This window comes from Zalophus californianus, chromosome 3 (genome assembly GCF_009762305.2).
Source record: "Zalophus californianus isolate mZalCal1 chromosome 3, mZalCal1.pri.v2, whole genome shotgun sequence".
Lineage (NCBI taxonomy): Eukaryota > Metazoa > Chordata > Mammalia > Carnivora > Otariidae > Zalophus > Zalophus californianus.
This window is the reverse complement of record NC_045597.1, coordinates 184133906-184255801: the sequence shown is the minus strand read 5'-3', so window position 1 is coordinate 184255801 and position 121896 is coordinate 184133906. Positions and strand designations below refer to the sequence as shown.

At 40.6% G+C, this 121896-nt stretch overlaps 2 protein-coding genes, 1 long non-coding RNA gene and 1 other non-coding gene across 11 annotated transcripts; 1 reads left to right on the top strand and 3 right to left on the bottom strand.

Annotated features, from left to right (window-relative positions):
• Positions 1–3262: 3262 nt before the first annotated feature.
• DAW1 (dynein assembly factor with WD repeats 1) lies at positions 3263–73027 on the bottom strand. 5 transcript variants are annotated; one of them, XM_027590812.1, is made up of 14 exons: positions 72910–73027; positions 61911–61983; positions 58397–58541; positions 56975–57033; positions 54375–54497; positions 52022–52121; positions 40382–40489; positions 38038–38144; positions 36444–36546; positions 35555–35669; positions 28146–28222; positions 25195–25357; positions 12918–12990; positions 3263–3287 (listed from the first exon to the last, which is right to left on the bottom strand). In XM_027590812.1, exons 1-14 carry the CDS (start codon positions 72989–72991, stop codon positions 3278–3280), a joined length of 1338 nt encoding a protein of 445 aa, XP_027446613.1. In that variant the 5' UTR covers positions 72992–73027; the 3' UTR covers positions 3263–3277. The 5 variants fall into 5 exon arrangements, with proteins under 5 accessions (XP_027446613.1, XP_027446616.1, XP_027446612.1 ...); XM_027590815.2 differs by lacking the exons at positions 3263–3287; positions 12918–12990 and adding exons at positions 6488–6662; positions 8084–8132 and having other exon boundaries at positions 72924–72966; XM_027590811.2 differs by lacking the exons at positions 3263–3287; positions 12918–12990 and adding exons at positions 6489–6662; positions 8084–8132.
• LOC113921216 lies at positions 6245–6463 on the bottom strand. The gene has a single exon (XR_003519608.1). It is a non-coding gene; the product is annotated as a small nucleolar RNA U89 (small nucleolar RNA).
• A 94-nt stretch (positions 73028–73121) lies between the features above and the next one.
• LOC118356855 lies at positions 73122–75855 on the top strand. 3 transcript variants are annotated; one of them, XR_004819986.1, is made up of 4 exons: positions 73122–73257; positions 73446–73632; positions 73788–73918; positions 74596–74650. It is a non-coding gene; the product is annotated as an uncharacterized LOC118356855 (long non-coding RNA). The 3 variants fall into 3 exon arrangements; XR_004819985.1 differs by lacking the exons at positions 73122–73257; positions 74596–74650 and adding an exon at positions 75621–75855 and having other exon boundaries at positions 73275–73632; XR_004819984.1 differs by lacking the exon at positions 73122–73257 and having other exon boundaries at positions 73276–73632.
• A 32402-nt stretch (positions 75856–108257) lies between these two features.
• Positions 108258–111673, bottom strand: CCL20 (C-C motif chemokine ligand 20). 2 transcript variants are annotated; one of them, XM_027591055.1, is made up of 4 exons: positions 111536–111673; positions 110304–110418; positions 109510–109587; positions 108258–108728 (listed from the first exon to the last, which is right to left on the bottom strand). In XM_027591055.1, exons 1-4 carry the CDS (start codon positions 111612–111614, stop codon positions 108707–108709), a joined length of 294 nt encoding a protein of 97 aa, XP_027446856.1. In that variant the 5' UTR covers positions 111615–111673; the 3' UTR covers positions 108258–108706. The 2 variants fall into 2 exon arrangements, with proteins under 2 accessions (XP_027446856.1, XP_027446857.1); XM_027591056.1 differs by having other exon boundaries at positions 110304–110415.
• Between the last annotated feature and the right edge of the window lie 10223 nt (positions 111674–121896).

The following is a 121896-nucleotide window of genomic DNA, read 5'->3' as shown; positions in this document are numbered from 1 at the left end:
TATTTATTTATTTGACAGAGAGAGACAAAGCAAGAGAAGGAACACAAGCAGGGGGAGTGGGAGAGGGAGAAGAAGGTTTCCCGCTGAGCAGGGAGCCCGATGCGGGGCTCGATCCTGGGATCATGACCTGAGCCGAAGGCAGACGCTTAATTACTGAGCCACCCAGGCGCCCCAGGCATTACTCTTTCTGGGCCATTCCATCTTTCCTTTCTTTCCCCATCTCCCTATCTCATCAAACATGGTAGAGCTTTACACTGTGTCTTCTGTTTCTCACCCACTCCTCTGGTGTCTCTTCATGCTAGATAATTTATTCTGACCTATCTTACAGTTTAAAGATTCTCTCTTCAGCTAAGTCTTCTGTTAAACCCATTCACTATGTTTAAATTTCAGTTCCTGTTTTTTAGTTGTAGAAGTTCTAGGGTTTTTAAAATCTGTTATGTCACTTTTTATAGTTTCCTGTTCCCTAATATATGTCCAAGTTCTATTTAAAAAACAATTATTTCCTTATACTTATATAATAAGTATAGTTGTTTTATGGTTTGTGTCTGATAATTCCAAGATCTGAAGTCACATTGGATCTGTTGTTATTGACTATTATTCTGCTGGATCTCACTCATGTCATTTTGGTTCTTTGTGCACCTGGTGTCTTTGATAACATGCTCAATATTCTATTTGAAAAAGTATTTGTATAAATAATTGTAGGCCTCTGATAATGAAACCTTCTTCTAGGGAGGATTTTTGCTTGCTTCTGCAAGCTGATGCCTCAGACATCTTTCAGTCTAGATTGCTTTAAGCTCATTTTGTATTTTACCCAGTTTTTTTAGTTGTTTCATTGGAGGTTTGATTCAAACTGCATAGCTCATTATTACCTAAAGCATAAATTCAGGAAATGGGAGACTAATAGAGATCAGAGCTTCTCAAACTTTACGATGCATACCCATGAGCTGGTATCTTGTTAAATGGTGGGATTGTCAACAGGAATGCAGATTCTTATTTAATAGGTCTAGGATAAGGACCAGAATTGTGCATTTTAACAAGCTCCCAGATGATATGCTACACTTTGAGTAACGTGTGTAAAGCTGGATAGGAATATTGAGTGGGAGCTGGGAAGATGAAACCTCATGATAGAAGACATTCCAAGTATAATTTCTAAACAATATGCTATTCCAAATCAAACATACTTGAACTTTTCCTTGATAATACATTAGGCATTGAGCTACTGGAGAAACTGAGATGTGTCTGATAGTACCTGATGCAGTGGTACTCCCAGTGGTACTCTGATTTCAACAGAGATGATTTACAAGGAGTGAGAGGTTTAGGACTTAGACCGGGAATGATGACAGAGCAGTATGATCTCTGCCTCCCTCACTACATCCCATGACCAGGTATCTAAGCCCTATGAGGGATGGGTCTACGGATGGAAACTGAAGGAACCATTTTCCTGGGAAACTATGAAGGAAATTGGGGCATAAGTCGGAGGCCATTTGTCATCATCAGGACTTGCAGCTTTGGAAACTCTGAGAAACCAACTTGTGACCTCTCCTCAGTAACTGATACCAAGTAGGCAGATTTGTAGAGTGGGTAGTCCCCCTCAAGTTCAAGGACATGTTCGAGGCAGTCCAAAACAAAATACTTCAAGTAAACTCAGCTGTCAAGAAACACTTCCAGGATATGTATGTATCTGTATATTATACACACACACACACACACACACACACACACACACACACACACACACACACATTTTACCCTCTAGAGACCCATACACATTAAATATCCAGATAAAGGGTAATTCTTTGTTCATGGAGGTAGTATGGTGTATTGGAAAGCGTGCAAGATTTTTAAGGAGACCTCTTAGGCTTCAAATCCATGCTCTCATGGGGTCACCTTGGGTTAGTTACTTAGCTTCTTAGATTCCAGGAAGTTTATGAAGCTTAAAAGTGACAACATTACAAATTACTTGTTACATATTAGGTCTTTAATGGTAAATGTAAATATCCTTACTTTTTCCTTCCCTCAGTAGCAACAACTTAAAAATACATTCAAATGCCAAGCCACAGCTTTATCCACTTACGATTTTGATGAGAGAAGGTCTGGAATATTTGGACAAGAGACGCTTTAAAAAATCAAATCACTATTGCATAAGAATTCAAAGCCATGGAAATGTAAACCCTCTTCTCCTCACTTCTTTTTCCAAAAACTGATGCACCAGGCTGGGAGCAATGATTTATTTGTTCACACCATTCCAAAGTTAAAGGAAACAGACTTAGGATAATTAGCTAATAAATTTTATTCTTATTTAATAACCAAAGGAAAAGATAATTCTTCCATGTCCTCAAAGTAGGTCATTCTTGGAGTCTTTTAATACAAATGTCATAAGCACAATTGATCAAAAAGGTTTATTATTGAGAGGAGACATAAATGCCAAAATATGAATATAATTTTCCCCTATATTCTCACTCTGACCAGTTCAGACATATTTATTAATAATCACTTGTGGAAACATAATTCATAAAGCAGATCTTCCTAGAACAACAGTGCATTTACTTAACAGTACCACATACTAATGCTCATCCAGCATTCCTGGAAATAATTATTCAACATCAATATGGTAAGTTTAAAGTCAGAAAGAATCTAACTTAAATAATGAAAAGTACACTTGCAAATTAACCTCTCCCAAAATGTTCTCAGTTAACAAAACCCTGAACTCAAAGAATACTTTTCTATATTGAAATTGTTCATGTCGGCTTAGGAAAAAATATATTTTATAACAGATACTCATTTAAGCATGCAAACATTGACTGCTTCAGAATTTCCATATAAGAAGTACAGTTTAGTAGGGAAAAAAATCTTATCATATGGCAAAAACACATTAACTTTACAGATCGTTTGTGTTTAGTTAAAAGAGCTTTTGGCAATTGTGGGGGTGTTCCAGCCTCTCAAGCCCCTTGTCATTCCTGGTTTACAAATATATTTTCTTTTTTTTAACTTCTATTTTTTAAGATTTGTTTATTTATTTGAGAGACAAAGAGCAAGAGATCCAGCATGAGCAGGGGGAGGGGCAGAGGGAAAGAATCTCAAGCAGACTCCCTGGTGAGCTCAGAGCCTGACATAAGGCTTGATCCCACAAACCTGAGATCATGACCTGAGCCAAAATCAAGAGTCAGATGCTTAACTGACTGAGCCACCCAGGCACCCCTGCAAATATATTTTCTTTCATGGAAAACATCAGGTGGCCCTTACAAGAAGATGTGCCCTGTAGATGTTTTAACTCTCATCAATTATTCCTGCAGAAAAGAAAAATATGTTAGAATTGAAGCCTGCCATTTGAGGGTCCTTTCTGGTAATAAATAGAGTTGTTATTGGTTTTTATGTGCCTCTTGGTTCAGATCTCAATATGAACACCAAGAGAGAAAATCTGAAGATTGTCAGGCTCACGCAAAAGGAGTATAAAAATGTTAACTTTCACAATCCCATGTAAAATATCCTCTAAGGGCCCTGTAAGAATAGTTAAACCTTTGATGATGGACTTGGCTGCCTGACAGATTTAATTTGAACGCCACTTTCATTGTTAAATAAACACCTGAACCTCACTGTACTCAGGCATTCTGGGAACACCAAAGCTAAGCACAACATCCCCAGAAAAGCAGTCTTGTATACCAAAAACTACAATACACAAAGGCTTAAAGTTCTTTGTACCTTCTTTACTTATTTTTTGTTGTGGTCAATGATATCTTTCTCTCTCTTTTATCCTGTGCAATTTTATAATTACCCAAAGTATGTGTGTGTGTGTGTGTGTGTGTGTGTGTGTATAAGAGTTGGATATTTCCTAAGAAGAAATGCTGGTTCTTGATACAAAAGGGCCACGGAGAATTATGGCAGAAGCATAAACAATAGTCTATGAATCCATTGCTTCAAACTGGAGACTTTTATCAGAAGACCCAAGCACAAAGGAACAATCTCTAGAGCTCTGTGATGGCTCATTGGTCAGACCAGGCTGTATCTAAAATGCCTCTGTTACTCATTTGTCTTCCTTATTTTAAAACTAAAGACTTTAACCCAGCTAAAATTATATCTTTCCTGCTTGTTGATCTCTTAATAATATACACAAGTGGCCGAAGATTTATCAAAAGAGATTGCTAAAGTAATTTAGGGCAGCATCTTTTAAGAAATGCATTTCCACACCGTACACATTTGTCATTGTGTTTTTTGATAGAGTTAAGTATTTAAATTATATTTAAAAATCAAAACTACATTTTTCAAACTAGATATCTGAAAAAACAAGGTGCCTCAAGCTGAAAATTTCTTTGAATTCACACTAAGCTCCTCTTTGACTTAACTTCCAAATTAATTAAATCACAGACATGAACCAGGCCAAAAAAAAAAAAAAAAGTCAGGAGGCCAAGTTCAAATATTGCCTAGAATGCTTCATCGGTCTTGCCTCAATTTGCTTTTAGATGGTACCATTTTAGAAGTGGAAAGGCTAAATTTATGCATAAAGAGTATCAAGTTCATGCAGCAAATTGGAAGAGTTAATGAGTACTTCAACCTTCCTTTTCATTGAGTAAATGTTAAAAAAAAATCTCTCAAGGTGAAGCAAGATTCAGCTAAGCACTAGATGAACTTGGCAACCATTGAACAAACATTTGAGGGTCCCTCGCACAAAAGATACTGGGTGATAGGTGCAAACCCCAGACTACCAGGAGGTTGGCAGCTCCGTGGCTCAAGACAAACTAGAATCAGTCTACCCATAAGCTGCAAGACTTCCAATCCGACAAAGGAAAGGTAAAGGCTGTTAACCACCTTGACCTTGGCCACTGCCTTGGTTTGGCTACAGAATAACTGTTGTATATCCATCTGATTGCATTATTCAGAGATGATGTCTCCAAATCTACACTCTCCAATATAGAAGCCGGTAGTCACCTATGGCTATTGAGTATTTAAAATGTGGGTAGTGCAACTTAAGGAAGTCAAGTTTTGATTTTACTTATTAATTTGATGTTTAATAATAAGGAGTTGATAGCAGGATTAATGAATTTACTTAACTTGGACAAATGTAATTTTGAAACAGATGCTTTTGTTTCAAAGCCAAATCAATTCTTCCAATAAAAATGAACCAAGTCTGTCAATGTGGGTGCAACTATAAAGGAAAATGATTATTTGGTATCCAATTTAGTTATTGGGAAACTTTCAAATATGGCTGGAACAACTTACATATGTGAGCCTAACTTTTTCAACTGGAAATTTTATGAAATCTAATATAAATCAGGTATTTCCAATGAAAATTTAACATCTAGATAAAGATGTGTCTGCCCCAATGCCACTCTACTATAGAAATGTTCTCATTCTCATTTGTCCTGGAGGGAGGTTCATGGGAAGTTCACCCTCTAAAAGTCTGTTGGTCAGAATTTCTCTGACCCCACATAGGAAGCACTGGGAAATGCAGAAGTTTGCAGATTCTTGAGAGGCCCTGACCATAGGGCAGCCTGTCTTCCTTTTTAGGCAAGGCTCCAATCTTCAGATGTGGGATGTGTGGTGACAGTGCTGGCCAGTGTTATTTATCTAACCAGGGAAGGAATCCTGGAACTGCACTGTGGATTCTCTGCGGAACCTAGCCAGGTTCATTGCAAACAGACTTTTTTTTTCTTTTTTTCAGCATAAGTAATAAAAATTTATTGAGAATTCCTGGGATGGTGTTTATTGACTCCCAACCTGGAAGGAGGAGCCAACACTATAGGGAATCAGTCAGAAATCACACTGTCCCAACACCTTTGGCCGACACAGGGAGGAGCAAAATCTTTCCCCTGGGAAATTGGTCAAGCCTTTTTCATCCAAAAAGGGTTGGGATGACAGATGCAGAAGGGACCATTGCTTGATACTGGGGGTAGGATAGGGGTGTGCTGCACCCCAAGCTGGCGGGAGAGGGAGAAACAGACCCGCTTCTTCTCCGGGAGTGAAGTTCCTGGTCACCAGGCTCATTTCTTATCCTTGATGAGGCTGTCACTGCCCCGGGTAAAACTTTCATCCTAGGTTCAGCACAAGGTTGTCAGTAGTGAGATGGATAAGGTTCTGTGATGTGGCAATCCTCCTGGAGATGTTCTGGGCTGCCCCGATCTTGTGCAGTTTGATATAGCCAGGTTTCTTGCTCAGGGCTCCTCCAAGGTGAGCAGGTTGGGGTTAAGGTTCACACAAGGCCCATTTTCAACCTCGGCCCCATCCTTACTACTCCAGCCCTTCTCTGGGCTGTCAGATCCAAGGCTGCACTCAGATGGCTCCTGCCTGGTCCCACTTTGGTCCCTACCCATGGGCCCCCTGAAGCCAGCTGCCAGGAACCAGAGGCAAGGCAAGCACTGCTATTGATTTGCCTTACAGTGAGGGGCAGGCCTCAGGCACCCCACTAAACAAATAGACTTTTTAATGGGGGACTTTCTGGAAGGGGGCTTTGCCTTTTTATTGGGTCTAAAAGAGAAAGTCTGAAGAGATGAGGGTCAGTGGGTAGTTGGGTGCCTGTTGTATCACAGGGAGCTTCTCTCTACCGATGCTGTCACCGCGGTTGTGATCACAGTGGTCTCACTGTTACAGGTCTCTGTACTTTTACTCCCAGGAGTCACAAATTTGTGGAGCTGTAGACCTGCAGAACTAATGAACTGAGAAGCACCTGCCTGGAGAGGAAAAGTAGATCCACTATGTACACATACACAAAATCACACACAATATTTAAAAGAGAAGAAAACAAGGTATGTGAATTCGCTGAATATCGAGTAAGCTTTTACTATGCGCCAGTTATTAGGCTAAATGCAGAGATACTAAGCCAAATCAACTAGATCTTACTAATGAGCCACCAGGGAGAATGGCCTCCCTGGACAGTTGCCTAGACCCATAGCAGACTTTGCATAAGTGATAAATAAATTTCTGTTTATTAACTTCCTGAGAATTGGGGGCCTTCTTTATTTAACTGCAGCTTGACCTTATCTATCCTGATTGACGACTAACTAATACATGGCACTTGCCCATGACAGGTGTACAATCCAGGAAGGCAACTTCAAGTATTCCAATGGCTTCAGTAAGCACCCATTTTTTAATTAAAATAATTATTTCTAATTTATATAGGTATTTACTTCCAAGGATGATGAAAATTTTATCAATATCAAAACATGTATAAAACAAGACAACTACATACTCTGAAGGCAGAGGTATCTGTGTTATGCATTATGAATCTCAGTACCTAGCCACATGCATGGTCCCTAACAGGCACCAACGAACACTTATCAAGTGAGTAAGTGAATGAATGAACCATCTGGTCGAGGAAGTAAAGTATGCAACATAAAGTGTGGGCCATGAGGCATAATAAATGCTATGGAGTTCAGCATAAGGAGAGAGCATATCCAGGCGTAGGGATCAAGGAAGACTTGCATGAGCTGAGGTCAGAGGATGGAGATTCAGGGAGCAAAAATATGGAGACCGGAAATGGCTGGTGCAGACACATTATATAAGCTAGACTAGACAAGGAATTTATGTGAGCAAATAGAAGAAAATGAATTGGGAAGAATCAATCATGGCCAGATTTTGCATGATTAAATGCAGAACTTCAATCCCTTAGCCAGTGGTGGTTCTCTGTCTCTCTCTCTTAAAGACTCAACAACCATTCTCTGAATGTATTTTATTTGTGGGCTAAAATCAGGAAGAACAAAAAAGCTAAGTTCCTTTGGTAAAGAAAGATGTGGAGGACAGGGTTCTCGATCACTGGTGTGGATGCCTTTAAGAAATCCCTAAAGAATAGCTAATGTCCCCATAAACATCTGTTGAAAATAAGTGCTAAAGTAACAGGCCACATTCAGTATTAGTTTAGTCATTTAACCAGCCCGTCAATCATTCACTACTGAGAGCTCTCTACCACCCTGCATTCTGGAGAAGTTCAGGATAAAGAGCAGACTGTCTACTGGTGGTGGGCCCAGCATGAGAGGCAATGATTATGCTCCTGAGGTCCTGAGAGGCGGCCTCCTAAGGGTTTTGAGGTTTGTTCCAAAGGCAATTCATCCCTGATAGAGGAGAGAGTTCTGTAAAAACTGTGGACCTGGCTTACCAGGTCTTCCTCTGACCTCTTCTCTCCTCCATGACCGCGTGCCAGAGCCCTGAGGAGAGGATGCAAAATGAAATACTCCATCATAAAAAAATCTCGGAGATGCTGGGGGAGGGGCCATATGGCAAACCAGTGCAAGAGGGTATCCTTTCCCGTCGAAGTGGGACATACTCTAAAAATGGAATATGAGAGAATGTCACCCATCCGAGGAGGGAAAGGTGAGGGTTGTTGTGGACAGAGGCAGGAGAACTCATCACCTCACTTGCATCCTGTCTTAGAAGAGACAGACAGACTGACAAATTCAAAGTAGCCCAAGGATGTTGGGGATAATGTAGAGCATGAAATCAGCCATGACACCTGGCTTGCTAAAACGTAACACAGAGGCCGCTGGGGGCAAGGGAGGGTTTTGCAGAAGGGCACAGACCTTTGGAATGCCGGGGTCCTCATGACCACTCTGCCTTTGGAATGCCACGGGGATTTGCCTTCCCTGAAGCTTTCTTAGCCCAAAGAGCCGCACTTGTGATCTAAAAGAAGAATGCATTGTCCCCTAGGCTATGTTTAGTAGGCGATGCAAATTAGCATATCTTAGCATATCTTTCCCATAAATCCTCCCAGTTTCAGTAAGACCCCCTTGTCACACATCACGTGCTTGAGAAACAGTGATAAAGGATTTGTGATTATCTTGAAGGACCAATAAAAGCAGGAGCAGAGAAGAGCAAAGGGTCTTTGTTTCTGAGTGTTGACCCCCATGCCTTCTCCTCTCTTTCACGGCAAAGTTTGGAGTTATCTTTTCATCCGTCTGTACAAGGATTGCGGGCCATTCCCAGTGCAAGGAGACTTCAGTCTACCTGCTTGGTTGACTTTGCAATGCAGATTTTCCATTTTCACCCCCGACCTTCTCACTCTCAATGCCCTGGACTCTTTCTAGCCAGGGAGCTTCTCATTACTCAGAAGGGCTTCTACTGGACAGTTTTCTAAAAGACTCTTCTCCTGGTGGTTAGTCCCCTCATCTCCTGTCTCTGTTCACGGCATTTCCCATACATCACAACATAGCAACAGATCTGTGCTCACCACACTCTCAACTCTCACTCTTGTCTTTGTGCCCTAGTCTTTCTGTCAACCCTAGGCCAGAACCACTTGTAGGATGTGCCTCTCCACACCTGTGCTGTGCAGCCAAACACCTCGGGAATCACACAATCACAGCACACATGGCTACAGACATCTAAGGTCACAGCTTTGGGGCCGCCCAACAGCCTTTCTGATTTTCTTCAGTAACTATCATAAAAAAAAAAAAAAAAAGTGGTCAACATCCCTCAGTCTCTAAGCACCTCATTCTCAGCAGACAACCCTACAGAAACCCAGGTCATCAGGCATTTATCAGCCAGGTCCTGGTGTTGCAACTGCCTTGACATCAAGACAAAAACAAAACCCCTCCATTATAAGTCTGAACACAGCTAAAATAGGAGCCCTGTTCAAGCCCCAAAATGACCAAAGGGCCCCCTCTCCTGGCTAGTATGAGTGGTGCCTTGCATAAAATTGATGGATAAACCCAATCACAGCATTACCCCCACTTCCTTACAGCATCCAATCTAGAACAAAGAGCAAAGTCCCTAAACACTCCGCCAAAGAACCTAACACAATCCCAAATCCTGTAATAAATCCTTTCTAACATTCCCTTTCTGAGAGGCTCCACGATTCCCCAGGGGAGTGCATTCTCCCTCCAAAGAGCAATCAACCCAATCTGTTCTTTGACAGGAGGGCACTAACATAGTAATAGGAATTACTGTTATCACTGTTGTTGGGTTCTGTGCTCACTACTTTACACGTGTTATTCATTTAATCCTTGATGACAGTGACAATTTTGCCCACTGCGGACCTGGAAACACTAAGACTGAACAGAATTTAAAAGCCACCTGGGTCACAGATCCAGCATGATGAGTGAAGGGACTTAGGAATCAGGCTCTGGAGCTCATGCTCTTCATGATTTTAGAAATACTAAACCACAAAATTAGCAAACTAGTTTCTTCCCCACATCGTCCCCTCCAGTTTCAGAACACGAGCTGTTTTTCTTTCAATGTCAACCCCTCCTTCTGTCTGTTCTTTGACCACCTCTTCTGTCTCCTTTAACACTTGGTTCCAGCAAGTTTCAATTTCCGTCTAATTCTTCAACCGTCCTTTTGCCACTAGAACAATTTCTCAGTCTAAAATCGGGCATAAGCCTTGCTCATTCTAAAAACAAACCACGATGACTTCTGATGGCCCCATAGTCCTTTCATCTTTCCCGTCTTCAGCCCAAATTCTGGAAACCTAGCCTCTATTTTCAGGAATAACAGAATTTAAAATTATAAAATAGGCATGCACAAATGAAATTTGGGAGTGAGACCTTTTCTACCTTGGAGGGGTAAGGATGGGTGGGAAGGATCAAAGAAGAGTTCAAGGAAGAAATGATATCTGGGGTAAAGTGTAAAACATGGTGGGGGGGAAGTTTGACCAGCCAGAGATAAAAGAAAAGGAGTTTTAGGGTAGATGAGTGTCCCCCCCCTAAAATTCATATGTTGAAAACTAACCCCCAATGTGAGGTATTAGGAGGTGGGGCCTCTGGGTGATAACTAGGTCTTGAAGGTAGAGCCCTCATTAATGGGATCATATGCCCTTATAAAAGAGACCCCAGAGAGCTCCCTTGCCCCATCACCATATGAGGACACATCAAAAAAATGGCCATCTATGAACAAGAAGTAGGCTGTCACCAGACACTGCATCTGCTGGTGGCTTGATCTTAGATTTTCCAGCCTCTGGAGCTGCAAGAAATAAATTTCTGGTATTTATAGTCCCACCCCCACCCCCCAGTGTCTATGATATTTTTTCATAGTAGCCGAGTGGACTAAAACAGTAAGTAAAAGTAAAATTACAGAGAGAGGAAAGTCTGGCACGTATTTGGAGACCTGATGAGCGGACTCATTATCTGCTGTATTAGTCAGCTCAGGCTACCATAACAAAACACCACAAACTGGGTGGCTTAAGACGCAGAAATGTATTTCTTAGAGTTCTGGAGGCTGGAAGTCCTAGCTCAAGCTGTTGACAGGTTTAATTTCTCCCCGGGCTTCTCTACTTAGCTTGGCCACCTGCTTGCTATGTCTTCACGTGGTCTTGTGTCTGTGCGTGTGCATCCCTGGTGTCTCTTTGTGTGTACAAATTTCTCCTCTGGACACCAGTCAGATTGGATTTGGAACCATCTTAAAGACCTTAAAGTAATTAACTCTTTAAAGACCTTCTCTCTAAATATAATTACATTCTGATTGCATTCTGAAGTGGATTAGGATGTCAACATAGGAATTTTGGAGGGATGCAATTCATCCCCTAACATCTAGGATAACAGAGGCAGGAAAGATCAGGTCAGAAATGTACGTTGAGACCAGCTCACAGATACCTTGGAACATAAGAATGGGAAATTTGGGCCTTGTCCTTAAACAGTGAACTATATGAATGCCTGAGGTGACATCACCTCTTTAGGCTGTTCACAGTTAAAGGTGACACCGGCTAACATGATTCATTACTAATTAGTTATCCATGTAGGTTATAATGTATATTTTGCAGCAACTGACTTCCCTCAAGACAGACTTATTTTCAGATATATATATGTATATATATTCATATTCTTCTATTTCTATCCTCATTCTCAAACCAAATCTGAAAGACCTATAGATATTTACAAGATTTTCTGAAACAAAATGTTTATATTTAGCCAATGCTTAAAAAAGTTTTTGCAATTAATTCTTGTAAGCATTAGCTCAAATGCATAAGAAAGCCGCTGATGCTACTCTAAATATAGGCCACCTGCTTTTCCCAAGGGAGTCAGTAAAATCTGAGTGGCTGAGAGAAGCACATTTGGGGAGGGAGGGCTCTGGCCTTCAGAAAGGCCGAGAAGCTGTCCCTGCTCTCATCCACAAGGGCAGTTCATGCAAGATCATCTTTCCCATCACCCAAGTCAGCATTGAGTCCAACCCTGACCTGGCTCGTTCTCAATGGAGCAATGCAAAGTCAAGGACACTTACTGACTGCCAGCGATTGCACAGCCTTTGAGCTGGTTTTTCTTCATGAGAAGTATCTCACTTCAGTCTCTGGTTATATTTCCACCATAGGGATAAGGAAACAAACCCAGGAAGGTGAAATGACTTATCCAGGATAATAGAATGATGAGGTGAACACTGTCTCATCCCAAAGTGCACACTCTTTGCCACACACCATGTTAAGTGAGGGTTCTCGCCCATGATCATGTAGGTCAATCTATCATCAGCCATTTTTGGAATCCTGCCCTCTGCCCTCTGCCCTCTGCAGGAGGAGGACACCAGTCTGCAGTATCGGACTGCAGGCCACCATGAAGAATTTTTTGAGGGGACACCTGGGTGGCTCAGTCGGTTTAGCATCTGCCTTCGGCTCGGGTCGTGATCCCAGGGTCCTGGGATGGAGCCCCGCATCGGGCTCTCTGCTCAGCGGGGAGCCTGCTTCTCCCTCTCCCTCTACCTGCTGCTCTACCTATGTGTGCTCTGTCTTTCTGTCAAATAAATAAATAAAATCTTAAAAAAAAAATCTTTTTGAGAACAAACATGGACATAAAATCTCACCTTGCACACATACAGCAATATACTAGGGTGAACCATATGAAATTATTTTTTGGAGATCAAAATTTGTCAAAATTGGCAATTTTATATGACTCGCCCAACTTGATTATTCATGGTGATAGCCCACGAGTTAATAACTTGTAACAGCTACCCTACTTCCCGTTGGAGATTTTCTAGCCTAGAAAATAATTGTACATGTCCTTTTGCCTCAGGCTCACCTAGAAAACAAGTCTTCTCCTGCCTGGAGAAAAACACCCAGCATCATCTTCCACTGCAGGAATATACACTCCTCTGGAAAAACAGGGAAAAACCATATCTAAATGGAGCAGAAATTCAGGTATTCCTCCTCGAATTGTTATTTCCGTAATTAAAGATGAGAACATGTCTGAGAGATACTTGCAAATAACAAAGTGCTTCAGATGATGAAAAATAGTAACCAATGAACCACATCACAAAAGATCCCAAGGGATTATTGCACGTTTGGTATAAGTCCAAACCCAAAACATTACTGGTAACACACTGAAGGTGACAATAAATAAGAACTATATCTGTGGCCACTTTTATTGAAGGGGCACTGGCTTCTTTGACCGACAGTATAAGTGATTAAAATCTAAATCTGGGGGCATTTGTCAACTCCCCTAATACGTGTAAGTCACTAAAATTGTAATGGGCCCATGAGAACACCCTGGGGACTGTTTTCACCTTTAAGATATTTTTGAGAAGTATTTGATAAATTTCCTCTAATTTTCCTAATAAGAACATCTTCTCAAGTACTGAGAGGAGGGTTTCAAGGAGAATTTTGCAATTCTACTTAATTAATGGCATTTGCATCTTCTTCAACCGTGATTTCCATGGCTGTGCAGGCTGGACAAGGCTTTACTTAGAAGTGCACAGTTCTGCAAAAGGGAAAAAATACAGAAAAACTGGGCTGATTCAGAGCCATGCACAACATGTTTATTAAGCTGAACCAAAATTTTATTCACGTGCCTGAATCCGTGAGAATTCACGACAGATGAGCCCTCAAAATATTCCCTGCATTTATTTTATTCCCTGTTAGTTTCCTAGGAGAAGGTGAATTAGAAGGTGTCTGTCTATTGCAAGGATGCCCTGAACCATAATAAATTAATAAGAAAATTTACCTTGAATGTGCAAATCCTTTCTTAATTCTTAAATCCTTTAAATCAAAGTCATTGAAGCAGTGTCCACAAATAATATTAGCTGGCCATTAATTGAATGTTTATGATGTGTCAGCCTCATTATGCATCAGTTAACTTACTTAATCCTCACAAACTCCCTCTATACTATTGTTAGTCCTATTTTATAGATGAGAAAACAGTCAAGGGGTGTTTGAATTCACAAAGTCCCACATCCAAGTAGTAGTTGAACAGGATATTAAAACAGGCATTCTGATTCCTGAATCCATGTTTTTAATTTCCAAAATACTGTCCTTCCTGAGAAGTTGGCTGTTGTGGCAGCCACCTCCTCACCAAATAAGGAGTATTATGACAGTTTGATGACAACAAAACATAACTGCCCCCCATTTATTCCAGGAAATAGCCACCACAAAAACAAAAACAAAACAAAAACAAAAACAAAACAAAACAAAAAAACAAGCAAACAAACAAAAAAAACCTCTGCCCACAACATTGAGCAATCCTTCTTTTGAAATGTCCTCAAGCTGTTTGCATGCTTCCTTGGAGCCAACCAAGGAGCTGAAGACCAATTAAGAAAGCCACCTCATTTCCAAAGTACCCATCCTAATAGAACACTTGTCGGAGACTCAGTATTTCATCTTTTTACTCTATGAAACTGACTCTCCTTTGCAACTTTAAACTCCTGCTGGAATGGAAGTGATAGCAGATGACTTTCTTTGCCAGAAATTTATGAATAAGCAGCCTTTGTTAATTTAGTTTTAGACCTAATTTTGTCTTTGATAACTCAACACAAACTAGTGTGACCCTTTTGATTTACGGTTATGTTAAAATAACTAATATTCAAAGTATTTACAATTCTCAGACTCTCAACCCAATGAAATTACAATAAACTTTATTAAAACATAGAAAGAATCCATGTTATATTCTGATCAGGTATTACCATTAAAAGACATAATTGAATGTTGGATTCCTTGATAGATTGTGTTGTTTTAAAATAATTAAAACTGGTTTCCAGTTGAGGGATCTATAGAGAAAAAAAGAACTATCTTTCATTCACCTTACTGGTCTGAGTCCTCATAGATGGAAAAATGTCTCTACACTGCATCAAAATTAATGAGATCTGTCATTTGCCCCAGATATGCCAAGATAGTCCTAAGTTTAAACCATACCAAAATCTGAGCATTGTTATATATCCCCACATAACCCTGATCTTTAAAGGACATAGAATAAAAAGTTTACTCTTTATACTCCTCATTCATAGCTTTTGAAACAACAATTTATCTGACAAAAGATAAACACTGCCATCTGCTGAGATGACAGAATAAAGTCATGCAAACCTATGCACTTTTAGAACACAGCATCATTTTCTTCTTTTCATTAGTGAGAGCATTAATTACTTCATTAAGATCTACTTCATTAAGGTCTTAGGGCATCTGGGTGGCTCAGTGGGTTGGGCGTCCAACTCTCGGTTTCAGCTCAGGTCATGATCTCAGGGTCGCCGGATGGAGCCCCATGTTGAGGTCCCAGCTAGGTGCAGAGTCTGCTCAAGATTCTTTCTCCATCCCTCTCCCTCCCCCACTGTTCCTCCCCTAATGGTCTCTCTCTCTCTCTAAAATAAACAAATAAAATCTTAAAAAAAAATCTTACAGTCCCAAGAAAATAGTAGCAAAGGTAACTTTGTCCAAAGAGATGCATTCAACATTTCCCAAAAGGTGGAAAGAATAGCAGCCCTGGTCTTCATTTAGAGCTTCCAGACAACTTTTCTGGGATTTCCAACTCTTGCATTCCCATAAACTCATTTTTTAAGTTCTAGGTAATGCAAACTGAAATTCTGAACTCAAAAGGGAATTTAGGAGTAGAGAGAAACTGATGCTTTTGCCTTGATGTGCAGAATTCAAGGAGCCCTGTGAAACACACACATACACATAGACACACACACACACACACACACACACACACACACACACACACCTTTATCAATTCCTCTCCATATGTTAAGCCAATATCCATTCTGGGGATTTCTTATAAAAACCAGTGTGTTTCAGGGAAGGAGAAGAAAGTGGAGGAAGGGTAGTAGAAAGGGGTAAAAGAATCAAAGTTATGCCAACTCCCTGGTGGAGTCTTCCAGAGTTTATAATGAACTGGCCTCAGAGGCCCGTAAAATTCCACTGGGTTCACCCTAAAAGAGTAGGGTACTCCTAAAAGTAGCATTCCCAAATGTAGACTACTCACATATCACCAACCCAAAGTCAGAAAGTATCAAACCAGGAATTGTTATAAGAAAATATTTTGAAGGCTTCTGAGTCTTGTAATTTCAAAAACATCAAATACCAACTGGATCCTCCCCTTCTGGGCCAGATTTTATGTTATAATAAGAAAGTGTTTTTCCTGTCATGTTTCAATCATTTCATCCTTCAGGTTTAATTTTTTTATTTCAAAGTATACTCCTCCAAAATATACTCTTAGTTCTATAAAAAGAAAAGAAATTTCCAAACTTTCATACACTCCTTTCCCACCAAAAACCTAATCAGGTTGTTTGTAACTAGCATGGTGTCTCAGAGACAATAAGTAATTAATTGTTGAAAGACATCATCCAACTATGAATTTTTCTAAAGAACTAATACAAATATCTTTATGGCTTATGTCTTTTTCTTCATGAGGTCAATGTTTGATTCCCCTTTAAATAATATGCCTCTAAAAGACAAAAAACACGTATGTTATGCTGTGAAAACCAAGAAAATTGAGACTTTACCACTTGCAAAAGATTGTGAAAACAGATAGAGCATTGGTAAGTTCTTACTGAGATGGAATTCACATAACATAAAATTAGCCATTTTAATGTGAACAATCCATTAGCATTTAGTAGATTTACAGTGTTGTACAATGACCACCTCTAATTCCAAAACGTTTTTATCACCCCAAAATAAAACTGCACCCATTGATTGACTCCTCCCCATTTCCCTCTACTGCCCATCTCTGGCAACTGCCAATCTACATTCTGTGTCTATGGATTTACCTATTCTGGATATTTCATATAAACGGGATTACCCAATATACGACCTTTTGTGTCTGGATTCTTTTACTTAGCATAATGTTTTAAACATAGATTTACCTACATGGTAGCATATATCAGTCCTTTATTCATTTTTATGGTTGAATAATATTCCATTGTAAAGATATATCAAAACTTGTTTCTCCATGCAACCGTTGGTAGACGTGAGTTGTCAATAGTGCTGCCAGGAACATGAGGGTCACAGGCCTTAGTGCCATTTTTCATTACTTAGGAGTGCAACTGCTGTGTCATATGGTAATTTTATGTTTAAGTTTTGAGGACTCTCAATATTGATTTTTAAATCAAGAAAAACAACAACATAGAAGATGGAGCTTGCCAATAGCAGAGATGAATGAAGTCAATCTAAGTAGTCGGGATCAGGGATTTCACTAGAATGAGTCCAGCTGCAGAGAGGACACTTTGCTATAGTAGAATCTCTACTCCCTTTAACCATATACGTGGACCTGGCCCATATTTAAGAATGATAAACTCATTCTTTTTTTTTTATAAACTCATTCTAATATGAAGGAAAGGAGAGAAATATATGTGAATCATAATCTGCCATTGGCTCATTGGATTAGTAAATCAAAAATTACTGCCTTGGATACGAACTATATTTAAAAATGAAGTCCTTTATAATAAATGACCATTATAGAAATATCCAGGGTCAGAAATGCAGTTACATGAATCAGAGAAAAAAAAAAACCCTATAGTATTACCCATTAATCATATTCATTTAAATAAAACACTGATTTTATTAAACAAAATTAACTCAATTTACTTCACATAAGGAGTATTTTTTACTTTGGTTTTTGTGGTTTCTTTTGCTCTGAGTTTTCTAAACCCTTCAGTATTTTTCAAATACTTTGTTTTATATATATCATTATGTTGAGATTAGATAATTTTACTAAGCAATTAAACAAATACACGTTTTAATAGAAGAGGAGGTCCCACTTCACACGCTTGTGACTTCACCTTTGTTCTCATTGTCTTGGACTGATTTCAACACCCCACCCTGCATTTGTAAAATGGGTTCCACAGTAAGAATGAGTGGGGACCCGGCCTTACTCTGTTGTTGCTGGGGGAGAAACTTGTGAGAATGAACACCTTGCCTTACAAGTTCACACAGGCCATCCTATTCCTAAGTGGAACTCCTAGGTCATTACTGCATCTACCTCTCCACTCGCCAAGTGTGAATAATAAGAATCTGAGCACTTGCTCTTTTCTACTTCCAAAAGCTTTTATTTTTAATTTTCATTTAGTATCTATAATGTTTGGAATAGACAATTCTACTCTTTAGAGATATAGTTGCTAGGAGAAGTGTGAATTTAGGATTACCAGACCACAAGGAATTGGGACCCCATTACAAAATAATTGCATGCATAACAAAGGTTCAAGCTCAAACTTTTATTAATTGGAAAAAAACCCACCATTCTTCATAATGTTTATGTTTTAAAAGTTATTCAGGGGACTCAAAGGAAATTTAGACAATTAAAAAAAATACATGCTAGTACATAAAACACACACTAATCATGTGGAAAAACTCAGGCAGCACATCATTATTTAAGACCTCTTTGAGCTATATGGAGGACACAGCCTTTCTAGGTTTGAATTCATGTCTGGCTACCCCCTGGCCAGCTGATCCAGGGAAGCCATCCTCCCCCTCCTAAATTATGTGTTACCAACTCTAAATTCAGGTTCTAATAATTCCTACATCATTCCTCTTTATTAAATGAACTGAGTTAGGCCAAAGTCTTGTAAATCATAAAACCATAAAACACGCAAATATTTGGAAAGGTATTTTGTTTTTCTTTTCCTGTTTACTTTAGAAAGCAATCATCTAACAGAGCAAAAGGAAGCCAGGATAATTAACTAGAAGATTGTCTCAGTTTCTAGTACAGAGGTAGTAAGATTAGAGATTACAGAATAAAATGGCAATAAGACTGGATAGCGAGGATTTGTTTTTTAATTGAGGAAAATGTTTATGATTTGGTGGGCACATAGAGAAAATAAAGAGTGAAAAGACAAGATCATTGCCATCAATGGCAGGAATAGAGCTGCTAAGATGTTAGGGTAAATGGAAATCATAGAAAAAGAAGTGGGAAGTTCTTTTCTGGATTTGATGAGATTAAAGAGATGACAAGATCATTAAACCAAGAAAACGTGTCAGCCATCTTGCAACTTGGAAGGACACTCAGAACAAGCCAATAAGGACGGCAAAGGGGAATGCCCCAAATCCTGTGTCCTTGGGTCATCTTGCCACTGAATAACCAACGTTGGGACTGACTTTGTTTTAACTGTGTATTTTGCTACTTGCAGCCAAAACCATCTTACCCAAGATAACAGTGAAGTTGAATTGAATAAAAAATAAAATAATCTTGGTAAAATAACTAAAAGGATTATAGATATTTTGAGTCAGTTTACAATTCTTTGTTTTTGAGAAGGGCTATGTCTTTAAATATAGTAATCGCTTTTTCCTTTTGCTACAGATTTCCCCCCTTTGGAGACCCAATAAGGTAAATTGAAGAATAATAGCCGCAGTGGAAAGACAGAAGATAATCCACTTGTGATCTAAAAGATTACTGATGTGTTTTTAAATGGCAATGTAGACGTTACATGTCTAGAAAGCACTGTTTAGTTCAAAAAGCATTTATTTTGTCTCTAAATCAGGCATTATGCTAAATCATGAGCTCCTGCAGTTTTAGATATGAAAAGATATTTCATTTTTATGAGAATGATTCACTTTCCTAAAATCCTACCCTAACTCTGAATATATGAAGATGGATTAGACCATAATCATTTATATTAATGATGGTCTCACATCTCAGCTCCTCTGTTTGAGAGAGAAACCTTAAAAGGACAATGCTCCCAGGTTTCTTAAATTTTTATTGATAAAAACTTGAGTTCTATTTCTCCCCAGGATACCTATAATACATTAAAGTGAGTTATATTTTAGTTATCATTTCTGAGTAATTAATACTATGTTCCTTTCTGAGAAATGTGTTCATATATCAAATAGAGTTTTTTAAGGTGACCACTAGGTTACTGATTATAAGAATAATAGGAAATATTTATCATGCTTGCAATGTGCCAGATATTCCCAATCCTCAAAACAAGAATGATTATTATCACCACTTTCTGGCTGAAGAAACGAAGACAGCGTTGTGGGGAGCTTGCCCAACAATTAAGAGTTGGAATCAGAATATATATCCAGGCACTCTGACTCCAGACCCCACACGCACTTCACTTACATCCTACAATACTCCAGATGAAAATAAAGTGAGGGTATTATCACTTCTTTTATGATCTTAAGTATCTAAACATTTATTTTTTAAGTAGCTTAAAAATACTACTGGAAGAAGTACAAACTTCCAGTTATAAAATAAGTCACAGGGATGAAAAGTACAGCATAAGGAATATAGTAAATAACATTTAATAATGCTGTATGGGGACAGATGGTGCTGACACTTCTCATGATGATGACTGAGTAATGTATAGAATTGTTGAACCATTATGTTGTTCATTTGAAACTCATATAACATTGTATATCAACTACACTTCAATAATAAAAAAAAAAATACTACTGGATAGTTAAGTATCCAACTCTTGATTTCGACTCAAGTCATGATCTCAGGGTCATGAGATCAAGCCCCACCTCAGGCTCCACGCTGAGCCTGGAGGCTGCTTAAGATTCTCTCTCTCTCTCTCCCTCTCCCTCTGCTCCTCCCCTCAGCTCACACATGTGCACTCTCTTTCTCTCTCTCTCTCTCTCTCAAAAGGAAAAAAAAATACTACTGGAAACTTTAATGCTTCAACACATAAAAATTAGAGGAAACTTTTCTGACTGAGGGGCTTCCTACAGCTAAATAGGTCAGTGAGGTATAGAATGATCTCCATGACCATACATTGGCTCTCTCTATTGAATGATGTAACAAAATAGCATTTCCACCTTCCCTAAAGCCATCAAACACTCAGAAAGGAAGAGTCAATGTCAACTTCTTCTTGGCTTCAGAAGAAGTAGCTAAATTTTGGCCCAGGTTTCTCTAATCCAAGCCTTCCTTGGCTTCCCCATCTCTGAACGTCCTCCTTCCAGCAGCTGCACTGAAGTTTTTGTTTGTTTTGTTTTGCTCTTGTTTTATTTTTCTTCTTGGGTGCTAGACATCCATTGATGAGCTGAGGGATAATTCGCAGCCCCGACCTTCCTACTGATACATCTGATACTCTTCTCCCATGATTGTTCATTTAAGTACAAAGTGTAATGGAGCCAGAATCCCTAACACGTGGGGTCTTTGGTAGATTATTTCACTTCAGTGTGACTCACCTCCTCATTTTCAGATCAGGACTGTTGCCTGCTTAGAAACAGTTGCTGGGAGGGTCGCATGGATGATCCGTGTCAAGTGGGTGGGCGGTGTCTGGCAGGTGACACACACTCAGCCACCCCAATGACTGTTGTTATCATTAAGAAAATGACTCCATAAGATTCTCATGCATTCTCTTGCTCTGGGTTCAGGCATCACTGGTTTTATCTTGTGCTTTATCTTTTAACAATAATTTTTAATATGCATTACAGCACTCTTATATAGAAAAGTGTTTTTAAAAATAGTTTTTAGTGTTTCAGTAGCAATTGGGTTGGTGTTTGATGATTTTCCCCGGTACCTCAGTTGTTTTCCATCCAGATTTTTTAATTCAATAGTTCGAAGGTCTCTTCTGTTTAACTTTTTTTCTGGAGAAAAACCTGCCCATATATTTTATACCCACTATGAATTCAGTATATATTTGCTAGTAAGTGAGATCCATTTTGCTTTCCCTTTATGCTGCACTCATTTTATTCAGTATAGGTTGTCAACTTTTTTTTCTGGGGGAAGGAAGTATAGAGATACTTTTGAGTATGAGGGAAGAAAGATTAGGCTTCCAATTTTGCATTTCTCATTCTTAGTTACACCAAGTAAAATCACTAAAGAAGTAATACAACTTCTAGTCAAACTCCAAACTGGTGCAGCCACTGTGCGGCATGGAGTTTCCTCATAAAATTGAAAATAGAACTACCATATGATTCAGCAATTCCACTTCTGGGTACTTCCCGAAGAAAATGAAAATACTAACTGGAAAAGATATAAGTGCCCCCATGTTCATTGCAACATTATTTACAGTAGCCAAGATATGGAAACAACCTAAGTGTCCACTGATGGATGAATGGATAAGAACAATGTGGTGTATAAATACAATGGAATATTGCTCACTATAGAAAAGAAGGAAATCTTGCCATCTGCAACAACAGGGTTGGACCTTGAGGGCATTTTGCTAAGCAAAATAAGTCAGACAGAGAAACACAAATACTGTATGCTCTCACTCATATGTGGAACCTGAAAAGAAAAATAAAACAGAAAAAAAAAAACCCCACCGAACTCATAGATACAGAGAACAGATTGGTGGTTTGCGGTTGCCAGAGGCAGGGCGTTGGGGGGATGGGCAAAATGGGTGAAGGCTGTCAAAATGTACAAACTTCCAGCTAAAAAATAAATAAGCCTTGAGCATGTCATAGACACCATGGTGACTCTAGTTAATAATGCTGTATTGTATATTTGAAAGTTGCTACGAGAGTAGATTTAAAAGTTCTCATCACAAGAAAAGAGAAACATACATCATAAATATAGATGTGCAATTCATTAAGAACTGCTTCCAAAAACTTTATTCAACAGAAATTATAATAGCTTACAAAGTCGAATCTTGGAGACACACTGTTAAATCACTCTGGTTTCCTTAATCACTACCATGATGCTACTAAAAATAAAAACAAAATTGAAATGACCAGTGACATTTGCCAAACATTATGCTCTTTCCTGTCATTCCCATCAAATAATATCAAGAAATGATATAACTTTATCAGTTTTAATGGTCATATCCATGAAGCTAAGGTTAGTGTATAAATTGCTGACTTTTGGAAAGAGAGAAAACATGAAATATCCAAACAGCCTGCTTGCTCTCTGTGAAGCTCCAGGTCTTGATCTCCATTACTAGCAAATTTGTTCACCAACTGCCTTTTTCTTCAGTCAGCGCCATATCCTACACGTATTATCCTTGCTACCTAATAAAACAAATTTCACCAAGTTATTTTTTCTTTATTTCATTCACTAACTCTCCCTTTTTACAAGTTGATCTTCTCTGGGACATTGACGATGATTAATGTACTCAGTGTGCCCAGCTGTGGAGTCTTTGAGCTGCTCCAGCATTTTGGGGGCAAGAGTTTTGTATTTTTAATGATTCCTGTCAGTCATCAATTGGGCAAGTTCATGTCCTACTCACACGTGTGAGATTCATGGCATCTCAGAACTGGAGCCCTGAGAATGCAGCCTTCTCCTCTGCTCATTCCCTCTGCCCTCCCCTCAAACAATGCAGTCAAGTGGAAAGACAGTGAATTTGAACATCCCCAGAACCGGGTGATTAACTTATAAGGCTGCAACACATTCCACTTCAGAACATTTCAAAACGTCAACGGATTTTTCTCATTGTTGGTAAAATGTGAAATGTGCATTCTTTCACCCTCCCCACTGCTATGACAGACACTCTTCCAAAGCAGCTCTGACCAACTGCTACCCAAGGATGCCATTCACATTCATTCTGCCTTTGGAAATGACCACCCTGGTATGGAGCAGCGCTGGGCACTGCTGGTTCTCTGACTTTGGGAGCCAGGCACATAACATCAATATAAGAAGTGTGCTGGTTACATGGATTGGGAGAGCCTGTGAAAACTGTTCATTCCACCAAAAGACACCTCATCTTCTAAAAAAAAAATTAATGACCGTGCTGGCCAAGTTCCTTCCATTTTGTGATTTCAGGCCCAACCTTAGGCAGCCCATGAAAACTCATGCAGTTAATCACACCTGGGCCCGTCAAGAAAAGGGGGTAGATCCATTCAAACAAAGTGACTGTTCTGGTGATGACAAGACAGAAGTGTCACCCCCTTGTAGTAAGCTCCCCTATCCAGCAGGCCAGTATTCAGCACTTTGGTGCTTTGAGAGACACTAAATAAATCATTAATATCTTAACGAGCTCAGGAGTGCAAATGCCAGCACCAAAACAGGGCATAAACAATGTTCTTCCGTAAAGTCTCTTAGGATCTCCTGTGGCTCCGGGAAAAGGTACCACACAGCTGGTCTAACATGAACCATGTAGACTAGAAAAGGCTGGTCCTCTGACAAAACAGCCCCATCTTCCTTTTCCTTACTTGCCATCAGCTTCCTACATGAGCCTCTGGTGCCCCCATCACGGCCTCCCACCTCTTTCCTCGTCATGGGAAAGGATTTGACATTGTGCTCACAATAAAATATGTGGGTTATCATGGTATTGCCTTAAGAGTACCCACATTTTAGTGACGCAGGCAAATCATAAACTCCAGAAAGTAATCCGTAATTTTAGAAATTATCCACAATTACATACTAACATGAGGTTTTTAGGGCAAAAAAGGGAGATTATTCTCAACACCCCTGAAGTTATATGACTAAGAAGCTACTTAATCAGCCAGTATAGAAAGTCAACCTTGCACATGGGACATGTAACTTATTGGACCAATTAAGCAATTCTGAAATTGCGCAACACATTAAGAATCACTGGGGGTTAGGTAGATTCTGTCCTCTGTGCCCTCTTAGGGTGCCCCTACCCCACACAGCTTTACCACCCCACTCCCTGCTAGGGCCTGCTTCCGGAGGCACCACACTAACCTCACACCATACTCTTGTCACTTTCCACAAAGTTAACCTATTCTCAATCCAGTTCTTATAAAACATCTCTAATATAATTAATTCACAATAAATTGTTAATGGTTGAAAAAAATGCTCAATATGGGTTCTCTTCCCCCAAACACTAAGGTGTTAGCAGGGGGCATCCAAGGAGAAAACAACTTAGTTCAAAGAATAAATCTCTCATCGGCTGGAAGTCCAACGGTGCAGAACTTGTGTCCTAGCCTGTTTTAGTTACTAACACTTACTGACAACTGAATATTAACCATTCAGCGGGCACTGCCTGGGGAGAAGTGGTAACCAGTAAGGCAGGCTACTGAATTCTTTGTTAAGAGCAACTAAAATTCAAAATTCAACAAAGCCGTATAGTCAAAGCTCACCCTTGTGGTCCCACATGCAACTAAAATTAAATCACGGGTGTGGGAAGCATGGGCATGCACCAGGGACCCTGCAAGAGGGGGCAGAGAGAGCAGTAAAATCCTTTCGGTATTCAGCTTGGAAACTCAGCCAACTGAAAAAGAAAACCAAGTCTATGTGTTTCTCTCTCCCATACCTGTAATGATTATGTTGCCTTTATAGTTGAAAGCACATGAAAAGATCTCATCCGTGTGCCCCTCGAGAATCTGGAGGCACTGACCAGTCTGAGCATCCCAGATTCTAGCTGTTTTGTCAGCGCTGCCAGTCAGAAGATGATTCCCTTGGGGGTTGAAAGAAATCTGCAAGAGAGAAAGGAAAATGACAGGTTTGTGTAATTTGATTCCTGATAGATTTTTAATCGGCAAAAGTGGGACATGACTAAGCACCTGTCATCTTCCCAGCTTGACATTTATTCTTACATAGAACAGTTCCTTCTTGGGGGAGGGGTGAATTACAGGGACTAATACATGAAAATTAAAGTCTAGACAGAAAAGTATAACTGGCCACCCCACCCCCACCCCACAGTTCTAAGGATAAAGACCAAAGCTCCCTCCTAATTCGAGTATTCCCCACCTAGCTTCTTTCCAAAGACTCAAGATGCAAGTCTCTCCATACAAACAAAGAGACAGCCCTGGTGTGGATGAGAACACAAGTCAGGTTCCTTCACACCCAAGCCTCCATATTATCCCTATAACCCAACTTTCTGTCATCAGAGGCATATAGATTGTCTTTCAGTCTGTGCCACAGAACGAGTGAATGGTGGGGAAACTTTCGTTCTACTGCCACTCAAAGTAAAGCACGTTGTATAAATATGTCCTGAGTGCCTCCTATGTGCCAAGCGGTATCTGAGCGACTGCCAAAGGAAATGGTTGGTTCACTATTCCTTTGGGCACCACACTTATAACCCTCTCTAAATCATCATAAGACAATGATTTGGGTCACCTCCTCCATAACTGAAGGTTTGATGAGGACAAGGCTCAAGAGCATGGCTTTTTTTGTCCCTGTGTCCCCAGTACAATGCCTAGCACAAGGAAAGCTCTCAAAATGCATTTGCTGATCAATTTGTCTGTTGAAGGGCATCTGGGCTCTTTCCACAGTTTGGCTATTGCGGACATTGCCGCTATGAACATTGGGGTGCACATGGCCCTTTTTTCACTACATCCGTGTCTTTGGGGTAAATACCCAGTAATGCAGTTGCTGGGTCATAGGGTAGCTCTATTTTTAATTTTTTGCGGCACCATCACACTGTTTTCCAAAGTGGCCGTACCAACTTGCATTCCCACCAACAGTGTAAGAGGGTTTCCCTTTCTCCACAACCTCTCCAACATGTGTTGTTTCTTGCCTTGTCAATTTTTGCCATTCTAACTGGTGTAAGGTGGTATCTTAATGTGGTTTTGATTTGGATTTCCCTGATGGTTAATGATGATGAACATTTTTTCATGTGTCTGTTAGCCATTTGTATGTCTTCTTTTGAGAAGTGTCTGTTCATGTCTTCTGCCCATTTTTTGACTTGATGCCCTTCAACAGCCGAATGGATAAAGAAGATGTGGTCCATATATACAATGGAATATTACTCGCCATCGGAAAGGATGAATACCCAACTTTTACATCAACATGGATGGGACTGGAGGAGATTATGCTAAGTGAAATAAGTCAAGCAGAGAAAGTCAATTATCATATGGTTTCACTTATTTGTGGAACATACGGAATAGTATGGAGGACATTAGGAGAAGGAAGGGAAAAATGAAGGGGGGGAAATCAGAGAGGGAGATGAACCATGAGAGACTATGGACTCCGAGAAACAAACTGAAGGTTTTAGAGGGCAGAGGGGTGGGGGAATGGGTTAGCCCAGTGATGGGTATTAAGGAAGGCACGTATTGCATGGAGCACTGGGTGTTATATGCAAACAATGAATCATGGAACACTACATAAAAAACTAATGAGGTACTGTATGATAACTAACATAACATAATAAAAAAAAGAAAAAAAAGCATTTGCTGAATGAATGAATGAATACCTTAACTTTGTATACCATAGAAACGCCATTGCTGAACGGCAATTCAATAAGTAGTGTATCGCACAAGCCTAAAATGCAATATAGAGTGTGAGAACTCTTTATATACACAAAAACATGTGTGCTTATTGAGTGGGCCACATCATGCATGTCAATGGTTATCAGACCAATCACTCAGCAACATGGCCTGGGCTCTCTTCCCAGGCTGTCTCCCACATCCACACTTCCCTATTTCCCTTCCTGCCAGGCCCTAATGCCTCCTAGCCTATGGAAGAGATGTGTTCTGTGTGGCCTCAGAGACCAACCTTGAAGGGCAGGGGCTCCTGGCCACCAGCAGCAGGTGCAGAGGAGGGAGGGGGAGGGAGAGTACAACAGGAGGCAGTTCCAGGGTCCAGGGGCAACATTCCAGGACCTGAAGCCATCAAACTGATCCTTTAAAAGGAAGGAGCAAATGTGATCTCAGGTATGAGACCAAGGAACTGGGCTGAGCTGGGTGGGAGCTGAGAGTCACCAAGTCCCGGCCTTTCCAGAGTTTTTGGAGGACACAGCCAAACCTCAGATCACAGATTGGAAGGCCCTGCTCTGGGAATCAGCTTGTGGGAGGAGCTTAGACAAAATCCTAAGCTACAGCCTTGAAGTTTCAAAGTAGGTCATTTTAAACTCTGTTAAGTGTTAAATAGTTCCAGGAAATACTTCCTCAATTGCATCTAATTTATGAAACACCTGATACTTGCTGCACAGCATGTTTTTTTGCATAAAATATACTTGTGTGTCTGCTAGGATCAGGAAAAGCACTTCGTAAGTTTCTTAAATAGTTTTAATAGGTATTTTCAGTGAACTCCATCTTTTGCTGATGGCTGAGAAAAAATGCTGTTTTATACTTTTTAAAAGGTTTTAAGAATCTTTTATCATGCTAAGTTTGAGGTCACACTTAAAAATATAGTTTTTAGGTAGCTGATTTCTAGAAAGAGTGAGATAATTTGGACAAGCCCTAGTGCCAACAGACCTATTTACACTAAGCATGCTATGTTTTTAAAGCTAAATAAATTGCTCCAGATGAGAAAGCAACTCACCTTTGAAATTTCGCCTTCATGGCCTTCCAATTTGGTAATGCATTTTCTTGTGGCTGCACTGAAAACTCTTGCTGTTCCTTTTTGAAAGAGCGGAAACACATATGAATGCGTCTGAAATACAGAACTTTGAGCCATGTGCCCTGAATTATAGACTATCTATTCCTCTGACATACAGGCTCTGTGGCTGCTTGTCTTCTTGCCTGTGGTGAGAGCCACCACCTAAAACTGCAAATGTAAGCTGGCGCCACTGCAGGAGAAGAGGGGAAGCAGGGTGCCCCTCTAGCCCCGAACTTATTAGAAGAAATGATGGGTTCCAAGGTAGAAAAGGGGGGGGGAAGGAATCCACAAAGAAAAAGTTTGTAACAGGAAAAGGGAGAATCAAAACAAGTTTTGAGAGGCAGGCGATGAAATAAGCAGCCAGACCAGCATCACACACCAAATAGGAGTCTAAGGTTACAGAAGGTTTGAGAGGCCTTTCTGAAATGGAGCAACAACTGCTACTCGCTGGGCAAAGAACAGGCACCAGGGAAGCCTTTCTACAGAAAGAGCTGGTAGAATGGTTTGTTCCCTCTTGTATCCTCAGGGCCCAGAAGTGCCAAGGTCCCAGTAGACACTCAATAAGTGGATGCTGGATGGATGGATGGATGGATGGATGGGTGGATGGAGTGGATGGGTGGATGGATGGGTGGATGGAGAGGATGGGTGGATGGATGGATGGAGTGGATGGAGTGGATGGATGGGTGGATGGATGGATGGATGGATGGAGTGGATGGGTGGATGGATGGGTGGATGGATGGATGGAGTGGATGGGTGGATGGATGGGTGGATGGAGAGGATGGGTGGATGGATGGATGGAGTGGATGGATAGAGAGGATGGGTGGATGGATGGGTGGATGGAGTGGATGGGTGGATGGATGGATGGATGGGTGGATAGAGAGGATGGGTGGATGGATGGATGGGTGGGTGGATGGATGGGTGGATAGAGAGGATGGATGGAGAGGATGGATGGGTGGATGGAGTGGATGGATGGATGGATGGAGAGGATGGATGGGTGGATGGAGTGGATGGATGGATGGATGGAGAGGATGGATGGGTGGATGGATGGATGGATGGATGGGTGGATGGATGGATGGATGGGTGGATGGATGGATGGATGGGTGGATGGATGGATGGATGGATGGGTGGATGGATGGATGGATGGATGGATGGATGGATGGATGGGTGGATGGAGGGATGGGTGGGTGGATGGATGGATGGATGGATGGGTGGATGGAAAGATGGATGGTTGGATGGGTGGGTGGAAGGAAGGAAGAAATGGTATAGACATTTCCTTAGAATTAAGGAATGGAGGAGTTAAATAAATGTAGAAGGAGAAAAACAGCGGCAGTAAAATTGTTGTCAGAGAAAAAGTTAAAATTTTTCTGGCCGGATGAAGGCTGCTCTCTTATTGCAATTACAAAATTACATAGAGGCAAAATTAGTAACGATAGAGAATTTTGGTTACTTAATTTTCATTCAGAAAAGAGCAAAACATCTCAGTAAATTTTTTACTTGCCCTTCTGATAATGTCAACTTCAGGAAGAAATAGACGAAAATTGCTATTTTACAATTAATATGACTAAAAATATAAACCTTGCTAGTCGGACATTTCAAAAGCCTTAAAGTGACCGGTGTGTTTTAAGATTGTGTTAATAGGGTGCCTGGGTAGCTCAGTAAGTTAAATGTCTGCCTTTGGCTCAGGTCATGATCCCGGGGTCCTAGGATCGAGCCCCACATAGGGCCCCCTGCTCAGCGGGGGTCTGCTTCTCCCTCTTCCTCTGCCCCTCCCCCCTGCTTATGCTCTCTCTCTCTCAAATAAATAAATAAAATCTTTTTTTTAAAGAATGTGTTAATATTGGGGCGGCTGGGTGGCTTATTCGGTTGAGTGTCCAACTCTTGGTTTCAGCTCAGGTCATGATCTCAGGGTCGTGAGATTGAGCCCCATATTGGGCTCTGTGCTCAACAGGAAGTCTGGTTGGGATTCTCTCCCTATGCCCCTTCCACCTTCGCTTGCTCTCTTTCTCTCTCTCTCAAACAAATAAATGAATCTTTAAAAAAAAGAATGTGTTAATACAACAAAAATGAATATCCTGCCTACGGTAATTCTCCAAATTTCTCAAAAGCATTTTTAAACTTCAGAAAACACAGAAATATCGCCTAAAACTATATTTTTAAAAGATAGAAATATGAATAAGACACCAAAAAATAATGCAGCCTTGAGAGTAATTCAAATGAGGAAGTAAAAGGTGATAAATGTGAAGAAACAGATGCCACTTCACAGCTTCAACTAACCCCTGTTGAATGGATCCAGTTTTAAGTAGGGAATGAGAAGCAAGCAGCAGAGTTAAGTAAACAAGATGTTTCCAAACATCAAGACTTCTTAGAAGATGCAGAATGAGAAGAGGTTCACAAAACATACCAAAAAAAAAATTTTTTTTTTGAAGTAATGTCTTATTGAGCAAGGAAAGAATGGGATCACTGCTAGGGGACATATGAGATGACAGAGAAAACAAAAGAATTATTGAACTTGCAGTTAATTCTCATCCATCTCTCAGCATCCTGATCCGCAGAGCCTGCTTGTTTCTCCACCCACAGTGCTGACAAACTCCTAACATTCTTTATAACCTAACATCCTCTATATTCTAACACTCTATGGAAAACACATATATGATATTCTTCATTGTCTCCCCCTCCAAAATATAGCTGCATGAGGGAAGGAATTCCTCTCTCTTTTGTTCATTGATATAGCCCATGTTCCTAAAACAATTCCTGGCACAAAGTCGCTTCCCTATTCTTGTTGAATGGATTTTTTTTTTATATAAGTGAGAATGATATTTAAAATAAAAAGGGTAGATTAATTACCATTGAGGGATGATTTTAAAAAGTTAAGCTCTGTAAGAAGGTGATAAAGAAGGTAGTCACTTTGAAAGATAGAGTTCTCCAAATTCAGGGCATTTATATTCCAGGATATAGAAAGGACTTTATGTATGATCAAAGAATCACCTTTGAAAAGTCCTAGTGAGTAAGGGAACAGCATGCAAATGTAATTTTGAAAAGGGAGACAAAGGTGGAATAAAGATTGTAATTAAAATGAATCACTGGCAAAATTCTACAACTGATTATAACAAAGGATATGTGACTACTTAACAATATGTTAGTCACAAGGAACAAATGCAGGCAAACAAAGAACAAGTCATGTCTGAAAAAAAGCATCCCATTTTTGCTAGAATTTCTTAAATGGCTGTTAAGTTTACATGGACATGACGTAGCATCACATAGGGTCCGTCACTAAAGGAATTAGACATAATGAAACATCATGTGTGATATTTCAAAGAGACGACTTAGACACAGTGTAGGCTTAAGTGTGCTGACATGGTGATGACATAATCATAGTACAGCATGATATGCATTCATGGGGAGGTGACACAGATATAATATAGTGTCACAGGTGGTCATCACGGAGATGATGTAGACATAGTGGAGCATGATGTGTAGTCGTCAAGGAGATGAAAACACACAATGTAGCCTCATACATGACCTCAAACAGATAATGGAGATGTTGTGTAGAGTCATCTGTGGACTACAGGAAGATGGCACATACCCAGTGTAGCAACATAATGGATCATCAACCGATGGCACAGATATGTTGTAGCACCATATAAGGCCATCATGGATATGACACATACTATATCATCACACACTGTCGTCTGGGAGATGATGCAAAATAGTGTAGCACTCCACATGGTTATCAAGGAGATGACATAAACATAGTATAGCATATACAGCATATATCCCTAGGAGGTTGTCAAAGACATGAATAATGGCACAGCATGATGTATTTATCGAAACATTCAGTAGTAATGACATACCATGACACATACTTAAATTTGATACAGAGTGTGGCATCATATGTATTTGTCAAGGATATGATACAGACATCATGAAGCATCATTCACTGTCATCAGGGAGCTTACCCATAGTACGGCATCATCCACAGCTATCAGGACAGTGGGAAGTCGCAGTGTAGCATCATATAGAGCAGGTTAAAAGATGATACATAGTGTAGCATGATATGTGGTTGTCAGAAAGATGATCTACAGCATAGACTCACATATGATTATCAAAGACATGATGCAGACATGTCAGATCCTGGGATTTGCAAGGAGAGAAGCCTTCAGGCAGAAAATGCAAACATGCTGTATGTCATACATGGTGTTATGGACCAAATTGTGTCCCCCACAAAACTCCTATGTTGAATTCCTGTACCTTAGAAGTTGACTTACTTGGAGTTTGAGCCTTTAAAGAAGATGAGGTGATAGAGTAACATGAGGTCATTAGAGTGGGCCCTAACCCAAAATAGCTGGTGCCCTTATAAGAATAAGAGGTGAGAACACAGACACATGCGGAGGGAAGACCACATGAAGACACAGGGAGAAAACTGCCACCTGCAGGCCTCAGAAGAAACCAAGGCTGCCAACACCCTGATCTCAAACTTGTAGCTTCCAGAATTGTGAGAAAAGAAATTCCTGTTGTTTAAGCCACTTAGTCTGTTGTACTCTGCTATGGCAGCCCTGGCAAATGAATTCGGTTATACAAGAGATGCTGCCATCACACGATAGCATTACATGTGCTTACCACAGACATACTGTAGCATCATACATGGTGGACCAGATGGCACAGATACTCAGAGCATCAGACATGATTGTCAGGGGACTACCCATAATAGAGCATCTATTAGAAAAATACGCAAACATAGCATGTAGCTTCATCCATCGTCAGAGACACGATGAGACATAGTATAACTTCATACATGGTTGTCAAGGAGATGACCCAGAAGTAGTGTAGCATCACTTTGGTTGTCGGGTAAATGATGCAAATAGAGCATGGTGACATACATCATTAGGGAGATGACACATAGTGTAGTGTCATACGTGGACATCAGAGTGACGACATAGACATAATTCGCATCATATGTGGATAGAATGGACTTGACACAGACATATCGCAATGTCATAGGTGCTTATCAGGAATATGAGACATATAGATGTCAGCATAAAAATAAGAAAATGACACAGAAATAATGTATCATCATACTGTTTTCCAAATGGCACAGACATGGTGTAGTGATTATCGTGGACATGATACAGAAATCATCCAGTCACATCCTATCGCATCTTACAGGGTTGTTAAAGGGATGAGATAGTAGTAGTAGAGCATCACACATACTTTTGTCTTGGAGGTTGCACATAACATAGCATGGTTTTCTAGGATATGATGCCTATATTATGTAGCCTCATGTGTGGTAATTGAGGAAACTCTCATAACAGAGCATCATACGTGATTTTCAAGAAGAGGATGTAGATGTCGTTGTGAAGAACATGATACAGACATAGTATAACACCATACATGTTTTTAAGGAGATAACACAGAAATAGCATAGCATCTTAATGACTTTCAGGGAGATGATGTGGTTATCAGGATATGATATAAGGTATAGCATCATGAACGGTTGTCAGAGAGGGGAGGCAATCAGAGCATAGCATCATAAATGGAGGTCAGTGAAGTGACACACTTTAACATCACATAACCTCATTAATTGTGGGCACAGAGAGCATAACATACGAGCCTACCATGGAGACGACACGATAACATCACACATAGCACTCAAGGAGATGACATTAAAGGACAGTGTGATAAGCAGACTTCAAGGATATAATCCAGATAGAACATGGAATCATGCGGTTTTGTAAATGAAGGGATCCGGACATAGAAGACCTTGAAGACGTGCTTGTCAAGGTGATGAGGTGAAAATATTACAGCGTCACACATAAATTTCTAGGAAATGGCAAAGGTATGGTAGAGCATCATACATGGTTATAAAACATTAGATGAAGATATAGTGTAGCATCATACATGATTTTAAGGAGAATGACAAGGACTGTAAATTAAAACATAGCAGTCAGGTATATGATATAGACACAATATAGCATCATACATGGTCATTAAAGGGATAACATAGACTTAGCACAGCTCCATACATGACCATTAGGTGGATGACACAGGGGTGGTGTAGAATTATCTGCAGTCTTCAGGAATAAGACATGTAGCATAGTGTAGCATCACACTTTATTATCGAGGAGATGACTCCTAGAACAGCATCACACATGGTTGGGTGATGGCATGAGATGACATAGACTTAGTATAACATCACATATGGGTGCCAAGGAGATGGTGTAGATGGAGCATCCCATGTGGTTGTCAAGGTGCAGACATAGTATCACATGTGGTGGTCATGGATATGATATAATGACAGAGGGGCCAGTGAATGAGGCAGAAGTTGTGTAGCCTCTTACATGCTTGTCAGGAATACATAGTTATCATGAGGATGACCTATGGTTTACTGTCATAAATTATCATCCAGGACATAGTGCATATGTAGTATACCAATACAGATGGTTGTCAATGAGATGATACAGACATCACATAGCATTATACGGGGTTTTCAGTGAAATGTCACAGATACAGTGTGGCATCACATATATTTGTCATCAAGATGAGTTCTAGTATCACGGCACACATGGTTATCAAGGAGATGATGCTGACATAGTACACATCATATGCAGCAATCGAGGAGATGATATAGGTAGAGTGTAATATCATACATGGTTTTTAAGAAAATTTGAGTATGGTATATTATCATGCATGGTCATCAGGATGATCTTGCTTGGTGACCCAGAGCTGGAGTAGATACAGCATGTAACATGTGTCCTGGAGGGATGAGGTGGGCATAACAGAATAGCACACATGGTCAACAGCGAAGTGACACAGATGTATTGTAGCATCATCTGTGGTCTTCAATGAACTGAGGCATGCGTAGTGTACTACCAGCTCACAGTTACCAGTAAGATGATGCAGACCCAGTGTAGATAAGTGGTAAGCAAGAACATGATGTATAGCATAGCATCACATATGTTCATCACAAAGATGTGCTACATGCAGCACATATGGTATAAAGGAGATAATGCAGATTTATTATAGCTCCATGGATGGCGGTCAAGTTGACGAGGTTGACACGGTATAGCATAATGCATGATTAGGGAGATGACCCAGAATATACCATTATATATAGTTACCCAGGGGATGTGAAGATGCAAAGGCCTGGGATAACATCAGATGTGGTTGTCAAGGAGATGACGCAGACATTATAACCTGTGGTTACCAAGAATATGATACTGACAGAGTGTAATGACCAACATCACAGAGATGAGGCAGATGTAGTTTCTCTCACAGCTGGTCATCAGGTAGATGACCTACAGTGTAGAATTATACATGTTGATCAAACAAATTAAATGTATGAACAGATGACCTACCATCGGCTGAAGCAGTTGCAATAAGTTTTCCAGTGTAATCAAAACAGCTGTCTAGTATTTCATCATCGTGGCCTGTCAGCGTGGCCACACATTTTCCATTTGTGGCATCCCACAGCTGCAACAGAAACAGAAGGTGACCATGAATTCCTGTCTAAAGTGCAAAAATGGGAAGAAGTAGGCCCATGACATACTTATGGCTAGCTGAATAACCTGTGCCAAGGTCATGTGTATAATTTTCACATGTTCCATTAAGTTTACCTGGATTCATGACAAGAGACCACAGTCAACCATCTCACAAGGCACACTTTCGACAAAGAGAAGACCAGAGACAGACATTTAGAATGGATAGTGCAAATCTGCCCCTATATTAGGAAAAATCTCAAAGTGCATGCTTCACTGATTGGAGTGAAAATGTCTTCTTTTCATAAAAAGGTCATTGAATGATAAGGAGCTTGATCTGAAACTATAATGCTAGAGAATGAAAAGTGCATTAAGATTATAATACATCGGGTATGTAATCAAATATTAATTCCAGAGCCTAAGCTCTTAGCAACAGAAATTTAAAGGCAGGGAAATATTGTATTGAGACTCCTTGAGATTCACTCTAACCAAAGTTTAACAGATGAACAGAGAGACATTAAAGAAAAATAACATGTCTTTTAAAATAAGATGTTGTAATACATTTGATTCAATTAACATGGTTTCGCTCTATCATAATTCTTTTAAACCTGGGGGATCAGAAACTTAACATTTAAAAATACCAATTATTTATAAATTAACATCCTAATTTTACAGCACCTTTGAGATGAGGTAATGTTGCAATGACTGTCTGACACCGTAAAAAGTGCACACAGGAGAACTGTAAAGCAAAGATATTTCTTGAGCTCACCATGCAGGTCTTGTCCATAGAGCCAGTTAAAATCAGAGAGCAATCCCAGTTGAATAGAGCACTGCTAATTTCAGCACAATGCCCGATTAAGGTATACACCTTCCTACAAAATGGAAAGGATTCACACTGGTGAAAGACGTCTTGCTTCAGCATATGTGCACAAATAATGATGTCAAGCCCATTGGTGTGAGAGTCAAAATTTTGTTCTTTACCAAATAATATCTTTGATGACAAATAATGATAGTTGTAGTATAACTCAAAAACAGTCAAGTAGGCTACTAATTTCATTTTGGCAAAAATATACTTACATTTGAAGCATTCAAAAATAACATTACTTAAGACTTCAGAAAGCCATGGGTAAAAAATAATACAGTTGGTCTGAAATTCTGGAAGTATTCTTATACCAGACCAGTGGACCCCTTGGTAGTTCAGAAACTACCCATCAAATGTCTGAAGGGCCCTTCCTTCTCCCTATTTCTTGGTGTATCCATCTTGTAGCAACCCCTGGAACTTAGCCCCTCTACCAAGATGCAGGCAAGTCCATCAAAAGGAATGAGATCTTGCCATTTGCAACAACGTGGATGGAACTGGAGGGTGTTATGCTGAGTGAAATAAGTCAATCAGAGAAAGACATGTATCATATGACCTCACTGATATGAGGAATTCTTAATCTCAGGAAACAAACTGAGGGTTGCTGGAGTGGTGGGGGTGGGAGGGATGGGGTGGCTGGGTGATAGACATTGGGGAGGGTATGTGCTGTGGCGAGTGCTGTGAATTGTGCAAGACTGTTGAGTCGCAGTTCTGTACTTCTGAAACAAATAATGCAATATATGTTAAGAAAAAAAAAGAAGAAGATAGCAGGAGGGGAAGAATGAAGAGGGGGAAATCGGAGGGGGAGACCAACCATGAGAGACGACGGACTCTGTAAAACAAACTGAGGGTTCTGGAGGGGAGGGGGGTGGAGGGATGGGTTAGCCTGGTGATGGGTATTAAAGAGGGCACGTTCTGCGTGGAGCACTGGGTGTTATGCACAAACAATGAATCATGGAACACTACATCAAGAACTAATGATGTAATGTATAGTGATTAACATAACAATAAAAAATTTTTAAAAAAAGACGCAGGCAAGTCCAAGGTAGAGCTTTCCAACGCAAATAGTCTAATTTAGTTAACTTCTTAGCAACTAGAACCCAAAATAATTAGGAAGGAAATTGAAGTTGTTGAACTAAATTTAATTTGGAAAATTAGCCATAATTTTATTTACTCATGATATCCATGCCTGCCATAATGACAAGCCATTGAAATTTGATTACACAGTACCTGGAACAAATAATAGCCATACACCCAGGCTATTATTAACATTCTCCTTTTATGTTTCTGTGTGGCATTATTTGCTCAGAATTCCAAGATAACACACATTTTTTTTTCTGGATCAGAAATATCATTAAATAATGAATTCATTTATTTTCAGTGCATCCTATTCCTATAGAGTCCAAAGCACAGTTAATAGATACAAGATTGAACTAGTGAACAGCAAAGACGGTCTTCTTAACCCTCTGATCCAAATTAAAACATCCTTAAAAAAGGAGAATACCTTCCAGTATCAGCTTCCCACACTGCAACAGTATGATCAAAAGATCCCGTGATGATTCTGTTTCCCAAGGTGTTAAAGGACAAAGAGATGATTTCAGCAGAATGTCCCTAGAAAGAGAGTGGATGTCATCATGCATTACCTGCAGAAAAACAATCTCTACAAATGCAAAATGTCACAGTTTAAAAGAAAATGCTAGAAAAGGAAAAACTCTATAGGGAAAAAAGAGATTAGTAGTTGGCTGGGGGTGGTAATAGGGAGAGACCGCAAATGGGCACAGGTATCTTTTTGGGGAAATTTTGAATACTAGAGTTTGGTGAAGGTTGCACAATTTCATAAATTTACTAAAAGTTGAATTATACACTAAATCAAGTCCATTTAACTTAGTAAAACTAAATAAAACTGGGTTTTGTTTGTTTGTTTTAATGGATAGGAAGACATGATTTTGGAAATCAGAGGGCTTCTTTTACATTGTCTTGAAAACACTTTTAAAACGGCTGTATGCAAAAAAAGAAAAAAGAAAAAAAAAAGGCTGGGGCACCTGGATGGTTCAGTCTGTTAAGGTTAAGTGTCTGACTCTTGGTTTTGGCTCAGGTTTTAATCTCAGGGTTCTGAGATCCAGCCCCGCAGAGGCGGGGGGGGGGGGTCCCCGCTCAGCAGGGAGTCTGCTTGTCTCTCTCTCTCTCTCTCTCTCTCTCTCTCTCTGCCCCTCCTCTTCTTGTTCTCTCTCTGTCTGTCTCTCTCTCTAAAATAAATAAGTCTTTTATTAAAAAAAAGCTTGTAGGCTTTACGGGTTAACAATAGGAGATAGGCAAGTTTGTGAAATAAAGTTAACTTAAAAAAAGGATATTCTTATGACAATTTTTTTAAAGATTTTATTTATTTGAGAGAGAGTGCGCAAGAGCGGGGTGCGGAGGGGCAGAGAGAGAGGGAGAAGCAGGCTCCCCGCTGTGCAGAAAGCCCAACACACAGGGCTCCATGCCAGGACCCTGAGATCATAACCTGAGCCAAAAGCAGCCCCTAACCAACCAAGCCACCCAGGCGCCCATCTTACAATGATTTAACATAAAATAGGTTAATAAATATCTGGCCTTTGGCCTGACTTTCACTTGGTCACTGTCTAGGACCGATGCATCAAACATTCTGAGACAATGGGAGGAAGCCCCTCTCTGCAGCAGACTCTGCTTACAGTATATCCCTTGTTTCCCGAATTATTTTGGCAAATTAACATTACTTTTTTCAATAGTGAAAACGTTCATTTGCACATCAAACTTCTGGTTGATTCTAAATGGCAAACATTAAATGTAGCTGAACATGAAAATTCCGAACACGCAAGACCAATGTGTTGTCTGGCAGCAGACAGGTGCAGGGGTGCCGAGGGAGATACATCCTTTCCAAGACCGTTAGGCATCTGTCTGAAAGACGAGGTAGTGAAGAGACAGTGACCCACAGAAATGATGAGAACAAAGATCAAAAGAGTATACTTATGTTAATTAAGGTTGGCACTCTGAATTCAGAAAATCCCTTGGTGTTTATTAAAAAGAGTGCTTTTTCTCTCTTTCTAGTCCATTTTTTTTTTTTTTTTTTTTTTACTTTCTTAGGAAAAGCTCTCCTAGGAAAGGGGTCCTAATTTGAAATCCATTTATAATTTGAAAGAATAAAAAAAAAAGAATTGGATTTCCCACCCAGCTGTTCCCACTGATTGGCCTAGAGAATCCCCCTGCGTGTGTCCAGTTGTTTAGGTTGGGGTGGGAAGAAGCAGAGAGAGCATGTGGGAGGAAGGTGCTGGGCACGTGGTGGGGACAGAGAGAGACCCCGGTGGAGATACACCACCAACTCTTGCTCTCTGGGCAGTGCCCTTTAGCCTTTCTCCTCATGCCACTTACCCCTTGTCATTTCAGACTTTGTAATACAGGAGGCTTTTGAGACCAGTGGGTGGAGGATGAGAGTGTTAACGGTTATTGTTTTAAGGAATCTTCTGGCAAGTTTCTCCAGTTCTACCTCTTCCAGAAAGTGCGAGCCTCCGCCTACTTGGCTTTATGCCAGATAGATGGTGCTAGGATTTAAGCTGTCCGTAGTATGGCTTACAGAAGGAAGCTAGTCAAAATAAAAAAGCCCATGTGCTCTCCTCATCTCCCCCATCAAAGTCTTTAGGAAAAGCCAGCAAACCAACTGGGACAACTCTTTTCACTGCAGTCTGAAAACCAATAGCTCAAAAATACCTTCTGACATAGAACTCATTTTGTAATAAGAATATGAATAAAAACAAACTCAAATAATAGGCTTATGCTGAGCAATGGCTAGGGAAAATACAAAACCCTCGAAGCTGGTGACATTATGCACGTACTGTTAAAGTGAACACTTCCTCTCCATTCTGAATGTCCCACAGTTTGGCCGTTGTGTCCATGCTCCCAGTAGCCACCAGTGTGCTTTGAGGATTGAATGATAAACAAACCTGAATTGCAGGAAATAGAAGAAATTTTAGAACGATAAGAGTTTTGAATTGTTAATTTTGTATAGAAAAGCTTCAAGATGCAACCACCTTAGGTTCAGCCTCATTCTCTGCAGTGAGATACCAGGGTGGCATTTGGGTGGCCTGCTTTCTGCAGGTTGAATCCTGAAGCAAGAGGCTGCTTTGATCTAGACCACAGAAGAGCAAGAATAAAAGCAAACCCATCTCCTTTGAGATCCATGCTCTCTGGCTCCCATCTTCCTTGTTGTTAACTTCACAGTCCTTTCCATCCTGCTCCGTCACCCACCCAGGACTTTGACTATTGGCTCACGGTCTCAATTCCATGTCCTAGCTGGCCTTCGTGTGAGCTGCCAATCCAGTAGCGCAGACCCATGACCCTAGACAACCTTTCATAATCACTTCCGTGGCCACACCTGGACCTCAACGTCACTTTTTCTAGAAAATTCACTACCCATACATCCATCTCTTGGTACAATTTCCCAATGCTTCCACTTTCGTCCTCACCAAGCCACCCCCAGGATATCTTCTATCTCACTGAGACCCCCTGCCTTTTCCTGGCACCCCATCCTCCATTCAACTGACATCATGGAAGCATCATTCCTGCAGCCTCCTCAATACCTTCACTCCTTGCCTTTCCCCAGCACCGTCCATAAGACTCCTAACAACTGTATCAAGCAGGCATTTCACCCACTCATTGGCCCTCCCTCACCACTCAACTTAAGAAAACCGCCTAGCAGATTGCAGGTGTCACTCATTCGGGCCTTCTGTCCTCAGCTGTGTCCTCAGCACCATTCCCTCCCTACCTGAATGTGCCTCTGGCTCTGTACATTCTCCCTTCCCCCACTCTTGCCCCCAGTCACTCCTCATCCCTCCCCCACAGATAACCTGGCCTCCTACTACTTCCCAGAGAAAACACCTATGGGAAGACCTTGCTCACCTGGCCCTCACTTCCTTTCCCTTCAGAGTCAGGTGCAGAGGGATCCCTTTGCCCTTCTGAGACACCCTCTTCCCTGCACCCCTAGAGGAGACGTGCCCACTAATTTTTCCCTCCATCTAGACCGGATGCCTCCTAGTGGCCTATAAATAGGCTTGAGCTCTTCCTACATAAAAATAAATCCTCCCTTGACTCTATGTACCTCTTTTTTAGCTACCTTTTTGTCCTTTCACAACCAAATTCCTTGGAAAAATAGTGTGCCATCATCGCTGCTTGCCCATGCTTGCCCATCCCCCACTATTCAAATGCTGGAAGCACTCTGGTTAAATGATCCAAAGGCTCTATCGGTCACTCCATTTAACCTCCCTGACACCTGCAGTGTTGATTCCTTTGTTCTCCATATTTTCTTTCTTCTTTCTTTTTTAAAGATTTTTTTATTTTTTTGACAGAGAGAGAGAGAGAGTGCGGATTTGAGTAAGGGGGAGAGGCAGAGGGAGAAACAGGTTTCCCACGGAGCAGGGAGCCTGATGCGGGGCTCGATCCCAGGACCCTGGGATCATGACCTGAGCCGAAGGCAGATGCTTAACGACTGAGCCACCCAGGCACCCTATTTTCTTCCTCCTTGACAGCTTTGACGGTGCTCTGCTTTTCTCCTTTTTTTATCTTTAATTTTTTATTGTTATGTTAATCACTATACATTACATCATTAGTTTTTGATGTAGTGTTCCATGATTCATTGTTTGTGCATAACACCCAGTGCTCCACGCAGAATGTGCCCTCTTTAGTACCCATCACCAGGCTAACCCATTCCCCCACCCCTCTCCCCTCTAGAACCCTCAGCTTGTTTTTCAGAGTCCATTGTCTCTCATGGTTGGTCTCCCCCTCCGATTCATTCCCCTTCCTTCTTCCCCTCCTGCTATCTTCTTCTTTTTTTTCTCTCAACATATATTGCATTATTTGTTTCAGAGGTACAGATCTGTGACTCAAGAGACTTGCACAATTCAGAGCACTCACCATAGCACATACCCTCCCCAATGTCTATCACCCAGCCACCCCATCCCTCCCACCCCCCACCACTCCAGCAACCCTCAGTTTGTTTCCTGAGATTAAGAATTCCTCATATCAATGAGGTTATATGATACATGTCTTTCTCTGATTGACTTATTTCACTCAGCATAACACCCTCCAGTTCCATCCACCTCGTTGCAAATGGCAAGATCTCATTCCTTTTGATGGCTGCATAATATTCCATTGTGTATATATACCACTTCTTCTTTATCCATTCATCTGTCGATGGACATCTTGGCTCTTTCCACAATTTGGTATTGTGGACATTGCTGCTATAAACATCGGGGTGCACGTACTCCTTTGGATCCCTACATTTGTATCTTTGGGGTAAATACCCAGTAGTGCAATTGCTGGATCATATGGTAGTTCTATTTTCAACTTTTTGAGGAACCTCCATACTGTTTTCCAGAGGGGTTACACCAGCTTGCATTCCCACCAACAGTGTAGGAGGGTTCCCCTTTCTCCACATCCCCGCCAACATCTGTCCTTTCCTGACTTGTTAATTTTAGCCATTCTGACTGGTGTGAGGTGGTATCTCATCCAGCTTTTGATTTGGATTTCCCTGATGCCAAGCAATGTTGAGCACTTTTTCATGTTTCTGTTGGCCATTTGGATGTCTTCTCTGGAAAAATGTCTGTTCATGTCTTCTGCCCATTTCTTGATTGGATTATTTGTTCTTTGGGTGTTGAGTTTGATAAGTTCTTTATAGATTTTGGATACTAGCCCTTTATCTGACATGTCATTTGCAAATATTTTCTCCCATTCTGTCGGTTGTCTTTTGGTTTTGTGGACTGTTTCTTTTGCTGTGCAAAAGCTTTTTATCTTAATGAAATCCCAATGGTTCATGTTTGCCCTTGCTTCCCTTGCCTTCGCGATGTTTCTAGGAAGAAGTTGCTGCGGCTGAGGTCGAAGAGGTTGCTGCCTGTGTTCTCCTTTAGGATTCTGATGGACTCCTGTCTCACATTTGGGTCTTTCAACCATTTTGAGTCTATATTTGTGTGTGGTGTAAGGAAATGGTCCAGTTTCATTCTTCTTCATGTGGCTGTCCAATTTTCCCAACACCATTTGTTGAAGAGACTGTCTTTTTTCCATTGGACATTCTTTCCTGCTTTGTCAAAGATGAGTTGACCATAGAGTTGAGGGTCCATTTCTGGGCTCTCGATTCTGTTCCATTGATCTATGTGTCTGTGTTTGTGCCAGTACCATACTTTCTTGATGATGACAGCTTTGTAATAGAGCTGGAAGTCCAAAATTGTGATGCCGCCAGCTTTGCTTTTCTTTTTCAACATTCCTCTGGCTGTTCGGGGTCTTTTCTGGTTCCATACAAATTTTAGGATTATTTGTTCCATTTCTTTGAAAAAAGTGGATGGTATTTGGATGGGGATTGCATTGAATGTGTAGATTGCTCTAGGTAGCACTGACATCTTCACAATGTTTGTTCTTCCAATCCATGAGCATGTAATGTTTTTCCATTTCTTTGTGTCTTCCTCAATTTCTTTCATGAGTATTTTATAGTTTTCTGAGTACAGATCCTTTGCCTCTTTGGTTAGATTTATTCCTAGGTATCTTATGGTTTTGGGTGCAATTGTAAATGGGATCGACTCCTTGATTTGTCTCTCTTCTGTCTTGTTGGTGGTGTATAGGAATGCCACTGATTTCTGTGCATTGATTTTATATCCTGCCACTTTACTGAATTCCTGTATGAGTTCTAGCAGTTTTGGGGTGGAGTCTTTTGGGTTTTCCACATAAAGTATCATATCATCTGCAAAGAGTGAGAGTTTGACTTCCTCTTTGCTGATTTGGATGCCTTTGATTTCTTTTTGTTGTCTGATTGCTGTGGCTAGGACTTCTAATACTATGTTGAATAGCAGTGGTGAGAGTGGACATCCCTGCCGCGTTCCTGACCTTGGGGGAAAGCTCTCAGCTTTTCCCCATTGAGAATGATATTCACTGTAGGTTTTTCATAGATGGCTTTTATGATATTGAGGTATGTACCCTCTATCCCTATACTCTGAAGAGTTTTGATCAAGAAAGGATGCTGTACTTTGTCAAATGCTTTTTCTGCATCTAGTGAGAGGATCATATGATTCTTGTTCTTTCTTTTGTTAATATACTGTATCATGTTGATTCATTTGCGGATGTTGAACCAACCTTGCAGCCCAGGCATAAATCCCACTTGGTCATGGTGAATTATCCGTTTAATGTACTGTTGGATCCTACTGGCTAGTATTTTGGTGAGAATTTTTGCATCTGGGCTGCCTGGGTGGCTCAGATGGTTAAGCGTCTGCCTTCAACTCAGGTCATGATCCCAGCTTCCTGGGATCGAGCCCCACATCAGGCTCCTGGCTCAGCGGCGAGCCTGCTTTTCCCTCTCCCTCTGCTTCTCCCCCCGCTCATGCTCTCTCTCTCTCTCTGTGTATCTCTGTGTCTCAAATGAATAAATAAAATCTTTAAAAAAATGTTTAAAAAAAAGAATTTTTGCATCCATGTTCATCAAGGATATTGGTCTGTAATTCTCCTTTTTGATGGGGTCTTTGTCTGGTTTTGGGATCAAGGTAATGGTGGCCTCCTAAAATGAGTTTGGAAGTTTTCCTTCCATTTCTATTTTTTGGAACAGTTTCAGGAGAATAGGTATTAATTCTTCTTTAAATGTTTGGTAGAATTCCCCTGGGAAGCCACCTGGCCCTGGGCTTTTGTTTGTTGGGAGATTTTTGATGACTGCTTCAATTTCCTTAGTGGCTATAGGTCTGTTCAGGTTTTCTATGTCTTCCTGGTTCAATTTTGGTAGTTGATACATCTCTAGGAATGCATCCATTTCTTCCAGGTTATCTAATTTGCTGGCATAGAGTTGCTCATAATATGTTCTTATCATTGTTTGTATTTCTTTGGTGTTGGTTGTGATCTCTCCTCTTTCATTCATGATTTTGTTGATTTGGGTCATTTCTCTTTTCTTTTGGATAAGTCTGGCCAGGGGTTTATCAATCTTGTTAATTCCTTCCAAGAACCAGCTCCTAGTTTCGTTGATCTGTTCTACTGTTCTTTTGGTTTCTATTTCATTGATTTCTGTTCTGATCTTTATTATTTCTCTTCTCTTGCTGGGTTTAGGCTTTATTTGCTTTTTTTTCTCTAGCTCCTTTAGGTGTAGGGTTAGGTTGTGTATTTGAGACCTTTCTTGTTTCTTGAGAAAGACTTGTATTCCTATATACTTTCTTCTCAGGATTGCCTTTGCTGTATCCCAAAGATTTTGAACAGTTGTGTTTTCATTTTCATTGGTTTCCATGAATTTTTTTAAATCTTCTTTAATTTCCTGGTTGACCCATTCATTCTTTAGCAGGATGCTCTTTAGCCTCCATGTATTTTAGTTCTTTCCGACTTTCCTCTTGTGATTGAGTTCTAGTTTCAAAGCATTGTGGTCTGAAAATATGCAGGGAATAATCCCAATCTTTTGGTACTGGTTGAGACCTGATTTGTGACCTAGGATGTAATCAATTCTGGAGAATGTTCCATGGGCATTAGAGAAGAAGGTGTATTCCGTTGCTTTGGGATAGAATGTTCTGAATATGTCTGTGAAGTCCATTTGGTCCAGTGTGTCATTTAAAGTCTTTATTTCCTTGTTGATCTTTTGCTTAGATGATCTGTCCATTTCAGCCAGGGGGGGTGTTAAAGTCCCCCACTATTATTGTATTGTTGTCAATGTGTTTCTTTGCTTTTGTTATTAATTGCCTTATATAATTGGCTGCTCCCATGTTAGGGGCATAGATATTTACAATTGTTAGATCTTCTTGTTGGATAGACTCTTTAAGTAGGATATAGTGTCCTTCCTCATCTCTTATTACAGTCTTTGTTTTAAAATCTAATTTGTCTGATATAAGGATTGCCACCCCGGCTTTCTTTTGGTGTCCATTAGCATGGTAAATGGTTTTCCACCCCCTCACTTTCAATCTGGGGGTGTCTTTGGGTCTAAAATGAGTCTCCTGCAGACAGCATATTAATGGGTCTTGTTTTTTAATCCAATCTGATAGCCTGTGTCTTTTGATGGGGACATTTAGCCCATTTACATCCAGGGTAACTATTGAAAGATATAAATGTAGTGCCATTGTATTGCCTACAAAGTGACTGTTATTGTATATTGTCTGTGTTCCTTTCTGGTCTATGCTGCTTTTAGGCTCTCTCTTTGCTTAGAGGACCCCTTTCAATATTTCTTGTAGGGCTGGTTTTGTCTTTGCAAATTCCTTTAGTTTTTGTTTGTCCTGGGAGCTTTTTATCTCTCCTTCTATTTTCAATGACAGCCTAGCTGGATATAGTATTCTTGGCTGCATATTTTTCTCCTTTAGTGCTCTGAAGATATCATGCCAGTCCTTTCTGGCCTGCCAGGCCTCTGTAGATAGGTCTGTTGCCAATCTAATGTTTCTACCATTATAGGTTACAGATCTCTTCTCCTGAGTTGCTTTCTAGATTTTCTCTTTGTCTCTGAGACTCGTAAGTTTCACTGTTAGATGTCGGAGTGTTGACCTATTTTTATTGATTTTGAGAGGGGTTCTCTGTGCCTCCTGGGTTTTGATGCCTGTTTCCTTCCCCACATTAGGGAAGTTCTCTGCTATAATTTGCTCCAATATACCTTCTGCCCCTCTCTCTCTTTCTTCTTCTTCTGGGATCCCAATTATTCTAATGTTGTTTTGTCTTATCGTATCACTTATCTCTCGAATTCTGCCCTCATGATCCAGTAGTTGTTTATCTCTCTTTTCCTCAACTTCTTTATTTTCCATCATTTGGTCTTCTATATCGCTAATTCTCTCTTCTGCCTCATTTATCCTAGCAGTTAGTGCCCCCCTTTTTGATTGCACCTCATTAATAGCCTTTTTGATTTCGACTTGGTTAGATTTTAGTTCTTTTCTTTCTCCAGGAAAGTTTTCTCTAATAACTTCCATGCATTTTTCAAGCCCAGCTAATATCTTTAAAATCATGATTCTGAACTCTAGGTCCGACATCGTACTAATGTCCTTATTGAGTAGGTCCCTGGCAGACGGTACTACCTCTTGTTCTTTTTGCTGAGGTGATTTTTTTCGTCTTGTCATTTTGTCTGGAGGAGAATAGATGAATGAGAGAACAAAATGCTAACAGGTCCACAACGTCCCCAGCAAATATACTCTAAACAAATCAGAAAAGACCTGAAACCAGGGGAAAAGAAAGGGAAAGAAAGAAAAAAGAAAGAGGGAAAAAAAAGAAAAAGAAAAAGATAAAAACAGAACAAAACAAAACAAACAGAATATGATCAAATATGATCAGGCTAGTGCATAGATCAGTGCCACACACTAGATTTTGGGTGTATTTTGGTCTGTTAGAAGAAAGTGCCTCCTAAAATTTTAAAGAAAGAAAGACTTATATATGTACAAAATAAGGGTTGATACAATGAAGGGATGGAATATGATTGTAAAGATGAAAATTATAAAAGATTTTATAAAAGGAATTGATAAGAAGTTGTTTGAAAAAAGAAAGAAGATTAAAAAAAAAAGAAAAAAAAAGGGAGAGAATGTGATCAGGCAGGAGACTAGAACAAAGCCATACATTAGTGATTTAGGGTATATTTTGATCTGTTAGAAGAAACTGTATCTCAAAGTTTTAAAGAGAGAACAACTTATATATATATGCCCAAAAATAAGGGTAACTACTATGAAGGGATAAAATATGACTCTAAAAATGAAAAATAAAAAATGTTTTTTTAAAAAAGGGATTGAGAAGATGTTGGTTGCAAAAGGGAAAAGGAAAAATTCAAAAAAAAAAACAGTTAAAAAAATTAACTTTGAAAGACTAATGAATCATGGTAAAAAAGCCATGAATTCTATGTGCAGTATTCCCCTAGCTCTGGAGTTCTCCCACTCTCATAGATTGGTAAACTTGGTCTTGGCTGGCTGTTCGTGCTGATCTTCTGGGGGAGGGGCCTGTTGCAATGGTTCCCAAATGTCTTTGCCGGAGGCGGAATTGCCCCGCCCTTGCCAATCCAGGCTAAGCAATCTGCTCGGGTTTGCTCTCAGGAGCTTTTGTTCCCTACAAGCTCTCGGTACAGCTTTGGAGGACGAGAGTGAAAATGGTGGCCTCCCAATCTCCACCTGGAGGAGCTGAGAACTCGGGGCCCCGCTCCTCAGTGCGCCCCCAGAGAAAAGCAGTCAATCACTCCCATCTCCCCGGTCTCCGGCCGTACTCCGTGCTCACCCGGCCTGTGACCGAGCATTTCTATCTCCGGCACCTGACCCCGTGTGGAGTCTCCAAACCCAGCAGATCCCTGCGGTGCGCTCCCGCACTGCTCCTCCCTGGGGAGGAAGGGGAGTCTCCCCGGATTTGCCGCTTGTTGGGTCCCTGCTGGAGGAGCAGTGGCCCGACTGTGCCGAGGATCATGGCTTATGGCAACCCCGAGCTGCGAGCCCGCTCCTCAGCTCCGTCTCTGCAGCCAGCTTCCCCGCTCCAATACCTGGGAGCTCTGCTGCACTCAGGCACCCCCAGTCTTTCTGTGACCCTGAGGGTCCTGAGACCACACTGTCCTGTGAGGGTTCCACCCGCCGCTTAGCCACTGGAGTGACGTCCCTCAGCGGAGCCGGCTTCTAAAAGTTCCGATTTTGTGCTCCGCGGCTCTATCACTTGCCAGAAGCAGCTGATGGAGGCCCCCTCCCCCGCCGTCTATCCTCCCGAATATCACCTTGGATTCACTTCTCCGCATGTCCTACCTTCCAGTAAGTGGTCGCTTTTCTGTTCAGAGAGTTGTTGCTATTCTTCTCTTCGATCTCCTGTTGAGTTCATAGGTGTTCAGAAAGGTTTGATCCCTACTCAGCTGAATTCCTGGGACCAGACAAAATCCAGGTCTCCTACTCCTCCGCCATTTTGCTCCACCCCCCTGCTTTTCTTCTTTTACCTCCTATTTCTTTTTTGTATCTTTTGGAGAATTGTTCTCTTCTCCAGCTGCTCAAGATGCATCACACTTCTCCCCATACTGACCCTTTTCCTTTCAGAAATTGCAATTCTTAGTGGTTCCCACGGCCACTCCAATGCCCGTGACTCAGGCACCCACGTCTCCTTCCCCGACCTCATGCTTGGTTCAGCCCTAAAGGGCCTCTGTGTGGACATCAGAGAGGCAGCTTGGATCAATCTAAGACATGCAAGTCATATGACCACGAACCGGCTTACCTTGTCATATAAAGAACTGGTGAATGGCCCTGCCATTGTCTGAAGTCAGGGAATCACTCTGGGGCCCCTTTTCTCCTTCACACCTCACATCTGCCTGGTAACCCCATCCTCCTCCTCCACTCCAGCCTCTCTCGCATTCTCTTCACCTGCCTCACGGCAGGCCTCTGTCGTCTTTGCTTGGACTGCAACAGGATGGCCAGCTGGCCCCTACTTCTGATCTTACATCACGCTGCCACAAGAAGGATCTTCCCAAAGAGTAAAAATGACCTCCCACCTAAAAAGTCTCAACAGCACAGTGTTATCCACAGGATAAAGTCCAAATTCCTTAGCACAGCCTATGAATCAATACTATGGCCTTGCCAGCCTTCCCCACTTCGATCATGCTCACCACGTGATACGGCTTTGAATGGGGTGCAGGGGCACAAGACATGGTGCCTTTAACCCAGGCAGCGGGGCAGCACCAGGGATCCTTGGCCAGCACCTCTGACCACGGACAGCAGGCAGCCCCCTGCCGCAAGTGTGTTGCACAGCCATATTGACCTAATCTGTGTGTGTCATCATGGGGGAAAGTTGGCAAGTGCTGCTCTGGCCACATGGAGTCATCTGAGTCTGAAAGCACCCACCCCGGTTGCACACCTCCTCTGGGCATTGACCAGTGCGGCTCTCGCTGCCGGGAGAATGTGCTATCTACCTGCACAGTCTTTCCTTAACAGCCCCCCTCCTTTGGAGGGTGACCACACTAAACCCCCCACCAACTTCTAGCACCCTACCACGCATCTCTGAACTTATTTACTGATGCCTCTACTCCCTCCACTGAACTACAAAATCCCTGCAGGACGAGAACCACGTGTGATTCTATTCGGTATGCCAAACACACAGTCCAGCGCTCGACACATAGTCAATATTTAGTAAATATTTATTGGATTGATGTTGTTGTCTATGAAAAATATCTAAGTCTTCCTCAGAACTATATATAAAGAAAACTTTTTCAAAATTCCAAGGGAGTGTGAGAATGAGGATTATCTCTTTCTTACAACTTTGGACAAGTTACTTACTCTCTCTATACCTTGGCATCTTCAACTGTAAAATGGGCAAATATCTAGCTCTTAGGGTTGTGATGAGGTGCAACTAAGCTAATACATGTAAAGGGCTTATATATTAGCACAAAGCTGTCTTTTGTGCATATTGAATGCCATTTAATGGGTCAGTTATAATTTTGCAATGCAGCATCCCCCAGTGGCTAGCAAAATATTAAACATAGCATGAGCCCTTATTGGATAAATACACCATGAATCCAAAGGATAAATATAAATAAATTTTACTCCTAAAATAAGCAGGCTGGTTATTTTTAAAAGCTATCATTTGTCCCATAGGGAGCCAATTATCTCACTAATTGTTATAAGATGTAACACAGAATTGGCCAAGGGCAAGGTCTTCCCAATAACAAAAGCTATTTAGAGTATCAAACTATTTATGCAAATTTGAGTTCTAATGATATCCAGAAAACAACCAGCCTAAATATTTCACATGATATAAAAAAGTTACTTTAAAAGCTATTCTAAGAATCTTATTCTTAGAATAAAGGACTCATCAAGTCAGTCCTTTAAAAGCAAGTCACTGAAAAAGAAAAGGTGAGGTTGGATATTGTACTCAAATGTTTATCATATTACATATCTTCTTAGTCAATGTAGGATATGGGTCTTTGACAATAACTGCAAGATATAAAAGCTCAAATAGTTTATAAATTACATTAATACCTCCATATAAAATGTATAAAAACTAAAAATACTGGATATAATTGTAAAATTAATCATAAAGGTAGAACCACTATTTGTATAATGGACTACTAAAAAAATAATAATGATGTATTGATGTAGGTCCATCAATTGTAACAAATGTACAGGTTTGGTGGGGGATGTTGATAATGGGACATGTATGGGGCAGGGCAGGGAGTATTTGGGAAATCACTATACCTTCCACTCAGTTTTGCTGTGAATCTAAAAACTGCTCTAAAAAATAAAATCTATTAAAAAGAGAGAGAAAGAGAAAAGGAAGGAAGGAAGGAAGGAAGGAAGGAAGGAAGGAAGGAAAGAAAGAAAGAAAGAAAGAAAGAAAGAAAGAAAGAAAAAGAAAGAAAGAACGAAAGAAAGAAAGAAAGAAAGAAAGAAAGAAAGAAAGAAAGAGAAAGAAAGAAAGAAAGAAAGAAAAAGAAAGAAAGGAAGGAAGAAGGAAAGGAAAGGAAAAGAAAAGAAAGGAAAGGAAAGGACAGGAAAGGAAAGGAGTGGAAAGGAAAAGAAAAGAGTAACATAAAAATATAATAAAATAAATATACTCACTATTTCTGCTGTATGACCTCTAAAGGTATGGTAACATTTTCCCGTTTCTGCACTCCATAGCTTACAAGTCTTATCAAAGGACCCAGTAGCAATTTTGTCACTAAGATTTAAAAAAAAAAAAAAATGTGGATTTTGAAAACAAATTCAAGCACAGTGTACGATACACTGATTAAGACAAGAGATATTAATACATCGGTCTATCTACTCAGGAATTTACTTTGTTTTTAAAACAATAAGCACTCTGACATTTGTTTCAGTGGACAACAAATTTAAGGTCTAATTTTTCAATAGTATCAGTTTAAATGTTTAATTTTAAATATTTTACATTAAAGGTATAAATTTATGTTTGGGATTACAATAAATTTTTAAATTAGCACAGTGAATATGGTACAAAATTCAGTTTAGAAAATTCTTATCAAATGGAAATGAATAATGTCTGAGCTGCAAGGACACAGAAAAATTCTATTAGTAGGTCTAGGATAATGTTGAATTTAAAAGAAGAATGAAAAGATATAAATCCAATTAACCATATGGCTAGATAAGGTTTTGGGAACTTAGTGTCTCCTTGGGAAAATAATGCCAATATTACTCTAATTGTAAGGTCCTTGAACAAGAGGGAGGTTCTAGAGAGGAAATATGGTAAAGACCAGTCCCTTTCAAACAAGAGGCTTCCAGTGTATAGCGTAGAGCAGAGTTAGGGTCAACATCCAACAGATTAGAGTAGGTTGGCCTGTTTAACCTTTGACCATGGAACTAAAGCTTTTCCTTTACCGTTGACCCCTGTCTTTTACAGCAAGTCAGCAAAGTGTTCACCCAACTGGGTCATCAATTACAGTGCAAGTTCATTGTTCAAAAGTGCGAAAGGTCTTAAGATCCCAAATACATATCATAAAGCAAATTCCAAACTCCAAACCCTCTGGCCCCTTGTCTCTGCCAGAACAGCCCTCCTGAAACAGCACTTTCACTGAGACTTTCATCACAACTCGGTCTTCCAGAACAGAGTTCAAACTATACAGAATGTTCTGACCTCGCCCTCTTTTGCTTCTCACCACGAAATGTCCACTAGAGAGCTGGGGGTGCTGGTGAGCCAGATGAAGTCCCACCTACCCTCCGAGCTACAGGGTGCCCTCACCTAGGAGTCCTCCCCTTCCCTCTGTCTTCCATCTTCCACGCTTCTGCTTGAGCCCCATATCATCCTCAAAGTCTCTACCAGGAGAAATCACATGGATCTTTCTCCTTGCAGCAAACCATTGCTGTTTTGTTCTAGTCATCATAATACCTATATTTATTGAAACAGCTTGGCAAATGGAAAAAGTCAAAGTGAGCCATCAAGAAAAAAGACACACATTAAAATTTTTTTACTCAAATATGCAAGGCCAAGGCCTTTTCTTTGGCTAACTAGAGCTCGTTATTTGTCTTCCAGAAATCATATCCAACCTCTACCACTTCCAATTCTTTTCCTAAAAATGGAATGAGAACATAAACATACTTGCAGAACAATCTGAATACAAAGGTTTTTCTAAATGTTTCAATGTGTTTTCTAAGTTTTACATTGATCTCATCTACAACTTCATTTAGTAGTAATTTTTTCGAAGATTTGCCTTATCTATGTTTTCACAAAAAAACAACAGCTTTATTTCCACACTCATATTGCATTAGTTTAAGCAATACTCAATTAAATTCCATAATTACAATTGAAAGCACAACCAACATAAGCAGGCTGATGGACAGACACAACTAACTCTTGGTAAGTTTATGCCTAACCAGTGGGACAAAGAAGCTGGGCATACCAGTGGCTGGCCCAGTGGCTGCAAGCATTCAGGGAGCAGAAGGAGAGCTAGAGAACTAGCTTAATCTGTTGAATCAGTTAACTAGAGGTTGGTTGAAAAATGCGATTATATTTTGTACTGTTAATGTAGCATGTTACTATACACATTTTTTCCTGCTAAAGACTGTAAATTAACTTCTAAACAAAGTAAACCATGTTATGTGGGTATGTCACAGTCTCCAGAAGCCATTGCTCTAAACATCAGTAGGAACTGCCTGTCAGAGAACCCCCAAGGGAAGGAACTCAGCTCTGCTTGGACTTGGACTCTCGCTCTCCTCTTTACTACTGTGTGATCCCGGGAAGGGCACTTGAACTTTATATACTTTATATGAGAACAGTAATACCTGTCCCAAAACTCCTTTAAGCACTGAGGAAGGCATTTAGAAGGCTTTCAAAGCACACATCAGGCACTTGACAAATTTTAGTTCTTTTTTTTCCTTTCCTCCTCCAATAAACGGCGGGAGAAAAGAATAAACAAAGTAATGGATTAATAAGGAATAAGAGAATGAGTGAATGTCTTCATACCCGTAAGGGTTGTTGAATGCTATGGCATAGACCACATTCCTGTGGCCCTCCAGGGTGTGAAGCTCCTCTCCAGATGCAGTGTCCCAGACTTTACATGTCCGATCATAGCTTCCTGTGATAAAGCTAACACAAGGAATATATATGAATCACAAAGTGACAATTGCAGTGTGTTAATAAAGACCTCATTTTTTTTTTTACCCTCAAGATTGTGAGCCCATTTATCTTGCTTTTTACAATGGAAACTGTGGATGCAGAACAGTTAAATTGGGAAAAATATCTAAATCCTTTGATTAGAAACTTTCAAATTTATCCCTAACCCAAAAAGGAGTCACTAAATAAAATAGAGTAATACTGCCAATAATCATTCTTATAATATAAATAGTTAATAATTAAAACATTAAGCAGTAACATTTTCTGAAACTCTGACATATCTCGATAAACAGCATCATTCTTCCCATGGGTCAGACCATAAAATCTTAGCACCGCCCCCCCTCTCTTTCCCTCACACCTCACACACAATCTATTAGTAAATTCTGTTGGCTCAATCTCAAAGTACACCCCTAGGGTGGCCGCTTCTCATCAGCCTCCATCGCTTGCCCCAACAAATGAAACCATCTTCTATGAGTCTTGGCTCACACATGGTCCCTACAAGTCTATTTTCCACCCTGAAATTGGAGTTAATTTTTAACCTTCCTTAGATGGCTTCCTAGCAGTCTGGAGGAAGATCCAAACTTCTGCTCATGGCCCACAAGGCCAGCAGCACTGGCTGTCTCTGGGACTTCAACTTTGCCCCAAAGCACACCCTTTGCCGCCACATTGACCTCATCGCTAGTCTCTGCAGAACTCGTTTTTGTTTTCCTGTATTACACGTGCTAGTTCTTCCACCCGCCTGGTTTACCGCCATTGTAAACCTGGAACGTGACTGGCACGCTAGCCAGTGTTCAATGAATATTTGCTTCAGATTTGCAGTCCTCTTACATGATTGTTCTACTACAGGAATAATTAGTATGTTGGCCTCTCAAATTTTAAAGTAAAATGATAGTAGCTTAGTTATTCCTTAACTATTCCATTAGGAAAGATACTTCCCCAACACAGAAAAAAAAATGCACAAAATTAGAAAGTCAGTCTCTATGTCAAGTGGGAATGATAAAAGTTGAGCACAAATCCTGACATTGAAACTCAAATAAACAAAAGGGTTGACAAGGCAGTGTGTCTTTGATTCTTCTTTAGGCATTTCCTCTTAGCTTCTTCAGGGATGTAAATTGGTACAGTCGTGATGGAAGACAGGATGGTGGTTCCAAAAAAAATTAAAAATAGAACTACCATATGATCCAGCAATCTCACTTCTGGGTGCATATCCAAAAAATGAAATCAGAATCTCATAGAGATATCTGCACTCCCATGTTCTTTGCAGCATTGTTCACAGTAGCCAAGATATGGATACAACATAAATGTCCATCAAGGAATGAATGGAATATTATTCAGCCATGAGAAAGAAGGAAATGCTGCCATTTGCAACAACGTGAATGAAACTGGAGGACATTATGCTAACTAAGTGAAATAATCCAGCCACAGAAAGACAAATATTGTCTGATCTCACTTACATGTGGAATCTAAAAAAAAAAAAGAAAGTCAAATTCATAGAAGCAGAGAGTAGAACAGTAGTCACCAGGGACTGGGGAGTGGGAGAAATGGAGAGACGTTGGTCAAGGAGTATAACATTGCAGTTATGTAGGATGAGTAAGTCTAGAGACACAATGCAGAGGCACAATGACTGTAGTTAATAATACTGGATTGAATACTGGAAATATGCTGAAAGAATACATTTCAAGTGCTTTCTTCACACGAAATGGTAACTGTGAGGACGTAAAATGTTAATTAGCTCAACTGTAACATTTACTTTACTGTGTATTCCAATCATGTCACCATAAATATATGTAAGTTTAATATTTTGAAAAAGAAATTTTTATTCCTTGGTTGTTAAAAATTAGAAATAAAGAATAGGAATGGAAATATAGAAATAAAGAGGTGGAGCACAGAGGATTCTCAGGGCAGAGAAACTGCTCTGTGTGATGTCTTAATAGTGGATCCCTGTCATTACACATTTGTCAACCCCTAGAATGTACGAAAGTAAGAGTGACCCCTAATGTAAACTACGAATTTTGAGTGATAATGATGTATTTGTCAATGTAGGGCCGTCAAAGAGGGAATCTGAGGGTGTGTGGGGACCAGGTGTACATGGCAAATCTCTGTACCTTCTGCTTAATTCTGCTATAAACCTAAAACCACTATAAAATATAAAGTCTAATAATAAATTTTTTTCATTTAAAAATTTTTAAATTTTAGGGGCACCTGGGTGGCTCAGTTGGTTAAGCACCTGCCTCTGGCTCAGGTAATTATCCTGGGGTCCTAGGACTGATCCCTGCATCAGGCTGCCCGCTCTGGGAAGAGTCTGCTCATCCCTCTTCTTCTGCCCCTCCCCACTCCTGCCCTGCTCATGCTCTCTCTCTCTCGCTCACTCTCTCTCTCTCTCTCAAATAAATAAAATCTTTAAATAAATTAAAATTTTAAATTTTAAATAATAAATTTGAGAACCTTACCATGAGCCTGATTTATTAAGTGCAACATTAGTCAATGGCAGTATATGTGCTCTGAGAACCTTCAATGAAAGAAAACACAATTTGTTTTAAGCTGAAAAAAATTAAGTTTAACTCATTAATTTTAACTTCAAACTAATGAAGACATTCAAGTTTGTCTTAATTATAAATAAATGGACAATAGTCACTATCTGAACAAATGAAAAAAAAATACATTGTGCCTTCTACCATTAAGACCAATAAGACATTTGATAGTTACAAATAATTGCAAAAACATAATTAAATCTGTGTTTTCCATGAATTTGCTTTTAAGATAAATTACTGCTATTAAATAAGATATCAAATAGCACTAATTTATAATATTTTCTTTTAAGTACTGCACAAGGTTTTGTACATATGCATGAATAGTATATAGAGGAAATATACCAAACATGTTTTAAATATAGATTTTACAATTAGTTATTACTTTTGGAATCTTAAAGCTCCTCTAGAGTCAGGGTATATCTTATCTTTCTACATTATCAAACACATGGTGGATGCTAAATATTTATCGAACGAACATACATAAATTGGATAGTCTGTTTATAGATAGAGTGGCAAGGCTGGGACAGTCTCAGTTATTTCTACTGCAGGAGTATAATTATTAATAGGTTAGGCGACGTACAGAGCTCATATTTGAAGTTAAATAGTGCCACCTGCTGGAACAAAGAGATACCACAAGAATAATTTCTTCATTTTTCAATAATAATACATTGAAGGGATGACTACAAAAGACTGAATATCTTGTATCAGATAGAATATGTCAAGTATATAAATAACAATTACATTTTCTTATAATTTTATTTAAATCATAAAGAGAAAATCAGTGTAATATGGAGCCATACTAGAATAAACTACTAAATATTGTTAAATAATTAAGAAAAAATACAACTGTCCTGAATAAGTGACAATGTTTGTGATATTTTTACTTATAGCAAAAGCTATAGAGAAAAGTAGGTACATTTATACTGCATTAAAATTATTATATAAGTTATGTCAATAAATAATTTACTGAAATATAGTTTAGTTCACCTGGAAGCAGAAAATATTAAATACTGATATACCATGAACCACAACTTCTTAATATTACTCCAACTGAAAAGAATTTCAAGTTTTCAATAACTTAAAACTACCTTAATGGTCATCCCTTAAATTTAACATTGTAAAGAACAGCCAAACTCACTACAAATCTCTCTTTAACTCCTCAAGAAATAAATGTTAGAATTTTATTCAGTCAATAAACAGATACTTGTTGAGACTTAGTCTCAGCAAATATATGTGAGGCACAGAGGTAAAGAGAAAATATAATCTGTATTTTGTCTCAGATTGATAGGAAACAACTAATTCACTGAAGTTCTAGGTTTTTTTTTTTAATACATGCATTACCTTAAAAAGATAAAATTTGTGGTTACTGTGCTGTCTGAGTTTATCTTGTAATCTCTGTATTAAAAGCTTTACTTGATCTGATCGTGAAGCTGTGATTAGAGGCTCTGCTTTCTGTATCTCTTCTACTAAGGCATTGACATCAGTGCTGAAATTCACAAAAAAAAAGTTACTTTTTTCTATGCCAAAATTTGCATACACATGCAATGCACGAAGAATTGTATTGCGTTACGAAGGATATCTATAAAATGTCAAAACGCCATCAGCTTTACTAAGAGATTTCTGGGGAAAAATACAAATCAATAAAGAAATCGAGCCTGCATGAAAGTGGCTCGGGTTCTTCCGAATGCACCGTCATAAACCGAGACGTCTCCCGTGGAAGGTGTGCAAGGATTCTGATTTCCTCACCTGAGAAGGCCAAGTGCATACTGGTTCTGAACATGAGCTCTTCATTTTCTTCCTGTTGCTTTTTTCTCTTTAATGAACATATACAGAATGTTCCTGGTACCACTATACTTTGAATCTTATATACGCTCTCTTGTTTAATCCTGTAACAACCCACCAATTTAATGCTTTTATCATAATTACTTCAGAGATGAAGAAACTGAGGTTTGAAAAGGCTAAGTTTTAAAAATTCAGTACCTAACCAAAAATGGACATTCAAAGAATGATGATGATTAATATTTCATATGGACTATAACATCATTCCCCCCCCAAAAAAAAAGCTGCTCTGAAAAGTACAGAGTCAAGGTTTCCCCCGATACTCAAATAATCTATAGCAATGCTGATCAATTTTGCTAGTCCAGAATAATTGTTCAAGAAAAAGAATAATGTCTATAAGCCACAAAGCAGCCAAAATAGATCATTTCGCAAAACACATCACAAACATGTATCAAAGATGCACTGCCCATCCCCTCCCTCAAGAATAGACTCATGGCCCCGCTGGGATGGGGGGTGGGGTTGCCTAGGCAGCTGACAGCCTCCAGCAGCAGCTCCTTAAGGATCCACCTCAGCATCAGATCCCCGAGCCACGGGCAGGCCCTCCTCCAGTAGCCCTCAGCCCAGGCCTGAACAAGTGCACAGTGCAAGATCCTGGCCATTTCTGCCCCCAGAGGAACTCTCACCAGCGAGCTTTATGGAGAGCTCCCTGTGGGCTGGCAGAGACTTGTCACATCTGCATCATCATGGTCAATGGCTCTTCATGCTGAACTCTGCTTCGCTTCCTGTCACAGATGTCACTTCTCAATAACCTGTCTCCCACCTACCTCTCCTACCTCTGTCTCAACAGCTGCTTCCCAGAATTGCAAACTCTGATAAGCATGCCTCTCCTCTTCTAAATAAACAGTTCCTGAGCTCCAGTCCTTATAAGGCCCTGAGCTAGAAGTCTATTCATCCCACTAACATTTACCCTACTGTTGCTTAGGTCCTGGGAGGGTAAAAGATACAGTCCCAGCTCTCAAGAAATACAATCTATCGGAATAGGAATGAATATCTAGAACAGAAATGAACCAGAGACAGTTTATAATGATGACTTTGATAAATTCCAAGAGAGTCAGTTGTCAAAGGACTTACAGTTTCCTAAGAATTAAGAAGATGATAATGCCTCTTGGAAAGGTTTCCAGCCACTGTTACAAATCAAAACAGATTTCCCAGCAAGATCTAAATTCACCAGATACTTAGTCTGTACATCCCAACCCTGTGGTATTCTAATTGCCCGTTTCCAATACAGTAACTCCAGTATGTCTCATATCATGCAAATGTTTTTATATGCAGAATTCTTCCAGATTCTTGAGCAGAACCAAAAGTAACATCCATATTTTTTTTTACTTGACATTTATATACCACATAGCATGATTACAGCATCCGAAGGATCTACACTTCTTAAGATCTAGCTGGAAGTTATTCTCTCATATAAACATTAATCTGTGTCACTCATATGATGTTCTGTCTGGTACAGGTTGTTTCTCAAACTAGACAACACAGTCACTGAGGTAGGGATCAAGATTCTTTATAGCCTCTCATTGACTCTAAACTAGAGCTCTGCATGTAGAAGGTGCAAATAACATCATTATGGACTCAGTAAATGAATGTCTGACAAAGGAACTTTCTACCCGCTGGCATAATCAGTAATACGTGCCCGTTAAAAAAATAACCGAAATCTTGACTTGATCTTAGACCTTGTCTTACCTGAAAATAGATAAAACAATGACTTGTTGTAGATGAAATTCAATGCCATTATCTTTGCCACCATTTATTCTTTGATTAAAAAATAAACGATTGAGTACCTTCTGTGTGGTCACTTGGAACAAGAAGAGGACTCAACGTAAACCATCACCATCCAAGCCACACCTTGTCCTCACCCTCAGACAAGTTCCAGAGCCCTCGAGTGGCCATAGCTCTGAGGAGCCATGAGGCGGCTGGGCCTCATTTTAAAATTAGAGAGCAGCTCATTTACTATTTAACTACGGTTATGTGAGATGTCCCTTTGTTCCCCTCCCCGATAATCATGACAAAGGAGAAGGACAGTTACCATGGAAAATCACTTATTTCACTGGATCAACAACTCTGAAACACGTCTCGTGGAATTTTTGTCCTATTTAAAATTTTCTCCCACTCAAAATATCTTTACCTTATCTGAACATGGGCTTCTGCAGGATAATCACTAATCTGATTCTGTCTCTCGAAGTGGAGTTTTGCCTAGGATTTCTTTCTGGTTTGTTTGTTTTTGTTTTTGTTTTGTTTTTTGAGTTTTGCATAGGATTCCCTACAGGGAATGAATTCTGGGCAGTATGATCTCACAAGAGGATTTCTTAACTCTGCCCCATGACAATTAATGAGGAGGATGGAATGCAATCAGCCCTGTGCGATGTTTATCTACCAGGAAAGTAACAGGCTTAGCAGTATGCTTAAAATTCCAGTAACCAGTATTCCTCAAAAATGTTAAGGTCATCAAAAAGAAGGGATGTCTGAGAGACCATCTTCACCACGAGGACCCTGAGGAGACTGGATAATGAAATGTAGTGTGGTATCTTGGAAGAGAAAAAGATAATTAGGCAAAAAAAAAAAAACAAGAAAAAATTGAATAAGATATGGTCTTTAGTTAGTAAGAATTTATCAGTACCTGTTCACTAATTAGGACCAATGTACCACACAAATCTACGATATTAATAATGGGGGATGCAGGGCATGGGGTAGAGGAGAGCTCCTATCTTCACAACTTTCTAAAACTATTCTAAACTAAAAGATTAAAAACAACAACAACAATAACTGGTCTATTTAGGACAAAAAAAAAAAACAAAACACGGCAGACTGATGATACTTTTCCCATCTCCCCCTCACCCAGCAAGATGCTCAAGCAGAACTCGCTGAAGCAAGCCGGAAATAATACAGCACAGGACACTGTTTTAGCAAAGTATTGTCTGAGTTCATGCAGCTCATCCACACATCACCCTGTGTCAGCGTCTTCCAGTAGAAAATCTGGATATGAAACCCAGGTTGCATTGAGAAGCTATTTTACCTGGAACTGAGGTTGAGCAAATCTATGGATTTGGTTTTCAACTCTCCACTCTTTTCATATTCCAACATAATTCCTATAAAAATAAGCAAACATGTTATAAAACACTTAGGATGACAACCAATGTCAAAAGCTAATCTACTTTGCCATAATTTTTTTCATTTGTTTTTTAATTTTTTTAATTTCTCGGCATAAAATATACACAGTGATGTCTGATTCTAAAACAAGACTGTGTGACCTCACTTTTCCCTAGTCCTTCCTCTAAATACAGGTACATATCCTTGAAATTATTCAACAGGCAATGCTAAAATAATTGAAGGTTGGGTAGAGAGTAAACTGGCTAGAGTTCTCAGGACTTGAGCAATGATAGTGTGGTGAGTTCCCTGGGTTTTCTTTTTACCTCCCATATACCCCTAAACTGGAAACCAGAGTGACTTGCAGCCTGGAATCACCAAAAAGCATAGACAACAAAAACCAAGCAACAGCAAAACTCGCTTTCTGTGGCCAAAGGACCAGGCAAAGAGAAGTCAGATAAAGAACTAATGGGGAGCCCGAAGCCCTGCTCCACAACTGGGGCTCCTTAGGCAGTCTGATCCCCCAGTGGAAGGAAGCCCTGGGATGTCCCAGTCCCCCTGCAAAATTGGGCCCCAGCAGTAATCTGATCTGCCTGCAGCAGCCTAGCAACAAGGACCCAGGCCTCCTCAAGACCCTCAGCTAGGGCCCCAGGGGGCCATCTAATCTGTCTACAGCAGCCACAGGGAAGTCCTAGGATCACTCAGTCCCCATTCCACAACCAAGCCATTGGTGGGCAGCCTCATCCACAGGCAAAAGGGGCAGCAATGAAGTCCTGGGATATCCAGACCCCACTCCACAACCAGGCACCAAAGCAGTGTCTTCCTGCCTTTCAACGAGTGGTGTCACCAGGCCTAGAGTCTCGTCCCCCATGCCCCCCTCCCCCCAGAAGGTCACTCAGTGAGAGCAGGCATACCGGGAAGTACCTTCCACTTTGTAGGTGGCACCAGCTGGAACTGAGCAGGAGACTTAGCAGCATCAGAAAAACGAAGCAGACCAGAATAACATTGCAAGGGCTCATGAAACTAAGCTACCATTGGAACTAAAGCCCACAAAGTAGACCAGAACCTCCATGCTAAATCTAAACATGGTGACAGGCCTGTCAAAGTTGATTCAGATAGGATCAAGAGTCTCCGAACACAAGAACCAAAATGTCCAGGATACAATAAACAGGAAAAGACAATCAATAAATCAAAATACCCAGTATACAATAAAAAAATCACCCATCACACCAAGAACCAGAGAAAGACAATCAACAAGCACAGATATGGAGGTGAATCAGATGCTGGAATTATGTGACAAGGATTTTAAAAAGAGATGTCAAAATACTTTAGCAACCATTCACAAATTCACTTGAAACAAATGAAAAAATAAAAAAATCTCAGAAAAGTAAAAGTTTTTTAAACAAACTAAAAGGGAATTATAGAACTGGAAAGTTCAATGGGCAAAATGAAAAACTTGTTGAGTAGGCTCAGTAGAAGAATGGAGATGACAAAGGATAGAATGAGTGAACTTGGAGACAATTCAATAGAATATATTCATTCTGAAAAACAGAGAGATAATTTACTGGGGGGGAAAAAAAACCCTGAACAGAGCCTCTTACCCACTTTATTGTACTACTTCTATAAATATGGGCCAGTGGATCTCAAAAGTTTTGGCCTTAAGACCACTTTACACTCTTTAAATTATTGAGGACACCAAAGAGTTTTTGTTTTTGTAATATTTTCCATATTAAAATTAAGAAATTTTTAAATTATTTATTAAATTTGAAAATAATAATAAAGTCATAGCATGCTAATGTAAATAACATATTTTATAGAAATAACTAAGAAGAGTAGCATCATTTTAACACTTTTGCAAATTTCTTTAATATCTGGCTTAATGAAAGACAGCTAGATTCTCATCTCTGCTTCTGCATTCAAACTGTTCCTACACAGTGTTTCAGATGAAGTATATGGAAAAAAAATCTGGTCATGCACAGATATGTAGTTGGAAAATGAGAAATTATTTTAATTGCATTTCCAAGTAATCAGGGATAATCTTCTTTAATACTATATTAAAGCTTAACAAGTGGTGGGGCGCCTGGGTGGCTCAGTCATTGAGCATCTGCCTCCGGCTCAGGTCATGATCCCAGGGTCCTGGGATCGAGCCCCACGTTGGGCTCCCCGCTCAGAGGGAGGCCTGCTTCTCCCTCTCCCACTCCCCCTGCTTGTGTTCCCTCTCTTGCTGTGTCTCTGTAGATAGATAGATAGATAGATAGATAGATAGATAGATAGATAGATAGATAAATAAATAAATCTTTAAAAAAGATAATAATATAAAAAATAAGATAAATAAAATCTTTTTAAAAAAGCTTAACAAGTGGTAATTCATAAAGATTGTTTGCAGTATAGAATCTGAAACCACATCAGTTAACTCTTCATACTCTGTTACATTGAAATCCACTGGTCTATCTCTCACTCAAAGGATCTTTTATTCATGTATGGTTTATACATCATGCACCAGACATCTGAAAATTATTCGTTTACTGAGTTATGCACACCTTCTAAATGTTGGCATATATCATCATACAATATCCCCCCAAAAAATCACATTTGTTAACATCACTACCAATATCTATCATCAGAGAACTCTTTCAGTGTCAGTAAGCTGCCCAGCTCATGACAGTAGATACAAGTTTTCTGAAATTCTAATTTTTGCTTGAAAGCTCAAATTTTATCACTGGCAAGAAATGCTGACAGTTTGGCTTGAAAGTTCCAGGCTCACTTTGCTCGTTTCCAAACAAAATGTCTTCCAAATGTCCAAGTCTGAAAGCCACATTTGTTTTTCAGTCTTTCAAGTAAAACAGGTGTTTCATGAAGAAAATGGCTGGTTCATCTCTCAGTTCACATGACCGCACAAGTGTTTTCCTCAAAACAGCTATCAAACATCACTGTGCAGCAGAAGGGCTTAATGAGAACTTTCTACTGCATCAGCCAGAAGGCAAGTACTCTCAGGTCAGTATTTGACTACATTAGTAAGTTTTACTGCTTCATCAAGGGCATTCCTAAGTGAAACTGAGGGGGTTTCTTCCTATCACCAATTTGTGTCAGTGAGAAATACAATGACCACTATGAAAGTTTGTTGCTACCGCCTGATGTGGAGTAAGTTTCCAGAGATTTCACTTCCCAGGGCTTTTGTAACCAGTAGTGCAAATGTCAACACCATGAAAAATCCAAATGGTATCTGCTATTATGGAAAGAGATTTGGCCTTGAGGCCCCACTGAAAAGACATAAGAGCCCCTAAGGGTCCTCCTACAATTTGAGAATAACTGCCCTAACTTCATAAATTTGATATAACAGATGTGATTCCGGAAGGCTTTTAGATCAAGAGAAAATAAGAAATTCCATCCAAAACACTGTATTTACTTTCCAAAGCACTGAACCATTGAGATAGAATGTGGCTGAGTTGAAAAGGCATGCACGTGGCATCAAACAGATCCAGGTTTGAGTTCCAGCTCAAGTCCTAACTTATTTCATGTTACAGGAATCTCTTTATATCTCAGTCTTCTCATTTATAGATAATACCTTCATTTTGCTGGTTGAAATAATATGTAAATAAAGCACCTGGCATCTAGAAACTCATTAAGTAGTTCTTATTATCTAATGAGGAATCAAATATTGCCTTGTGACACATAGTCACCTTGTATTACATAAATTGCCTCTATGCCTTCTCTCCCCAGTGAGATTTTAACATCTTTGAAACCATATGCTTCTTTATACTCCCAGGAAGACCCTCCTGGGAATGAGTCGTGATGATTTATTCACAGTAAGCCCATGATTTAGCCAACTTCAAGTACAAACAACACTGTCAAATGGATTTACACCTTCCCCTCTCTGGCCTTCATTTCTCCCTCAGTGGTGCCTGCCCCTCCCCGTTGTCTTTATGATCTTTCTGTTTTCTGTCCTCCCCACATCTGACTCACTAGACTATGCACTCCTGGGCCTGTCTTCTCTTTATCCCTAGTGTCCACCATGAAATTTGGTGCGCAGGAACTGTTCAAGCAGCACTTGTTGAATACAAGCTAACTGACAGATGACTGGATGAGTGTCCCCAGATTGCTTAATGCAATTGACAGTCCTTATCTTTATGGCACATGGACTTTCAAAGATAATCAACACCATGACCAACTCCCTCCTTCTTCAAATACAATTCTCCATCAATTTTTATGAAATCTCTCTGTCTTTTTTCTCTACTTTGTTACTTTTCATTCTCCTTTACTGATTCCTCCTCTTAGACCTGACCTTTAAATACTGATTTAGGGTAGGGTTCGGGTCTAGGAACTCTCTCTTTACATTTTTTTCTCTGTATAAATTCACCTGTACCCATGGCTTTGATTACCATCAGTATGCCAACAATTACCAGCTGTAATCTCCCATCTAGACCTCTGAGTTCCAGACGTGTGGATATCTTGCCTGTACCCCAAACAAGTCCAGGATCTTCCCCCTCAATCCTGCTTCTCCTACAGAGCTTGTTTCCCAGTGTCAGACGTCACCACTCACTGAACTGCACAGCTACAGTCTTGGGAGGAATTCATCTCAACACAGTCGCACTGCACGGATTTGGCACAACCTAAGCAGGTAAACCCAAGCAGCTGTTGTGTAACGAAGTATAACATTTTAGAACAGAAAAATCATTCCATATGCTTTTAATGACCAGAACACCAGGACACAGCAGGCAAACAACTGTACCTAAAAGGCTAGTTCGGGATAGTTTTATTTTGTTTCTTTTCCCCAAGAAGTGATCTTTCCATATCAAAGACTTGAAACCATACTCCAGTCTAAGAAGCAAACTTACAAAGAAAAAAGAAAGGATCAGTGGAGAGCCAACCATTGTAAATACTGTTATTTCCTTAGAGTAAAAATCGGCTTCTTGTTCCACATTAACATTTTCAATAAAATATGGATGTTGTAACATTGTAAAAATCTTCTCAAAAACCTATTTATATGCCGCGTGTTCTAGAAAGGATTTAAGCGGGTTTAGAAAAAATAAATAGAATACAAAAAGCTAAGATCAGAAGTAGATAAGAATTAGATACATTGACAAGGGAAGAGTCAAGTAAAGGAAAGATCACATCTATAATTGCACTGAACACCTAAATATAAAATTAACAGGAAATGTGCAAGGTCTAGCTGTACTATTGAACAAAAAGGAAAATTGTGATAAATGGAGACACACATTTCTAGATGGGAAAATGTAATATTATAAACATGTCAAATCAACCTATGAATTAAAGTAATTATAATGACTTTATTTTTTGGAATTTGAAAATTCACCATATATTACAACGAACTGTAAAACAATAAAGTGTAATTCTGAAACAAAATTAGATCAGTATGATAGAATCACCTATATATGGGAGTTTAAAAATAAACTGAAGGTAATATTTTAAATTGATGGGGAAAGAATAAATTATGCAATACATAACAATGTAATAATCAGTTGGATTTTGGAAAAATTCATAAAACTGGATTGCTACCACACAATATACAAAAATATATTCTAGGTTGATTAGAGATTTTAATATTAAAAACAAAATATAGAACAGTCAAAATAATAGAACATATTTACATCTTAGTGTAAGTAATTGGCTTTTTAAGCATGATGTGAAACTCAACACCTAAAAAAGAAAAAAAAATGATGCATTTGTCCGAAATAAGTTTGAAGCTTCCACACAGGAGAAGATTCCACAAAGTTAAAGACAAATGACAACCAGCAAAAAAAAAAAAAAAAAAAAAATTCAACTATAAATACAAAGCTTAAAGAACTTAATATAAAGAAGTCTAAAAAATGATTTTTAAAAAGAAAATGGATAAAAGGCAAGAACGGTCAGTTTGCAAACAGAGCGGGACAATGGTCAATAACCAGACTGAAATAAAATGTTCCCAACTCCATTAAAAAGAAATACAAAATACAACAAGAGATATAATCTTTACTCATCAGAATAGCAAAGATGGCAAAGACTGATACTACTAAATATTAGCTCGGTTGAGGAAATGGGCATTCTCACTATTGGTAGATATGTCAGGCGGCTCCCTTCAAAGAGCCATCACACCCTCAGGGCGTTGAGCATGATCTTAGCTATCTCTTCATGTATTTTTCAGAATTTTGTTAAAAGTAAATACTACTCTATGATAGAAAAAAAAAAGAGAAAAATTAGAACATGGAGAAAAAGGAAGAAAAATGAGAGAGATTAACATTATTAGCATATAAACTCCTGAAGATCAAGATCAAGATCCCCATAAGGTTATTTGAAAACCCAAATATCATGCAAAGTTTCTATCAGCTTAAGGCATCACTATAATTAAGGACTGCTTCTTTCCTGTTCTGTAATTTTAAGTATTTTGCATCATGTATGAGTACTCAATATGCACTGTCTATTCTTGAGGGAAGTAGGCATTCAATATAGTTGAGTAAACAAATGATGTAAACAATGAGTAAATAATATAATCTTAATCTGTAACTCAGAGAAAGGTTGGAAAGAATTAGCACTTGACAGCCCACACACCATAATTTAACATCCTAAGGAAATGCACTAAATAATTTTGGCAAATTCACAAAATACTGCATTCTTTTTTTCACTACTATCTTGTTTCTTATAAAATAAAAAATGTTAAAAGTCTTTAAAGTTGACTACAAAAAATTAGTTGGGTTACTATACAAATGGATCTAGAAAACAAAGTGCAAAATCTGAAACCTGTGCATTGGACTGTTCCACCGTTACAAAACATCAAGGTCAAATGCTCACCCTTCCCATGACCACTGAGCTGCAGTACGAGCCACAGGCTGGGTCATGCACAGTGAAGAATACAAGAAGAAAATAGACAAAGATGCTCCCAGGAGTACATGTTTTTCTTCAGGGATTGTTTCCCATAGTATCTTAATGTTCTCCATCTGCCCCTGGTTGTGAATTTTTGTGCATTAGGCATGATTCCCAAAAACACTTAAGTAAGAAGCTGCCCCCCCAAAAATTCTGCAATGTACTATATATAAGGCTAAAATTCAAAAGATGTGAGTGTTCCTCACTCCGATCACATTCAACCAACAGAGACCTTTAAAGTGCTCAGGATATTAACTAGTCTAATTAATGTTTATTATCACCTTCTCGTGGCCCAAAAAACTAGGGGCCTACACACAAGAAGTAAAAGACAAAGACAGTCATGCCTGAGTCAGTTGAAAAGCACGTATGCAACACCCACTCTTCACGAAGTGAAGAGCTTATGAATTAATGAATGAGATAAAAAGAGAATGCCCATGCTTGATTAGCCATATTACTGCTATGTACCTTTAGGAGGGAGAGGGACAATTCCATGGATGCCAACAATGGAATGCTCCTGACCTATATGTTACTCAAAAGAAAGTAGGAGGACTGAAATCTGTGGATTAAGAGATTAAACAAAATTGCAGAAGGGATAAAGGTAACACAAGAATGATTCAGTGGTGAGTGATTTTTTTCCTACTTGATAATGTTATTTCAACACCCACCTGCTATTCAGTAGTACCGTGGAAACTTGTATATAATGTGTGGCTCACCAAAGACTGGAATTCAGAAATTAAGTGTCTAACATGCTAAGTGATATGACTTCATTATAAGATAATCATTAATGCAATAGTTGTAAATGTAAGTCTAAAGCCTTATTGAATGTGAGATTGCTGTTGAAACCCTGGGCTTTCAGAGCTGGAGCGAATCTTACCGATCATCTGTCTGACCTATTCCTATTTCAGGAGGAGCTCGAGGCATTCTACTCAACACACATCATCTCATTAAACTCATTCATTTATTCAACAGATAAGTGAGTGCCTCTTTATTGACCACTCTCTAACTACTCTAAGTGCTAGACATGCGGTAGTAAACAAAATAGACAAAGTCCAGGACCTCATGAAGCTTTTATTCTAAGTCGGGGTGACTAAGCAAAATAAGTAAGTAAAATTGTGGTATGTTGAACTGAGGTAATGCTAGGGAAAAAAAACAAAGCAGCGGAGGATGCTATGAAATATCTTGAGAAGAAGTTGGAAATTGTAGAGATTCTAGAAAGGGAGGCTTCAATTTACTCACTTTACTTACTTTTAAGGACAGAGCCAAAAATACGTGAGCATGCTGGCTATGCAGATGTCCAGGGAAGATTATTCCAAGCAAAAAGAGTAGCAAGTGCAGAGACCCTGAGTCGGGGCATGCCCAGCCCATCCACTGAACACCAAGAAGAGTAGTGTTGCTGGAGGGGAAGCAGGGTGAAGTCAGAGGCAAAAGCAGGGAAGATCCTGTAGGGCCTTGGAGATTAAGGCCTTGGAGATCATGGCCCTTTTATTTTAAGTAAAATGCAAAGCCATTGGAGAGCTCAAGCATAACAGTGACACGATCAGATTTATGTTCTAGCAGTCATCCTGCTGCTGTGATGAAAATATACAGAAGCGGGGCAAGGGTGGAAGCTTTAGCAATAGAAAGCATGGTAGCCATTGCTGTGGGGTAAAACTGCTGAATCCTGTATATATTTTAAAGGGGAGCTGGCAGGATTTGTTACTGGACCAAATGGGGAGTATGCAAGATGGGAGAAAAGGATGAGTCCAAGGTTTTGGCTCAGGCAGATAGAGGAATGGAGCTGCCATTGAGTGAGAGGAGAGAGACCATAGGATGCCCCGTATGAGATGCACATTGCACATCCAAATGAACAACCGGGCAGGCCATGAGGTAGGTTCTCAGGACTACTCCCTCAGGTTATTAAACCTGGAGAATAGATGAGATCACCTAACCGATGAGTATAGATAGAGAAGTCCAAGGACAGAGCTCCAACATTAAGATCAGAAGGAAGAGAAGCCAACAAGATGGATGAAGAAGGAGTGACAATACAGCAGGATTAAAAACCAGTGTGTCCTGGGAGCTAAGGGGCAAAGTAGTCAAATGCATCAAATGTTGCTGCCAGGTCAGGAAAGGAAGGACAGAGAGGCGGCCAGTGGGCTGAGTGATGTTGGAGGTCATTGAGGATCTTGAAGAGGGCAGTTTCAGCGGGGCCATGAGGGTGAGAACAGGATAGGAGTGAGTCCAAGGCAGAAGAGAGAAGAGAAATGGGGACACTGTTCTTCCAAGGAGGTTTGCTCTGAAGGGAAAGAGATAAATGCGAAAGTAGCTGCAAAGGGTCAGTAGCTGGGCAAGATGGGTGTTATTTTCACCATGTGACTTGATGATCAAAACGCCTCGATGGATAGAAACAAATCGACCAAGTTACAAAATTTGTACACGGTGAAAGCCAGTTATTATGATCCCAGAGCTCATCTTCCTAACCTACACTCCACAGCAAAGGGATGAATGAAAGCAAGCCATTCACATATCAGTCGATGGGAACCAGCACCAGCCTACACCAAGCACAGCCAAAGTAAAGTTGTAAATGCTTCCAGAGAACAAGCTATTTACAATTTCCTATGTGCTACCTCTCACATCTAGAGCCTTTTCATGTTATTTTAACTGTAATTCTAAGAGGGAGAAAATGAGTTATAATTTTGCTACAAATGTTCTCTTCACATTGGTGAGAGTGGCTGCCAGGCTTACCCTTGCAAGGAAGCCCAAACTTCTCATCTGGCAAGGATATTTGGTCATCTACTGCTTTGTGGCGAGTTTTGCAGACTTTGGGGTGCCTGGGTGGCTCAGTCATTAAGCGTCTGCCTTCGGCTCAGGTCATGATCCCAGGGTCCTGGGATCGAGCCCCACATCGGGCTCCCTCTCCACAGGAAGTCTGCTTCTCCCTCTCCGCACCCCCTGCTTGTGTTCCCTCTCTGGCTGTGTCTCTCTCTGCCAGAAAAATTAAAAATATATATATATATTTAAAATAAAAAAAAAGTTTTGCAGACTCAAAAATATATATATATATTTAAAATAAAAAAAAAGTTTTGCAGACTCTTATCTTATATTCTTCTTATTTTTATTTATTTTTAAAAGATTTTTAAAATTTATTTGAGAGACAGAACACAAGCAGGGTGAGCGGAAAGCAGAGGGAGAGGAAGAAGCAAGGCTCCCTGCTGAGCAGGGAGCGCCTCGAGGGGCTCCATCCCAGGACCCTGGGATCATGACCTGAGCCCAAGGCAGACACTTAACCCACTGAGCCACCCAGGTGCCCCTACTCTTATTTTTTAAAGTGAGTTCTGAATTGGAACCAAGAGTTCTGCCTTTATTTCTGTACCTAATGAGCTGGGTGACCAGTGGGCTTCACTCATTCTTCAAAGGTGACCAAGTCCTCACCTATGAAACAAGACAACTAGACAAGTTTGTCCCACTCTAAAAACTATAGCGTTCTGTCGGTGTATTTTGAAATTCCTTAACTCATTGGAATCAAGGACTGTGACCTTCAAGCTGAAAGCCCCGGGGCACAGAGCGCCTGGTGGCCCTCAAAAAACCTGTGGGTCAACTGATGTGTGTGGTCTGGAATGCGGACACTCAATTAATATACTTTGTTGCATATGCATTTTCCTTTTCATACTCAACACATCTTGACGTGATCATTCTGCTATGTTTAAAATAAAAAGCAATGTGCTCCTTGTCAGTGTCGTCCCTTCCAGAAACCAATCTCTTGGGACATCACTGATCACCGCCTCTCCCTCCCCATCTGCCACATTCCTAACTAGCCAGAAAAGCATTATAAACTCAGCAACCTCAACGTTTAAAGAACGCCTTTAAAAAATCACTGTGAATGTTTCGAGCAACAGTGTCCAGCAACCAAAGGAGTGGGGAGGAGTGAGGGGCCCCTGTTGGGACTCGCCCGGCTATCTGCCCCCCACATGGATCACCCACTAGGGGACACCCCCCCCCGGGCCTCTCGAGTCCCCGCACGCTCCGCCGCCGCGGAGCCTCCCAAAGCCAGAGCCCAGGACCCCACGCCAGGACGGAGGAGGCCCGGCCGGTACCTGGCGGGTAATACCGGAGCAGGAGGCTCTTAAGCTTCATTTTCTCCTTCCCGGGCCCCCGGCCAACGCTCTTCGTAGCCATGGAAACGGCCAAACAGCTGCGGGGCTTCGGCGCGCATGCGCGAGCTTCCAGGGCGCGGAGCTGGGCGTGCAGGCTTCCGGGGTGCGGTCTGCGGCGCGGGCGACCCCGGGAGGGTTGGGGGGCGTCGGCCCGGCGAGGCGCGGCCAGGGAACACGCCCCGCCCCTGCCGGCGCCTACACCTGCCTGCTTGTTCGCAGGGGCGGACGGGGGCTCCAGGGCGCGTCGCTGAAGAGAGCGTTGCCACCCTCGCTCCTTCTGCACCGTCGGTGCCTGGGCCGGGCAGGGACGGGGTGGCGGGGGCCTCGCGTCCCCAATCAGGGTGACCTCACAAGGGGCGAGGCGCGGCCGGGGAGGGCGAGGTGCGGGCCGCTCCCACTGTGGCCCATTGAGTTCCCAGGGAGGAGAGACGGGAGAAAAATCCCCTCCGGGTCACCATTCCCTGCCTCTCCTCCAGCCCTGTCCCTGTCCCCACAAGAGAATTAGAACCACAACGTAAGAGGCTACATTTCCTGACGCTGTGCGGTACGCTGCGCTTGGCGCCTTATACACCTGTAGCTGTAGAGACTAACAGAGGTTTGAGATGTGCACCTTTTCTTCCCGCCCCCTCTCACGACGGATGGGACAACCCGGAATCAGAAAAAGTGAGACAACCCTCCTCTCCCCAGCTAGCGAGCCGCGGAGGCGGGATGGGAAGGCAGGTGTGTCAGAAGCCTGTCACCTGGAGCCCACACGGTACTGTCCACCCAGGGTTTAAGGCTTTCCGGACATTTTTGTGGCCTGTTCTGTTTCTTGCCAGAATCGGTTCTTTGCCTGCCAAGTCCAGTTCCCGTGAGGAAGACAGGCCGGCCGGGAAGAATCAGTGGGGCCAGACTGTCCATTTCCTTTAAGGACTTTGGCCTAAATTCCAAAGTCGGAATTTCCCCAAAGGTAAGCGCTTCCTCTGTGGTCATCACAACTGTGGGCCACGTCCACTCATCGCTTCCATGCCCCTGTACCTAAAAGTTTTCCTTGAGTTCTTACAATTCCTCCAAATTGACTCACTTATTTTACCTCACGTTTTTAAATGCAAACTTGAAAGGAAATTATTGTTAATCCTGTAAATTAGAATTTTACCCAATTTTTGATGAGGAGCAGCAGGTAACTGTAAAAATAAACATGATTTTAAAATGCTATTGAATGAACCTACACTATTGCCTACCAGAGACTATGAACCAAAGGCCTTCCCTTTCTTACCAAAAAAAAAAAAAAAAGTAGGAAAAATCAACTATTTGAAATTTTCAAGACAGCCTAGCACCCAACTGAGCCTTTCTACTTCATGTACTCAGAAGTTTGGAGAAATCACTGAAATGGGAGAGCCTCTGCTATGGTGTGAAACAATTAAGCCTAATACAAATGGGAAGACATAAAAATCATAGCTTCCCACGCTTGGGAAACAGAAAAACAGACAAAATCTAAGATTCCTTCTAGCTCAAAGTCTCCCCTAATCATTAAGACTCTGGAAGAGGTTTAAGTGGGGAAGGGCAAAGAGGTCATCTATAGAAACAAGGACGTCTTGGGGCTCCTGAGTGTCTCAGTTAAGTGTTGGACTCTTGGTTTCCCCTCAGGTCATGATCTCCGGGTCATGCATGATCTCGGGGTCATGGGATCGAGCCCCACCTTGGGCTCCTGCTCATCGTGAAGTAGGCTTGATATTCTCTCCCTCTCCTTCTGCCCCTCCCTCAGCTCTCTCTCTCTCTCTCTCTCTCTCTCAAATAAAATAAATAAAATCTTAAAAAAAAGAAAGAAGGAAGTCTTTAGTAGATTTTGTTCACCCATTTACTGTTTATGCTTGTGACATTTTAAATGAGGCCTTTGAAAGAATAGTAACTTTACAATGGAGAAAACCAGTAGACACCATTTAACCACTGGGATCGAAGTTTACATCCCCAATATAGGGACAAACTGACATTCATACACCTCCTAATACAATCCAATGACAAGAACACAGCAATTCTCTGGAATTCCTGCCTGCAAAGCATTACCTGTCTCTAATCATGAGGAAACATGAGGACAACCCAAATTAAAGAAATTGTACAAAATAATTGTCAAGGTCAAGAAAAAAAAACAACAATGAAAACTGCTTCAGATTAAAGGACACTAAAGACATAGAACAATTAAATGCACTGAGTGATCCTGGGTCCTGAACCAGGAAGAAAATAAGCTGTAAAGGACATGATTGGGACAATTGGGTGAGACATTGTGGTTTAGATTATATTGATATTATATCAATATTAAGTTTCCTGATTTTGATCATTGCACTGTAGTTATATAAGACAATGTCCTTGTTCTTAGAAAAAAAAAACACTGATTTATTTAGAGATAAACGGGTATTTTATCTGCAATCAACTCTCAAATGGTTTTGAAAATTTTTGTTTATGTGTAGGTGTGTGAGTGTGTGTGTGTGCACGCACGTGCATGTGTGTGTTTGGATATGTGGACGAATAAGAAACAATAAAGCCACTGAGAAAAAAAAAATGTTAAATCCAGCTAAGCAAAGGGCCCCTTTTGAGAAGTTCCTTGTCCTATTCTTGCAACTTCTCCAAAAGTTTGAAATTACTGCAAAATAAAAAGTGGCCTTTGTTTTCCACAGAACAAGCCAGGCTTCAGAATCTTCCAGGATATAGATAACAACCACAGAACCATCTGGCTCCACTTTTGTTAAGAGCGCTCCAAGTTCAAGTTCACTCCCTGCTTCACCCCTAATTTCACCTACACCTTCCTCTAGTTATGAGACCAAGAGCCTCCACCACTGTTACCTATCTATCCTCCACCACTCCCTCCATTTCCAGGAGTTCCTGAACTTCCTAAGTGGCTCTTGTCTTTCTGTTCCAGGTAAAGGATTGCTCCTACTCCCTTGAACCAAACTTTAACAGGTTGTCCTTTTGCTTATTAAAAAAAGAATTCCAGCTCTGCAGCTTTTGACATCCTTCTCTTGGCTCAAAGAGTTTAAGCCAAGTTCTCCCACATGAGTTAGAGAACTGCCTCACCATCTCCATGTCACATCCAGAGCCCTCTTTACAGACTCTGGGGCACAGGTCCTTGGTGTTGAAGTCCCATCTTCCCACAGCCCATGCCCACCAGGGGTCAGCAGCCCTCACCTCTGTCTTAACTTGAGAGTCATTTATCCAGATGTGGAAGCACCCTGACTGTCCCAACGTTCTCTCACCGTTTCTCCCTAACACCTAGATACTCTTTGCTGATAGGATTCCTAGTATACTGACTTGACAGCCCAGAATCCTGTCACAGGTACCCAATGTAAGTCCCCCCACCCCCCTTTTTGGGAGGCAGTAGGCTTGTATGCAAATGAAGTGGTGATCCAAAGAGAAGCAAGTGAAGTTCATGAGTGTGGGCAGATTTCTCTTTTGGCCTTGGCTTACATTGAGGTGAAAGCTATGCTTAATTGACTCAGCATTTACTCATTCCTGGAAGGTGCTGCATGACTCTCTCAACCTGAGTAAATGTCTATTTCGTGCTAACTTACCCCCAGTGCAGAGCCATTAGCCATAAATGATGTACAGAAATCTACAAAAACAAAACTCCTACATTGCCCAGGTGATGGGTGCTCATCTCAGTGTCTGGCAGACTTGGTATGACTTCCTCACAGGACTACTTTAGAGACCTTTCTAAAAGTTGTATCATACTTTTTCATCAATTCCTGCCATTCTGTGTTGATTTGACCATTGACCCACTAGAGGAATAATCGGCATTCATAATGGATTTGTATATATAAAAGTAACATTTGACTCTGGGTTTCTTCCTGCTGACACCTGCCTTGAACAACCAGAAACTTAAAAAAAAAAAAAAAAAAAAAAAGAATTAGTAGCATTAACTTTACTCCCCAAACTAATTCTGTCTGGTGGATTGAAGCCATACTGGGTTTCCATTCTCAGTGTGTCCCTGGACCAGCAGCATCAGTCTCACCTGGGAACTTGCTAGAAATGTAAATTCTTGCCCCACCCTACTGCCTACAGAATCAGAAATGCTGGTAGCGAATACCCAACAATCCATGTTTGAACAAGTTTTCTGGTGATTCTGGTGAACAATAAAGTTTGAAAACCACTCAGTATATATGGTATAATATGTGACAATGGCTTGGCCAAGACTGAGTGAAGGTGGGCACTCTCCCCCTACCATCAGGCCTTTTATGTATTCTGAAGTCTTCCCTGATCATCAGGGACAGTAAGCTGCTCGCTCAGTCCTATCCGAGGATGTGAAGAGAACCCAGAAACAGTGTGGGAAGAAACTGGAATTCTCTACATAACTGGGTTTTGGAGTCTCCGATGTGCTGAGGGACACCAGTGGATACCAGAGTGTGAAGGAAGGCGGGGGGTGGAGGAATGTCTACAAGTGGGAGAGGGAAAGAAGGAGGGAAGGAAGGACCGAGGGAGGGAGCCAGGAGTCAGCCTGGAGGATCTGGCTCAGCACTGAGGTGAGACCAATGGGCAGGAATGCGGTTCCAGCAGGACATGGTGGTTCCCATTTGACCCAGTTCCTCCTGGAAAGAGCCATGGCATCAATGGGAGACTATAATCACTAGCTTTGGGGGCACCCATTGAAAGCAGTACATAGAAAAGAGAGGTACAGTTGCCTCCTGGAAAGCAGGTACAGAGAATGAGATCTGAATGTTCAGAGACGGGCAGGAGAGGTCAGCTGTGCCTCCCAGGTCATGGGATCCCAGTACAGCAACCCCAGAGGAGCCGCATCCGGGCTTTTGAAACTTCTTCCCGTTTCTGCCTCCGCATCCCTGAAGGACTTGTGGAGTACCTGATCTCATCTGGGACCAGAAAACCAGTGGCGCCAGGGGCCACTAATTGATTTACTAAGTATATATAGAGGGCCTACCAGTGCTAGGCATGTTTCAGGTACAAAGGATCTAATTCTGAAAACAGTAATTTGGGGGAAGTCATTCCTAGAAAGGATCAAATTTCAGGTGGGTTTGAAACGATTGTGTTTATGGAGTGGGGGGCATGTCCCTAAGTAGGAGGACTGCATTTATGATCAATGAGGGACTGCTCCTGGGGCAAGCAGGCCACATGAACAGGGCTGGTCCACAGTAGCTTCTGCCACTAAGAGCAGCATGCCTGACCTGAGACCTCGCTCTGCCACGTACCAGACATGTGCTCTTAGGCAAGATCCCTAACCCCTAAGGCTTCAGTTTCCTCATCAGAAAGATAAGAATGATCCCAGCATCAAGTTAATGGGGTTGTTATCTCTAAGTCTGGCTTGTTCAGAAACACTCTGTAAGTATCAAGGTTGGTGATGACAGTGATAAGCATTTATTTTCCTAAGGTTGTTTGTTTGAAATTGGGGAAGGGTGTGTGCATATGGCTCCCATTCAAATTGATAATCTAGATCAACAATTACTCTGATAACCCCATACAGGTAATTTGGAGTCCTTTATATGATACCTAACAGTAGATACACTTTTCTAGTTATGTTTGTATTAATATAATTAGTATAAATATTGAAACGAGTTTGCATTCCTTAAGACATAACTACTTTATCTGTAGATCCAAATACACTTGTCTTCTTAAACAAATGGCCTGTGAGGACTTAGAAGGGGGAAGAGGGTTCTAGATCTTAACAACTCTAGAGATTGTCCAGAGAAGAATAAAGGTGTGTAAGGACTTGAGAATGTTCGAACAAGGGGAGTTGCCATGGGCATCACACCACCTTCTGTGCCTGGCACACAGTGGGTCCTCCATTAGTGTTTGATGCTCAAGAATTTGGAGGATCCATTTGGAAGAGGAAGTAACTGATTATGCGCAGGTAGAAGGCAGGGTTGAGAGAGCCGGATCCCCAGAGACAGATTTCAGCTCAATGCAAAGAACTTTGTCCCCGTGTGTCCAGTAATGGGCTAGGCTGTCTCAAAAAGTACTGAGGATTTCCCAGCACGGGAAGTGTTTTAGCTGAAGCAGTTTCACCAGCTGCCAGGATGACTGCAGAACACAGTATTGATTGGATGAAAGCCAAAACTAGATAAGAGGTCTGATTTCCCTTTTGATGCTGTAGTTCCTTGATTTTATACTGCCTGTGTGTTTTCCCAAGACAGTAGGTGCGGGCAGGTGAATGACGGTGGACTGGGAGTTGGAAGTTCCAATCCTGGCCTTGCCATCAGTTACCTTTGAGCAAGTCACTTGTCCTCACCTGGGGTCCCTCAGCTGCAAATCATCTTTCATTCCGTTCAGCTCCAGGATAACCTGGCCAACTTATTCAGGCTCTGGGCTTCCATTCTGTCATTCCTTCCACCTGATAGGCCTCCCACTTCATCAGCTCTAAAGTCGTACCAGACTCTAATTACCTTTGCCACATGCTCAGTTCAACTGTACGGTGTGGCTGTGGGTTTCACATCAGGACTAAGGCGATTCCTGCCTCAGGTCCCCATTCACAAGACTGTACCTGGCCACTTTCCAGCAAATTCAGATGAATCCAGGGATTCCTGTGGAAGCCATTTCATGTATAAAACCTCATTGCATTCAGAACTGTTGTTTTCTTTGCCCTCCTCAAAGAGAGTTTATTCTGAACTCCCCATAGCCACTTATCATCATGGCTTGTGGAGAAAGGCCCAGAATTCTCAGTCACGGTTACCATGGGTCCTGCCCTCCTACTTTGCAAACCGCCCCCTACTTGCCAGGGTTGCTCCCTGCCCCCCTCGCTGCAGCCAGGTGCTGACATGTGACTATGTCTTGCTCTGGATTGCAGCTGGACAGTCTATGCATCACATATGCATTTTCTCCTCTAGGCCAGCAGACCCTGGAAGGCTCTCTACCTTCCATGTCCCAGTCATGGATCCTGAAAATTTTCAAATATCTAGACAGGCCAATTTGACCATGAGAAACAAGAGGGCTCTCTCTAACCCACATTGGGCTGCCATTTCTACCCAATTTCCACCCATTGCAGTAATGAAGGAAAGTTTCTTTGCAAGGCTTGTCGGATTCTAGTATTATCTCACAGAAGGGTGGTATCATTCTTCTTCTTCCTGAACCTCAAAACGCCAAAGGAGTTCTCTGTCAGCCTTCCACATCTTATAACAAACCATCTCCGTCTTTCCTCTGTCTACCCAGATGAAAGGGTCCACTTCCTAAATATGCCGGTGAAGGGAGTTGATTTCAAGTCAGGGCGCTGGTACCCTCTGCCCGCCAGACTCGTGAAGCACCCAAGGGCAGACAATGCCCAGCAAGTGCTTCATACACGGCCACCACTAGCACAATCCATGCCTTTGCGCAGATTATGAAAAGGTATCTCCTCTGGGTTGGAGAACCACAAATGATGCCCCTTCCCCACCCTAGGGCTCCAGGGCCAGGCTTAATGGGGGCACTCCCAGAGCCTGCTGACCCAGGCTGGGCATGGGCCAGGTTTCTCTGCACTCTTCCTCCATGGCGGGGCTTGGGGTGCTGCAGAGACTGCCCGCAGTCCTCCGTTCACGCCCAAGGGAGTGTGGATCCTTACAACGCTGCTCACACAAGAGCTTTGACCCACCTAAACTTCCCGGTGTGGCTCATACTCTACAGAAGTGCATTTGCCTGCAAGTTGCTTTTGGTTGCAAAAGAAGTGGGGAGTGCGCGCGGGGCGGGGGCAGGGGGGGGCACGGAGATAGTGTAATGTGATTAGATTAGACTTGCCAAAGAGTCAACCTTTTTTTTTTTAAGATTTTATTTATTTATTTATTTGAGAGAGAGAGAGAGAAAGCACAAGCAGGGGGAGCAGCAGAGGGAGAGAGAAAAAAGCAGACTCCCCATGGAGCAGGGAGCCAGATGCAGGGCTCGATCGCAGGGCTCGATCCCAGGACTCTGGGATCATGACCTTAGCGGAAGGAAGACACTTAACCAACTGAGCCACCCAGGCACCCAAGACTCAAAGTTTTGATGTTGTTGACGACTGTGTCCCTTTTAGGGAGGCATCCTGGCCTAGAAAGGATGAAAACTGAGTTAAAGGAGTTTGAAGTTGAATGCCGGCTCTGACGCTTAGAGCAGGGTCACTTTTAGAGCCTCTAGCTTCCTTCACTTACAGTGGGGATAATGTTAGTATCTCTCTCCTGGGGTTCTTGTGCAGATTAATGATGAAAATATAAGAGGGGCACTTATTGCCCTTTAAATCTTTAGGCACCTAAAATTGTTTTTCCTTAAATATTATCATCCTGCAGTTATGTGCTTCTACAACCGAATTATCTAACTCTACAATGCATACATGCACAATATATCTAACCAGGTATTCAAAGCGTCACTTTGAGGGATTTTTACAAACCACTTATGGTTATTTAGCTGCCCATTGGCAGTAGGGGGCAGCAGTGTAGGTAGGTTTCTTATGAGCCATAATGACACCTGTTGCCTTTCAAAGTCCAGAGCCCATGTTGTTGGGCAACGGAGTACACACTCTTGCAGAGTACACTCCTTTCTTCTGCCTTCCAGAAACCTGTCTTTGAAGGCCATTCCCTGGGTATACCAAAACGGTACACAAGACTGATTCTTGTTTATCTTTTTGTAATTTTGGATTTATTTGTTGAGATTTTGTCATTTAAATGTGTGTTTCTCTTTGCATTGAAAGAATGTTCAATATTGGTGAGCTAGAGTTGTTGTTTTCTATTGCGTTTCACTTTACTTATGTGTTAGTGTTGTATTCTTAGCCACAATTTAATATATTTAAGAGAAACAAAAAATCAGTTATTGAATATGTAATAAGACAATGATCATGCTACGTGACAAAGCTGTAAGAAATCAAAACATGTGGTTTGCACAGCCCTGCTAATGACACACAAATATGCTAGCTCTGATAACAGTAATAATTAATTAACATTGACTGAGCGCTTACTTTGTGGCAGACATTGGGTTAAGTGTATTAGACAAATTATGACCTGATTCAGTCTTTACAAAACCTCTAGAAAGCGAGGACCATTGTCCCCATTTTACAGATGAGAAACTGAGACTCTGAGAGGATAAGGTAGATTAAGCCTCCTTCTCTGGGTGTACAGCCGTTTTATTTTTTTTTAAGTTGTATTTATTTATTTTAGGGCGGGGGGGTTGGGGAGAAGGGGCAGAGCGGGGAGAGAGAGAGTTTTAAACAGATTCCCCACTGATCAGGCCTCGATCTCACGACTCTGAGATCACGACCTGAGCCAAAATCAAGAGTGGGGCTCAATCGACTGCACCACCCAGGCGCCCCCTGTGTATAGCCATTTTAAATATTTATCTTATTTAACCAACTTTTTTGCTTGTCTTTTTACTCTACATTTTTTATGTAAAAAGAAAACTACAATTCCATTTCCTCCTGCCTTTCCTTTAAAGAATGTAGCACCTTCCCCACGAAGGAAGAACTACTTCCCTGAGATTGAGTCTGTGCGGACTCAAGAGCCGCAGTCCCTGCGGGACTGTGATGTCTGACACACTCTAAGATGACCACAGTGTGGCTCTCTGTCAACCAGGATTGTGACTACACTCCGTGCATGGTTGCTAACAGGTGGTATTTCAAAATGGAAAAGAGAAAAAATCAAACTGCCCTCACTATGTCTTATTTGCCATGGGAATATATACAAAAATACATTCAACAATAAAGAATTTGAGACCCATGATTCTATAGCCATTGCTGTTGTCATTCTTTCCTTCAGGGCTTAAATCCCCTGGACTGCCCGACATCTCAGAGTAGCAATATTTGTGAGTAATGACTGGAAGGTGTAGCAGAGCCAACCTCCCTGCTCTATCATAAGTGGGGGGGTCCAAACTTCTTCTCCCTCCCTTCTCTTTCTGTGACCCCATCAGCACTCCCTTCTCTTTCAAAGCTTCTTTGGCTTTCTCCTGCCTTTCTGATCTATTTCGCTCTCTCTTATTTCAGTCCCACATTGCTGTCTTCAACTGGACCTATGTTAACAGCATCCTTCTCCCACACCAGCTCCTCTTCAGACACTTGAAAGACTTCCCTTCCTCTTCTTCCTCATGTTGAATCAGCCAATAAGTCTTTTTACTTCCCAGACTCTTACATGGCTTCTTTGGCAGCCCTGGCAGGAAAAGGCTCACTCAGCTCTGTTTCATGCCCCCGGTGGATGGCCTCGTGCCTGCTGGAGGCTGCAGATCGCCTCTGAGCCAAGCCGGCTTCCACGGGGCCCTGACTTCCACCAAACAGGTGGCGCCTGGGCCATCGGGGAGCAGATCAGCATCCTTGATGTGCTGCAGCTGCCAAGCTCAGTCCCTCGGTCATGGAAGCAGCAGTTTTTCTGCGGCTTCAGCAGAGTTTTCCACATTGGGTCTCTGGCTTCGTGGATGTTGGAAAGCAGAGTGCGGGCCATCCAGCATGCCCCACAGTACTGTGTCCTCCACGGCCACCCGCTCTATGCTGGTGTCCCAATTCCCTGCTTTCTGACCGTGGCGGAGCTGGCCACACACTTGCTTCACCAGCTCTGCGGTGTTGTTTTGATCGCCCTGCCTGAAGTCTCCGCTCAAAATCTGTTCTTCTAGCCCTCCAGTGACTTGGAAAACTTCTTATTCCCCGTTTTAATGATTTGTGTTCAAAATAAAGTCCTGCCTGATCATTAATTGGTAAGAAAAGTGACTGGAGACAACACACCGTCAAAGATAGGCATCTGGGACTGGATGTCCGAACTGGTTGGGGCAGTAGCCACTGCAGGATGAAATATTGGGAGTCCGTAGCACGGAGGGACTTTGTGCATCCCCCCGGCCCACGAGATCATGCTGGTTCGCTAGGTAATGACACCACGCTGTTAAGATGGGGCGAGCAAGCAGTAGCAGGATACCCTGCCATGACCCATCGATGCAAGTGGTTCAAAGATAAATTCTGTTAAACGCAAGGATCTGTCACCTTACAGATGTTTGTGGGAGACCAGTATTCTCAAGGTTGTTGGGATATAAGCTTCAAAGAGAAAAATAAGATGTTGCACCCTGCCCCCCACCCAGTTACAAGGCAAAAAGCCTGGTGGGAATATTAGGACACTTTGAGTTGAAAGTCTCAGCTCATTTACTGAGTAACTTCAAGGCTGCTGACTTGGAGCAAGACTGAGCAAAGGAGGGCTCTCAATTCCTCCGGGTAGCACTGGAAATAGCGCCGCCTCTTGGTGCTTAAGTATCAAAGCATGTTCAGGACGATGAATAGAGCCTACGGAGAGCCTTGAAGGAAACATCACTGGGTTTCAAAGCAAACCATGTCCTCTCCTTTAAGTACATCTTCTTTAGAAAAATAGTGCTTGGCTTGCTATGGAGCCCTAGCAGAGACTAAACCCCTGACCAAAAAAACAGTTGGCCTTGTGCATGGAGGTGCCCATCCTGAACTGGATGTTGTCAGTCTCATCCAGCTATAAAATCAGGTGGAACCAGCAGCACACTATCAACAAGGGGAGTACACTTACGGAATCCAGTGGGAGCAGATCCTGAAGGAATAGATCAGTTGCATGAACAAAGTTTATGCCCCTAGAGTGTCCATCCTCCTACACTGACATCTTTCCTTCTGCCCGCACCTCTGGCCATGTAAGGAGCCCACCAGTCTGCTGAGGAAGGCAAAAATTTAAACATCATTTAAATGCGGCTTCATAAGTTACAAGTGGACAGCTGCAAAGTCACAGTCCCACTTCGAAGTAACTCACAAGGACAGTGGAGAATGAAAAACCGTGCTCGGGACAGAACTTGAAACAGCGCGTCTGAAAGTCCACTTTGCATGGAATGGGAAGGAGGGTCTGGTGTGTGAGCAGCTGCTATAACTTGGAAAAAGGTTCAGGGACTTGGAAAGAAAAAGTTGGAATTTGGTGACAAGGAAGTCTAGAGAAGAGGAGGGTGGAGGAGAGAGGCATCTCAGAACGGGACCGGAATGTGAGAGTATTCGTTATGTCCATGTGAGTGCTTACCAAAGACACAGCCCACCCCCAGAGCAAAGGTTCTTGATGATCAAGAAAAGAAAGTAAACCCACTCTGGAGCTGCCAGTGAGTCTCCTGCCCACCGACCCCACGTTTTGTTTCATGGGCGGTGAGTGAAGTGCCTGTAGAGGCAGGGATGAAGGTAAGGGATGAAGACAGGATTTCTTCTCACCACTGGGCTTGCCTGCCCACTGCCCTTGTTGGGTGTCCAAATCATCCACAGCGGCAACCAGCCTTGAATCCCATTCTTGTACCACACCCCGAGGACCAGGCTGACACCATCCGAAGGTTGAATATAGTGAAACTTCTTGTCACAGAGGGGACAGGAAGTTGCCCTCAGTGGAAAAGACCCTTAGGCTGCATAAGCATTCTTCTCTGCTTCCCAGGCTCCTTCCTGCAACACAATCTGCCTTACACATTGCTCCACCACAGAATTCACAGGCTGAAATCCTAATGCCCAACGTGATGGTATCAGGACAGGAGACCTTTGGGAGGTGATTAGGTCATGAGGGTGGGAGCCTTCATGAATAAGATTAACGCACTTACAAAAAGAGGCATTACAAAAAGAGGAAGCTCCCCGACCCCTTTCCCCATGTGAGGACACAGCAATAGGTCCTCTGTGACCTGAAAGAGGGCCCTCATCTGACTTATGCTGGTGCTCTGATCTCGGACTTCCAGCCTCCAGAAATAAATAAATAAGAGAAATAAATGAGAAATAAATTTTTACTGTGTATAAGCTGCCCAGTTGTAGTATTTTGTTATAGTAGCCTGAACAGGCTAAGAAATCATCATGATATCTAACAGTGTTGCTTCTGAGCAAAAAATCATGTCCATGCACAAGAATTGAGGCAGTCAAAGCGTTCCCTGCTCTTACCACAACCTTGCCACCTGGCAGCAACTGGCCTGTGGACACTCAGTTCTAGCACCAGGTGGAAAGCAACACTTGCTTTGATTAGGGTGTGTTGTTCCTGATATGGTTATTTGCTTTGAGTCAACAACCATACTGGGTGCTGATTCTCTCATAGTCAGAATGTGTTATTCTGAGATCCAAAGGATGGAAATGAGAGTAGAATCTCCTAACATCCCATCTAATAATTCACTTATAAAAATTCACTTATCATCTTTGTAACTCTTATTCGACTGGTTTAGAAGTCTGAGATCCCAAGGGCAAGATTATCCCACCATTGGACAAAACTATATTCCCATGACCACGAACTGCCCCTTTTGGGTTCCTTGTGTCCCTGGATAAACAGGTCAAAGAAAAACAGGGTCACCACAATGACTAAGGGAATCAGACTGGTTATCAAGGGGAAATGGAGTTCCTGTTAAACTAGGTAAATGATGGGAGAATATTCTGCAAACCAAGCAATCCTGTGGAAAGGCTCTATATCATGCATTGTCAAGTGGTAAATGTCAATGGATGACCATGAGAACCCACATAAAAGGACCTCCCAAAGTTTCATGCCCTTCAAGAATGAAGTTTCAGTTACTGCCTGAATAAAGAACCCTAACCTGCTGAGAGGCTGGTGGAGGCAAAGGGAGCCCAGAACTGGCAGTGGAGTTCAGAAGATTGAAATAACAAATAATGAATAAAGTCAGACGGTCGGTTGCAGAAATGAACACTGCGGAAGGTAAGGTGCTCCTGCTCTCCATGCTGTATAGAAGCTTCCCCCTCCTGGGGCTGCTGGGTGGCTCAGTTGGTTAAGTGTCTGCTTTCGGCTCAGGTCATGATCCCAGAGTCCTGGGATCGAGCCCCACATTGGGCTCCCTGCTCGACAGGAAGCCTGTTTCTCCCTCTGCCCCTGCTTGTGTTCCTTCTCCTGCTGTCTCGCTCTCTGTCAAATAAATAAATAAAAATCTTTAAAATAAAAATTAAAAAAAAAAAAGAAGAAGCAGCTTCCTCCTCCCTCCCCTTTCCGTCTGTTTTACACAGGGCTTGGTTATGATTTTGCCAGTAGGTTATAGTAAAACAACCGAGGCTGAGATTGAACTGAAATGGGAAAGACACTCACGCAGAGACGATTGCTGACGCTGGGTAACATTGGACGTCTCCATTTTGGGGAATGGTATCATGGCAATAATGAGGGCATTTTTTGTTGCTGTTGTTGTGGTTTGAAAGTTTACATGTGGGAAGAAGGGTATCTGTGGGTGTTGAGTAGCCAAAGGTGTGGTCGGCAAGCATTGGCTATGGGGTCCTTCTAGCCCATTCCATCCTTGGGTTGGATCAGGCCTTACTGCAAGCTGGAGGCTGTTCTAGAAACCAAGACTGCGTCTCCCAGACATCCTTCTAGCACACACTTTCCATGTGATCTCGCCACCCTAGCCCTCCCTCAGAAAGACTAGGGGAAGGGGTGTTTAAACCCTGACGTAGGCTATGTTCTCAGCTGCAATGGAAAGGTGCGAGGTGTTAGAGTCAGAGGACTGGGAGCTTGAATCCCTGCTCGACTCCCCAAACCTGACCTTCCCAGAGCTGAATCTCAGCATCCTGTGTATATAATGATAACCCCTCCCTGGAAGGATTATCATGAGAAGTGAGATCATGAGTGTAAACCACCTAATACAGTACCTGGCACACATCACCAACTATGGTTCCTCATCCCTTAACAACTGACAGATCTGTTTGGCAGTTTGGCAACTGGTCATGTCTTTTCCAGAAATATAATGAGTAAAAAAAAATGTACAACATTGTAGGAACGGTAAGCAAAGAATTCATGATACTATCTAATAGGGCATGGAGCCAGGGGAAATATCACACCAATCTGATTTCTTTTTAGAGGTAGAAAGTTATCTGGGCAAAAGCCCCCTTTAGAATGCAGGGTTAATATCCCATTAAAACTTCTGGACTACATCACGGCTTCAGCAGAGATGTTCGTTAAGTAGTTTACAGATGGTAGAACTGTGTTCTTGTGTGGCCCCCTGCTTCCTCTACCATCTTGATTTATTTCCCTCTTGGAGCAGAAAGTGCTATTTAATACGTGGCAATTGTCGAGAGTAATATTTTTTTAGTCCTTTCCAAGTGAAAGTTCCTAAAATACGTTGTTACGTGCTCTCCGCTTTCATGTTAAAGCAGAACTATTTGAAATGCTTGTTCTCAGAATTCACTCACAATGTTAACCTCCAGAAGTGAAAAGAATAAAAATTCAAGCTGTGTTTCTTCACAGTGGAAACCACCACTTTTGAAACAGTGAAGTGAAGTTAGCTTTCTGGGCTGGTTGTCCTGCCAATGTCATTGTTCTAGAAATGTGGGTACCTGATAAACCAGAGCAGAACAAGAAAGCTATTCATTGTTGAGTAACAAAACATACAATATGTGATATATTGATGGTATAACCTGCTTAGTACTTCCCATACCGAAGGGGGAGAAAAGTTCACCTTTAAGAACTGGCTTACAGGAGAGAAGAAATCTATTTTCTCTTTTATTTAAATACTTCCATTCTTCTAACTCAACCAAAAATACAAAAATGATGAGCAGATATTTTGATATATGCCTACATAAATATAGTGCTTAGATATTGTTTAGTACAGGTACTAATTTCACCCATTTATTAGTGGGTGATAGGAAGGAGGTAAAAGGGAAGAACAGGGGATAAAAGAGAGAAAAGTCACAGAAACAGATGGTTAATGACAAGGAAAGAGGAGGCATTAAAAATAGACAAAGAGGGAGGGAAATATATTGGGCATATGAGAAAGGGGAGAAAAAGAAGGAAAGGGAGAGAGAGAGGTTGGCTCTAAAATATAAAAGGAAACATCATGCTAAGTAATCTGAATCCAAATTCTAGGTCCCAGGAACAAGTGATCATGAGTATAGGCATGAAGCTGTCCATTTCTCTTTCCTCCCTCCTTGACAAGTCTGTGGGTTCACCACCATGTCCCTCATGCCTAGCCTGAGGACAGTAAACCCTTGTTCACTAATTGAATGAGGGTCAGGAATCGTCACAGAAGGTCACTTGCAAAGACTTTGAAAGGTACCCCTGTCCCCAGGCATGGTTCAGCCTATCTTGGTTCTTTCCAGGAATAAAGAATTCACTTCTCAAAGCAGAGAGTGTTCTAATGGGATAAACCCTCAGCCTGTATCCACCCGCAGTCCGGCCCTGGAAACAAGACTTGCAGGCTCTAATCAATCTTCTACAAGACAGCACACTGCAGCTGGTTCTCTGTGCCCTTCAAGGTCACCTTGAATCCCTGCTGTTCCTCACACCCTCTTCTCATCTCCTTTTCCAAGTACAGCTCATTCTCTGCATGTGGTGTGAACAACACAAAGGAAAGGGGCTGCTACCTCCCTCATTCTAGATCCCGAGTCTAATGCTGTACCTTCAATTCAAATGATTTTCTTTGGGCAGCCACGTGGAAATAGGAACAGTTCACCATGGGAGAGCAGTCTAGTTCGCCTGCCTTATACTACATAACAGTTTCCTTCCCCTTCTGTGGGTACAAAGCTCAGGGAAATTATTCAAACAGGGTAAGGGCATTTGTCTTTGCCTCAGCTTCAGCTGCCTTCATGTACCAATTCTCTTTCCCACCAGGGATGCTCTGGAGCATTCTTTTCCTTCCTTGCCTGCCCTTCACAAGGGTCCCCCTGGACTCATGCTAATTGCCAAGGTGTTACAAGCTTTTACAATAGCTGCCCTCTTTAACCATCTTCCCCCCAACCATTTCCCTGCTGAGCTTCCTCCTCCTTCAGAGCATTCTGGGGAAGAGGGCAAGTGCAGAGCCACACTGCCTCATGATTCAGCTGAATGAATCCAGGCAACTGAATTAACCCTTATTCTCCCTCTTGTAAAACAAGGAAAATACTAGTGCCAACTTCCTGGTATCCTTGTGAGATACAGTAATACATGTAAACCCCTAGAACAGGACTAGGCATTCAGGAAGTGTTCAGAAAGCACTGGCTTCTATTACAAGGCTTTCTCTGGTTCTGCCTCCTTAAAAAAGCCCACGTGATTTATAAAGTCACACCAAGGAATAGTGGACTATTGGCTACAAGTGTCATGTGTGGGATTCCTTAATATTGGGCTCGTGAAATAGTATGCAAAATTTTGTGGATACAAGCATTTTCCCCCTGTTATTCTCAACTCTGGCAGCACATTAGAATCTTCTGGAAAGCTTTTAAAACTATGGATGCCTGGGCTTCCTCCTGCACCAGATATTCTGTTATAAGTAGTCTGGGGTAGGGCTCAGGCATTTCTCCCTAAGTAAATATACTTCTGGGCATCGGCGAGAACCACTGTTGCATATAGTAAGGTCCTTAATTAGAATGGGCACCAGATCATTTTGTGGCTTAAAAGTCAACAACAAAACAAAACCATATGTCAAACATATCCTTTCCAAAACTGAACTAAGTGCCTGAACATTCCTAAAACTGTAGAGGTGATTCTGATACGCTCTGGAGAACCACTGGCCAGAAAATTTTCCTCACATTTCCAAATGTCATGAAGAAAGGTTGACTCCCAACAGACGTCCGAGATGTGGTTTCTCTCGGGGATGAGGTTTTCCCCCATCCAGACCTTTATCTGGACCCAGATGCTTGCATTCAGCTCCCTGGCAGCCAGCCCTGGGTGGAAGTGGTCACCGGAAAGGGAGGGATCCCTGGAGCCTCTGGCTCTTTCTTTCCCAATTGGGCAAATCACCAAACAGAGCCACTTCCATCCCTGAGAATGAGAAAAATCAGGAGAAATGGCTGGAACCACGAGGTCCTTTCTTTATCTTTATCCAGGATATTTTAAATGGAGAGAAATCGCCTGAAGAAAGTTGTTTCTATTTCTGTCAACATACGCATCTAAGAACAGATTTTCAGGAATAACTGATAAACATTACATCCAGGAAGAAGTAGGATATTGTCACCTCATTTCACACCACTTCAAATATAAATGTGCAAATTGACAAGCTTGTATAAAGGAAAAATACACTAAAATAAAATAAAATGTTATGTTGTTCTTTATTTTTATGTATCTACATGCTTTAATATATTCTCTTTTCAAAAAGACATTCAGGTATCAACAGAACTTTACTTCCTGTGCTTTCTGGCAGGAGTTTCCACTACTCTGAAATTATTCTTCCCATATTAATGATGTGAAAATGTCCTTTTTTTAATGAAATGGTGGCATGTTTACTTGTTCATTAGTCTAATGATTTTGCTTTGAAAAATAAAGAATGGGTAACTGTTAGTCAACACCCCTTCATTGTGAATCCCCCACGTCTTTTTTAAGACCAATCTGTGAAATCCCAGAGTCTGGGAAACCAGTGGTTTCTACAAAGTGCTCCCCAAAGTACTTAAACAGTATTCGAATATACAAAGAATACAGAGTACTGAAACAATATACAAATAGTAGGTGTGGGGTGGAGCTCTTAACAAGTGTCCCAGATGGGTTTTGCCTATGGAAATCTGACAACCAAACTAGAGATATTGCATTTTTTTTAAGATTTATTCATTTATTTTAGAGAGAGACAGAGAGCACCTGCGAGCTGGGGGGGGTGAAGGGGAGAGAGAGAGAATCTCAAGGAAACTCCCCACTGAACATGGAGCTCGATTCCCACAACCCTGAGATCATGACCTGAGCCGAAATCAAGAGTCAGACACTTAAGCCACTCAGGCTCCCTTGAGATATTGCATTTTTAGAAAGGAAATTTCTTTACCCAAATAGATTATAACTAGTGACACACCATAATGAAAGGAGGGACAAAATGATTAAATTGGGTGGGGGGAAGTGAGGACTAGTGAATTTGAAAAGTGTTCCTTTGGAATAATTAATGAACAAAACAGGGACGACTATGTTAGATAAATGATGGATGGATGGATGGATGGGTGGGTGGATGGATGATGGATGGATGGATGCATGATGGATGGATGGATGGATGGAGGATGGATGCATGATGGTTGGATGGATGGGTGGGTGGATGGATGGATGATGGATGGATGGATGGATGGATGGATGCATGATGGATGGATGGATGGGTGGGTGGATGGATGATGGATGGATGGATGCATGATGGATGGATGGATGGATGGAGGATGGATGCATGATGGTTGGATGGATGGGTGGGTGGATGGATGGATGATGGATGGATGGATGGATGGATGGATGCATGATGGATGGATGGATGGGTGGGTGGATGGATGATGGATGGATGGATGCATGATGGATGGATGGATGGATGGATGGATGGATGGATGCATGATGGTTGGATGGATGGGTGGGTGGATGGATGGATGGATGCATGATGGATGGATGGATGGATGGATAGGTAGGTGGATGGATGATGGATGGATGGATGCATGATGGATGCATGGATGGATAGGTAGGTGGATGGATGATGGATGGATGGATGGATGATGGATGGATGGATGATGGAGAAAAGAATGGGGGCTAGAAACAGGAAGACTAGAAAGATTTTGGAAGAGGGAGACAAGAAAATGAAGAGGAGGAGGAAAAGACGAGAAATATAAGAGAGTGTATAAATAGCGTGGAGGAAAGAACACCGAGAACTACTCTCCAAGTGACACTCCTCATGTCCTCAGTTTCCTCATCTGAAAACAAGCAAATTAGTTCCAATTATCACTAATATCCTCCCCGGTGTTGGCATTCTGGGTGTCTAAGGGATAAACAAGGAAGGCAGAAAAGGAAGAAAAACAGAGGAAAAGAGGTTCAGTAGTTCCAAACTGTTAGGCTACGTATTAATTCCTGTAACAAATTAGCACAATCCCAGTGACTTAAAACATAAATTTACTTCCTTACTGTTCTGGAAGCCAGAGCCCTAAAATCAAGGCAGCCCTCCTGTGCAGTTCTCACACAAGCTTTGATTCAGAGACATGGGCTCCTTTCATGTTTCGGCTCTACCTTCTTCTGTTTGTGACCCCCAAAACTGCCTTGGGGGTACAGTGGTCAGATTTAGCAAATAAAAATACAAGATGTTTTATTAATTTTGAATATCAGATAAACAGCACATAATATTTTTAGTGTAAGTATGTCCCAAATATTGCACGGAACATAATAATGCTAAAAAACATAAATTGCTTATCCAAAATTCAAACTTAAGTGGTTGGCCTCTATTTTATCTGGCAACCTTCCTCGGGCGATCATACCCATTTCAACCAGGAAGATGGGGAAATGAGCAGATAATCATGCTCCCAGGGGAGTTTATGGTCCAGGCCAAGATGAAAGTTTGTTCATCAGTGAGCAGCTTCCCACGCTAGACCTACACTCAGACCAGTTTCTTCTCCATCATTCTGCCAGAGGCTCTGGCCCCTTCTAACCTGCTTCAAACGTCGAATCTGAGCATATTACCAATCTTTACAATCCTCACAAACTCCTTCATGTTGCCTGGGAGTCCCTGCCCCCAACCTCCTCTGCAGCCTCAGTTAGTACTCACGCCTCCTCAATTACCTAACTGCCAACACACGGTCTTCCTTCAGCCCCTCATAGAAATCTCTGAGCCCAAATGGGGTTTATCCGCACTTCCATGATCACTCAGAGAAGAAGAAATGTCACAATCAAAAGGCTGAATGTCTTCTAAGTTAACACCCAGGACCAGGCCAGGAGGGGCTGCAAGTAAGTCCTCTTACTATCTTGTGAATTTCCACTTTCTTTCCAATTCTCTGTGGATTCAGAGTCCAGGGTCTCCGGCTGGCTCAGGCAATTTTCATGAGCATCTCCAAAAAGTTAGAAAAGAAACTGAATATGAAAAATAGTGCCAAATATGAAGTTGTTTAAGGGAGGGTGGTTTTTTAGGCTTCCGCTTTAAAAAAAAAAATGGTCTGACCCAGTTTTCAACTAGGTCAAGATGTGGTAGACTGAGTTAAATCATGAAAGGCACAAATTACCCTAGAGCAGAGGAAGATTTTTGTGAGGTCACTTCCTATCTGCTCCTTTAGCTTGAATGGAACTTGCCTTTCCAGTTGAGGGAGTGTCATGCCCCCAGGAAAAGTGAACTCATGATTTTCCCACCATCCTCCCGAGGGTGAGGAGGATCTCCATTCCTTCCAGTTTTAATGAGTTGGAGTGACCCCCAAATGTTTGGCTTTGTGGTGTGTTTCATCTTCCTTCTTTTCTGTCCCCTTTTTTCTTTTTTCTTAGCAAAGTAAGAAGTAGGGACACCAGAAACTTGGAAAAAATCTAACCATTTTCATCCTTTTTCCCTTCTATATTTTTTCTAGTATTATAACTCGTAAATATTTTTTTGTCCCGTGTCCCTGATCATTTCCCTCAGCATCTACAAATGAGTAAATTAATCAGATTTTATGACCATTCTTGTTTTGGGTTTTTTTTTTCCTAAAGGCTTTTCCATTACTTGGCTTTTTTGATCTTTGAAATGTGAGCCCCCTTGATTTCCTGTAAATGTTTGTTCTTTTAAAAAATAAGCCTAATTTTATTCTTGCTCCGTGAACTTTTAATTTTCTCATTCCCATTAGACATGTCTGATCAATTTCTCTTCTTTTCTGTTAAAACTTTGTCAATTCTCTTTCATGTATCTTTCCCCTTCCTGCGGCGGAGAGCAAATGGAGTTTATCAACCCTCCTCTCTCTCTCACTGTAGCCCTTCCTTGTACTTTTAGATTTTATTCCTTTCATATATTTTCTCTCAGATTTCCTCCTGACTCATTCCCTACCCTATTTTCTCCTTTGTGTTTATGCCTCAATTTTCCCTTCTAAGTTTTCCTTGGTTTCCTCTTTTCTTCTTTAGGTCTTTCTGTTCTTGCTTCCTAATAAGAATGCCCTTAACAAATACACAGTATATTGAGTAATTATTTTTTAAAAAACCTGGGTCAGCACTCCCCAAAACTTCATGTATCCTTTTTTATCACACACACGGCTTCCTCCCTCCTGAAAATAACTGTTACTCTTGCCCTAAATGTTAATCACTTCCTCGTTCTTCGTTAGAGTTTTCCCACCTTTGTGTGCCTCCTTAAACAACAAAGTTTCATTTTTCCTGATTTCGAATTTTATAGAAAGGGGATCTTCCCATGGACAGAGCATAAAGATCTCTCTCTTTTGTCTTCTTTCTTGCATTCAGGGTTGTGTTTAAGATTCCAGGCTATGGTGTTTAGCTGTAGCTGGCTTATTTTCCCTTCTCTCCAGATTTCTATCACATGAGACATTCCGCAATTTATTCATTACAAAGTTGATGAACCAGTTTGGAGCAACTGTAAACATTGCTGTTGAAAACATTCTTGTACACGAATCCTGGCACACGTGTGTATGCATTTCTCCAGGTCAGGAATGAGAAAGAATCGCTGAGTCACAGAGCATGCTTGTGCTCAGCTTTGGTAGGAAGTGCCATATTCTCCCTCAAAGAGGTGATAGCAATTTACATTCCCACTGGCAATCTATGGAAATTTCTTTTGATTCAGAGCCTCACCTTCTTTGCCCATCTGATGGGCAGAGATGGGCATTTTCATCTCTAAATGCCCAGAGCTACCCAAATGACTGGTTTATAGAATGTGTTCCCATGCATGTATTAATTCATAAAACTCCCTTATGCTTATGATTCATTACAGATTTATTCTGTGTCTGAAAACTTTCCAAGGATCTACCTGAGGAGAACTTGGGTGAAGTGTGCATGGATGACACCTCCTCCGGAAATTTCTTTTCTTTTAACATGTAACAAGGTTTGCTTCACCAATACTGCTGGTATATGGGATGAAGTTTGTATAAGCCTTTATAGTGAGCAGGGTGAAGGAAGCTGTGGTATACATCCCATGCCAATGCCTTCAGCCCTAAGATAAAGGACGGACAGCACCATTGAGTCTCCACATTCCTGAGCTCAAGAGGGGCCTTTCCATCCTGCCTTTCCATTCCAGCACTTCTGAGATCAAGAGATCTGGGCTTTCCAGGGACTTTCTGTGGAGTTCTGCTACCTCTTGAGGCAGGATGCAAGCAGAATAGCTCGTTTCTACCTATGTCATGGGACCCCTTCTGAAACTCCCCCCTTCCTGTCAATTAATAGATGCCCACCAGTAAATTTTCTACAATTACAAGGTTTTTTTTTAATTTAAATTCAATTAGCCAAAATATAGTACAAGTCTTTATGGATTGATTTCTTTAATTAAAAGATGCAAACAAACAAACAAAAAAAGATGCAAACGGAGACATTTGGGACAGGACCAAAATTGTGTCTTCATACTTTTCTGGAGATCATTTACTGGAGAGATGGTAGAAGTGAGATGGAGTGAAGTTTAAACATGTTAAAGAACTGCCATCCTAAACATATGTTCAGGGATTGTATTTTAATACCAGCGAAGTATTGCTAGTAAAAATTTCTCCATTTAAAAACAAACGTCTCCTTTAATTTAGATGTTAATTGAATGTATGAGTTAATGCTCTATAGCGTTTTAAATGACTTTTGGTTAGGGCATCTGTGAGAAGCCAGTTTAAAATTCTCATTTTCAAATCTCTCCCACCTTTAATATTTCTTCTATTGGACAATGAGGGTTTAAAAAGGTTCTTCAAGTTGAAGGTTAAGTACATGACTATCAGAGAAGTTATGTCAGAGCTTCCTCAAAAGTTGATAGGAAAAGAGAATGTCATTAGAAAATTTTTGTGAATTGTTGTAACACTCTCAGAAAATGATGTTTGAGATACATGAAAAGAAGGACTCTCCAGGCTTCCACCCATCCCATTATCTGCCCCTCCACCTTCATCAAATTCCTTCCTAACTGATGAATAAGTTCTTCATAGTGAATTATAGTTATGAATCGATGGAACATAAAAGAGATTAAAACTTCACGCAAAATGATTATATTTGTCCTTACAGTCAGCCATACTGTTTTTTTAAAGTCAAGAATAAGCAACTTTTTGCAAAAGGGGGAAGTCATCACTAAGGGGGAAAAGCACATGATCAAGTGGCAGGGGCATTGTAGAAAAGAAAGCATTGGGACGGAAATCTCACAGTTCACACTCTAGAATCTTCTTGGTATATACTTGGACAAACTCCCTGAGCCTCATTTTCTATACTTATAAAAACTGCTAAATTAAATAATACCTAAAATCACATGCAGGCTTTAATTTCCTTGATGGGTTGATACTGAGGCCCCAGCATTAATAAAGAAATAAAACTTTTTAAAAAATCAGGAAAAAACCATAATATTTTACACGCTCAAAAGATAAAACTACACAACAGTAACAAAATCCACTGCACACTTACTGGAATAGCTAAAAAAGTTTTTTTTTTTTAATGACAACATTTAATACTGACAAGGATGTGGAATTCTCCTACATGGTTGGAGGGAGTTTAAAATGTTATAATCATTTCAGAAAAAAAACATGGCACTTCCTTATAAGGCTAAATAAACATTTAGCCTCTGATCCAGAATTCCACTCCTACTTAACTTATCCAATAGAAATGAAAATGTATGCCCACAAAAAGACTTTACAAGAATATTTATAGCAGCTTTCTTTGTAAAACCCCACACTGGAAACAGCTTAGATGTCCATCAATAGGTGAGTGGATAAAGAAACTGTGGTATAGCTATACAAAGAAATATTACTCAGTAATAAAAAAGAAATGCAGTATTAATACATACTTCAATATGGATGAATCCCAAAACCTTTCAGAGTAAAAGAAATCAAACACAAAAGAGAATATATCTTGATAACAGTTTGGATTCTTCAAATGTATCCATGTGTTAAAACCTAAGGAACGGTACATTTAAGATTTGTGCTTTTTTTCCCCATGTAAATTGCCTTAAAAAAACTTGAGTATTGGAAACAAATATCCAAACATAGTTCTTGATATACAGGCTGGAATGGTTGGGAGTGGAGTGTACTAATGTCTGCAAGTTATTTCAAATGCATCAAAAATAGGTCAGATTGATGGATGGAGATGGACAAATAGTGTTAAATGTTAATCATGGTATCTAGTTAGTGGGTATACGGGTGTTCACTATACTTTTCTTGTTTCAACTTTTCTATATAAAAGTGCTAGGGAAACAAAGAAAAAGAAAAAGAAAAAGGAAACAATGCCCCTAATTATTTGTCAAATTGATAACAACGTAGAGAAAAATATTTATTTCAAGTGATTTTGAACATAGCAGTCTATATAAACTTAGTGGGATATAGTCTATGCAGACCTAAAAAGAAATTATAAACTTCATTTATTGGTTTTATTGTTAATAACAACATTGCCACTATTTTGAAACTATTTCATATATACTGTAAGATAAAGCAAGTAAATATACTGTTATTGTCAGGAGCCAAGATTGACAGTGTAAAAAGAGAGACCAAAACTAAAATCCAAGAAGTTAAGTATAAACTCTGCAATATTAATTACAATGGCAAAATGTAATATTTAATTGAAAATATCAATGGGAACTCATATATTTTTAGAAATATACTCCCTGGTTCTTTTCCCCTGGAAGATGTTCGAAGCAGGACACCCAGTTACAATCAGTACCTTAGAACAAAGGTCTTGGTTTCTGTAGACTCCTCCTACTTCCCCAGACATAACTATGATTTCCTGGAGAAATAGCAGATTCCAGTTCTGAGGGAGAGAAAGTGCAAAATAAGCCTGGGACATCTTGTTGCTGAAAGCAAGGAATGTTCAAAGATCAGTGGTTACATATCAAACACACAGGGGTCAAATGTTAGGACTGCGGGCTCCATAAATACTAAGTGATTGAGACACACTGAATAAATAAAAATCCACACTATTGGCAGTATCTATCATACCAAAGCATTACTCTGAAAATTAATACCTTTTTGGGAAAATCATCCCCATGTGCTGAGGAATAGCTCTTCTTTACAGAAGAATTCCAGCCAATAATATAGAAGGAATAATAGGAGATTTACAACCCTCGAAGAAATAATTGATTCATGCAGGATCATCAGCGGATGTAAAACTATGTAAATTACACTGGGGATATTGACATGACATGATGCAAAAAGTGTCACCCCACAGATTGCTTACTATTTACAAAGAGAGATACCTCCTTTACAAGAGAGAGATGTCTGTCACCATCTGAGCCAAGTGACCAAATTAGCATCACTAATTGTGGGACAAAATGGCATTATGTGCATTGTGAAGGGAAGCATATGATGTTAACCTCACCTATGAAATCAGGGCAGAAAATTTTACCTGAATCTAATCAGCTTTCACACTTCACTCCCAGTCTACAGGGAATATGGAGGAGAGAGAATAAAAGGACAGTGAAATTAAAAGAAACAATCGTCAAATGCAGAACGTGCAATTTTATGAAACCATCATTCAAACAATCAATATGATTTAAAAAAAAAAAAGTAAATGGAGCAGGTCTGGCATAAATGTTTGATCAAAAGATTTAAATCAGCAAGCACAATGTGTAAACCTTTGTTGGAAACGAACCTGAAAGAAAAAAATGCCAAGAAAGCTATGTGGAGCACAATTTGGGGGAAGTATAACATGAATTAGGCACTAGGTGTATTATAAAATGATTGTTAATTTTATTAAGTATGATAATTGACCTATTGATTATGGAGGAGAATTTCACTGTTTTAGGAGATGCCTGCTAAATTCTTATGATATGATAGCACGATATCTGCAACTTACTTTGAATAATTCAACTCAATAATTCAAGAGAAAGAGACAGACAGACAGATTGAAACAGAGCAAGAGAACAATATGGCAAAATGTTTGTAAATGTCAAAACAAGTTATTCCATACATGGTGTTCATACTAGCCTTCCAACCTTTCTATATATCTGAAAATTTTTATAATAAAAATGTTAATGAAAGGAAGGAATCTTAATGAATAAAATAATCTTTAAAAACTCATAATAGAGAATATAATTTAAAATAACATAGTATCAAATATATTTAAAATAATATTATTGAACATGCTAAACATAGTCCGTGATTCCATCCACAGTGAGCAACACAGCACACCTGGTGTCTGGTCCTGCTCTCCTCTACACTATGCCACTCCCGGCAGCCAAAAAGATCAAGTCATATTATTCACCCTTCCGTGGTTCAGAGTCAAATCCCAAGTTCCCTTCCATGTCTCCTGACATCCTCCTGTTCGTATTCCCCACGATGGTCAGACAAGTGACTTTGCTTTACTTGATGGAAATGCCTTCGTACAGGCCATGTGTTCTCCTACGTGCTGGATATCAGAGATGGGCCCCCTCAGCCTGCCCTCTACCTTCCTTCTTGTAATCGGAGAGGTTGGAAAACTAAAGCCACATTTTCCAAACCCCTTTCGGCTAGGTTGCTAGGTGTGACAGGATTGGCCTAATAGATGTACTTGGTCAAGATTTGGAAAGCGGAAATAAGGCAGGGCCATCCTTATTTACATGGCCCTTCTATGGTTTGTACTCCCTGGCAAAGCCACGGAATCATGAGGTTTGTGAGCCTTTGCCAGCATTCCACATCCATCTCTAGCTTGAAAGGTAAGAAGTTATTGGTGCCCCTTGATGAGGCTTCCTATTCCCTGGGTTGCAGCCCTGGGCACATATTTTCCAGCTTCTAGAAAGTCTAGAGGTGGCTGAAGTGGAGACAGCCCAGTCACTAACAGCAGTGGGTGATTTTAATCGATATTCTCGATTCCCACAGTGGGTCGATTCCTTTTGGTTCTTGAATTATTCCCGGAGACCCAACTTTGAATGCATTCTGTCAGCCCTTCCAATAATGGTTTAAGACCTGATTTCCTGTATTACAACCTTTTTTGATCAAAATACCTATAGTGGTTTTTATCATCTGCACTGAACTCAGACTGATAAAGTTTTCTGATTCTGAGAAACATGCATCCTGAAATATAAGCTATTTTGAAATAACAGGAACTTATGTTTGGGCAGGGATTCCAAAATCTGGAACATCAAACCACCTTGGACACTTGAGAGAAAAAAAACAGATTACCAGACTCCACCCTATAGTATAAGAATCTCTCTAGGTGGAGCCTAGCATGTATTTTTAAAGTCTCTCCAGGTAATTATGATGCAGCCTGCCTAACACGGAAATCCAGGGTCAGGTATGTAGGATTTTAAGGTGTTAAGGTTTGTAGACATCATGAGGTCAGTGTTCCATTTGGTGCAAGAATCTCCATGCTGACATTCTGATATTTCCAAACTTTCCTGTCCTACGGATTACGTTATTGTCTTCGGTAGTTTATCAGCCCAGCAGGAACTCTCTCTGTTAGGAGAAGCCAGCTCTGCAGGAAGAATGAAGTAACTTCTTTCAAAACCATTCAATAAAGGAAATGCCCAGGTTAAACTATGACTTAAAAATCCACGTTTTACTTTATAGAATATAAAGTAAACTTATAACGGCATATGATGCTCTACCAAGCTCTTAAAAAAATATATTTTTGTTAGCTGAAAGCACATTCCAGATATTGTTAATATACCAAACAGGATCTCAAAGTAGTATATCATAGATTCATGGAATTGCAAGATATAAGATTAGAAGCAATCTTAAAGATGACTATTTTATTTATTTTAAAGATTTTTTTTTTTAATTTATTTGAGAGAGCGAGCGAGCATGAGCGGGGGCAGTGGGGGGGGGGGGGCACCAGGCAGAGGGAGAAGCAGACTCCCCGCTGAGCAGGGAGCCCGATGTGGGGCTCCATCCCAGGACTCCAGGATCATAACCTGAGCCGAAGGCAGAAGCTCAACTGAATGAGACACCCAGGTGCCCCTAAAGATAATTATTTTAAAACAGGGACCTAGAGTGGAAGGCACAACTTAAAAATAATGACATTTTTTTACAGTGACCTCAGAGGCCTTTACTTTCGTCTTTTACTCAGTTATGACCTTAAGCAAAGAGCAATGTATTTAATTCATTCAGGCCTCTTTTCAAATAAATGACAGTTTATGTTCACTTCCCTACTTAATCATTCTTTCGTTTTTCCTGGGGTCTCACTTTGAGATGTTCACTAGCCTTGCCCTTCTGTGGATCCGACTCCAACCTCAGCAGTTGGAGAGTTGATCAAAAATGGACAAGAAAGCCGAGCAAAACAAAATAACAGAAACTTAGCAGAAATCTGTAATTTTGGAAAACACAAGTGATTACGGGTATGTGTACAATGAACTTAAGTCAGAAAGCAAAGGTGGAAGAGCAAGTTTCCTCTAACATCACCTCCGAGAGCCTGAGAAATAATTGAGAATGGACGCCGGTCTGCTTCCAATATTCCAAATCTGATAGTGACTTGGGGGTGCATGCCATCTGCTGAGGACAGAGGAAGACCACAGCTGTGCCCAAATTCCTTGTAATTTCTTAGCCCTCTTTTGGGTATGTACTGCATTGAGTTCTCTGAAAATTAAAGACTTGATGTTAAAGAAAATCACAGGTTTATGGTGTTGTAAATGAGCAGGCAAATTCATAATCATTTATTAACTTGGCAGGTATTTCCTGGGGACCTAGCATGTGACAGGCACTCTGTTGAGCTCTGGGATAGAGTAGTGAACAGGGTCCTAGTTTTCTGGATATGATACATGTGCCTGGAATGCTACCAATAATCTGATGGTCTCATTCTCTTCAGTAGCAGCCTCACCTCCTGCTGACCATGTAATCCCTGTCGCCATGGTGGACATGTCCAACATGGCACCACCTTGAAGCAGGGAGTGACCTGACTCCACTGTGTAGGGAAAGAAAGCTCCCTCATTTCCTTCAGATGAAGAAGGCCAACCCTTGGGGAAGATAGCAAAATTTTCCTTGCTTTAATCAACATTTCCTTAATCAACCTCCCAGTTTAGAGACCTTTTAAGATAGGACTCCTCTAGGGGTGCCTGGGTGGTGCAGTCGGTTGAGTGACCAACTCTTGGTTTCAGCTCAGGTCATGATCACAGGGTGGTGAAATTGAGCCCCGTCTCCGGCTCTGTGCTCAGCACGGAGTCTGCCTGGGATTCTCTGTCATCCCTCTTCCTCTGCCCCTCCCCCATGCTCTCTCTCTCTCTCTCTCCAATAAATAAATAAATCTTAAAAAAAAAAAAAGATAAGACTCCTCTGGGCTGACCTTAACCTCCACAGAGATAAACAGATCTGTTCCCTTACTCACGGACTTTTTCCAGAAGCCAAATTCACTTGATTGTGAGAATCCGCTGAGCACTTGTAGAAATAAGAGATTCTTGGACCTCACTCTAGACTTAATAAAGCAGAATCTCTAGAAATTTCTATTCTTAACAAGTAAGAGATAAAATCAGGTGGCTATTTCTATTCTATTTCCATTTTTAAGTAAGTCCAGATATTTTCCAGTGGAGAATTTTTCAAAAAGAAAATGTTAAGAAAAAACACAAAATTTACCCCTTATTTCAAAGCCTGGCATTAAGGAAAATAATCAAATTGGTGTTTCTCTTTTCATTTTTTCTATGAATATGCATATATATTTTTATAACAAGATATCATACAAGAAATACTGTTTCTTTTCTTGCAGATTTTCTTTGTCCATATGCACATATACTGTGAACACATTGCCTGATTAGTATTTTACAGAAATAATTTCATTTAACTATTATGTATTGAGAATCTCCTCTAAGCAGTCACTGTTTTAAGTGTTGGGGATGCAGAAGGGAGCAAGTAGAAAGAAATCTGTGAAGCAATGAGCTTCTGTTACAATAGCAGAAGATGTTCAAGAAACCAGCCAACTGATATATAACTGAATAAATACTTACAGTTAGTGCCAGTGGCAGGAATGATAATATTTGGGTGTCTACGAGGTGCTGAGAATGGTTCCAAGTATAAATTCATTTAATCCTTTTAGCAACTCTATAGGCAAGCACCAGAATTACCCCCACTTTATAAATGTGAAAACAGAAGTCCCAACAGCTTGCCAGAGTATCTAAGTATTTACAAGGTGCTATGAAATAAGTAGGAAGACCAGCTTAGATCAGATGGCCAGAAGTGGGGGCGACCCATCGTGAGGTTTTGGTAGGCCCGGCCAAGAATTGAAGCCTACTGATAGATTGAAAGAAAAGGTAGCAGGGCGCCTGGGTGGCTCAGTCGATTAAGCAGCTGCCTTCAGCTCAGGTCATGACCCCAGGACTCTGGGATCGAGCCTCACATCAGGCTCCCTGCTCCCCGGGGAGCCTGCTTCTCTCTCTCTCCCTCTGCCTGCCGCTCCCCCTGCTTGTGCTCTCTCTCTCACTATCTCTCTCTCTGTTAAATCAATCAGTCAATCAATCAATCTTTTAATAAAAAAAAAAGAAACAAAAAGAAAAGGTAAGAACCAAGAAATTCGAGACACGCATGAGATTAAAGCAAGCAGGTGTCAGAAAATGGGATTAGGTAGCAAGAAGAGAGGCAGCTATGCTCAGAGAGGGGGCAGCCCAGCCTGCCCAGGTCACCCCATGTTGTTGGGGGGTTTCTGGTTTGGTTTTGGGAAGACGATATTTTTAACCCGCTTTGTTGTAAAGCGGAAAACACTCCTTCACTGAAACTGACATTTCCACCTAGGCTGACTCACCCGCAGGCAGGTTTCGCACCTGAAGATTGTCAAGCCGATTTGTAGAGTAAAGGAGGGAGTGGGGCAGGCCGGGGCAGGCCCAGACAAAGTCAGCACCCAGCTGAGTGGCATGCTGGGGACAGGAAGACGCAGGTGGTGAGGGCAAACTCTGCCCAGGGAGCCTTGGGGGTGGACACTGGGGAAACGGAATTCTTTCAAGTGGTGAAACACAGCGTCTGAGCCAGGGGAGACCGCACCCGCTGTGCTGAAGCCAGGGAGCCACTGGAATGATGACAAACTGCCCATCTAATGAGAAAGAAAAAGCCCAGCACTGTGACCTGCAACTGGCACTGCCCACATCACAACGGGAGCTTACTGATTTCTTGAAGGAATTAACTTTTTAAGTCATTTTGATACCAAAAAGAAAGTCTATAGTCTAACATGGTGATACTTCCTAAAATAGCAGAGCCTATAGAGGACTATGAATCCAAGAAAGAACCAGAAAAAGAACCAACATTAAGAAGCATCAAACACAATGGGGGGGGGGGGGCAGTGCGCCAGGGTGGCTCAGTCAGTTGAGCATTGGACTCTTGATTTCGGCTCAGGTCTTGATCTTAGGGTCGTGAGATCAAGCCCCACGTCTCTGCTTGAGATCCTCTCTCTCCCTTGCCCTCTGTCCCTCCCCCACTCTCTCTCCAAAATAAATTAATAACTCTTAAAAAAAAAAAGCATCAAACACCACAGGTGCTGCTCTCTTCATTGACACAGAAACAGCTTTATGTCTGATGCCTGCAACGGAATGTGAGACCAACTGATTCCATCGTATCTCACAAGACTGTAAATTCCTTAATTCCTTTGACCCTCAGGTTCTCTATCGCAAAATGGACACAAAAATACTGCCTAACTCATGTTTAAATGAGGTAATACATCGGCAATCTTAGCAGGTGATATTAGCACAGAGGCTTAGATATTATTGATGACATGACTGTGACCCCAACCCAAACCCTTACATTCATCTGCCCTTTCTCAGACTTCTCATGCCCCCACTCCAGTACTGTTGTGTGCCTCCAACTCATCTCCATGATGTCCCCCTCTGGCCTCTTCTGGCAATTCCTTCCTGTCCTTCCATCTTTCCCTCCTCTAGCTCCTTCCCTCAGGTGAAACCTGAGTCTATGGCAAGAACATCATTGCCCCTATGGTCTTCTCAAGACAAGCACAAGTTTAGGAGCAGATGGGAGACCAGCACTCCTGTGCTTCCATGATGGAACTTCTCCATTCCTACCCCCCTTCCCCATCACCCGCTTTGAAATACATGCATGTCATTAGCCCATGCACTCCCCCCATCCCCAGCTGTCAGGTGAAGGTCTTGATCAATTCTTCACATTCTGTGAAGGCTTGGGCACAAGCCCAGTCTCCCCTTTCACACCTGATGCTGGCATCTGTTCAGGCAACTTTATGGCGACGTGGCACAATGTCACTTATAAAATGTCCCCCTCCTCAAATCAAGCTTCAACTCAGCCTCTATTTATAACTCAGAGTTAGGGAACATGCTAAATCACAGCATACGAATGCACATCAACAAAACCCAGAAGATGAAAAACTACAGAACACATTCCCTGGTTTCTCCAAAACATAAATCGCAAAGGTGAGGGGGGTAAGAAACATAGATTAGAAGTAAAAAAGAAACAAATCAAACAAATGCAGTGTGTGGGCCTTATCTAGAGTTTCTTCTTTTTTTTTTTTTTTTAAAGACTTTATTCATTTGAGAGAGAGAGAGAGAGACAGAGCACAAGCAAGGGGAGAGGCAGAGAGAGAGGGAGAAGCAGATGCCCCGCTGAGCTGAGAGCCCAACGTGGAGCTCAGTCCCGGGACCTGGAGATCATGACCTGAGCTGAAGGCAGATGCTGAACCATTTCAGCCAACCAGGTGCCCCCTTATCTGGATTTTCATTCAAACAAATTCAACAGCAAGTATATACATAAACAAGTAAAAACAACTTTTGGGGGGAAACAAACAGGGATTTTTTTTTTTCAAATAGGGATATTTTAACACTGACTGGTTATTTGGTGATATTAGGGAATCAGTGCTGATCTTTAAATCTATGATAATGAAAGCGTTCTTGCGTTTTAATTAAATATTTACAGACCGAGTACTTTGGTATCTGGGAATTGCTTCAGAGTAACTCAGGGGGTGTGTAAGGGGGGAAATAATGAGTTGTGTGTTATAGGGTGTAACAAGATGGCCATTGGTTGGTTGAAGCTGTGTGACGGGGGGAGGGGCGGGGAGGAGCTACTTGTATGATACTCTGTTTTTGTATTTTGGTCTTTTTCTAAAGATTTATGCACCTGTCTTTCTACCCGGGCTTTCACTGAGTTCTCGCCATTCCTCATCTTACTCACTGCTGCTCTCCCTACTACTTCTACTTCTGTTTTCCTCCCCACATCCCTTTCCCCCTGCTTGGACTTTGTCACAGTTTCCCCAGTGTTCCCCTGTTCAAGTTCAAACTACTAGACTTGGTTGAGGTAACAGTTTCACTTCACCTGCAACTACTCCACCCCACCCCTACTCCTTGCATACTTTCCAGTTCATCCAGTTTGCCAAACTGGTGGCACAGTTGACATTTTGGATGGGGCAATTCTTCATTGTGCAGGATGATCCTGTCCATTCTGATAGGTTTAGCATCCCTGCCCCCTGCCCACTAAATACCCCTAGTACCTCACCTTCAGACATTATGAGAACTGAAATGTGCCCCCAGATATTTCCAAACACCTCCTGCTTTTCCAGCTGGGTGGTTCCTACTGGCCACTAATACCTCAGCTCAAATATGGAACTATACACTATTGTCATCCCCATAGTTCAAGAACATCGAATATTGGCGATTTAATATGATTCAACCAAGTATTCTTTCCTTCTGCAAGCCCTCACTACTGATGCCCTACAGAACTCTGTGATTCTCTTTATCCAAGTGCTTACACCATGTGTGGTAAAAGCTGATCATCTTGTCGCCTCCGTCTCACCTCACTGTTCAGCCCTAATTACCTGGGAGTAAAGACCAAGTCCTAATTTATCTCTTGGTATCACAAGCTTCACTTGGCTCAGTACCTGGCACATAATAGGTACTAAACCCATGTTCAATGAATAAACAAACAGGTTATTGAGCATACTTTCCCTGATGACTCAGTGTTACTATTCCTGGGCATAGAGTTGACTTCTGGGCTGATTGGGCCACTTACAGCTCTTGGCTCTACACAAATGACCCACCATTGCCCTGCTTTATGAGTTTGTGTGTCTGGATTTTGCATCATATCATCAGTGTGCCTGCCTCCAGCGATCCTTCGTGGCCTTTGGAGGCTAAGGCAGATAGTCCTGAGTGCTGTGTCAAGCCACAGATTTTGCTACTTGAATCCTGTGATAGTAACTCCCCTGGTTCAGGACCCTTTCTTCTTATGTCTGGGTTCTTGCTAAGTTTCACACACCTCAAGTCTCTCCTCTGCTTAGTGAGGAATCGGTTCCTAGAACCCTCTGCCTTGTCATTTCTTTTTGGAAACTGCTTAAGGATGACTCTGGAGGACTTTTGAAATAGAGAAATGTTTCTGTGCTGAGATGTCCATTGCTAGGTCCCTCGCTGGATGACAATGATGGACATAGGGATTTCTCAAGGTATTTTTCCGGTGGTTATTATGTCCCTGTAGTCACAAAGTAGATAGATACAGTTTATTTTGAAAAGTTTTATATAGATAAACGCTGAGCTATGGATCTCTAATGGAGCTATGAATTTTCTAATTTTTGGTTTTGATGACTTTGAATTAAAAAAAAAAAAACCCTTTCCATTATAATTCATATAGAATGAAAACCAGGACTATGAGGAACAGGGATAAGGGGAACAGCTAGGCAGAAGTGAATAGAGAAATACGATTCCCACCCCCCACCACCAATTTTTAGATTTACCATACCTTTAAATATTAAAAAAAAAACGTTAACATGTATCTTAAAAAGTGCTATTATAACTCTATCAACAAGCAATTTTTAGTTCATTCTTTTATTTTCAATACTTATTTTTATCATCATTTTTCTCTTTTACAGGATAATTACAATGGTTTAGGAAACAAAACTATGTAGAAGAATGTTAAATAGTTTTTTACAAATAGCTTGCTGCTTACAAGAAAGTCCATATAACCTCATTCCTCCAAACATAACATTGTATCTCGTACTAAATCAAATAGCTTGTAGGAAATTAGTATTAAATAGCAAACACAGACACACAAAAAACACACACATATATATATATAAATAACATAAAATAGAGTTTGACTCTAACGTGATGCTTAACAAAGCAAACTATGATGCAATATGTATCAACTTCATTAATTGGACAAGTCCAACGAAGCACAAATCGGGCATGCACTACACTCTCAACCACCAACTCCAGCTAGATTCTTTTTGTTCATGGGCTCTGTCCAATTCCATTCCAGAGAGCATCCGTTTTACATCTTCTTGACTCTGTGGCTGTAAAGAGAAAAAGAAAAGAAAAGACTCTTTTATTTTTCAGTTTTTAACAAACCAATGTCATGTAATCTGTAAATTATATAAATAGGAGGCATCTTTGCAACAAAAGCCAAGCAGCTAGCAACTATCAAATTCATAGAAGAATCTTATACAGCATGGGAAAATCATTAAATTAAAAAAAAATTTTATTTATTTTATTTTATTTTTTTAAGATTTTATTTATTTATTTGACAGAGGGAGACACCACAAGAGAGGGAACACAAGCAGGGGGAGTGGGAGAGGGAGAAGCAGGCTTCCTGCGGAGCCGGGGACCTGATGCGGGGCCGGATCCCAGGACCCTGGGATCATGACCTGAGCTGAAGGCAGATGCTTAATGACTGAGCCACCCAGGCGCCCCTAAAAAATTTTTTTAAATGATGTATAAGTGGAAAAAATGAATTTTTGTTTTCATGATCCAACTCAAATTTCCCCTTTAAAATTCTACACTGCTGGGGTGCCTGGGGTGACTCAGTTGGTTACACAACCAACTCTGGAGTTCTGCTCAGGGTCATGAGATGGGGCTCTGTGCTCAGCACAGAGTCTGCTCGAGATTCTCTCTCTTCCTCTCCCTCTGCTCTTACCCCCGCTCTTTCTCTCTCTAAAATAAATCTATAAAAAAATAAAATAAATAAAATTCTACAGTGCTTAGGCTAAAGGGTCCCAGCCAGCCTATGATCCACCACTCTGCACATGACCTTTGCCCCAGACATTTGAAGAGGGGCTGATGGTAAATGTCCCATACCTGAGGATATGCACAGCCTTTTTCACCCACTTCTTCTTTGGATCTGCACACACAGCCAATCTTTTCTTTGTGTAAAAGCTTAAAAAAAAAAATTGATTTGTGCTTAAAGAGTTTTCAATTGCTATTTCACAGAACTTGCAATGGAAATTTTGTATTCCAGTGGACTGCTCTACCCACTAAGCATTTTATTTATTTCCAAGGTGAAACAAAATACAAAAAAAAAAAAAAAAAAGAATTGTTTCTGATAAATCTTAATGCAGGAAATGAAAGTGATTCTCTCCTTTCTCTGTATTTTAACAAATATCTGTGCAATGACTGGAAAATAAGTCTCAGAATTGTTATTTAATTTTGTTGCTGGTGGTTACATAAAATATATGTATATCCAACCAATAACCTATATCATTCTGAAGTATAATATTGTAGACGGATCGATTATTACATGTGAAAGTATAACAACTCTTGAGTTTTTACTTACAGCCCCAACCATTCTCTGGTAGAAGATGCTCATTTCAAAATTTATGTCTCCTATATTTTCCTGAGATGGCATGTTAGTAGCTTATAAGTTTATCTTAAAAAGTGATTTTGCACTCAACTCTGTTCTTAAAAAAAAAAAAAACTAAACTTTTGCCTTATTCCAGTCCTATTTAAACTTTGGAATACATATGTACTATCAAAACAAACATATCTTTGCCCCATCAGTTATTTCTGAAACTCCAAAAAGACAAAAATTTTTTTACACTTGCAATTCCCACTTACTCCTGACACAATCGAATGACAGTCAATGAATAACTTACATGACAGCATTGATGTCACAAGCTTCATTCGCCAGCTGCTGTGTGAAGCCCGCGATAAATCTGGGATGAAGGACATGTTCTGTATATCGAAGACAGCAATCAAAGTTGCTTGCTGCTGAAAAGACATTAAAGGTATTGAGTATACATGAATGAATTTATCCTGTAATAGGTATTATGGAACTACTCAAAGCTGTAGTTGTACATGGTAAAGAAACTATTTAGAGAAACAGTTCCAATGTCTTTGAGACCTGATTTAATGTAATTTCCAGCTCTCTTAAAAAAAAGAGGGGGAGAGCTTATATGCTGGGAGATTTGGTTTAATAATACAGTTTAGAAGCCCGTGACTTCTAACAAAAGGAATATCTCTAGTGAGAAACACAAATTGACAGTGTTTTATTTAGGTTCATTATAATCACTCAAGAATATGACTATCTCTCACTTGAAGAAACTCTTGTAGATAAACTTCCAAATTCAGAAAATGAATAAATATGGAGATTTTAATCTATCACTTAGTACGGAGCATTGAGAGGAGGGGAATGATAAGAAGTTACAAAGGAAAATGCAATTTATAGGAGCTTCAAAAGCACTTTGAAATTGTGATATTAGTGGAAATATTTTGGTCATAAAAGTTCAACACGTGCATTTCCAGGAATGCCCCTGTTGCTAAAAGTGATGTACTCTCACAGCCATAAAGCAATACTCAAATACTCCCCCAGGTTAAATTATAACCTGCTGTAAGGTAAGGGATCAATGTTATCTCTAAGTTGGCAAGAAATGGCCCAAAGCCATGTAAGGATGGAGAGGTCAGATGCCATAATCTGCCCCAAAGGATGAGTTTTGAAGTTTACTAAAACTATTTAGGTGGGAGGTGAAAAAGTTGGAAACGTGGGAGTGTTTCCTACGTTTCAGAATGACAACCCCATTCACTGGTAACATGACAACTTACATCACTCCCCAAAATAGCACTTTGGCCTCGTTGCCGAGCTTGGGGGGTCTCTCAGAACCCAGCCACCCCAAATATCTGCTGGGATTGAGAGCAGAGGAGAAAAAAAAAGCCTGATCAGCAGCAGTAACCGTTTGCTCCTCACTCACCCAAAGAGCTGACAACTCCCATCACTTCTGAAGACTTTCCAACAGGCTCCCATTCTTTGGGGACCCCCAGGGGAGCTCAAGGCTTAGAGGAGAATGAAAACACTTCTTCGTCCCGTGTCAGCAGAAAGAGTGATACTTACCTTCTGACTTGCTGCAAAGGTGGATGAGCAACACTGACATCAAAGCAGCCAGGAGCAAATTCTTGCTACTGCACATCATTTTCAGCTCAAAGAATAGATCTGCTCAGGGCTGGGTACCCAGTGCTCTGGGAGCGCTGCTAGGTTCTGACAGTAGACTGTGTCTGGGATAGCCCTACTTATAGCACATATTGGGAATGTACACAGAAGGCGTGTTCTGACATGGGTTTTCCCCCATTGATCAACCTGCCCCATCATGTCGTCACAAAGAAAAACCACAGGGAAAACTTCCTGCCTTTCCCTAATGTTGGGAAGCGGTGAAGGTCAGGGTTTGGGGGGAGGTGTTTGAGAAGGGGAAAATCCTATTAAATCCTTTGGGTTTGCATAGAGGGAAAGCAGCCCAGCCCTGTGGTTCAGAAATGGGTTTCATGCAGTTTTAACTTAATCTCTTGCCTCTGAAAAGAGAGGACAAAGATTAACAATGATCCAAAGGTCAGCCCTACACAGGAACATTACAGGACTCTATTGTTACACTCTATTTGCTTTCCAGAGTCAATTGGGAGCAGGAGGATGATAGGATGCCAGGCATACTTGGGGATGCATTTATAATTGCACAGTTGGTGCTCAGCTATCACCAAAGACCTGGAATTTCTAGGCTACCATTCAGATTAGGTAACATGACAATGCTGTAGTAGTGTTCCCAAAGTTGGTGGAAAATACCAGCCCTTAAATAAGACTCAAGCCTCAGCTTCATCTTGATGTCATGTCAATTCTTCTAAGAATCTTCTACATTTGAATGACTCTAATCAATACTGTAGCCCAGAAAATAATCCCCAACTGCCCTTGACTCTGCATTCTGAGGTAGTTACATAGCTCCACACCAAGCCTCAGAAGGGTTGAAGAAAAAAGACAATCAACAAAATTAGTGTCAAATAATAGTGATAATGATCATAATGTAATATGAATCCCTAACCTATGATGGTATAATGAGAACTCTCCACAAGGGAAAATATCATTCTGTGCTAGGGATTAGGTTTGCGGGAAAGGAGTTTTTGGAGTTAATGTTAATTTTTTCTATCCTACCACAGGCACGGTTACATATATCTACACATATGTTAAAATGCCTAGAACTATACATCAAGAGAAAAAAATGACTTGTATTGTATGATTATTTAAAAAATAAATTTAAAAACCATTAAAATCATTAAACAAAAACTATCCACTAAACATAAATATGTTGAAAGTAAATAGGTCAAAAAAGACATACCATGTAAGCAGTTTAAAAAAAAAAAGAAAACTGGAGTTGCTATATCTGGCAAAATATATTTTAAAACAAATATTGTTACTAGAGTGAAAGAGGGAGTTCCATAATCATAAAGGAGCAATCCATTGGGAAGATACAAGAATTATGACCATACATACACCTAACAATAACATCCAAAAACACATGAAGCAAAATTGACAGAATCGAAGGGAGGAATAAGCAATTCAACAATAGTCAGATTTCTCAATACCACATTTCCAATAATGAACAGAAAAACCAGACAGAAAACCCACAAACAACACTGTAAACCAACTAGACCTAATAGACATCTATAGAACACCCTACAACAGAACAGGCTTCCTCCTCAAACGCATATAGAACATTCTCCAAGATAAATCATATGCTAGGTCAGAGAATGAGTCTTAATAAATTTAAAAGGATTGAAATCATACCAAGTATGCTTTCAAAACCACAATGGAATTAGAATCAATAACAGAAGGAACTTTGGGAAATTTACAATAATATGTGGATATTAAATGATATATTCCTGTATAACCAGTGTATCAAAGAAAAAATCATAAAGAAAGTAGAAAATACTTTGAAATGAATGAAAACGAAAACACAGTGTACCAAAATTCATGTGGTACAGCGAAAGTACAGCTCAGAGAGAAACTTACAGCAGGGATACATGAAATAAGAAAGAGCAAAACAATAGAGGAAATCAGTGGAACTCGAAGTTGGTTCTTTGAAGAGGTCAACAACATTAACAAGCTTTAACTAGACCAACCAAAACAAAGCAGATGCAGGGGTGCAGGGAACAAAAGAGGGGTCATCACTACCAACTACAAGAAATAAAGAGGACTATGAACAACCATATGCCAACTAGTTAGATAGCATAGAGGAAAGGGACAAATTAGTAGAAAGGTCTAAATTCCTGAAACTAACCAAGAAAACAGAAAGTTTAAAAAGCTCCATAACAAATAAAGATATCACATTGATAACTAAAAATCTTTCCATAAAGAAAAGCCCAGACACATACGGCTTCATAGTAAATTCTACCAAACATTAGGAGAAAAATTGAAGCCAATTTCTTCAAAAACTTTCCCAGTATGTAAAAGAGGAGGGAACAATTTCTAGCTCATTCTATGAGGATAGTATCACACTGATATCAAGGTAAGATAAAGACATCACAAAAAAATAAAACTACTGGTCAATATCCCTTAACAATACAGACATACACACAAAAAATATACTCTACAAAACATTAGTAAATGGTATCCAGAGACATATAAAAAGGATCATGCACCATAACCAAGTGGGATTTATCCTAGGAAATGCAATACATAATACTAACTGAATAAAAAATGTATGAAAAGCATGTGACAAAATCCAACACCCTATGATAAAAAAACACTCAACATACTAGGAAGAGGAAAGAACTTCCTCAATCCGATAAAAGTCATCTATGAAAAATCCCACAGCTAATCTCATACTTATTGCTGAACAACTGAATGCTTTCCTCCTGAGATCAAGCCCAAGACAAGGATGTCCATTCTCACCAGTTCTATTCAACATTGTACTGGAGATTCTAGCCAGGACAACTAGACAAGAGAAGGGGAAGGCCCCCAGACTGGAAAGGAAGAAGTAGCTATCTTATTTGCAGATGACAGGACCATATATATATAGAAAATCTTAAAGAATCCACTAAAAAAACTATGAGAACTAATAAGTTCAGCAAGGTTGCTAGAGTTGAGATCAATATACAAAAATCAATTGTATTTCTATACACTATCAATGTTCATTGATAATAATGTCCACCTGAAAATAAAACTAAGAAAACAATTACTTTTACAATAGCACCAAAAAAAAAGAATAAAATACCCAGGCATAAATTTAACAAAAGATGTGAAAAATGTGACTAAAGTTACAAAACATTATTAAAGAAATTAAAGAAGACTTCTAAATAAATGGAAAGACATTCCAAGTCATAAATTGGAAAGACAACATTGTTAAGATGGCACTACCACCCCTCAAAAACTGATCTGCAGATTCAATACAATTCCTATCAAAATAGCAGCTGGCATTGCAGAAATGGAAAAGCCAATACTCAAATTCATATGGAATTGCAAGAGATCACAAATACTCAGAACAAGCCCAACACAGGAAAGGAAGAACAAAGTCAGAGGACTTATAGTTCCTGATTCCAAAACTTCCTACAAAACTACAGTAATTAAGACATGTGGTACTGGCATAAATGTAGACACATAAATCAATGGAATAGAAGAGTCCAGATATAAACCACCCTTGTATAGTCAACTGATTTTTTTTTTTTTATGGTGCCAAGACCATTCAATGGAGGAAAGAAAAGTCTTTTCAACAAATGGCACTGGGACAACTATACATCCACATGTAAAAGAATGATGTTAACCCCCTACCTCACAACATGCACAAAAATTAACTCAAAATGGATCATAGACCTAAATATAAGTGCTAAAAGTATGGAACTCTTAGAAGAAAACATAGGAGTAAATCTTTATGCTCTTGGCAATGGTTTTTTCAAATATAATAGCAAATCTCAAACAACAAAATAAAAAACAAATAAACTGGACTATATCAAAACTATAAATTTTTGTGCTTCAAAGGTTACTATAAAAAATGTGAAAAAAACAACCCACAAATACATAGGAAATAATTTGCAAATCATATTCCTGATATGGAACTTTTACTTATTTCCAGAATATATGAAGAACTCTTATAAATCAGTAATAAAAAGATAAGCAACCCAATTGAAAAATGGACAAAACACCTGAATAGACATTTTCTCAAAGATATGTAAATGCAAATGCAAAGATGCTCAGTGTCAATAGTCATTAGGTAAATGTAAATCTAAACCACAATAACATGTCACCTCATACCCACAAGAATGGCTATAATGAAAAAGATGGATAAGAAATATCAACAATGATGTGTTGAAATTGGAACCCTCATACACCGTTGATGAAATGAAAAATGGTACAGTCACTTTGAAAAACAGTTTAACAGTGCCTCAAATGGTTAATCATGGAATTACTATATGATTCTGCAATTCTACTCCTAGGTATACACTCAAGATAAGTGATAACATGCCCACACAAAAACTTGCCCATGAGTGTTCATGGCAGCTTTATTCATAATTGCCAAAAAGAGGAAACAATCCAAATGTCATCAACTGATGAATAGATAAATAAAATGTGGTAAATTTGTACAATGGGATATTATTTGGCAATAAAAATGAATGAATGATGGATACTACAACATAGATGAATCTTGAAAACACTGTATTAAGTGAAAAAAATGAGCATAAAAGGCCATGTATTATGATTCCATTTGTATGTAATGTTCAAAAGTGGTAAATCTATAGAGCCAGGAAGTAGAATAATTATCTAGGGTAGGGTGGAATATCAGGGGAAAGGGAGGGGAATGGAGTATGATTGCTAATGGGTATGCGGTTTCTTTTAAAAATAGGTGGTAATAAGGGTTGCATAACACTATGAGTATACTGAGACACAAATTGTGCACTTGGAAAGGGCGAATTTTATGGTATATGGATTATATCTCAACAAAGCTCATAACAACAATAAAAAATTCTCCACCTACCTAGGTCTAACACTTGCACCAGGCCACAGATTCTCTCTCCTTTTCTAGGACTGCTCTTGACTGCTTGCAGTCTCTGCATTTTTCTTTCTTCCTCCATTCCTGTTGTCTCTCCTCTTCTCTTCCTTCTCTCTCTCTGAATCACATTAGTTTTTTAAACTGATTATTTGGGTACTTTTTTATATTTCTTGAAATTGCATTTCCCAGTGCTTACTTTGATAGACGTGTCATTTAAAAATTTTTTTAAATGTGACCTTCTACTGATTTTTTTTTTGTCAATGAACATGTTAATGGGAAGTTTAACATAAAATTATTTCAAACCTAATTTAGTAGAAAGCTATTCATCACACCGAATTTATTTTCTGGCTATTCTTTTCAAATGTCTCAGATACATTCCCAGTAAGTCCTAATTCCTACATGTAGTAGAGTCTTGTGTCTTTCTCTTCCTTCCCCCCCGCAATTGACAAGTGTCTTATGTGGCAAGTACTTAGTGGTATATGCAGATGGCTAGAACATGATTAAATTCAAGAGAACTTGCAATAACAGAATTAAACACAAGTAACTATAAAACAAGGCAATATGGAGTGTCATATTCATATTACATAAAACATATGTATAGAAATTGTTCACAAAATGTGATCATTAAAAAGTTACTTAACTCCCCTTCCATTTCTATGACAGATAAACATGTCATCCTGACTAATGGAGTGTTCATCAAAAACTGTTTTCTTTCTAATAGGGTTCCGTGAAAAGTTTTTTAGAAAATGACAGGAGTTCCCTTTAAAACAGCATGTATTGACTACCTACTAGGTGCCAGATATTTTAGTAGAGAATGTGCTGTGAAAGCAAAGAAGCATGATGTTTGATTCCCACAAGGAGAGGTGTACAAAAGACCAGCAACCCTGAGCCCTCTGGCTTCCACAGAATGGGACCTGACTTCAGCTGAGCTCCAGTGACAAAAATGGTTCTACCATGGTGTTTGAATAGTACAAATTATAGAACTTCTAAGCTAGAGAAGCACAGAGACCTTCTAGTTCAATACCTAATTTTAAAGATGAGGACACCAAAGCCAAAGAGATGTTTGACTTTGTCAGTGTGGAACCACGAGGACCAGAGCTGGATCTAGAAATCACACCTTCTCTCTAAGTCAGAGAATTGTTCCTCATTTTCTCCTCAAAGATTTATTATCTGATTATCAAATGGATGGTATTATATATCATTAGCCTTCACTTTCATTTCTTTCAGATAGTAATACAAGTTGTAGCTTCCATACAGGCTTAATCATACACACCAAATACTGAGGTACTATAGAGATCACTAAAAACAAGAATAATAAACCACAACTTCGATGGAGAGCAACAATACGAGTTCTTACAATGGCTACTTAAAACGAACGAAGTATCTTGTTTCTTCGCATCTCAGTTTGGATTCCCTGAAGGCAGAACCTCAGGTGCAGATCATTTATTTGATAAGCCCAGGAAACAAGAGTGAAGCAGGAAGGTGGAGGGAGGAAAAAGCTTTCAAGGTCATTCTGTGGGTACTGGAGAATTGATTCCATTGGAACTTCCTGAGAAACAAACAGATGTCTTGGAATTATCCCCTTGAAAGATGGTGGACAGAGGGTCTGTCAGCTGGTTCACATTAGTTGAGGGCTGTCCCCAGGAGTATTAATCCCCCTACATATTTATGCTTTCCTTGGGAGGAGAAAGATTAGCCTACATGCTCCCTCAGCCCTGAGAATTTCCTAGAGCATAAAGACAAGCAAAATTTAAGGTTAAGTTGTTGTCAGTGTGATGTGATCTGAGCTCATTCCACCACAGCTGAGGCTGAAGTCAATGATGGCTGAAAGCATGTGACATGGGGTCCAGAGATACATGCTACAGTTGGCTTAAAAAGGATTTTTTAGAAAAAAGAAATTTGGGGTCGATAACTATGAAGAACTTAACTATCATATGTGCTAAGTTCAGATGATTCCTTCATAGACCCCAGGAAGACAGCCTCATTTTGTAAAAAGTCTTCTCCAGAACACACTGCGTACCTACAGCTCTGTTTTCTTGTGTCCCATTTATCCTGGGATAAAAGCTTTGGCCTATAAATTCATTATGCTGAAAGGATATGTAGTCATACTAAGAAATACTTATTTACTGGATTCAGGAAAACCAAGGCCTGATGGTTCTGAGATTCACAAAAAGGCCTCAAAAGATCACCATTACCACTAAAGGGATAGTCAAGAGAAGAGTAGCCAAAGGATGTCACTTTGACCTGCAGCAACAGCCAGAGACAAGGTGCTGGGGGGTCAGTGCAAGCATCATGAAGCAAAGCATCAGGATAAAGAAGGCTTCTACCTTCAGCTTCAGTCTCAACATTAAATAAGATACACTCATCAAATATGATACTTTATCCAATTCTTACAGGGAATAGGTCAGATGCCAGTTTTCCAAAAATATATGATGTTATTCTATAATAGCCACTGGCAGACTGATGCTACATTGCTTCTTTTCAAGAGCCAAAAGTGATACCACTGAGAGATTATTGAAGCATTGGTGGCAGGTCAGTTAGAACAGGGAGCCAGCTCTCTTCTAAATTCCTGCACGGTTGTTTAAACCAAAGTAAAGAGCCTATATTACTAGTCCTATGATAACTGGCACTATTATCTCAAGAGGGCAGCCTTGAGGGTCACCATGTAAATTTTTGAGTGAGCATTTGGACACCCACCTGAGTCAGTGGTCAAAGAAAGGGGTGTGCATTATATGTGTGAAAACAGTATACTCCTTTTTTGGCCCACTGAGAGCCCATCCAGTTGAGATTTAGTTTCTCTGTAGAAAGACGAATTAACATAAAATTCAACTAATTCCTCTTTGTATTGTTTATCCTGACCGAAAGCCTCTTTAATTGCCTCCAGTTTCCCGGATCTTCAGTTTCTGTGTAGCCACAGCAGAGGAGTCCCCAGTAATGACATGTGGGAAGAAATCAGCAGGGTTGCTTTAGGAGTCATACATGTCACCAGCAGATACAAACCAACCCAAAAGTTCCTGTGCAGGGCCTAGAATATCACCTTTCCCAAAGCCAGCAAGGCCAGGCAATCAAACAGTCTGAAGATGGTGTATTGAGGCTGGTCAAAGGAGAAGATGACAGACCTTCCCTGCCTTGATATCTTCTCTAAGAGTAAAAAAAAAAAAAAAAAAAAAAAAACTGCATTTGGTGTTCTGGCATCCAAGCCAGTGGTGGGCTGTTCCAGAAATAGGACAGTTGGATCTGTAATCATTTCCATTCCAATGCTGGTCTTCTTCTTGTCGCCTCCAGACACACTCTAAACGGACTGGTTTTCCACCTGGAGTCCCCCACTTTGAGTACAACTCTTGGATAATTTTGTGAAATGAGTTCATTTTCTTGTCTGACTGCCCACATTTGCCAAAAGGCTGCTGAAAACCCCATTTGCTCTTACCATCAAAGTCCCCATCATGTTATCATCTTGGACTTCATAATCTGTGGTACTTTTGAAGTTGGCATGTTGTGGGGTTCCATTTAGCAGAATATCTCCAGAGACACAATAGGGCTCCTTCTTTGCAGCCATGATGCCTCACAAGGAAGATCCGCCCCCAGTAGAGGGTCCCAGGGTAGCATTAAGACCAGATTTCATCACTCCATGGACGTCCTCCAATAATCTCTTCTCAACGGACTAGGAAGTCACTCTTTCCTTTCACTCAATAGCAAATATTGGGAAAACTTAGCACAGGTCAAACAGATAATATCTCAAAGCCTTTGGAGGGCGCAGAGGTTGGTGTTTGTTACTGACATTGGGAAAATGGAAACTTTCTTTGTAGATATCTAAAAACATTATCTCCACTGTGCTGCTGTGGGATGGAATGAATCTTTCCCATAGAATTCTAGATGGAACTCTGAGTTATGGAATTGCTGGGCCACTTCTTTCCTGCTATGGCAAATCATCCCTACCTAGTCTTGAATTTTAAAACATACACATGTATATACACACAAATACACACACACACACACACACACACAAGTACCTGCACACACATATACAAACGGCAAAAGAAGAAGGAAGGGACAAAGAATGCATAATATTATCACTCAAAGGAAAGATCCAGAAGGGATACCTCATTTACATGAACCTTCCTATTCACTGAAGAGGAAGTAGAGAAATTCTTTTATTCATTCAATGAAGATTTATTTATTGGGCATATCTAAGGAGAATGATTAACAGGTTTCTATGGCTGGCTCAACCAAGATCTATGCCTTGGAATCCAGGCTGAAGAGGTGTTAAAAGCTACACAAAACATCACAAGATTAAAATTCCCGTAAAAAACAAGATAAATACCACATAAGACACCAAAATTTTCAGTGTTGATGCTGAATGCGTGTTTGTACGTGTGTAACAATGAGAAGACACTTAAATTTTCCAGGTGTACGCTGTTAAAACATGCGCACCAATTGACAAGTTATGCTACAAGAAATATTCTTGATTTTCTGTATCTGCAACATATATGTTAACTTAAATTTTATCAGGCTAATATGAGTTTTACTCCTTAAACACACCAAAGCATTGTATTTTGATTGTATGTTCCTTAAAAGACTTTGTTGGAAAAAAAAAAAAAAAGACTTTGTTGAAATGCTGTGCTTGGTTTAGTAGAGTTTTCTTATAACAATATTCAGTGGAAAATGCAATAAATAGTACTCAAGAGTTTTATGATTGATTTCAGTATGATGGTTCCCGGGTGACAAATAGAAGTCAGCCTTTCATGAAATGTGCGAGAAGGATTCTGAGGCAGGGTGCAGGACACTGAGGGATCACAATGTAGTAGAAGAGGCTGCTGTGAGACTCGGGGATCTGACATGAGCACAGCATACCTGTGGTCCCCGGAGTCATAGCAGCTCCTGAACTGTTTGAGTGGTTTTAATGAGATGGTTGAATATTTAGTCTTTTCTTTGCAAAAAGATTTTAACACGAAGACAAAGTATATACGCCAAGCTGAAGACATAAATCTTCAAGTGACTTTTCTTGAAAGTTGAAAAAAATCTTTAAGGCATAATGTAGAAAGAGCAGAGCTTTAAACATCTTCCTGCATTTTTTTTTTTTTAAATAGTACCACAGGGGCACCTGGGTGGCTCAGCCAGTTAAGCATCTGCCTTCAGCTCGGGATTTGATCCAGGGGTCCTGGGATCGAGCCCTATGGTGGGTTCCCTGCTCAGTGGGAAGTCTGCTTCTCCCTCTCCCTCTGCCCCTCCCCGCCCCCTGCTTGTATTTTCTTTCTCTCTCTCTCAAATAAATAAATAAAATCTTAAAAATTTTTAAAATATAAATAATTAAAAATATTACCATAATGCATACTTTATTGAAAGAAAAATGATATTAAAGAAGTCAAAAGAGAAATTATAGATTAATTATTTTAGATTATTAAGATTATATATAGGTTAAGATTAATTATAAACTCATCATCATAGAGAA

What these genes read in the sequence shown, in the direction of transcription:
- DAW1 (XM_027590811.2), bottom strand. Translation starts at nt 72,991, where the DNA reads ATGGCTACGAAGAGCGTTGGCCGGGGGCCCGGGAAGGAGAAAATGAAG. An exon ending in ACAAATTTTATCTTTTTAAG is followed by an intron (nt 57,034 to 58,396) that starts GTAATGCATGTA and finishes CTTTCATTGAAG; the next exon opens with GTTCTCAGAGCACATATACT. An exon ending in AGGAAGTGTTCACTTTAACA is followed by an intron (nt 38,145 to 40,381) that starts GTACGTGCATAA and finishes CTCTCTTTCTAG; the next exon opens with GGACATTCTGCTGAAATCAT.
- CCL20 (XM_027591055.1), bottom strand. Translation starts at nt 111,614, where the DNA reads ATGATGTGCAGTAGCAAGAATTTGCTCCTGGCTGCTTTGATGTCAGTG. An exon ending in CCTTTGCAGCAAGTCAGAAG is followed by an intron (nt 110,419 to 111,535) that starts GTAAGTATCACT and finishes ATGTCTTTTCAG; the next exon opens with CAGCAAGCAACTTTGATTGC. An exon ending in AAGGCTGTGCATATCCTCAG is followed by an intron (nt 108,729 to 109,509) that starts GTATGGGACATT and finishes TTCTCTTTACAG; the next exon opens with CCACAGAGTCAAGAAGATGT.